The sequence below is a fragment of the Barbatula barbatula genome (genome assembly GCF_947034865.1).
Source record: "Barbatula barbatula genome assembly, chromosome: 5".
Classification (NCBI taxonomy): Eukaryota; Metazoa; Chordata; class Actinopteri; order Cypriniformes; family Nemacheilidae; genus Barbatula; species Barbatula barbatula.
Window position 1 is genome coordinate 16,753,045 of NC_136769.1, and position 144,179 is coordinate 16,897,223.

At 40.1% G+C, this 144,179-nt stretch overlaps 1 protein-coding gene across 2 annotated transcripts; it reads right to left on the reverse strand.

Annotated features, from left to right (window-relative positions):
- Positions 1 to 14,091: 14,091 nt before the first annotated feature.
- elfn1a (extracellular leucine-rich repeat and fibronectin type III domain containing 1a) lies at positions 14,092 to 104,699 on the reverse strand. 2 transcript variants are annotated; one of them, XM_079457666.1, is made up of 3 exons: positions 104,293 to 104,699; positions 52,341 to 52,413; positions 14,092 to 18,550 (listed from the first exon to the last, which is right to left on the reverse strand). In XM_079457666.1, the coding sequence occupies exon 3, from the start codon at positions 18,156 to 18,158 to the stop codon at positions 15,786 to 15,788; it is 2,373 nt and encodes a 790-aa protein (XP_079313792.1). In that variant the 5' UTR covers positions 18,159 to 18,550; positions 52,341 to 52,413; positions 104,293 to 104,699; the 3' UTR covers positions 14,092 to 15,785. The 2 variants fall into 2 exon arrangements, with proteins under 2 accessions (XP_079313792.1, XP_079313791.1); XM_079457665.1 differs by lacking the exon at positions 104,293 to 104,699 and adding an exon at positions 67,651 to 67,699.
- Between the last annotated feature and the right edge of the window lie 39,480 nt (positions 104,700 to 144,179).

Consider the following 144,179-nt stretch of genomic DNA (forward strand, 5'->3'; position numbering starts at 1 on the left):
CCACGAGAGTTAGAGCCCATTCCACTAGAGGCATTGCCTCTTCCTGGGCATGGTATAGCGGTGTCTCTATAAAAGATATCTGTGCGGCGGCCTGCTGGGCTTCGCCGTCCACTTTTACAAGATTTTACAATCTGGACGTTCCGGCCCTTCAGACCCGGGTCCTTTCTGCTTGAATTAGGTCGCTGAGCCCTGGCTCTATAGCCACGCCAGCGCCTAATAACTTTGGGATGATAACCGGACTAGGCCACCTACTAGCTTGGCCTTCTCCGCATTTCAGGGTTTCCCTGTTTTACCCCGTCTCCGAGCCAAGGCTCCGAGACTATCTGTGCTTTTCGTTCCATCTGTAGCATGGCGTGATTATACTGGTTCCCCATAGCGTCCTGCTACGCAGTACGAGTGAAGTATCGATAGGGAACGTACTCGGTTACTAACGTAACCTCGGTTCCCTGAGATACGGGAACGAGTACTGCGTTCCTTGCCGTGCTACGAGCTGCATTGTCGTCGCTTCAGTCGAAGTAACCTGAGGACCCTACGGCGATGTGTCTGCTTATATAGCCATAAGCCCCGCCCATTTTGGCAGGTGCCATCGCCATTGGTCCGGCAGCTCCGCTACGATTGGTTTAAAGTTTTGCTTTTTTCCAACCAATCACCGTGCAGTTTTCACTGCGCTATTGAATTGCTTCAGTCATCGGAGAAAAAGGAGTTTTCCCCATAGCGTCCTGCTACGCAGTACTCGTTCCCGTATCTCAGGGAACCGAGGTTACGTTAGTAACCGAGTACGTTTTTGAAATCACGGTGAGTGCTAGTTGCCGCTATTATCAGTTCTCTCTTCATGCTCATGCACAATGCGCAGACTTCACACAGACGATTGAGCGATTCGTTCTGGTAAAAGCAAAAAACACACACAAATGTATTCTTGCTCTTGATATAAAATCACTGAACCCCTTTGGCTTTAATGAGAAAAAAGTTTACGAGGTGGATTAGAACCCTGAACCTTAGAAAGACTTGGCAAAAGTTCTACCACCAGACCGTCATGCAATGTGGGCAGGATCCTCACTCGCTGCAGGACATGAAATAAGCTTTTTGATGAAGTTTTGTTTTTAAAATAACATTATGCAAAATTGCATTGTTGTATTTGTAGCACCAGGCAGCGCAGTGCGCGTTGCATATGCTGCCGGTGTGAAATGACAATGGCCAGGCACTGCCTTACGCATGCAGCATGAAACGGGCTTATTATCAGTTTGCAGAATTAATATTACTGTCATTTGATTTGACCAAATCCGTCTTTGGCCGCAATCGACTGTTTCCCATCCAATCAATCACCCATGTCCAATTAAACTATACGGTATGTCTCCAGGAAAGTTCTGGAACTTCTGAACTTTTTTTTCTCAGACTCTTTAAGCCAGTCAGACTTTCTGAGCTGCAGTCACGCTCTGTAGACACCTGATTAATGCTCTCCACACCATGTCCGAGGAGCAGCGGGAAGCTGATCGGACTCCACTTCCAAACACTGTTACACGATGGACAGATGAGCTTAGGTTGTTAGTGGTGAACACATTTATTTTTATCATCGCATCTGATTCATCTACTGTCCGCTACAACAAAACAGCAAAGGGTCTCCTGTCCCAGCAGTGTTCATTTATTCAGCATCCCTGGGGTATGGACGAAATTGGAGATTGGAGACAGTTGATTTTTACTGGCTTGAATCCCCATCTCACATTTTTTCATTCCCTTAGACCGTAGGAAAGTGTTAGTAATACATATATTCCACCCACACTGAGGGATCTAGATTCAAAGTAAAACTAGAGGATGGTTTCAAATTGCATTTAAATATAATAAAAAGATATATGTTTTTTCGGGAATTCCTCATGTTCAGGGCTCACTGGTGCTGTGTTAAAATTAGTTTTTCTAAATTCTCAAAAATCTTAAATTTTTTAAAGCGATAAATCATCATGTGCTCATCAAACCTCAAAAGTCATTTCAAACCTGCATGATTTTCTTTCTTCTGAAGTACACTAAAGAAAATGTTAAGTGTGTTGGTAGCCAAACAACATTGACCACAACATTGTAGGGAAACAAAACCACTGAGACATTTCTCAAAATATCTTCCTTTGTGTTCCACATTAAAAAAGAATCACATACAGATTTTGAATGGCATAATCATGAATACATGATTGCAGCTTTTTGGGTATAAACCATCCCTTTTACTCTCCCTTAAAACAGGTTTGGTTTTGAGCTGCAGGTCCATTGTCCTGCTGTGGGTGAAGTGTTTCGCCATCCTGATTGGATGTGTCATTATAATTATGTGTAGAATTTTATTATAATCTGTGTGCATGAATTATTCACCCGGAATAACATGCATCCTTAATTTTATCATAGCATTTATTTTTTAAATGTCATCTGTCTTGATTTCATGTCTTGTTTAACAAAATAAACATACACACACACACTCATACACTCACATGAATAGTATAAAACACACATGTCCTTAACCCCCTTTAATTGGCTGCAGTGGTTAGTGTTAGTTAATTGATATGACTCATGAGTCCTCATGGACCTGTTTCTCTCAAAACCATTTTAATGACCTTTGAAAATTTTGCCAGAAACAACTCATTAATTTTCATAGATGGAGATCAGGGGGTGCTAATGCAGTCGTGTGTCACTGCATGATTTAAAAATGCAGCCGGGCTGCTGTGTAATCAATGACTCATTAAACAAGCTGAGAATCTCCAAATGGCCAAGTTGATCAGTCTGGATTTTTCCAACTTCACCAGTTGACTTCTCAATAGTTTCTTAAAGCCTACTGCAGATGTAAAAATAAAAAGGTAGAGACTTTTACTTAAATGTTTCACCTATGTTCTGATCTGTCTTTAAACCAAATTCTGCAATCAAAAGTCAGAGTTTTTAGACTTTAGATATACCTAGAGAATACTCTTCTAAATCTCAATGAAAACAAAACAATGTAAAATAAGTAATGTAAAAAGTCTTCTTAGCTATTTCTGACATGCCTGTAAGAACTGTTTACTTAAATGTGTCATGAACCGCTTTTTAAAAATGTTATAGGGCAATTCCAACGTTATGGACGTTACATTTTGCTCTATTGACAATTGACAACAATTAATTAATATATTGTCATATATTGAACCATCTTTTTATATTTTACTAAACCCTTGTTGAGAGAGTCCCAACATAATATCAGTCTATGAACAAATTTTCTATTTAAAAAAAGGAAAATAAACATGAGTTATGGATGTGACAAAAAGGACGCCGTTTTTGGGAGACAACAAACTTTGTTAGATTTCTGTGAAAAAAAAATGTACAATCCTGAAGCAATAATACCCAATTAATTGTAAAGGGATCTTTATATAACATAAAATATTTTCATGTGTCGATTTATGAGGAATAGGGACCGTTATGGATGTGACAATCCTGAAAATGGCACTTACCAGACTATGAAAAATCAACAAATGCTTTACAAATTTGAACAGAGATCTCACATGGGTATTTGAACAACCAAATGTTAATATCTGTGCTTTTACCATAGTAAAAAACGAAATGTTTTCGTGGTAAGGTTGACATTTTCACGGAATTGCCCTGTAATGTTCTCTAAAGTTTAATTATATTGCTATCAAGATTTGTGCATAATTTTTTTTCTATATTGGTTCTGATTCTCTCTTTGAAAGAAGCTGTTTCATGACAAAATCTGACAAAGCATTTTAGGATGTTTTTATAGTATAATTGAAGAGTTTAGAAACAAAACCCTCTAAAAATCACTTCTGCAAAAAATAGATTACAATCCTGAGTGAATGCTCTCCACACATAGTACTGTGTACCGAACTCAAATAATTTTGCTTCACAACCTGCTAAATACCACACTCTGCCCGGTCAGAAATATCTGGTATTGCTGAAAGTAAATGTAGGAGTCTGATGAAAATTAAAAGGAATGTCGGACGGATGTATAGGGTATTGCATCTGAACGCTTATATATCAAAATATCAATGACAATTTAATTTCGTGATTTGTGATCTTTTTATGTCCAGAAAGCACAGACAGTTTTTATCATTAAATCAATTTGATTATCCAGAACAACCAAATAAATGCAGTGTGAGCAAAGGCATCAAAGGCTTTGGTAAAGCGATTCTTATTATGACATGGTTGAATTTAAGATGTCTGGAGGTCTGGCACTAACATGCAGCCAAGCAGCTGTCACTGCCTTTCTGTGGAGTTATCGCAGCTTTTGAACGATCTAGGTCAAAGCTGCTGGCAGAATTGCAAGGGAAATTGAGCCAAATTCTGCATTTAAACACAAAGAGGATGATGATGAAGCCTAGTGTGTTTCATGTGCCAGACATTTAATAGTTTAGTCATCTTCTGAAATGCCAGCGAAGCGTCAAAGCCATGGCATGTGTGACAGATTTGGCATTACATTGTAAACATTAAACATCTTATGTTGTTCATTTTAATGAGATTCCTCCTTTCATTTCACTGACTGAACATTCCAAAATCTGAAGGTTTCATTTAATTTACTACGTTAAATCTTTTAGCATAAAATGTAATACTTGTACGTCGTGTATATGCCAACTTGGCAGTGCCATTACCCACATTTTCCCATTCAGAAGATATAAGAAGTGATGATTTGGGAAATACTGTAACTATGGGTGTGTGCAAGTAGTTCTCTGACATCAGCAGAAATCGTATTGCTGCCCAAGGTCAGTCTCACGTATGTGTTTTACCATTACCATTACGCCATTACCCTTCACTCCACCATTCTGCAAGTTCAGCATAGTGTTCCAGCTTCCTGTCAAAGCTTCTGGAGCGTGGGCCACGGATTCCTCTGCCAAACGTCTGGGCTAACCCTGGGCTTTCTCCTTCTCTCCCACACTACTCACTTTTTTCCATTCCATCAAAAACTCCTAGCCTGTCTAGATTAAAGATGGCACGAAATAGATGCTTGTATATTTTCAAAGGGGTTTTGGTTTATCTTATTTTCTATAAAGCCTCAAACCACACTTTACACCCTCATCAGTACTTCCCTGAGTAATCTTTGATGGCACAACCATATTTATATTTTTTGTCCTAAATAGAATATCCAGTGTATCTCAAAATGTGCTGAGGTTTTGATCTCTTTGATTTGAGATGGATAGTGACTGTTTTCGAACAGAAAAGCAAATTTCAGTAATGCTGGGTCATACAGGGATGCTAGTTGTAGCATGTTTTACTCCTGTGGGTAGGTGTACTCTCAGGTTAGATTTAAGTTTGTGTAGACATACCTTATGCAGCAGTGAACCGCATCAGGCGCTGCGACCGCGTCTCTAAGTCTTTCTGGACCGGAGATACGGACCGGTTAATATTGGTTTGTCAATCTGAAAAAAGGAAATTCTTCCTGAACCGTCATCGTCCCGCCCGGGACTTTCAATCGTCAATAACTCTGGCCTCCGAGGTCGCAGCGGGATGAACTCAGGTTTTTGGAAAGTACTCCTCCTGGCCTCACCTTCCTCGTCCCCGGTGGTTACGGTCTCCAAAATCATCGAATTCTCCGGCTCCCACATTGATGGAACAAAGACTATCCAACAACAGCTTCTCCTTTGTTGATTTTTAGTCATTTTGTTGCTGGCTATATCTGCCCTTGCCTGAAAATGGCTGACAGCGTGTCTCTGGCGGAAGGTGGAACTACGCGCTCATAAGGGGGAGTATGTGAGCGGTCATGGGCGGGCGTAATCAATGTAACCATCTTATTGGTTGGATCGCCAAGTTTTGTGTCATTGTTGTGGTTTAAAGGATATTACAAAAAGAAGACTAGATGGATTTGTATAATTAAAGGGTGTTTCTGGTAGACAAATATTTAAAAGTGCATTTTCTGGGATAGTGGCCCTTTAACACAGTAAAGAAAGGTATTTTACCTTACAGTGCTTTCCTATAGAAATTCGCATAGATCATTATGCAATCACACTAACCACATAATACATTTACAATGCCAGACTTGAAATGCAATACATTTTATAAACTTATGCAAAATATTAAAAAGAAATGTATTATTATTTTTATCAGCTTTTCTCTTTTTTTCCGAGACTTGATAACAAAGTTCATTTGCATGCTGTTTTGAATGACGTTTTCCGCATTTCTTCTTCTTTTGAAGTTTAATTGTGGTTGGAAAACCAACTTCCGATGCTTCTTCCGCTTTACGAGACAGCTGGTGAACAACCCCAGATGGCGGAAAGTTATTAAAAAACAAAGCACGCCTGATTAGAAAGATTGGTCAGTTTTACTGTCACTCAAAATGAATCTCTCTCATTGGTTTCCTATAGTGCTTTCAGCATTAGCCTCATTGAATGCCCCTGACGTAAGCGCGCATTTGACTTCTTGCAGCATGCGCAGGCTGCGCAGACAGTGTATGATATCACAGAACTGCGACTGCTCCGTGATCTTGAAATTCTCTCGTGAGAATTGTAAATCTCACGTGGATAGGGTCTGTATTGATTCAAGAAGTCAAATATACATATCTATTAGGAAAAATCTGCCAACGTTTATTGAAAATAATAATTTAAAGTTTTTTTTATGATTTTTCACGACAGTTTTAGTCATCACAGAAGGCCCTGAGGGTTTGCTACCACCTGCTAACTTTCTGCACTTTGAGTGTATGTTGTATTGCTGTCTATGGGGGTGTCAGAAAGCTCCCCGACTTCATCAAAACAATCTTTATTTGTGTTTGGAAGATGAATGTACATCTTAAGATTGTGGAATCGCTTAAAGGGATGGTTCAACCAAAAAAGAAAATTCTGTCATCATTTACTTTGTCATTCAACATGTCTTTGATCTGCTGAACACAAAGTAAGATATTTGGAAGAATGTCAGTAACCAAACAAATCTCATCCCCATTTACTGCCATAGTGGGGAAATAAATAATCATTGGGAGATGATATCTGTTTTATTTCTTTTCACATGTCCTTGTCTGTGTATACCAGTATCACACTGCGAATTTAAATAAAAACATTCCTTAATGTCACATTCAAATAGCAGACCCTCTGGATGTTAACAGCTTTCTCTAATTAAACGATTATTATTCAGATGTGCAGGGCCCTCTGCAATCACCTACTATGCAGAGTCATTAACATGAAAGTAAAGCCTGTGCATGCATGAGGTGCATTCAATTAAAAAGACTTCGGGGTGGAAGAAGTGTCAGGATGAGCTCAGGTCTCAAAGTCTGTAAGAAGATTATCCAACAAATGGCAAATTTACGAAACCCTCTAACTCTGACGGACGGAGCAAATTGGACACTCAAGGTTTTGCAAGACCAATCTCATTTGAAAAAATCTCACCAAAGTAATTTTATTTTTTCACCTGGCAAAGCTTGAATAATTATAACTTGCTTTGGAAAAAATGTCAATGCCAAATCAATCAATCTACTTACACAGAGAAAGACCAACATGTTTAACATAAATGTAATGAGAATTGGCTGAAGTAAACAAAGGTTTATAAAATATGTATTAAAGAAACAGCTTTAGACATTTCTCTTGTTAAGTTTTGTTAGGTTTGTGAAAACATTTGCCCTTATTGATATTCGGGCAAGTATTTTAAATTTACTTTGTAACGTCAAAGTGGAAAAAGAGTAGAAAGTAATAGTAAGAATGCCAGCTGGCCTGTTTTCGTAGCTAGAATAATTCTGATGGATCGCGCAATTGGATAGCTTCCTCTCAGGATTAGCCAAATCATCTGAAGAAAATAGCTGGATGATATTTAGCACTATTCATGTTCTGTCTGTAAATCAATGTATTTTGACCAATGGTTGACCCAAAAATTACACATCTGTCATTATTTACACACCCTCATGTTGTTACAAACCTGTATGGCAAGTTTCAGAAGGAATATTCAAACCGCCCCTTTAATGCTCATATCATGAAAGTGAAGGTAAAGGAAAACATAAATGTTGATAATTAATATAATTTATTATAATATAAGTTTTTATTATCAAATTATTTGAATGAAATACATTTCTATATTAAAATTAATTTTATTTTATTAAAACAGAAATAGTTGAGTTTCACCTTAAAATTATAATATACGTTATTATGCTATGCTTTTATTCTTTTTATGTTATGAACACTAAAGAGGGTATGCATGTGTTCTCGCTTTCACACGTGAACACCACGTGTTTTAATTCCAGTTTCTTTGCTTCTCCTATTGAAAGCAACAATTTTGCTGAGTGTTTTACCACTCAAGCAGGCGGGTCTCGGGGCCATGTCCAGGAAAGTGACGTCAATGTATACCCTCTATTTGAAATACCCATGCTTTTGTCTAAAACTTGTAATGGCACGTCATTCAATAACAGCAAATTCATTCCGAGTTTTGTGAATTCTGAATTACATTGGGTCGACATAAAACTCTGTGCTGAAATGCTTAAAACTCAGAATCAGACTTGAATGATCGGGGACAATCATAAAAATAAACTTCAGCTGCTTGCTGGGATGCTTTGAAAGGAATCCGGGATAGCAGCTGCAACACACAGGGAGAAACGTGCTGTTTCTTGGCAAACCTTCCATAATTTTCACTCATTAGTTTCTCTCATGATTAGGAAAAGAGGTTGCTAGTGTATTTCACCCACCTCTATGTGACTGTGCATGGAGATTTCAAAAATCCAAGGCCTTTTTGCATTCTTTACCCACATGTTATGCTCTATGCACATGCACCGTACATGTACACACAAACACTGTAAAAATGTTTTATAATTTACATGAATATGCTTCTAATCCAAACTTGAACTTTAAAGGTTCTTAACAAATATTATTGAAACAAGGACTGTTGTTTGTCAATGAAGTTATTAAAATCCTTGTAAATTTCACCTTGAAATCAAAAAGACATGGCAACAAAATGATTATAGACTCACCCTTAAGAGAGGAGAAGGTTACTACTTCAGAACTGCATTGTGGCACTTGTCAGTAATTCAGCACAGCGGGATGATCTTCAGGTCATAAACATTTAAAATCAACACACGGGCTATCATGCTGCTTGTGAAAACAGTGAATGCAAATAAAATTTAAGAGCTGTGAAGGGTGTGATTTAGATTTTTAGTGAACAACCACTGCTATCTGTTCCATACTTAATCTGCTCTCTCCTAGTGTACAACCTTCAAAATAATATAGACCTTTATATTTGGTTAGAAAGCACATGAAAAAAATTATCTTATCCAAAATAATATTAAGGCTTGTAAGAATATGGATTATTGCCAATGGTGGCAGAAGGACCACTGTGAATCTGGCTGCTTCTCCTCTTCACTCCAGTTAGACATATGAGGGCAATACAAAAAACAGAGCCGCTACACAAGTGACAGCTAATATAATTCAGCAGTAAAACACTCTTAAATCCAGCCCACCAAACATTACCGGATTAAATAGATTTCACACCCTTTAGATGCTGAGGCAAAACATTAACTCTCATTAAAGAATTCCATGGAGACCTCCGCAATAACCAAAGCTGGTTGGCAGATGTACTGTTGGATAAGAAGATGATGACCAGGTTGATTCTTGTATTGGTTTACCTTTTAATGTGGATGGCATTAGAAGCAGAAAAGCATAATTTCTCTCCAACAAAATCTTGATTTTTGAGAATTTTTTTTTTTAATTAAGTTGAAATGGGAACCATTTCGTGCTGTCAGTGTGGGCGGAAACCTTGTATCTCTATAAAACAATAACTTTTCAGAAAATTTAAAACAAAAACTTTAAACATTATGTTGTCAAACTCCTTTTAACACTTTTTATTTGTTTATTTGTTTAAGGACCCACAGACAAACATAAACAGTGACCAATTTGAATGATATTAATAAATAAACAAATAAATTGAAATATGAAGATACAAGGCTTCCGACTGAGAACTAGAATAACAAATAATAAATAGAATAGACATCACATGTCAATATCATTAGTTTAGGACCACTGGCCTGGTTTTTCTTATTTAATAGTAACAAGATGGCGGCAGATGTGTTGGGTGGTTTGTCAGGCTCCACTCCAATACTTTCTAACGCATTTTTGCGAATAGTTACTGGTTCAAGAAGAAAACAAAGAAACCAGTCAAGTAAAACTTATAGAGAAGAAGGAAACGTTTGCGTATTTCTGCTTTGCTGTTGGCTTCTGTTGTTGCCACTTGGACAACATTTAAGCGCAAACAAACAGATGTCCCAGGCTGACAACCACCAGTCAGTAAATATGAATGGATTACCGAGATTAAACTTCTTCGGACATGGATACCTTGTCATCTACTCAATCATTAAACAATCTGATCACCCCCGTCGCGGCACGCCGAGCAAACAAATCAACATTACCATCTGCGCGAATATTAAACGAACTGAACCCACCCACCGCGGCACGCTTAGAAAGCGGGATTATCAGAGAGGATGCAATTGGCGTGGGTAATATGGTAGCCTATGTCTAAACCTAAGGGTATTCTAGGTGGACATTTGAACATTCGTAGTATATTGCCTAAATTGGATCAGATCCAACATCTGTTAACTGACTCTAATTTAGACTTTTTAGCGTTGAGTGAAACTTGGCTGAACAGTAATATCCAGACCAGTATGATTGATGTCCCTGGTTACATTTGTCATAGAAAGGATAGAACATCTAAAAAAGGTGGAGGGGGAGTACTATTCTATGTCAGAGACACTCTGAAGTAAGTAAAGTAACGAAATCAAACTGGATACGCCATTAGAATGTTTGGCTTTAAATGTTGTATTATCCCCTAAGATGAATTTTAACATTATAGTGCTGTATAACCCACCATCACATGATGTTTCATTTTATGATGATTTAGACAACATTTTTAAATGTATAAATACTCGCACCGAATCTATTTTTCTTGGTGATTTTAATATTAACTGGCTAGAGAAAAGCCGTAGGAAAAACTTAAAGAGACTGTTGTCAAAACACAGTCTTCATCAGATGATTAAAGGTCCAACAAGGATCACACGAGCGAGTAAAACTATGATAGATTTGATAGTCACTAACAGACCAAAGAGAATCATCAGAATTTATAATTACTTAACAGGGCTCTCTGATCACAATATGACCATGGTTGCACGGAAACTCACTAAACAGCGTTTACCCAAATTTACGAATGAAAGTAAATTAGGGAACTTGGGTATCCCCAAAAATAAATTGACACAAGTTAAAAATTATTTAGATAATTTGGATTGGAATAATGTTTTACAATCGAATGATTTAGAAAATTTTTGTAACTCCTTGATGAAAAACCTCATAAATCTGATTGGGAAATTACTAAACAATTCAAAGGCACGCAACGAAATGTGGTGGGAGCTGTGTTCATATACCTAAAAAAGACCTTTGACACAGTGAACCACAACATACTCTTGAATAAACTTACCACCTTCAACTTCTCCGAGCATGCTATCAGCTGGTTTGCATCATATCTGGAGCATAGAGAGAAACAGGTTAAAATAAACACCGAACTCTCGACACCATTACAAACCACAACGGGTATTCCACAAGGCTCCATTTTGGGGCCTCCTCTCTTTAGTTTATATGTAAATGACTTACCTACATGCTGTCAGTCAGCCAACTGCCAAATATATGCTGACGATAGAGTAATTTATGCATCAGCTAGGACACTAACTCGAGTAGCAGAGACCCTGACCAAGGAAATGGAGGGTGTATCCCAGTGGCTTAAAGAAAATCATCTGACACTTAACGTCAAAAAGACGGTATCTATGTGCTTCTCAATTAGAGGAAAAGCTAAATGTACTATTAAATTAGATGAAGAAGCTTGAGAAAGTTGAGGAATTTAAATTTTTAGGTATTATTCTGGATTCCCAACTCAAATTTAATAAACACATTAACAAACTCTGTAAGACTGTCCGGACAAACCTGAATTGTTTTAAATTGATTAGGCATCATATGCCTGGCAAGGCAGCTTTGCTGTTTTTTCATGCTATGATACTTTCCCATTTATCTTATTGTGTTACTGTATGGGGCCAAGCATCCCAGACATCGGTCAAACCCATCATATCATTATACAAACAGGCACTGAAAATAATGGATCAGAAACCAATCATGTGGCATCACTGTTTGATTGTACAGAAATATAAGCTTTTAAATTTTGTTAGTTTTATTAAGTTCTCTTTTCTTAAATTGATTTTTAAATGCACAAATAATTTAGCTCCAGCCGTACTCTGTCCTTATGTGACAAAAATAAACACAAGGAGAGTGGCCACTAGGAGAGCAGTGGGTGGCAATTGCATAGCAGAGGGACTCAAAACTCCTTTTGGCCAGTCAAGTTTTTCTGTAATAGGGACCCATTTTTGGAATGATTTACCAACGGAATTAAAAACAGAAACCGACCTGAAAACATTTAATAGAAAAGTGAAACACTGGCTGAAAGAAAATCAAACATGTTGTCACTGAGGAATTCTGTTTGGAATGCATTGTCTGTACCGTGTGCCTAAGTGATGTGTTGTTTTGCGCATTGTGATTGTGTAAAATGTTAATGTTTGTGCTTATAATGTATTTGTTGTGTGAATGTGTACATTTTTACACTATGTAGTTTTTTACAATTAATATATTTGGATTATGTTTTTAGAAAGGTCTGACCAGGGACTGGGGTTGCAAATTAGCCTATTGGCTAGAAACCTTTTATGCAACACATTTACACTTATTTTTATTGTTTTGTCTATGATAATTATGTATGTAATAATGTGCGCTGTATTGTCCCTGACAAATAAATGTTAATTAATTAATTAATTAATTATTACATTATTTTAAAATAATTGTATTACTTTCTACAGACATAATAGACACAACTGTTTTTGTTAGAGAGAAATTATGCATTCATGCAATGTAATCTATATATTCTAGATTCAATTCTATATTCAATCAGCATATTTTAAGCTTTCTTTTTCATTCACTATTAGAGTAATGACAGGGTAAAAATATTTTGGCTTGATGCAATAGACTAAAGTCTTTTGGGGTTTCCCAAAAGTTATCTTCAAAGTACCCAGCAATTTATTGTGATGAATGAAAGTATTCAAATCTTCATGCAATTTTCACCGCTCTGTAACCCTTTGACAATACAAGGATTTATCTGTAAGAAATATGGGTTATTAGAGCAAATTGTGCATTTGTGGAACAAACCTCTCACCATTGGAATGCCTGAAGTCAAGAAGGCCGAGAACACAATGTTAAAGTCACCACACTTCATCTGGTAAGCATTCATGCATACTACAGAAAATAATTCAAATATTTAACTCTCATAATATGAGGTCAAACTGTACGTAGGACTGTGGATTGTGCATAAATCTCTAAAATCAGTTTATAATACGTTTCTCATCTTAGAACAGTGAAATTTCACACATGAAAGATATTGCTATTAAATCATCAATACTGTTTTAGTGTCTCCTTTATTGCAATGAAGTTACATTAAATTTTCTTTTAGTGTGCTTCTGTGCTATAACAGTTTGAGTGATCAATTGAAGTAGTAAAACGGAAAAGTTGCTTTATTCCATAATAAGTCTTCTCTAACTCTTAAACTCTGAAGAGTTTGCAGGGCCTACATATGTAAAAAAGGCTTTATATTTGTACAAAATATATTTACACGGTAAAAAACGGAACAGCAGTTTTACTTTATTAGTATGAATTCACTGTTTTTTTGAAGAAAATATTGTTTAATGAGTTAATCAACCTGACATTATTGGGTTACACCATCAAAATAATACAGGTTAGATCAACTAAAGGAACGGTTCACAAAATGAAAACTCTGCCTTCATGACTCATCCTCAAGTTGTTCTGAATCTGTATAATTGTCTTTGTTCTGTTGAACACAATAGAAGATATTTTGAAGCATTACTACTATAGTAGTCAATGGTGGACAAAAGAACTGTTTGGTTAGAAGCATTCTTCTAAACCTCCTTTTCTGTGTTCATCTAAACAAAGAAATGTTTACAGATTTGGAATGACTCAAGGGTGAGTAAATGATGACAGATTTTTAATGAGATTTTTTGGATGAACTGTCAGTTAAAGGTACAAACACATTTACAAGATAAAAATATACCAGTGGACTCCAAAATAATATTGTCATGAGAATGTTGAGATTATGGGTGCACCCTTTCCTTTATTTCACAGTACTCTGTCTGAAAGCAGGTAACATATTATTATGAAATACAAAATAACACTCATTGTGCTCTTGTTTGAATCTGATGCTCTCCATTCACAGATTTCCCAACAGATCTAAGTTGTATGAGATACAGGAGTGCTACACTATGCAATATAAAAACATATAGGTTACTCGCTAGATTATCTATAAATCTGACAGCTCTTGAAATCTACTGAAATGTTTCGTCTTTTAAAAAAATGATAACAGATGAAGACTTTTCAAAAACATCAACATTTAAAGAAAAAGAAAAATACAGTTATACAGGTATTTTCAGAAGTTTAAGGCGGTTGAAATAAAAAAATTGGACGACCCAGTAACATCCTGTTTTTCGGTTCAGCTGATCTAGTGGCAACAGTTCAGCTGAATAATGTAGTCCTTTTCTATCATGTCTCATCCTCATGGTCAGAGCTGATCATTTCCATGTCCGTGCAGTGGCGTTCAACATTTATAAAAGCATTTATACCCGCCAAACAGTAGAAAAGCCTAAAACAATACCCTTAGATTTATAAACTGTTTTCTGATTAAATATTATTGACAGAAATGAGAAATACATGACACTGAAAAGAAGAAAGAATATAACTCGGCAAACAGCATAAAAATTTTAAATCAGGTGGTTAAAAAAACAAAAACTAACTGCTTTTTGTTATTTTGTATGTAGTACATTCATTCATTGGGCTGTTGGCTCGAGATGGGTGGAAAACATCTGCAGGAAATGTGTGATGAGCTGCCAACCAAGCACTTTGGTTCACGATCAGATCCCTCACTATTATTAGGCATCTTAAGGTCAAAGCAGAAGTGTTGTAGTGGAGAATTACTGATAAACAAATCAAAACGAACTACAGATTCTTTTTATTTTACCTTTCTCTACTTTTGACACTGCAATCATTTATGCAGATGTTTTATCTACACCATCCCAACCAAACTGATACACTTTGTGGTCATGATTTACACAAATGTAATATTTCATCAGCCTTGGTGTAATATTGTGCGGTTTGATCAATGGCGTGGCTTAAGAAAGAAAATTGGCAAAGCAAGGTTGTGTAAACCGTTGTCTAAAGGAAAATATGCCATTTCATTGACCAGTGCAATGTTTATCCATCAGGACGGTAAACATTCATTTAAGGACAGATAATATCACAGGAGCTAACTCCAAAATCCATGGTCTAAACCTGAATCATACACATTATAGATTTTTTTCCATTTTTTAACAGCAAACGTTGCAAATATAGAAACAGTATCTGTACATAGTTCATTTGTATTTAGAACAACTCAAATATTGGGAGTAAACTGTCCATAAATTACAGTGGTCCTGCAAGAAGAAATATTAAGATTTCAGAAGACGTCCGTCACTGTTGGATTCTTTTGAGTCTCACAGTAAACAACAGCAAATCCACTGTCACAGGACTTGGCCATGCGGAAACCAAATACTAAAAATCCATTTCAACACATATATATATATATTTTATATTTGCAATATATTCTCCTCTTGTTGCTTTAAGTAGCATCTTTTGGTACACAAACCTTTTTCCCTAAATTGTAATTTTTTATTCACATTTCACAAGATTATTGGGCTTAATTTCTGTCCTGTTCTTTGTAGTCCATCAAAAGTGAAAAAGACACAGACAAAAACTGATTTAAGATTTTTGTTGAGCTGACACTCCCTTCCAGTAATCTAGAATGTCATGCAGGTCTTCATCCTTAGCAAACTGCACTTTTTTCCTCAGGGCATGGCCTGCAGCCATATACTCCTCGTCTTTGTGTCGCTTGCGATGGAGTTTAAAGCGCTCCCAGATGCTGTGTGACGGTTTGCAGTAGTACTCAGGACTAGAAGAGTAACTGAGATTGTGGTACTGGGGAGAAAGCTGTGAGTAAGCCAAGTCTCTGGGCCGAGGCCTTGTCAGGGGCTCCAAGATCGAGGTTTTCCGGCTGTCTGGTCCTTCCAGCTCTTCGATTTGGTGGGAATCAGGGTAGGAATGCCGGTGCTCGCTATACTGGCGAATCTTCTCAGCTTCTGCCCTTAGTATTGCAGCTGTGGGTGTGATAGTCAGAATGGTCTCCCCAGTTGGTGAAGTTTTCTCTATGTACTTCGACTCTGAGCGATAAGGCCTTGGACTCCGCGTAGGACCACCGGTGGCTGTACTTGGGCGCTTTGGAGAGGCATCTGATGTGTGATGTCTTTGTAAAGAGTGGTGGTAGCTGTCCTTGTAGACAGGTGAAAGGAAGTTGGACTTGCTTTGAGGCTGCTCTGAAATAAGGACTAACTGAGGTTCTGCTGTTGACACTGCACCAGATTTCCCCCCTTGGAAGGACGTGGACTCTGATTTTAGAGCATCTATACAATTGTTAATGATCTGGTTGACCTTGTCCACCTCCTTTGCAATGGTTGAGATCTCTGCAACAGAGCCTTGACTGTTGCTAGGCAATGACATCTCACATTCCCTTCGATCTGGATGCTCCCCTGTCCTCACTTCCATGTAATTCCCTTTGGCCATTTTTGGTGTGTCGGTTATATCTTGCAATTTGTATTGCTCCATGTCGCTGCCTGAGGGTAGATAGGGCATTCGGGTCATGCTTTCCCCTGCCATCATTTGCTTTTGGGACATCCTGGAAATTGGCCCACCTTCCAGTTCCCCACCGTATTTAAGCTCAATTATGTTTTTCTTCAAACTACCTGCCTTTTTGTGCTTTTCGTCTTGCTGTCTCTTTTTCCGTAAGCAATAATAGACTATGCCTAAAAATATTACCATACTGAACAGACATCCTAAGATGGTCATTATGTAGTGAGTGGCTGTTGCATTAGTAACTACTCTCTCTTTTCCATTTCTAGGCCCTGTAGATAGAGTCAAACAGGTGTGATTGAAACGCAAGGAGTTTCTTATTGAAGCCACACAGTAAGTGTAGTCGGTGTGGGGTTTCAGGTTTCTCACTTCAATATCTTCCTTTTGGCGTTTGAGATTTTGTATATCAGTGAAGAAACTGTTGTTGTACAGAACAAGGATGTACATTTTCTTGTAGGGGTATGGAATCTGAACAGTGATTACTGCATTTGTGTGAGTCACCTGCTTAAGTTTCATGATTGGTTTCACATCTAAGTCTATGTAAGTGGGACTGATGCTGATTTCCTCAGGCTCGGTCCCAGACGGACAGTCTTCCAGCCCACACGGTGTCGAGTCTGGAGGGAAAGTAGTGGTCTCAGGAGGCACATGGATGTACGGAGTCACATTTTCCGTGCACACAGTGGACATCATATGCAGAGCATTATGGTATGTCGGATTGTTTGGGTTCTGACTGAGGAGACTGTAGCCAGAGAATCCGGCAGGAGAATCACACACCATCCGTTCGCTTGTTCTGTTAGGAAAGACTGAGAGCCAAATGACGAACCCAAAGAGCTTGCAGGAACAATTGAAAGGATTGGTGTACAGCTCACATGTGGTCAGCTTAGTCAAGCTAGTGAATGTGGACCCATCAAGCACCTTGATGCGATTCATGGAAAGGTCAATGTTTTCTATATTTGGGCACTCCCAAAAGGCATTGGGTGTCACAGTCTCAATCAGGTTGGCCTGGAGGTAGAGGTACTGCAGCTTGCCCAAACCCCTGAGAATCCCTTCTGTTAAGTTCTGCAGTTTATTAAAGCCCAACTGGAGAACCTGTAGGTTGAACTGGGCTGAAAAAGCCCCATCTTCAATATAATTAATCTCATTCTTTGTCAGATTCAGATATGTTAGGTTGGTAAAGCGGCTAAGGGCAGAGTAGTGGATGCTTTTGATCTTGTTCTCATTCAAACGAAGGTCCACTATGGTGCTGTTGATGTGCTGAGGGATAGCTTCATAGGGTGGCTGGTTTTGGCTGCAAATAGCCAGCCATACAAAGCCCTTTTCTCCTTCTATAAGCCAGCAATCCCCCCTTACTCCAGCCATGCGAGTCAGACAGATTAATGCCACAGACCAGAAGAAGGCACTCTTCAACATGCTTCCATTAAAAGCTCCTGAAGCCCTCCTGGAAGCCATGAGCAATACCAGCTTGGAGTACCACTTGAATTTTAATAGGCTGGATGGAACCTCACAGTACTTTGGCAGGGTAAAAAACCCTATCTCTTGATTCAACCAAGGGATGGAAAAGTCCAGTGTCTGGTCCAGATAATTATTTCACATGAGTTGAGGGTTTTTGTACTGAAATGTCAAGCGTTTTATTGAAGACCATAGCTTATGCATTTACAGGTTGGGTCTCCAATGGAGAGCTTTTACTATAGTGGAGTGGTAGAGCTGGGTCTTAATGTTTCACCAAGTCAAAATGGTCTGTGCTTATTTCCCCAGAGTACAGAATTGTTGATGGCTTTCATCCTCTTGTCTCGTCTTCTCACCCACCATTTTAGTCTCATTTATGGGCCCAGTGGTGCACCCTTGTTAAGAGAAAAGAAGAAGAAAGCAATAGCTGATGATTATAAAGTCTTTACATTTGAAAAGCAATATTCAATATGAAGTTTATACCAAACATACAGCAAACATTACGAAAAGCCTGTTATATATCATCTGATTACAATTGATTGCCCAAATATTTCTAGAATACATCAATCCTGTTAAAATGTAGAAAATAAGATGACACACAATTACACAATTTAAACAGCTCCCTGCAGTTCCTGTGACATATTGCTATTATCGAAAACCATTGGCCAATTACCAACTGACAGCAAATAGAAAACAAAAGTGTCCATGTTCTCCTACCATTAACTCTGAGACTCTCAAAGTGAGAAGGGTCAATACTCAGGAGCTAAAGCAGAGATCAATTACACTTTGTGCTTTAAAATGTTCACGTGAAAAAAACGGTGACTTTTGAGACCACTTTCATAAGCATCCGTATAGCATAGTTAGGAAACATTTAGCAGTGCTCAATTCGGGAATTTTTTCCCCCCTCTGGTCACTTTATTTCATACTTAAAGTGATTTAAAGTTCTAAAGTAGTTTCTGCATAAAGGGACACTGTAAAATTTAAATTCTGTCATGAGTTACTTACCCTGAAGTCATATGATAACCCTAGGACCTCTTCCCTATAGACAGCAATGTAACTGACATTCAAAGCACAGATTTGCGTTCGGGAGATATACGCAGGTCCAAGAGTTATCATACAACTTCAGGGTTAGTAGTTCATGACAGAATTTTCCTTTTATTATCCTTGAATAATAAATCATCCTTCGAGTATCCTTCAAAAAACAGAACAAAAGCCCAACAGAAGACAAAGTATGTAAACATAAATTGTCAAGTATTAGCTTTTCTTGTGAACTAAGTTGAAATTATAAAAAGTGTGAGAGGATTTCTTTACTTACAAGATGCTTTAACTGAAGTTTTTTGTAAGCTTATTCACAGGAGAAAAGGTAATCACATGGGAATGGTGTTTTTTCTGAAACAAACTACCCTCACAAAGAGCAGGTACGCTCCCCAAGGCAGCCACAAGGGTAAAGCATGCTTCAGTTTACATTTATCCCTGACAGGCTTTGAATCCACATTGAGATAGCTATAATCAATGTTGGTTGTATCACACATCGTTCTGTGAGTTAAGGGAGGATGGAAACTGGTGTGAAAGCAAAGTTTTTTTTTTTTCACTGCACCTCTTCTCCTAACAATAGATATAATAGGATTTTTTTCAAAGTGCGTCTGTGCTTCCAATAACCTGAGTGCTATGAATGATCCTAATGTAGCTTTACTTCCACAGTAAGGGACTGATATATTGCCCTGTAACTAAAGCCCCTTTTGTCCTCTTTTATGTTAAGTAATGCATGTCACAAAGATCCAACTAATATGAATACAACTATGCCATAATACAGAACATTCACAGACTGCATTTAAGAAAACAACACAAAAACGCCATTCATGACAGTGCTGTGTCTCCACAAAGCTGGTGAAAGCTCCTTAAAGCCTCTTCGCTAGATGGAGGAATTACAAGCAAAGACTGGCACAATATTGAATTGTTACTGTGATTTCCATAGCGGCAAAAACTTGTTTTAATTGTATCTACTTGACCCCCTGTAAGCCATGTAAGGACATAACAGCTCTATGAAAGCCCCAATAACTGAAAGAAGGAGAGCATGTCTTGCCATTACTGTGAGGCTGATTTGCATTTCACTCAAGCCATCCACAAGTGAATTATGCAAGCAGGGCATGCTTTCATTGAAGAGGAAAGAAACATTTCCCATGTGCATATATGCGCATGGTTCATAAAGCTCTGTGGTAGGCAGTGGATCAAGGCTTTTACTGGGTTACGCCTGGGTTCCTCCCGAGCGATGTGTTAGGTCTAGGCTTAAGATCGCGCTCTGGTGTAAATCATAAATGACGTGTCAGGAAAGCTTCTGATTAAACATGTCTTAATCAGCATCACTCACTGGAAGTATATGGTGTGTTTCATAAGAGGGGCTGCAAATCTATGTTCTTTTTTGTTGATAAAATATTATATGTGTTATGTAATGTACTATAGAAAAAGTCATCTTCAATAAAACCTAAGAAGCTAGCAGACTGTTCCACACACAAAAGCATATTTTTCAGAATATTAGTAGCCAAACAACATTGTCCCCGATTGACTTCCATTGTATGAACACAAAACCACCGAGACATTTCTCAAAATATAAAAATATTGTGTTACACAAAATAATAAGTCATATATAAGTTTTGAATAATATGAGGGTGAACAAATTACTTAATTATGTTGAACTATTCATTTTTTTATTGATGTCAAAATCATTATGTGATTCATAGTTGCTAATGGCATGTACAATGACATTATATGCTTTTTGTTCACACAGTAGTTGCTGTGTTGAGATACCATTGTTTACACTTTGAGACTTAATACTTATATTCTTTCTGTATTTACGTTCATGAAATGACATTAACATGGTCATGATTTATTATTGATACCAATTGCCTGTTTAATAAAACTGGGAAAGATTACTGTCATAATCTGCATGCATAAATTCTGAACTGGCACAGCGGGGTGCTAGCTATGGCAAGATCATAAGTTTGATCCATAGGATGGACCCTAAATGATCTAAAAGTTGCTCTGGATAGTGTGTGTTAAATGTATTCATATACAGTATATGTATATCACGAGCAAGGCGGGACGAGAGACATGAGGGAAAGGCCGAGGCCGGATGCGTGTTGCACCGGTCTCGTATCTCTCACGGAGGAGCTCCGGAAGCAAAAAAGGACGATCGACAGGAGGGTACGACGAGAGAGGCCTGTTCCCTCACGGCTCTCGTCCCGCCTTGCTCATCACAGTATACTTTAATGAATGTTTTCTCAAAACACTAACCACTAAACTGCACTGAAATAAGAATTTGACTTTTGGTGTGGTTATAAATCTAGCGTGCAATTCCTTTAGATTGCAGAATTTTACATTGTCATCTGTGTAAGCCAAAGTCAGGCCACTGTAAAATATTTAAATAACAGAAGTTTGAACAGTAGGGAATATGAGGTCATTTCAAATGTCCTTAAAATATAAGACCTCCCCCAAAGAGCTTCTAACATTTGCCGAGACTCAGCATATCTGCTCAAAAGCACGCTGAAAAACATTAGCGTGATCCAAAGTACCACACAACCTTCTGCCCACGGGCTGTATTTTCTCCAAGATTGTTAAGAAAGCGACAGGACAGTACGCGACAGTCTGATAGACAGCTTCTCTGTGCAGCCCTGCCTTTTGAATGGTTTAATCCTAAAGCCTGTGCTTCTAGCTGCTTTCGGCTGCCTCGGCGCAAGAAGATTTCCTGCTGTCCAGAATGGCAGCCGCTGACACAAGGCCGTCACAGAGGTGTCACAGATGCAAGCATCTCAGCAGGTGGAAGTGTTATGTATTGGAGAGAGACCTGAAGGACAGCTTAGTAATTGAACCTACAGCATCAATCAATCAACCAATCCGATCCATCAATACCATTTAAAGGTCAGAGGTCATATTCTTGGTATGCTGACCTTTCACAGTATGGTCTGTCTTTTCTCAGACAGTAGAGGTCATGTCTATTATGATGAAAGTGGAAGTCAGATGTTAAAAAGATTAGCTCAAACACAACACACATACTCAGATTTCCTTAAAGCAAAGGGATTATTCCACTATATTTAACACAAAAAAGTAAAACCCTTAATAATTTACTGTAAAGATGATACAGTAGATTCGTATGCTTAAAGAATACCATGATAATACCCCATTCATTCATGGTATGAATTAAACATGAACGTTTCTTACTTTGCACACATATTAATATTCAACAACATTGTTATTCATACATACCAGGTTTCTGATTTGCAAGAGTTTAACATCCTTGCTATCATTCAAAGACATGCAGCATACATACTTGGTTTATTCCGAAAGCCTCTGAGGTTGTATAACTTAATGAATTTATCATAAATAATTAATGAGAGCAAAAAAATGCATAGTAATGTAAATAAAGTTATTTCAAATTCCATACACATTCAACCCTATGCTCCATTCATTTGCTCATTAAAGGACTAGTTTAACCTAAATCCACTACACAAGTCAGTCTGCAGAAAACAAAAGGAGACATTTTTACTGTAAGTCACTTCGGACATAAGTGTCTGCCAAATGCGTAAATGTAAATACATTGCTTTTGATCGCTAGCCAACTAGTAGCGAAATCTTGACTTCTGACTCAAAGAGTAGCCGCTGTTTCTGCGTGGTTTGTCTGGGTCTGAATGAGCCCTCAGGGAGAGATTTTATCGAATTGTTATTCAGCCTTGTCTGTTTTGCATTAACGTGAAATACGAACAATTCGCAACAAAATTCACTATATTAAACTAAAACACTATGCCAAGCAGTACCGTCTCCCCTCCCACATGTTTCTGCCTTCTCATCGGTCTATTCTGCATTTTAATCCACACATATTAATGACCTCTCTCTGCGTATGCCATTAGTGGCTGCTGGCAGGCGCGGATACAGAAATTGACTTTGTTTTCAGGGCGCCTGAGGAGGAGCACACACAGCCATGTGTTAGGAGCAGCTTGGCAAGAGCTATTGGATGGATGTAAAATTGGTTGGAGCGCAAAACCTGCGTGGATGTGACCAGAGCCCTTCACATCAGTAATGGTGCTATGCAGTGACATTGGGTTGGACCGGCTTTTGAAGCAGCTCCCTCTGAATAAAACAGGACGATATATACTGATAGATACTGAAAACAGGATGAATAAAGCAAATGTGTTAGGATTGAAATTCACATTTGGTGTTTCAGCCAAAATTATAGTAATTGTAGGTGAAGAAGATGGAGACATAATGATAAATTATAACAGAATTTGTATTCCATTGAACTGAACTCAAGCAGTTTGCTATTCTTTTACTATTGCGTGCAGGTTTCATACATTACATTTTTACTTTATATTTTGGTCTATATATTTAATATTATAATATTGACTAAATCTTTTTGCTTTCAAAATTCAAGTGTTTTTTACATTTTAAATGGACATGCAAATATTATATGCACATGGTTAAGGTATTGTTCACCACAAAATTTGTAAATTAATTTACTCTCTCCCCTGTCATTTCAAACCTGCATGACTTTCTGTCTTCCGCAGAACACAAAAGAAGATATTTTGAAAAAAGTTGATAACCAAACAGCACAGGAACTCATTCAATTCTATTGTATGGACACAAAAGCAACGCAAGTGAAAGTCTGCCGGTTAGCAACGTCCTTCAAAATATCTTCTTTTGTGTTCTGCGCCAAAAAAGAAAGTCACACAGGTTTGACAGAAGGGTGAGTAAAGGATGACAAAATTATTGGCCAGCTATAACTTTAAGCCTCTCAGTCCAGTGGGACTTATTACCACGAAAGTGTAACAGTGCAAAAGAGCATTACCCTCACATCCTGCTCATCCTCATCATTATTTTAATCATTAGTTCTAGTTCTAGATATTTGTCGTTTGAGACACTCTGGAATACCAGGAGTGTCGTAAAGTAATGAAGTTCCTCATGGGCTTAGTCTCCAGCTGAGCATGAAAAGAGAAAGGACAGGCGAAACATAGTGGCTCCTTCTTTAAAAACTTTACCTACCAAACTCAAACGTCCATGAAATGAATATGAGAAGTCCATCAATGAAAAAAGCGCTGTAGAGTGATTGATGGCTTTAAGAGAAATAAAAAATGGACTCCTCTCCAAAGTCCACTCTCTTCAGTATGTGCCCTTTAAAGCAAACAAAATGTCAAAGGCCAGCAGCATGCATAACCTCACCCATGATTTCTCTGAGCAGGATGTGGAGGTGGAACCCCCTTTAGGTAAACCAATAGTCTCAACTCATTAATATAACATGGCTCACTTCAGATACACACTGATTTAACCACAAAGCTGGTATAAATCAGATTAGCCACTTGCATTGGTAAACTTAAAAAAGAGATGGTTACAGTGTCTATGGATAAGACATCATTTATAATCAATTCCTTAAGCTGTTGCTCATTGCCTCATGCTCCTTAAAAACATACAGCATCTCTCGCATTAATTCAAAAAATGGTTCCCATTAACAACATGGGCATGCTATTCAGGTAAACAGTACTACCCCTTGAAATGAGCTTTAGAAACAAACGCTAATAGTGTCTACAGGGACTTAGCTCCCACACAGTCCGTTTCTATGGTCCAGAAGAGGCTATTGTAGGGCCCTCAAACCTACTCCCTTGTCTAGGGACACTTTCGCTTGGCCTGCATGCAGAGCAGTGATGGCTTGTCTATTGTTCTCTGTGGACGACCTAATGAGACAGTGGTAGATAAACTCAAAAGGCTTCAGCACACATTAAGCATTTATGAGGTGTTCATTAGTTCTGGCCATTTAGGGCTGTGAGCTTTCATTTGTAGCAGTTCCTCCCATAGGAAAGAAAAATCACACAAGACCCTTTGAAATCTCATTTGTTTCTCTAGACATCACTGAGATTAACTGAAGATCAAATAGAGAGTTTTGTATTAGGAATTCTCGGATTCTCCTTCTGAGACAAAAAACAGCAATAGCTATAGGGTGCATAGACGTAGACTAGACTAGACTAGACTAGACTAACTACACAGGAACTTACCCAACAACCACAATGAAACAGCACAAAACAGAAGACACAAGGGCATTAAATAAGGGACCAAGGTAACGAGAGGATGGGAACAGAGATGAGACCAGAGAGAGTGTATGGAAGGCCAGAAGGGCCATAAATACCTCTCTCCACACAAAACATAAGATTATGTCATGATCCTGCCACTAAACCAAGAGAAACATGACACGATGCGGCAGAATCATGACAGGGTGCCAGATTTAAAACGTTAAATAACATTTACGAGTTATAAAATGTAGATGTTTGTCGTGTTATTTAGTATATTATAAATAAATATTATAAATACAGTATCTACACTTGATGTAAATTAGCAATTTGATAATTTCACCACATGTTAAAATAAGTGAAAATTACGTATTTCTTACAGTGTTTAAGCTCTTGTGTAGCGCTTCGAGTGTTTTAAAGGGATCTCAACAATTTCTCACACTCTGCACACTTGTAGTATACAAAAATACAAAAGCTAGTATTGATTTTGTAACTTTAAACTATAGTTGCAACGTCGAAAATTGTCTCAAGTGTCTTAAAGGGACAGTTCGCTCAAAAACGAAAACATCTATCACCCTCCTGTGCAACACAAAATCAGAGTCAGTGGGGTTCAATGTTGTTGGGTTATCAATATTTTCCTAAATATCTTCTTTTGTGTTTTGCAGAATAAAGTCATGATAGTGAAATGACATGATAGTGGGTAAATTATGAAAGAATTTGAATTTGTGTGCAAACTATCCCTTTAAGAAAAACTTTTGAGGGGAAAGTTGATACTGAAGTGGCACAAAAGTAAGAACTTATTTATGTCTTCTGAGCTTCTCATGAGCAATACAGTTTTTCTTGATCTGTGATATTTGCCAGCATGTGGCTTGGCTCTGGAATACTAACTATTGGCACTGAAATTATCATAATAACATCTATACATATAAGGATCTGAGTTTCAGTTATATGCTGATAGAGTGTGGTATTTGTTGTGTAGCTCGATGGAAGCTCTTTTAGTAACAGGAAATCCTGTTGTATCCAAGGGGGTAGAATTCGGCTGTGCTCCTATGTCGAGGCCATGGGGTTCTACACTCTGTGATGAGAACATCACTCTAAACAAGTGGTGATAGTTGGTCCTTCACATAGATACACTGACCACAACAATCTCACCACCCAAGAAAATGTATCATTACATATCACAACCTCCCTGTTGTTGCCTCTTTCTGCCCCTGTCAGTCCCTTTCTCCGCCCCTCAATTACCTAAGTACCCCTGTCCTCATTGTCATTTCCCTCACCAACCTTATTTTCCGCTTCCTCCCTTTTCTCCTTCTTCGACATTCTGGAGTTGTCTGTGTTCCTCTGAGGCTGTCCCTCTATGATGTTATCCGGCTGCTTATTTGAAGTAATTTCCAATTCATACGTGTGTCACAGGAAAACATAAAAGAGAAGGGGCTCGAAAGTGCCGAAACAATTCAGTCATAATGAAACTGGCTCTCGTGGGAAAGGAGGACATTCGGTACATCGAACCCTTGAATTACTTTCGAGTGAGAGAGAATTAGAAGCAGACGGGAGGCGTGCTTCATTTGTATCAGACGGTATTAGCGTTGCACGTTAATTACGGGAGTAGAACTAGCTGAAATAGAGTGTCAATGGTCCTGCCCTTTCCAGACCCTCACTGTGTGTGGGGAGCTGGACTTTCATGATGGGAGAGACACAATTCCAAGTCCGGCTTTTAAGTTTGACACCAATGTCGCTGTCAAGAGCACAGACAACCTTGGGGCCCTGCACACTAATTATCTTTATCTAACGTTACCCTGCTGATAAATGAAAGGCGTTGTGCCGAATCAGAGGCTTTGGATTCATTTGTTTGCAGGACAAAGCCTTTTATTTCCTAATGTCCATTGGCATCAACTGAGAATGTAAACTGAAGGGCAACGGATGTGCTTAAAGTGACCTTGTGATATTGGTGTTAACGCATGCTCTGGGCCACAAGGACATTCGGTTCAGAACACAAAAGGTTCAGTCCCAATATCTTACCAACTAGAGGATGTGAATATTGAAATGCTTTATTGTACAATACTTTTCAGATATCACATAAAAAAACTGTGATATTCAAAAAGCTTACATAAACCTAAATATTTGCGACCTAAAAAGTGCACTTACTGCCACCTCATATTAGCACAGTTTTTCAATACTATACCAACTGTGCCAGGGGTATTTAATTAAAGTTCCAAGAGGTCCGGTCTTTATATTTTCTTTGTAACAGAGGTCCGGACAATGTTTTTTGAAAATAAATAAATATTTAATTAATTTAGCCCAGTTGGATATACTGTATAAAATATATAAGTATGTATAGGCTCTATGGCTTTAGGGGAATGCCCTCCTAATAGAAGTCTGATAATTCATATTTGTATATAAAAAAAACTAATGACAACAATTAAAATCTTACTAAGTTACTTACTAAACTAGCCAATTGAAACTTCTTTCATTACAAAATGTGAACTTGCTTGTGAAAACCCAGCAAATGTCCTTCATAAAATCATCCTACAGAATATTCTGTGAAAATATAACAATATCTTAAATATTGACTGAATAATACCCAATTCTTGGTATAATTAATGCTTGAAATTAATCTTTGATGCTTGTTGCCTATTAAGCAATTTGATTATAAGACTTTAACCTGGATTTTCACCAGATCACAAAAGTTTACATGCTGATCAATAATGCTAATGCTAAATGTAGATAAAAACGTTATGGTTAATAAAATATCAAAAATCTGGTTGAAAGGTTGGAGACACATAGCAAACAGTAAACAGACTGACGGATACAAATGCTTTAATATTCGCTGCATTTTGTTTACGGTTGTGTGTCCATTTACCTGCTCTGCTTGTCTGCACTAGCGTTGTTAAAATAAGCATGTGTTCTTCTGCTCTTCATGCGGTGCATCTTTGGCGGGAGAGAAGCAGTGCGTGCGGAGCGGAAAGGGTTAAAATAAAGTGCATGTGGCGCTAAATAAAGATATTAGAGGCTATAGCGGCAAAAGATAAATTACATAAATGTTCCTGAGAGCTCCTGAGATGTGATTCTCCGTTGTGAAGCCCCATGGTTCAATTTAAACAAAAAAATAGTTTTAAATGGTTTATAAGGCTGTCTCGCAGGCCAGATGAATCGAAGCACAGGTCCAGGATCCAGACCGCAGTCCGCCTATTGAGGATGACTGAACCATACCAACCATCATGACCCTGTTCTAGTTTTCATCTTGTCCGATGAAAACTTATGCCAGGGGGTCTTTTATGTAATTTTAAACTTAATATTGTTCTGCTAAATGAGTATCTAAAATACATAAAGAGACCCTTTCTGATCCCAAAAATGTTTATATTAGTACAACAATTAGTTCCAGTCCTTGAATCTGATCGGAAAAAAGGTGCTGAATTACTATCTACTAGCATTACTGTTTATATTACTCTAGCATTGACAAACAATGTTACACTTTTATTTCTAGGTTGACTCAAGAAGTGTGAAAACATGACCAACCAGACCCAACAGTAGTTCCACTATGTGGCAGAAGTTGAGGGTGGGACTACAAGAAATTACACACTTTACTTTTAAATGCCACATACTCTGACAGCCCATGAACATTTATGTTTTAAATCCATAAAGCCTTAGCAAGCAATGACAAATCTTATCAAAGGAAGCCAAGAAAACAAAACCTTGAAGGGCTCTATTCATTCAACGAAGGTAATTAAGCTTAAATATGACAGTAGTCAGGTTGTAAAGCACCTATTTCTACACAGAAACGTTGTCAATCCATAACCAAACTAATTCGATTTAGCGTATGAAATGAGGGTGATAGACAGAAGAGTAAGACCTTCACTTTCTAATGCAATTTTCCAAACCATTAAGCCAGTGCTCGGTGCAGTGGCCTTTGGGTGGAGCAGCTTCAGGCTAGAGGTTGGGAGCTGATTTCTTTCCCACTGCTGACTCAGCACATGGAAGCCCACAGCACACCATCAGCCAGCTCTGGTCCAAATAAGATGGAGAAAGGATGACACACAGCTTGATAAGTTAACATGGCCCTGTGCACCTGAAACGGCCTTGATGAGAACTTTTTAGTGAATGTAAGATCATTTAACCTTTTAAAATGTCCTACTATTAACCTTTTAGGAACAGATGTGAATACTTTTGGTATCAATATCTGTATTTACATTTGATTTACCATATGCATTCTTTAGGTGCAAATGTGTTTTTGAAAGGGTACAAACCCAGTGAAAGCTTTTGTACCTTTTTTTTCAAGAGTGTAGTACATTTTAGTGATGGGAGTGTGAGTAAGTGACTGACAATCTGAATTAATTAACAGAAGAATAACGTTATTATACATTTTTTTGAGTATTTTCAATATGCTGAAAGAAACTTAGGGCTGTCAACGTTTACGCGTTAACTCATGTGTAAAAAAAATTCTTCAGATGAATGCGTTAAAAATATTTACATTTAATAGAAACATCAGTTGCAGTACTATAACATTAGAATTTTGCTTTCATTCATAAAATTATGTTGTTAACGAAATCTGTTTCTACACTGTAAAACTTTGCTGTAATTTCACAGCAGGTTTGCCAGTAACTTACTGTAGATTTAATGTACAATTTTGTTTTATGCATAACCTTACCTAGTTTATATATTTTTCTTTCATAAAGCAAGACTAAATATATTGGGTCACTTTTATTGTTATGTAAATGTAACATTATTGAAGAATTTCCTTTTACAGAAAACAAGAGAAAAATGCTTATTACTAATTAAATCTACAGTAAGTTACTGGCAAACCTGCTGCAAAAACTACAGCTAAGTTTTACAGTGTACATTCATTTGGAGATTAAATGTGAATTTATTCGAATGTAAAAGTATATTTAAAAACATTAATGTTATGTGGGATTAATTGTGATTACTGCACTAGAGAAAATTTATTTGTATTCATTTATGTCCAATATTTGGATCTCAGAATAAAAGGGATAGGTTACCCAAAAACAAAAATTATTTTATGAATGTAGTTGTACCAAACTTGTATTAATTTGAATGATATTTGGACGAACGTCAGTGGCCAAACAAGAGCAAAGGACAATGGTAGTCAAAAGTGCCCCAGAAATGTTTGCTGTCCTACATTCTTCAAAATATACATTGATATACACCATAGTGGTAGTCAATGGTGGCTAGGAACTGTTTGGTACAAGCATTCATCAAAATATCTTTCTCTGTGTTCAACCAAACAAATAGAGAACATTTTTGGGTAAACTATCCCTTTAAAAATGTATTTTATTTGGAATATGAAACAGCATGCATAAAAGTTATTATGTGTTATGTTTCCTCTATCATATATTTTTTCCTGTTGTGTCAGTGCAGTATTAGTTTAAGATAGATTAATGTGCTTTACTCTGAATGATGATGTACGGTGGTTGCCAAACCATTTGAAGTGCATTAAATACAGGCCATGTGATGGTTTGTCAAGCTTTTACATCCCTGTGTACTGGACACAATTACTGAAAAACCTGCATAAGGAATCCCTCTTACGTAAACATGACACAGCAGAAAAGAAAGCAAAGGCTTTGTTCCGTTGCCATGGAAACATCTTATAAGGCCTCAAAATCGCCAAGTGAACTCATAATGGGTTGTGGGAAGAGAATCTGGCTATTTGAACCCATGTAAACTGTTAGCATGCTCTTAACCATGACAAATATCAACCTCAGATCAGCATCAGTACAAATGAAAGCATCTCGATACTGCTATTTAAAACCCATCTCTTCTGTGAATACTTGACGGACAAATGAAAATTTAAAAAACTTTAATGTAACTCTCACACTTTCCCTCAACAGGTAGTGGTCTAGCTTGTTGAAACTAGTAACTTTGTATAAGCACCTACTGTATTGTATTATTGCTCCTGTATGACATATCGCAATTGCTCCCTGAACTCTTTGTAAATTGCTTTGGATAAAAGCGTATGCTAAATGACTAAATGTAAATGTACTACAGTAACATCTGTTAAGTATATACAGTATATGCATTTATGCATCCAAAGCGACGGCAAATAAAACCTTCAAGAATAAGCTATATAGAATATAGATTGTATTTTCTTTATTAAGTGGTCCATTTTACTCTCTGCCAAGGTAATCCTGTATGAGGTTTGTATGAGAGCTGTGTGCTCGCTATGGTGAGATGTCTTACAACCCCCGGCTGTCATGTCAAGGATAAACAGAGATGATGGTTTGAGAGCTCTGACGTGAGGAGATGAAGATGCATTAACATAAGACCCCGCAGGTTAACCGATTCATGGGTTTCATTTCAAATTCTGCAGTGCTTTCATTTTCTTATAAAACATTCAAACCAGTCTACATGATTCCTTCTGCCATTTTCTGCCGCCTGGCTTCCAACAGGAAAAAAGACAGGATAGTGGATTTGAAACACTAGCCGAAGAGGAGAACGCAATCAGTCTTGTACATTGTTTCATTTGACTTCACTGTGTTCCATTTCCTTCCTGGTGAAAAGATACATTAAAGGCAGCTAAACAAGAGCTTGGAAATAGCAGCACCTTCAACACAATGTATGATGTATTTCACTTTAATTCGAGAGATAAGCGAAAAGACCATTTTCCCGAGCAGAGGAAATATGAATAGCAAATGACGGCGATGAGCGGAGGAATGATGCGAAGACATTGGGGAGGGGGGATGTTGGATGGCGAAAGGGAATCAATCACGCTGAGAATTCGGAGGCAGTGAGGACATTGGGCCTGTCAGAATATTCCAGCTCCTGCGTGTGTGATCTATCCACAGCGACGTAGCGACTGCGGAGACCGGAATGGGAAATTGGATGGAGGTGGATAGAAACATTGAGAGCTGTCCTGCCAGATGGCTGTTTTGGAAAATAAGGTTGTTTTTTTCTCCTCCCAGTTTGAGATGAAATCATTTGACATGGCATATTCCTGAGGGCAGTGACTGAAGAGGAGGTGAAGTGGTGACGGAAAGACGAGAGACCTGGAACAATGGAACAGGGATGAGCTATGTAGCCGAAAGAACTACATTGTTTCATTCAACACTGCATTGTTTGTCGAGCAAAGTCCCTCACCGGGCATATTGGTAAAGGCTATTTTTGGCCATGCACTTGAATAAGAAAATAATCAAATTTGAAAAACTGTAGGTCTACAGTTCCACTATATTTCAGTAATATTTCAGATTAGGAAAGCAACATCATCATAAAGTCAAATTGTTTTTTAAATAGCCCAACTATAGCTGTATTTTAAGGGACAGTTCACCCAAAATTTTTAATTCTGTCATCATTTACTCACCTTCAAGTTGTTCTAAGTCTTTACAAATTCCATTGTTCTGATGAACACAGAGAGATATCTGGAAGAATGCTTGTAACCAAACAGTTCTTGGGCACCAGTGACTACCATAAAAGGAAAAATGACAATGGTAGTCAATGGTGCTCCAGAACTGTTTGCTACAGAACTACATCCTTCAAAATATCTTCTTTTGTGTTCAAAAGATACATTTTTTTATAAAGCTAATTTTCCTACTATGGTAGTCAGTGGTGGCTAAGAACTGTTTGTTTACAGGCATTCATCCAAATTAAGAATTTATTTCCAAAAAGAGATGTAGTTTTTAATGTGTTATCATGTTTTTATTGTGTTTTATTATGTTAGTAATCTGTTATCATGACTTAAATAAAACAATCAACTGCAGTTTGACTGATATTAATTGGAACGCACAATAAATTATTTTGGGAAATAAACTTTTCGAATTTCTTTCTCTGTGTTCATCTGAACAAAGAAATTAATACAGATTTGGAACAACTTGAGAGTGAGTAAATAATGACAGAGTTGTCATTTTTAGGGGAACTTTAACATTACAATTTCTTCCATTCATATATAGCATATAAAATGGACTCATCACTTTATAAATAATACCTTTTACATAAAGGCTTATAAAGATCTGTCTATGATTTTCGTGTTGTGATGCAGATGTCAGAGGAAGTTATTGCTCCCAAACAAAATAGGAAGGAGAACTAGGCGATTGCTAACACATTTTGATAACGGCTGTTCGAGAACTTTGGAATTAGCATTTTTATTGCTGTTGCTTATTGATGTTTTTAAAATCAGAGAAGGCGTGAGGAAAAAATGTCTTCAAAGCCTGGAGAAGCATGATGAATACAAAATTTGCCACGCTCATGCTATTCATTAAGTTTGAAATGTTTCTTGAAGTGTGCTGGCCACCGTCTTCCATCAGTGGGAAATCATCTTTCAGGCCCTGGTAATTTCCATCAGTGGGCCCCTGACAGAGCACCTTGGCCAGCCCGCCCTCTCCTCTCATACACCGCCCAGCAGCCGACCCCAGGTTCCATCTTCCTGCAGAGGTGTCAGTCAGCCAACCCCCCTCACAGGCCGCAGCTGTTCCACTGTCTCTGTGCTTCCCCGGGAGACTTCGGTCGCCATTCCTGCCCAGCTGAGCTCGCACCATTACCTCCACAGGCACTTCTTATGCTCACATAAGTAAGGCACGAGTATCGCTCGCACTCGCATTCTCGCATTACCAGACACCTAATGAGAGAAGCACAACGATTGGAGGCGCCGCTTGAAATGCTGGTTCCTAAGCCCTCGCAGTTGCTATCACATAGCAACTGCAAAGACACCACAAGTCTCTGTGATATAAAAGGGTTGGTTTTATTGCCATAGCTAAAAAATATTTTTCTTCAGTATGATATTTTTATCTTGACTATTGGTTTAGAAAAATAAGAAAATTGCCTTTCCCTCACTAAATCAAACTAAGTTTGGTAGAAAAAAATATTGAAATATTAGAAATATTTTATTATCTGAAAACTGATCTGAAAAAATTTTTGCCAAGTAAATGTATCTGTTTTGAGGACGTTTTAATATTTTCAATCTTGTTTCTCAATGAACACAGTTGACAGTTTTAAACTGTATGAGGGCAATTTATGTTGACATTTTTAAGAAAGATCTCTTAACCGTGTGTGACAGGTTCTTTCAAGGCTCTGTCATTCTTTTGGATATCCTCAAAAGAGTTTGTAAATCTCCTTTTTGTTCAGAAACAGTCAGCGTGTCCATATCAGATGACAACATCTAATCAAACTCATCCCTATTTCACTTCTGAAAAACTGTTACGGTTTATTGGCTTCTCCACACTGTAGTTTCTTTGTCATTCTTTAAATCCTCACAGCAGTCTTGAATTCCAATAAGACTATCTATATGGACTTTGGTATTAGTCGGATCAGCAGTCACATAATACTTCGCCGCTTCCTGTCTTCATGATTTTTTTGTAGTGTAAATAAGAAATGCACAGTAAGAAATTGGGTCACATTTGGAAGGAATGATTCCGTTTTTGTGTCCTTAAGCGTATTTATTTATAGTCTGTTGGCTGATAATGCGAATCATCAATCAACTCTCAAGTGTTTTATTTATTGTTTTCTGCAGTTAAAAAGTAAACAGACGTTCGTGTGTCATACAGTATTTGCTGCTTTGCACATATGGGGCACATGACATATGTACATTCATCACTAATAAGTCAAAAGTATACCGTAGCTTTTCGAGGGATAATAAAGACAGTAAAGTTGCTAGAGTAACTTTTTTATAAGAACTTGTATAAAATGTACCTCTTTTTCAGTTTATTATTTTTAATATTATAAGATATTATTAGAGCTGAAATTGTGTGAGGAAAGAATATGAAGCATCTATGAGAACTCAAACGTAGTAAAATGAAAAAGTTATATTTTATCTTACGTTATTTTGTTTATTTACTTAATATTATAACGCATCCATTTTAAATTACATTTTATTACTTTTAATATTCTGTTTAAAATATGATATATTTTCTATTTAATATTTTTTTTAATTTTACTTTATTATTTTATACTGTATAATATTATTTAATATGTTTTAAATTATATAAAATATTATAAATGCTTTATTTGAAATATTAGTTAGATAAAGTGTTAAAAGCAAACAACAATTGAATTTATCATAAATTGTTATTGGTGGGCTCAGTATAACTAAAGTTTGCACATACAGTAACAGAAGGGTTATAGGATATACCAATGATAAATTCGATAGCTGTCAACTATGTTATTTTGTTCAATGATCAATCTCGCCACAAATATATCTGGAGACCATTTTTACAGACAACCAGTATAATGTCTGTATGTACATGGTAAACGGAATAATAACAAACACAAATGTTCCAACATTTTATACCAAAATTCTCTAATACTTCTCAAATGTAGATCTTCTGTAGATTTAGGAGTTGACACTTGACACTATCAAAATATTTGTCTTATCATACAGTAGGCTAGTATAAAACTGGGGAAGTTTGAAAACCCATCCCAGAGTCTTCATTGACTTTTGAAGTGTCTGCTTCACACACCCAGCATTCCTAAGGATGAGCTTATGGCACGATAATGTGTTTTTGATAAATCCACGAGAGACAAGCTGTGATGAAGTGCCAAGCAAGATGAAAGAGGAAGCCTTTAAAGCCACTAGAGGGCACTTTGTACACTTCACACAAAGCATGTAATTCTCACACCTCTCTATCTCACGTCATCACTGAGATTACTGTAGGCATTATACAGCTATTACTACTGCATCTCATGTCTGAAAGAACATACTCAGCGCCCCAGCTGCCCAAATGCACTCCGTTCTCTTATCCACATATATAGAACGTCGACTGTGAGACCATTCGGCTTAAAACCTGCACTGCCATACCAGACCCTTTCAAGAGATCATAAAAGCTTGCCGCATGAATAAATGATAGTTCGGAGGAGAGAGTTTCTTCAGAGTGTAACGCGAGTTTGATGTGGATGCTGAGAGCTGGTTCGATTTACTGTATAAAACGATCCCTGAGTTCACCTGCCCTACGGGTCTTACTGAAAGAAAAGGGTATCTTTGAAGAAGGGGCTCGATCCTGGGGCATTTAGTTTCAGAGAATCCTTAAATGGGGTGCAGTGGCGAAGCAGTTGGTTGTATTGCACGATGATTGACGGTACGGTATGATCAGGTCTCTATTTAGAATAATAAAATGTGTTCTCTCCACCTCATGTCTTTCCAAACCTGTATGACTTTCTTTCATCTGCACAACACAAAGAAGTTCCCTATCGATACTTCACTCGTACTGCGTGGCAGGACGCTATGGGAAAACTCCTTTTTCTCCGATGACTGAAGCGCAGTGAAAACTTTAAACCAATCGTAGCGGAGCTGCCGGACCAATGGCGATGGTACCCGCCAGAAAGGGCGGGGCTTACGGCTATATAAGCCGACGCATCGCCGTAGGGTCCTCAGATCTCTTCTCCTTCGGCGACGACTCTTCTTCGCTTCCCGAGACTGACTGACTTCACCGTCGAGAGAGCACCTGCAGCGGATTCGGCCTCCTGCTCAGTGGCTTCGCTTCAGCGGCTTCGTTCAGCGGCTTCGCTTCCGGCGGATTCTGTTTGCGGCTTCGCTAGCGAGCGGTTTCGCTATTCAGCACGGTCTTTTCCCTGCTGCTATCCGGGCGATGCTAAAAGAGCAATTTCTTTCCCGACGTTGTTGCAAATGCCGCGTCGTCCCTGTCACTCATGTGGGGTCTTCCTGCACGCCGCTGACGGGCACGACGAGTGCTTCTCATGCTTGGGTCCTTCCCACGCTGAGGACGCGCTCAAAGAGACGGAATGCTCTCACTGCGAGAGTATGAGTCCTCTCTGCGCTCGCGGATAACTTTTTTTTCAGAAAGTGACTCCGCCCCTCGATCCCCCCCGCCTCAGCCCGCACAGGCCTCTGTGCGAATGAAGCAGCGGGGTAGAGGAACTAAGCGCTCGGGGAAGCGCGAGCTCATGCCCGCTCGGCGTGCCTCGCCTTCTCCAGAGACAGAGCTTTCCCCTGTTTGCTTTACCCAAACAGATCAGCGTCCACGGGCATCCGCCAGTGGCATGATCTCGTTCGGTGGAAACGAACTCGAGGAGGACGACACCATGTCGTTAGCGGCTTCGGACGGGGAGGAGTTAGCGGGCTCAGTAGATGACCCTGCCCCCTCTCCGTCCCCGGAACCCATCGGACACGCGGCAAGTGCGGACTCCGAACTTTTCCGGGTTATCACAAAGGCAGTCAACGAGCTGGGTTAAGAGTGGTCTCCCCCAGAGGAACCCGCTCGCAGCCGCCTGGATGAATGGTTCCTGCGCTCCCGATCGGGACGCCGCTACCGTCATCCCCCACGACAGGGTCCCCGGCCTAAGATCACGCTGGACCCTGCGCCTCAGGCGCCCTCCTGAGACTGATGCAAGGAAGAGGAAGGCTACAGGGCCCGCTCCAGTTGGCCCTCCTTCAAAGACCGCTCTCATGTCTGCCCAGTCACCCCATTCAGTTCCGGGTGCCGGCGGAAAGTTGATAATGTGCAAGGTTGTAAGTGCGGGGCCTGTTCCAATGCCCACACAACATACCACAAAATGTTTAATAAAACACAAACATTGTCAAAAAAAGAGCAACATTCCACTCCGCCCCATTCAGACGGTCGGAACAGCTCTTTGTGTGCTTCGGTGACCGCACCAGAGGCTCTTCGGTCTCGAAACATAGACTGTCAAAATGGATAGTCAAGGCTATATTGCTGGCGTGCTCTTCCTTGGGCCTTCAATGTCCCACAAGAGTTAGAGCCCATTCTACTAGAGGCATTGCCTCTTCCTTGGCCTGGTGTAGCGGTGTCTCTATAGAGGATATCTGTGCGTGGCCTGCTGGGCTTCGCCGTCCACTTTTACAAGATTCTACAGTCTGGACGTCCCGGCCCTTCAGGCCCGGGTCCTTTCTGCTTTGGATTAGGCCGCTGAGCCCTGGCTCTATAGCCAAGCCAGCACCTAATATTTTTTGGGACGATTAACCGGACTAGGCCACCTACTAGCTTGACCTTCTCCGCCTTCTCAGGGATTCCCTGTTCTACCCTGTCTCCGAGCCAAGGCTCCGAGACTAACTGTGTTTTCGTTCCATCTGTAGCACGGCGTGATTATACTGGTTCCCCATAGCATCCTACTACGCAGTACGAGTGAAGTATCGATAGGGAACGTACTTGGTTACTAACGTAACCTCGGTTCCCTGAGATACGGGAACGAGTACTGCGTTCCTTGCCGTGCTACGAGCTGCATTGTCGTCGCTTCAGTTGAAGTAACCTGAGGACCCTACGGCGATGCGTCGGCTTATATAGCTGTAAGCCTCGCCCTTTCTGGCGGGTACCATCGCCATTGGTCCGGCAGCTCCGCTACCATTGGTTTAAAGTTTTACTTTTTTCCAACCAATGAGCGTGCAGTTTTCACTGCGCTATTGAATTGCTTCAGTCATCGGAGAAAAAGGAGTTTTCCCATAGCGTCCTGCTACGCAGTACTCGTTCCCGTATCTCAGGGAACCGAGGTTACGTCAGTAACCGAGTACGATATCTTGTCCAGTCCAGTTGGATTGTATTGTTTTAAACCACAGGTTAAGTACAAGCTTGTTGTTGTACAGTATGTGTGCCAAAGTTACCTTGCCTTTTGAGGATTACAAGAGATTATGGTGTGGATGGCTTAAGTCTGTCTATTTTGCCTCTTAGTGTTTGTACTCAGTTCAAAACAGCAATACTGCCTGTGAGTGTGTAGGTGTGTGTCATACAAATCGCCAATGAATGCATTTGGCAGATTCTTTTATCCAGGCCAATTTAAAGTTAATTCCATGCATACATCTAATCAGTTTGTGTGATCTTATCAGTTAATACCCGGGGTTGGAACCCATGCCCCTTTAAAACAAATCCTGATCAGCTGAGGCACAGAAACAATACTATGCAAGTTCATGTAAAGTTTATCCCACGACAATGTCAGCAAAACAGCTTTGTGCGTAAATAGCTACACAAAGCAATGGCAGATGGTTACGCATCTCTGTTCTGAGGTGAGTGGCGTCAGTCTATAAGCACAACAAAGGTTTAAACCTAAGACAAGGTATTCTCCCGAGCCTCAAATCAGCCCATTGTCCCAAGAGTTCAGTGTGTATAAGCCTACTACAAATGTGCATCTATTGACAGGACAAAAGGTGAGGTCTAAGCAGATTTTTTCTCTCTCACTCATTAAACCAGCATCTTAATATAGTGTCGTTTTTTTCCATGATAAAACACTTTTCCCCCATTAATATGCAGAGAGAGGTTTATCTGCACTTTTTTGATTGACATAGGTGTGTAATGTAACCATTTGTGGAAGTTCTGTGCAGGTCATGTGGAAGAGGTGGTTCTTTTGATCAAAAACCTTTTTTGTCATTTCCCCTACATTTTATATTTAATTTTGAGGTTCAAATACTAACTCTTACACTGTTTATGTGAATGCCCCACTCTCCATACAAACGGTAAAATGTGTAATCAGAGGACCACTACGAATCCAGCTGCTCATTACAAATACTCAGATGAACTCCTTGTTCTTTTTTAAGGGTCCATTTGGTAAATTTTACTATTAATACATGAACTAACAAACCTGCACTAACATGTAGTTAAGCTGGACAGTTTTAACACATGTATTCCATTGACTCCAGTATCACCTAAGGTTAGTCCTTTCATGGCCGTAGTCAGGGATTGAAAATTAGAGAGTTCTGTGGTGGGGTGACAAAAATTATACCTAATATTACCAATAAATTGAAATCATTCAACTTTAATAAATACAATGGATAATAAAGTTTACAAATTATAAACGTATTATTATGTTATAAACAGGGCTTGATACTGTGGCTATTGGTTTTCCAAAATGTCTAATTTCTCAGAGTGGGTTTGATCCAGTGTTTATCCGGTATGGGATAGGGCACGCTCTAATGCTGCGTTCCAATTATAAGTGACTTTGTCGCTGCAAGTCGCCAGGGTTTGCCGTTTAGGTCGCTAGTGAGCGTTCCCCCTAGTGGTTGCCTGTGTGACGACATCCACTGATCACGTAAGCTCTACTATCTTCCTATTGGCTGTCACTCCTGAAAGTCACTCTTCACTTGCATGAAGTTGAAGATTTCTCAACTTTGTCACGTAGCTAGACAAGCCCCATCTGGTTGTCAATGGTTGCTACTGCTCGTGTCGCGGATGTCACCAGAATTCGCCAGCAACCCATTTAAATGAATGGGATCATGTTGCTTTGTCGCTTGTAATGTGAACAAGGAGGTAACAAGGAGGCTAAGCATCTGTCGATAAAGCAATCCTTGCAGTCGGGGAGTCAGGTTTACTTCCACAGGTCACCCAGCATTTTAACTGTTAACAATTTTGTTTTTGGGATATGATTTTATATCACTAAAGTTGACAATGGCATGCTGTGAGATCATGTGTCGAAAAACATGCCCAAAAAAATGTTCCGGTACGTACTTGAAAAATAAATGCCTGTACGATATGTTTTGTAATGTGAAAATGTAGAAGTTAGTTTGGCGAAAGGAGGATTCGAACCTTATTGATAGTAGCAAATCCAATATTACTTGTTATACATCTTACTCGCTGCGCCACTGAAGCTGCAAGTGGTCTTGTTTTTTCACCCATATTTATTGTGATTCCGACGCCCATGATCCAAATGATTGGCAGTTATTAAATGGACAGATTTTCATTATAAAATAAAAAATACTTAAATTCTGGACCTTTGACAGTGAGGGGTGGGTCGTTCAAACCACCTGTGAGAGGACAGAGATGAGAGATCATGTGCCTTGCAGCATCAGCGGTGAGAAAAGTCACACCCACTGTAATGAACATGTGACAGCTGCATGTCACCCTCCACTCCACAGATTTCATCATCATTATTACCTTTCTTAGCCCGAGTGAGCCTCGATTAACAAGCAAGCAGTAATTACTCTCATTATGAATAGTGAGCAGACGCAGACGTTTGACTCTTTTACATACAGTATGCATGCAGATGCACTGTACGGGGCTATAAAAAATACTAATGATTTCACAGTGCTCTTCTATTATATGTTATCATTAGCATGGAGCCCAGATCAGAAGGCCGTCTGCTCAGTCATCCCATGCCTCCAGCCCTTTCTCCGGTACACATTTGAACCATTTGGAAGACTGTTGCTGGGGAACAGACCCACGTGAGAGCATTGGGCTCCACTATAGATGACTTTGCGCTCTCTGCAAAGTGTGTTATTAATTCCTGTATGCTATGCAATGGGAGTTAAATAATAGAGTTGCTTTGTGGTCAACTTGAAATGACATGCTTTTTAGCAGAGCCCTTTGTTAAACCAGAAATAAAAAGGGATTGTGTTTTGAAGGCTCTTAGATTTACTTCAGTAATCCATTCAAATAAGTCTGAGGCTCAAGTCATTAGACCTCCAGTCTCAGATCGGCAAACGGTCCATGTTGCCACCCACTGTGTTGAAAAGGGAAGAAACCATCTTACCGACATGAAACCAATCACAGATCTTTTTTGTTTACAATAATAATAATTGTGAATTCCTGTCTGTTTACATATTTACTAAACAGAGCAAATTAGCAAGAAAGAGCAGTTTCAAAAAGTGCTGATGGGAGTGGAACTTTCTGAGGGTGATTTACTGACAAGGAGCACATTAAGAAACACAGGTGCAATATCACATTTCCATAATGACTAACACAGTTTACCAAAATGAGTGAAACAGCATTAGACGTGCTTTTTACTGACCGTTACATAATCACACAAACACCATTAAACTGTGCAAATGTTAGCAAATCATGTTGCGTGATTCATTGAAATACCTCCCATAAAGTTTTTAGTTTGAAAGGGAAACTCCTACAAATGCATATATGCAATAAACAATCCTGGCGGTAGTTTTCTTAAAGATCCAGTGAATACAATCTAGCGGCATATTGTGGTGAGGTTGTGAATTGCAACAATTCACGGGACTAGAGCTGAGGGAACGGCTGAGGCCTGGTGACGTGAGTGATAATGAGTGTCAGCTGCACGTTGCACCGGTCTCGCATCTCTCACGGAGGAGCTTCGGGACCAGGCCTGGACTTTATGTTGTCTTTTATTATGTTTGTGTGTCATTTTAAGTTTGTTTTGTTGTTACGGTTAAAGTAAAGAAAGAATATCAATAACTGTTATTGATAAGTTATATTATATTCCATTTCTGTCATTACATCCTCCAAAATTACACATTGGACCATTAACACCAAAAGTGGTGTTTGCACTAGCCCAAGCTGTGACTAAATCTGGCCTAAATGTAAAAAATTAAGTGTTTCGGAAAACAATATGAAATGTACAGCCGTGCTCATGAATATCATGCTTAAGTGCGTCCAGCAAAACTCTAAATATCCTTCAATTGTCTGATGCCACAAACTTGGCAAACTTTGTCAAATCCAACAATTACTTAATTCTCAAAGGCATTTGTTGTAACAGGCAGTGTGCACTTACATCCCAAAGTTGCATATCGTAAGCCAGTTCCATTAGAGCTTGCCAAATCAACTAAAGTACTTTCCAGTTTTATGTGTAATATGTATCAGACGATCAGCTAAAAGACTGTGGGCGGTTCGTGGGCGTGCAATCTAAGGCTCAGATTGTTAGACATCCAACCATAAAACTTACTCTATGAACTGTTGTGACAGCTTCGCCATGGCTGTATTTCCCATGTGACAATGAAAACATATATATATAGAGACATGTACGTATGTCTCCACACTACTAATGTGGCCAAATGTAGCAGCAGATATTAGCAGTTCTCGAAGACATTTGGGATCAGAAGCAGAAGCAGGTGAGATTGTGGATTCTCCCTTAAGGTGAAGAGAAAATCTACCAGCAACGTTATTTATAATGCATGAACTATTTATCTCATCGGACTGGTTTATCAGACACTTCCCATCAGAGGGGTTCATTGAAAGAGTCGTTTCTAATGGGCTCTCTGCCGTGCGGAAGGTTGGGAATTGCATGTGTGCTGATAAGCTATCACGTCCGCCGCCAGTTTTGGATGTGCAATTGGCTTGTATTAATCCTCTCTGCTTTCAGCATTGCAGCTAGTTTTCTAAATGTAAGTCATTAGAGATGAACAAATGCTTTACGCTGATGCAGCACGTAGTGGCTCTTTTTCATACCCCAAACAGATGAAATTATTGTACGGTGGAGCTAATGGCCATGGCTGTGGGAGGGATGTCTCTCCTCAGCTGGAAATAAAAATGATGACATTTAGGAAATGCAACTGACTGATTCGCTGAGAAGAGATACATTAGCAGCGCAGCGGAAATATATTTACCTATTTCGGCAGAAACGTTAGGCTTCGGGGGTTTTAAGAAAGTCACACGACGAACCGGCGCAGATGGACTTTTCTTTTTCATGTAGTTCCACACCAAAAACACAGTTTGGTGTGTGGAAAGTGGAACGGCGCAGAACATTTTGAAGTTCTAGAAGTTCTGCAGTTTGAGGGCTCAAATGTAAAGGGAAAGACTGTTGATGAATAGTGAGATTCACTCAGGGGTGGAAACAGTGATGGGAGAAACTATATCTATTAATACATCTATTAAGGCATAAAGCCAACAGAGGCTGTGCATTGCTGTGATTTTAGAAAACAGAAACAAAATGAAAAATGCAGTTACATTTGTTAATCTCCATAATTCGTAATAAACTATATCCCTCAATGTAACATAGTTCATTAGCCTAACTGTAGGCGGTATATGGTTACCAAGCAACGTAGCAACTTGACACATTAATGGATTTTTGTTCAACTACAGGCACTTTTATGTCCCAGGGGTTGTTTTTCTTATTTGATTTTAAAACGTTGTTCTGGTTTTTATAAGGTTGTGAAAACTTTAAAAAATGCATACAAGTATGTAAATTGTAAATCTGCACATGACAAACGTGTCGGTGTTATCATGCTTGAGTCTAGCTGTAATTTTGTCAAAATATGCAAAAAGTGTGAAAGTATTATTAAAGTGTGTGAATGAAGGATGATAAAACTAGCTATAAAGTAAGCAAAATTGTCTGTTGCATAATTTTTGTGTTTTTTGTGAACAACTATTTACATAATTTCAGACTACTTCAGAAGACGTAAACAATGCTGTTCCAGAGGAACTTTCTGCTTCATTTTTTGAAAACTGCACACACATTGGAACATAATACAACCAAAAGAATATGTTAAACAAATATTTTTAGTATTTCATTTGGTAAGATTTACACAAACAAATTTTGAAACTGGAAGTAGTGCTGGATCATTGTTTACATGTTGCAAAGAGATCTTTACATAACATTACATCTTTACGCTGTCCAAGAAGTTTATAAACATCTGAGGTTCCTTGTTAACAATATCAACAAGCAAACATACAAATTACTACTTGTCTTGGTTTCAATTTCTTTCAAAGTGCAGGTTTCTTAAAGCTGTTTGCTGAACATGGCCAAACAATACCTATAGAACAACAGCCTTCTGGTAGCTCAACTGGTATATATGGCACTAGCAATACCAGGGTCATGGATTTTAATAACACACTCATAAATGTATGGCTTGAATACACTGTAATTTACATTTGATTGCCTTTTATCCTTGCATCAGCCAAATGGGAACAAATTTAAAGTGCCATCATATACTATAAAGTAAATTATCCACAAAAATATTTTTTTCTTCAGCTACTAGAATTGAATCATTCAAAAAAATAAACATTTTGAAAGTAAAAACAGGTCTACGATTCAACACACAAGTCGAATGTCCGCCTTTGAAATCCAAAGAGTGAGTCTCAAATGCTTCGCATTATACAGGGAAAACTGTCAGTCAAATCAAGCTGTCTGGCCAAACAATGAAACATCACTGAAATTTCTCTCCCATCAGACTGTCTAGTCAGTTGGGTTCTTGAGTAACCCGCAAAGACTCGCTCAAACAAGCTGTCGATAGCAAAACTGATGGCTGCAGAGTTTAAAATCTGTTCGATGGTAAAATTCTCCCCCACTATGTGATTTGAGATGCTCGTATGCTCGGCTTCATACAGAATATAAAGAAAGAATATCATCAATAAATTGCCTATGACTGGGATTCAAAGCTTGCAAAACGTTTTAATCCGGTGTAATATGTTTCTTTCCCTCAATGAGCACTAGCTGTACAATTCCATAAAAGTGATGACAAGCCCAGTTTTTTTGTTCTTTGTTGATGTATTTCCTAAATGGCAAATTCTGTGTGACATATCGAGGGATTGTCCTCTGTTTTATAGAAGGACATTTTCATTCTAGAGAATATATGAATTGGACAAAAACGAGTAGATGAATCATAAGCGTTATTGATCCATTTTCAAATGCATATATCTGTAGCACCATGGGAATATATTTCTTCCTTCTTTAAGATGATTTTTGAGACATGCTTGACACTGTATCTCTATATTTTAAATGCATGAATTCAACAATGTATATTTGCAAGACTCTCTCAGCTTGGTTCTCTCCCATGAAGACAAGCAACTAAAGCAGCATCTAATGACTTTGGCATTGCCCCACCGGAAGTCTGTGTTGCATCAGCCAGTGTGAAGTAGAAAGAATACTCCAAAACTCAATGAGTAGTGCACACACTTGGCAATATGCTGCAAAAGCACGGTGTCCAAAAGAATATCCAAAAGAACCAAGCAAATGAAAGTCCCTGGGCCGTTCACTATGATCAAATATTAAAGCGTTTCACATTTGGCACTTAATGTGATTTATAGGGACACATCAAAGGATCGGCTGGTTCTTACTAAAATTTTGTTGTCATAAGGTTATCTGAGAATATGCATGTCATCGATCTGTAGATAGGGCAGTGGCTGTCAGCTGTAGACCTTCACTGAGATGATAATTAAAGTGTTACTGACAAAGACGATTAAAACAAGAAGGTAAATAGATCTGAGTTTTCATCTTGTATCATCCTCTACAGCAGTGTTTCTCAAACTTTTTCTGCCATTCCCCACTTTGGAGGTAGGGAAGGGGTCCGAGCCCCACCTGTCCCCGATAGCCAAAAACAAAAGGGTAATAAACTTTAGGTCCACTGTCTGTCTTGGTTTTCTCTGCTTGTGCAGATAAATGTAAGGCTTACATTTAAATGTCATTGTTTTGTTTTGAGTGTATGGTCAATAATAAAGTAATTAATAGAGATAGGCACAAAAATGACAAAATGTCCACCCATTTGTCGCGCCCCACTTGTCATGTCTCAATTCCCCCACAGTGGGGCCCGCCCCACACTTTGTGGCGCTCTCAGTTTTGGAATATTCGAGATGAGATGCTTCAATGATTCAGTCTTTGTTCTGGGGAAGATTGTGAATTTTTAAATAGTGTGACACATTATTCCCATGTACTGTATGATTTTTGAAAAGCAGTTATTGTAAATGAAATGATCACAGACAACAGTTTTGATATACTCTGCATTACCGAAACCTGGCTTAAACCAAATGATTATTTCGGTCTAAATGACTCTACCCCAACAAGCTACTGTTATATGCATGAGCCAGTCTGGTTGGTCGAGGTGGTGGTCTCGCAACAATCTTTGTTCAAGTTTGCGGACTTATTGTCAGACCTATTGGTAAACGTTGATAAAGAACTGATTATCAGAGATTTTAATATCCACCTATAGGTCTATAGATAGTGCTAATGATACATTTGCAGTGGCATTTACAGAGCTAATACACTGAGTTACACAAACATCGATAGACCCAGTCATCGATTAAATCAAACATTAGACATGATTATAACTCTCGGAGCCTATCTATCCAACATAGATATTATACCTCAAGCGACAATGTCATAGTTCCCCATCTTATAACATGTACACTGCAGAAATCAGCCATATAACTCCGTAAAGGAAGAACAATTAACTCAACTATTAAAGATAGTTTCACAAAGAACTTCACAGATCTGACTCCTTTAATAACCATACCAATAAATACAGAATTGCTCAATGACATGACCAGCAACAAAACTGTCGCACCTATGAAGTAAAAAAAAGATTAATGAGAAAAACATAGATACATGGTACAATAGCACCAATCGCTACGTTAAAAGAGAAACACGTAAACTGGAGCGCAATTGGAAACAAACCCAATTAGAGGTATTTAAAATTGCGTGGAAAGAGAGTACAAAAAGGCACTAAAAGCAGCAAAGGCTGGGCACCTCCAAAACCTCATAGAAACTAACAAAAATTATCAAAGGTTTTATTTAGTACAGTTGCTACATTAACAAATAAACAGACATCACCTGACCAGGTTATTCTGCCCCTCCTTGGTAGCAATTGTTTACAGAGAAAATAGAAAAATATGAGACAAAATAGTAAAAACCGAACTTCCCAGTCTTCCCTATGAATTAGTATCAACCATCACCCCAAAATTTCCCCTTTAAAACAGGAAGATTGAATTAAACTTATTGCAACATCTAAACCTACAACCAGCTTATGAGAGAGTACTTTTGCACATACATTACTGTGGGATTTTTGGACTGCCAAGATTTCACATCATATTTACGCTTTTTGATCGTCTTTCTGTGAACTGCTGAACCGGAGTTGATGCTGTAATCTCCCATGCATCGGTGTCAACAGGAGTGGTTACTGGGCTTACACCTGCAGCCGAAGTACTGTTGGAGGGGCACGGGTAAAGTCAGGGACTGTGTTTCATCCGAGCTGCTGGGAGTCAATTTAATTTTCTGTGGCTGTATATCTTTGTAGCCACTTATCCATTTTCATTTAACAACCAGTCGAATGACATGCGGTTCGTAAAGACGTGCACTTACGCATTATACTTGAGTGGAAGCATATTTTTTTATTGGATGTCATGATTTTGACCTTTTCTGGCACAAACAGACTACTATTTGTATATATTTATATTTAGGTTGTGAGAAAACTTACTTATCAGACAGACATCAATTTGTCCATTTAAATGGGGAATCATCAAATCTAATGCAAGAAAATTATGGATTACCTCAGGGATCGGTTTTAGGACCCTTGCTTTTCCCCATACATGCAGACCCTTGGCAACACTATTAGAAAACATGGAATCAGTTTCCACTGTTATGCAGATGATACTCAGCTATATATCTCATCAAGACCAGATGATTCCTAGCAGCTATCCAAACTGGCAGAGTGCATCCAATATATAAAACATTGGATAACTAGTAATTTCCTTCTTTTCAATTCTAATAAAACAGAAAAAATATTTATCGGACCAAATACAGGTGAGCAGAATATTTCGGATTAAAACCTGCAAATTGAAGGCTGCACTGTAACTACAACAAATACAGTTAAAGACCTAGGCTTTATATGAGACGGAAACCTTTAACTTGAAAATAACATCTCAAATGTCACAAAAACAGGCTTCCTCCACCTTATAAATGTTGCCAAATTATGAAATAATTGTGTTGCTAACGCAGAAAAGCTTATTCGTGCATTTGTGACCTCAAGAATTGACTATTGTAATGCACTGCTTAGTTGTTGTCCTGCATCGTCAATAAACAAACTACAGTTAGTTCACAATGCAGTTGCCAGAATTCTTATCAGATCCAGAAAATATGATCACATAACCCAATTTTATCATCCCTTCACTGGCTACCCATTAAGTATCGTGTTGACTTTAAAGTTCTTTTAATAAGTTATAAAGCCCTTAACAGTTTAGCCCCTACCTACATAAAAGAGCTTGTATCACACTACAACACATTACACACTCTAAGAGTGCTTTCACACCCGACTTTTAGTATGGTTGAATCGCTCTAGAGTTCGTTATTCTTCTTTCTGTGATTTGTTTGGGCAGGTGTGAATGCAACAATCGCACTCGATTGTGCACCAAAAGCAGACCAACTAAGTGTACACTTAAAAACAAACCCTGGACCGGTTTGTTTGTCATGAGAACGTGATCCAACCTCACACAGACTCAAATGCAAAATGTACTCCATGTTTTTGTTTGTTGACAGTTTGCATTAGCATGGCAGCTCGCAGACAAAATTGGAGTTGTGAGGAGGTGCAGAGCCTCATAGAAATATTACAAATTAAGGGGGATTTAATAGATCTGTGAAACACTGCCGGGTTAGGTAAAGAAACTCCGCCAGCAGTATATCTAAGTGCAGGATGTAAAAGTTCCCCTGGTATGATGACCTCGATAATATAATTTTACTTGGGACAAAACCGGATGTTGATCCGGTGGATGTTGTTAAGATCACTATTGGCGCTTAAATGATGCGAACAGATGCTAACACAGTTTACCAGGCTAACGTACCACATCTGACTCACGATGTTGACAGTGAGTTTATTTAGTTTAAAAAAGCAGTTTAGGAAATACATTCTCGCCAACGAGTGATGTGGATGTTGTCATGTGACTGCATTTTGGTTCGTTTCAACTGGTTCGGACCAAAGCAATCAGTGCAGTGTGAAAAGGAACAAACACCGGTGAAAAATGCTACATTGGTCTGGACCAAATGAACCAAACTAAAGGTGAGAAAGTGCCCTAAGATCTCAAAACTCCGGACTTTTGATAACACCTAGAATAACTAAATCCACCAAAGGGGTCGAGCGTTCTTTTTTTACGTAGCACTTTAACTCTGACATGCCTTCCCAGATACTATTTGAGGGTCAGATACACCCTCCCAATTTAAATCTCAAATTTAAATTATTTATTTCTTGCTTGTTCTATAAACACCATGCGCTGTGTTTAACCTTTTATGTGTTTTTCTGTTTTTTAAACTGCTTTGGAACAATGCACATTGTAAAAAGCGCTATATAAATTGAATTGAATTGAACTAATGTACTTTTTGAAGTCTCAACCCGTTGACTATGAATCTAAAGGAGGGCTTGTATTAAAACATGATGTCAAAATAACAGTTGGCAACAGGGTATCAGTTACCATAGTTACCACATGGCCATTAAAAAACTTTCCTAAAAGTTGTTTTTTGCATGGTAAATAAAGCAAACAATACACAATCGTAATTTGTCATTAGCTGAATAAGATAAGCTCTATAATGGCAGCAGTCGATTCAGGCACATCATGGCATGTCTGGAGCAGACCTTATTTTGCCCATTTTATTACAGCTAAAAAAATAAATAAGGAAATTCAGTTTAGTGAGATTTTCACTGAGTAAACCAAAGCTTGAATATATATTTATGTTGCATTACTGGCTGTAACTGTGAGACTGAATTAAACGCTACAGTATGTCAGTTTATATTGATTTTCATCAATACAGTACTATATATAATGGTCAGTACACCAAAAGCATTTACTAACATCTATTTTCAAAGGAGTCCACATCATCTCTGAATTGCTTGTTCTAATTGGTTAACTACCTGGGAAAGAATCAATACAAGCACACAGGTTCAAGTTTCCCTTTTTGACAGAGACTATGAGACGTGGATATTGATAATTGAAACCTTTATTTGGTACTAGTTGTAATTTTAATATATGACCATAAATAATTAAAAACTGGTCACTGCAATGGTGGTAGTCAGGAGTTCAATCACATGAAGCAGACAATTTTAACTAAACAAAATAGTACACAAACTTCGGGAACTGGGATCACCAGTAGTTGAACAGGCTAGATCCTAGGCCTCCAAAATGGCCGCAAGGGTCAACCCGTGCACCAAACAGACAACCACGACACACACACACGTGGAATACACGTCAAAAGAAAATATAAAGAAAACTACACTTGGTAGGAAACCTCTGGCACCAGGGATAACTAGCCTGCCCACTCTGGACTCCTCCCAGCTCCTAGAAATAAAGAAAATAGAAATGGAACAATGATTAAATTAAACAAAACTATAATGAAAACAAGAAAACTAAAGAAATAAGTATAAAAAGGAAATCAATTAAACAATCTTCTAAATGTACACCAGAAACACCGGCAACCACTAGGCCACCGCACACACCCCTGGGCCGGCTAGCGAGAAAAGCGAGCAAGCAGCAACCCTGAAGCAACGCGAAGCAAAACAAAAGCAAAACGGCAGTATTGAGACATCAAATCTTGCAGCGACAGAGCACAAAAAGATGCAAGGATGCACTGGTTTGTATCTAAAATATAAATACACAATTTAAAACAATGACTTCACATACCTTTCAACACGATCGTAAAAGAAGAGTAGGTTTTACATACCCACATGCGGGAAAACCTGTCACCTATCCGGCGGAGCACCTTAAGTAACTACGCGAAAATAATGGTAACAATTAAGAAAAGATCTCTGACATGCATATCGCGTGAAAGTACAACGATACCTACCGACAGGAAGACAGCGGTTACTGCACGAGCTAGTTTATTTCGCAGATGTGAATTTTTTTTAATAATCAGCTTAAACTGAAAACATATGACATTTAACTTAAATATAGTCAATGAAAAATTACAATGTAGATTTAATCATAAACAAAATAAAAGGACACACTTAAAATAGTGGATTAATGGGAAAATGTTGCTAACCAATAATTCATGTTTCCTCAAACATATTAGTGAACTTTTGTACTAGTATAGCAATTCAAACTTGTAGAATTCAGGTTCAAACTAAATGCAATGATAGTTTTTAAATAAGCAGTCAGTCCACCCCGACAACAAATGCTGCCAAACTAGACTTGGTCTGCCAACAGCAAACAACACAGAACGGGAATAGAACAGGTCACACAGAACATGTTCTTGCATTTGGTAACATCTACTGAATTGAACAGAATGTAGTGGTCCTTGAAATACGCAGATGCAAAAAATGGGTTCTCATTACCGGATGCTAAAAAAACCGCATCATAACATACAGACAGACCAGCTTTTAAAAATCACACTGATGAAATGTGTTGCGTAAACAACTACGGAAATCACAGATAAATTAAAAGGAGATCAAATATAATGACCTGTAGAGAAACTTTTATAGTGTGTTCAATACTTGCCACAACATTGTAACATCTTTGAATAATCTTAATTCAAATTCATTTTTTAGGAAAATATTGTTAAATGCGATAATGATTTAAAAGATCTTAACTGCTTTAGAAATAAATTTAGCCATTTTTGGCATCACTTGTAACAAGTAGCTGTAGAATTAAAATGATCATATCGGTGCACGTCAGGCATCAGTTTCCATTTAAATGTCTCAAAGCTTTTAAAGATGTCTGAGAGATGTGTGAATGTCACATTATTGAAAAGGGAGCAGATCCAATCAGAGAGGAGAACACTGTGGCTTTAGAGCCATCTTTCATCACACTATTCACAGCGCTCTTGAACACCCTTACCATTCAGGTCATAGAGCTGCTCCAAAAATGACTTACCCCGACTGATCTGGTCAAACTGTCCAGTTATCACACACATGTTTGAGATCCACCATCAATATCTGGCATGTCTCTGTTGAAAAAACAACCAATTAGATAGATAGGAAATATGTATGTTTACACATTTCAATTTAAATTATTACAAATAGTATTACTCTTATGGATTTCAAAATATCAAAAATTGTGAACACAAACTGTTAGACGGACTTTCATTACAAAACATTTGCCATTCTTCCTAAACTGTGACGTAGAAAGCTTAATGTTACACCGCATAAAAATATTCTTTTTCATGATGCGTGGTTTATCCCAAGATCATTTCTCTATTTATATCTTGCATTGCTTTATGCCATTTCATAATTAATATTCACTGCTCAGAAGATGCAATGATATGCTATGCAAATAAGATGACACTAATGAGTTACCGATTATAAACACTCCATTAATTCAGTACGTCTTTTTCTGTGAGCTCCATGCATATCAGCTGAGAGTGCTAATGAATGTTCAGCTAATACAGCAATGTAAAGACATAAAACCAAGACGTTTATACTTCTATGTTTGAATGAATGGGTCTAGGTTTAGCTGGTTATGGTATCGTGTGCTATTGAAACACCATGTGGCTAAAAAAATACATCTTTCTCTTTCAAGAGCCATTTAGAACTGTCTGTTAATTCTGCCAAAACAATTGCTTTCACGTGTTCACCAAAGTCTGTTAGGTTATCCGCTATTCTCCCCCACTGTTTCGACATTGTCTTGGTGTGGTTCGCCTGAGCACATAAGGATTACATCCTTTAAGGGTCAGACCGGGTGTGGGTAAAGCCTTAGACAAACTATGGGGCCCTTGGGAGCAAACAGGTTAAATGACTTGTTCAACGATAGCAATGGAAGCAGTTTGAGTGGGACGTTATCAGTTGATTTGCCTGACAGCTCATGTACAATGCTCCCACTCAGGTAGAAAATTTCAGTATGTGCCACAACGTTAATTCTTTACGGTTAAGCGACAGAGGATTAAATTACCCATATCAGAGATGGGTGGCCCCACACACATCTCCTGTCACGTAACAGCTGCTTCACCATATAAACCTAGACTCTGTCCATTGATCTTCATAAGTGTTTTAGTATTTAAGAGACAGATCTGTCAATGATAAGCAAGTAAGACCAAGTAATTGAGCACTTTTTGCAGATTAGATAGAAATGAATACTCTGCAATCAGTCTGAATGACATAGTGTGACTGCAAATGAAGATAAATAGATATTAATGACCATCTGCTTGTCCTTTGGATCCAAATAAGAAACACACCACGTATTTTTTGTTAGACAGCTAAGTCACATTTTATCTGTGCTTTATCATTAGCACTTTTTGTCATTATTGGGCAACATGTTGACTCAAATCTTCTGTATTGGCTCTTTGAAAGAAATTGTTGTTTAAATAAGTTCATAATTGAATAAAATAAGTTCTGTCTGGATAATTTTTATCAAAAACCATTGACAATTAGCATACAGTTTAGATTGGCAGTATGTTTCTGTTCTGGGCAAAACTCCCATCCTTGCAGCCAGCATGAATAAGAGCAGGGAGAGCAGCGATAAGGTGAACGGAACATAACAAACAGATGTCATAAGTTCTCAATGACATTTAAGTTTAACACATAATAAAAATGTAATTAAGACTTATGAAGAGAGATATCAGAAAGTCGAGTCCTGCTTGTAAATTTGAGGTGAAGTTGGGGATGGAGGAGGGTAATTCACTTGTGAGGAAAGCGATAAGCTGCTGATAGCTGAATGAATTTAAATCGGAAGCTGTGATCGCGTCATATTTCTTGATTTTTAGCTTCATTCACTGACATGCTTAGCGAACTGTGAATAAACAATATGCAATGTGTTCCTTGTATATTGCTTTAAGACAGCATTTCAGAAGTGAACTGAGGCAAAATAAAATTGTTCTCCACCGAAAGCACCGTCTGAATGATACTGTATATAGAGTACAGTCGAGCAACCACACTCAGATTGTTTGCTCTGTTTTATTTGTTTATTATTATGGCATAGTAAAGTCTGCCGCAGACAAATTATTTCAATAATGACAAAGGCAGACCAAAAAAACTATGCCCTTATTTTGTAAATTTTTCTGTAAGAATTGCCATCAAAATAAAATGTGCAATTTTTAAGGCTATGATGTAAATGAACCTTTGGCCATCACCAGTTTTGTTTGCTACTATATCAGACGATGTACGAACAAACTGTGTGAAGACTGTGTCTAGAGCTGACACTACATAATTAAGATAATTCCCCTTTTTGAACACAAAACAAAATTGTTTTCCATGTATATTCTGCAGTAGGTACTGTGTATTTCGGCGAAGCAGGGAGTTGATAATGATCTGGTCTCATGATCTGACCAGAAAGTCATTTGCATTCCGGTGAAAGAAGTGATAGTCAAAGGGCCTTAGACAGCTGCCATCCAGCACAACCCTGTGAAAGCCCCAAAGCAGCGGAACCCAGAGTTTTGCAGAGGCAAGCTTCATGGATTTCTGTCCTATTCTTTTAGTTACTCATCATAATGACTCCATTTAGCTGTTCAATGACCCATTTAATGGCACAGAGCAGGCTTTGGAAGCACTGTGTCCTTGGCAGGGCAGATTTTGCAGCTGCCCTGGCGTATGCTACCTTTAACCCAAACTGTGGTCCATCTACACCGTCACTAAAAACCCCCACCCATCCACCTCTCCTGACTCCCAAACCACTAACACACCCCTTTGCATCACCAAGTTATCGGGGACCAGAAACAGCACCAAATGGGAATCCTGCATCACCATTATGCATCACAAATACATTTTTCATCATAATTTAAGCAAATGCACTGAAGATCTTGTGCTGGATATAAAAAAGCAAGGTTTAACTACATGTTTGATGTATTGAACAAATAAAAAGCACATCACATAACAGCTATTAATGCTCTCTTTATGCCCTGCCTTACATGTGATGTAAGCATAATAGAGTGAGCCGTGAGGGAGACGTTGCCCACAGGAGATTTGGACCCCATATGGTCCAAAGGAGCATATTACACACACACTGACCATGACCACCACTGTGCCCCCTTGCATCCCACTACCTCCACTCAGAGATGATTGATAGCCGCTGCTTAGCTGCTCACAGCTGAAGGAAGCTACACTTGGGAACGTGGGCAGAAAAACAGCCTTGTCGTGGTCCACTTTGATTCTTCAACAGCTGCTTCACGAAAAAAAAAACCACATCCAATGAGTCTTTTTAGAGACCTGTGTCTTTTGAAATGCAAGATGGCATTGAGCATCCACTATTCAGATACTGGAAACTTTTTCATAAGGCCACTGAAGTTTGTATTTTAGACAACTGATTTCATTTATCAGTAGCAATGCTAATGACATGTTATCCTTGTCATCCATAAACTGTAGTTCACCCGATAATGAACATAATTTTTGCGTTTACTCAACCTCATGTCATGGTAAACATGTATGCCACAAAATAAGATTTTAAAGAACACTGGTTTGAAAGAATGGTTAAAAATGTACCCAAGATGGGGTGGTACCTTTAAAAAAAAGTACACCTTTTCTGCACCTTAAGAGTGCATTGTGTTATTCTTTTTTTTCGGACAGTGTACCAAAACAACATTGGACCCCATTGACATTTCTCAAAATATGTTATTTTGCTGCAGAAAAAATTGTTATATACAGGTTTATTCAACATGATGGTTTACATTTTAGCGAGATAAAACTACATGATTTATGAAGGTCAATGTTTCTTTATGACTCACATAGGATCCTACAGTACCCATAGTTAAGCGCTGAAGGGGATTTTCCCTGACACATAAGCATTAGGCACAGAATTTAAACTGATTTAAAAATAATCTCATTATCTTCAGCGCCCTGGTGCTCCTGACCTTTCAGTTGTCCCTACAGTCTGGAACTTCTCAGGTAGATGCAAAACTACATGTTGAAACTGAATAACCAGTGCTAGTCTATAAACTGACCAATATTTAACACGTTTTATTTTATATAATAGCAGCCTTTGATCTTTTTCTCGACAGTTTTCTCTTCTATTAAATCATCCCCAGTATAAACACGCCTTTGGTCCACAAATAAAAGAACATGAAGCAAACTAGGAATGAACGGAGACTACGACATTTGTTTGGACTCAACTGACAAGGCATTTGTGATGTCAGTGTGTGTCAGTCTATTTGTTCCTAAAAGGAGCCAGACAAACCCCAAACATCACGGAAGAAACACACTGGCAGCCGGGCAGTATTGATTTCACTGTTCATTCCAATGATGTAGAGCTGCATGTGGCTATTATGAAATACAGAATGTCTGTTTATATTGGCAGCATCAAAACATTAGAAAACACATGAACGACACTCATTTGTTACCCTCAGGACAGCCGAGTAAGCGCTTCAAAATCATGCTTTACTGTACTAAGACCAAAAAGATTCCCAGGTGGATGTAATTGGAAATGATACACAATTATACTATACATGTGTGACCTTATGAAGCTTTGACCAGCTCTAAATTTGAAGGTTCTTGACTACGCCACCTGGTGCCTCTCACACCAGGATATACTCTGCACTTCAACTGCCAAATACCTAATCTAAGGCAAACAGGTTCGTAGCACTACACTAAAGATGAACTGGACAGAGACGTGCTTCCGATAGAAAAACAATACTTTATTACACACTGTTATGATTAAAAGTGCCGCAACATCATGTTCGAGGCACAATAGGTCCAAAACAAAAGAATTGGCCTCAAGAGACCCGACCTGGTATTGGCTGATACAAGGAACAATATAATTAACCATTTAATAGGGAGAAATACTTATTCACTGTCAAGGCAAGTTACCTGTCCGGGGTACGTGTGACATTCACCACCCGTGCTCTGGACTCTGGTGTCCACCATCACATGCACACACACACACACACACACGCACACACACACACACACAGGCACGACCACTACAAGTCAATGGTTCAATCAATATGGTGAAGTGCAGTTTACCACTACAACACGTGGTGCAGTGCGCGAGGACGGAACCAGGAACCTCTCGTGAGCAGCTACTCTAGCACTCCGGAAGAGAAGGAAAAAAGACGAGCTGTTATCACTAGCCGTGTAGATAGAGAATATAACACTATATGCTACTAGAACAGCCAACACCACATCGGTCAGACAGAGAATTAACTGGGGCCACAACACAAATAACGAAAAGAAAAATATATATATAAAACTTAATTTAGGCAAGGCTAAGCAGCAGGAGCAATCTGCCTCAATGTTGACATACGGAAATGACACAGTGGAAAAACAGCCCCTTTGCACCAGTCTTCACAATCCTTTTAGACGTCGCGTCTTATTTGCGGTACAGCTACCTGGCGGGTGCTTTGCCCAAGACCTTCGGTAATCCACAGCCCGACTACCCGGAAGTATCTGGCAATCAGTCAAACCCCTTCGCTGCACAGGAGAGCCACATACCCAAGTCCTAACAAGACCGAAGACCTATCTGGACACCAGCGAATATCTCAAAGCCCGACCGTGCAGACCGTCTTATAGAGACTAGCCTAGCCACAAATTAGTTGTTTAGCCACTCACGGCTAACCGGGTGACGTCAGAGGGCTGCCGTAGCTGCAGAGGGACAAACTTCAACCCGACAGTGACTACTCTGCCGGTTACACATGGTTTTAACAACAACACAGCGCTGTGTCTAGTTAAATGGATGGTTCACTTTCTTTCTTCTGCCGAACACAAAAGAAGATATTTTAAAGAATGTTAATAACCGATCAACAGCGGCACCCACTTCTGTTGTATGGACACTTCAAAATATCTTCATACAGGTTTGAAATGACAGGAGTACGAGTAAATAGTGACGTCATTTTTTTAATAATGTTATAAATTAGATAACACAAAACATTTTATATACAATGTTACTTTGAAACTTTATGTGTTAGTTTGAATTTGAATTGCAAATAGATTTAACTCTGTACATTCATTCGTTTTTCGTTTTGTTTTATAATGTTTATTTCATTTTCATTTTGGCCTATAATTGTCTGTTTAGTGTTTATTTGAATGACACCAAAACAGTTTTCACTTCATTTGCATTTTGTGAAAATGACTGCTTTTAGTTCCCTTTCTGTCGGTCTCTCGACGTTGTGTCGAAGCCGACAGATGGACACAACGTCTTGTTCCCTCCATCAGGGAACAGAGGTTACATACGTAACCGGGACGTTCCCTTTCTGTCGGTCTCTCGACGTTGTGTCGAAGCCGACAGATGGGGTTCGCCCTTGAGAACCAATCGTCTCTGACTATTTTGAAAAGGCCAATGAAATTGGCGAATGAAATTTGCATGCCGGGCTCCGCCCCCGGATATCCGGGTATAAAAGGGGAGCCGGCGTGCTCATTCATTCACCTTTTGTTCTTCGGAGCCTTCGCATCTGATGACATTCTTCGAATTGCCGATTTCTACGACGCGGTGCAGCGGAGATTCCCCTGGGCGTCCTGGCAGTTCCTGAGGTATTTTTCTAAAAGAGCAATTTCCTCAGCGTGGCATTGCCCGCTGATCTCTTGGGTGCAGTACACTCATCGAGGACGGGGACGGACACGGTGGTTGCCGCAAGTGTTCGGGGGTCCGATCACTGTGGCAGCCTCGTGGATTCGTCCTGCCCGCACGGCGCGCGGATGGCTATTCAGACGTTGCGTCACTGCGCGCGGATGGCTAGTCAGACGTTGCGTCACTGCGGGCGGACGGCTATTCAGACGTTGCGTCACGTTGGCTACGTTCTGTCAAGAGCAAGCCACCACCTCATTTGCTTCCCGTTCTGTGACCGCAGCGGCTACGGCCCTGCCGTCAGCGGCGGCGAGCAGCGAGGGTGATGTGGGGATTATCGTGAGCGTTAATCCGTCAGCCGGTCGGCTCGCGGACCGCTCGCGCCCCGTCTCGCTTGTTTAGCAGGTCCCCAAGGATGGTCCTAAGCCATCTTATTCCTCAGCCACGCGCTCGGACACGAGCCGTGGAGATGAGGTGTCTCTTGCAACATCGGAGCGCGACCTGCTGGCATCAGACTCTGGCGATTCCCTGAAGCTCCCTCCCTCGGGAGGTCGAGCACAGGTGAGAGCAGACGTCAAGATGTCAGCCATGCTCGCTCGGACCGCCGTGAGCGTCGGGTTGCGGTGCAGCCCTGGTGCTCGCGGCTGGGTACTCGCACATTGGGCCCGGCTCAAGTGCCAAGTTTTACCGAGCTGCATAAGAAGTTCAGTAAGACCTGGAGCGTCCCTTTCGGCGCGCTTCCGTCTAGCTGACTCTATCGCCCTCTCTTCCCTCGGGGCGGGGAGGCAGCTAGGGACTATGTCAATGCACCCTGGGTGGAGCATGCAGTCGCGGGTATCCGCAGACGGCGGCCACCTGGGGGGCTTGACCTAGACTCACCGTCCAGGGCATGTAAGGTCTCAACATCTCTGGTGTTGAGGCTGGCAGTGCCGTGGACCAAGCTGCCTCCACTCTTACGCATGGCCTTCCTGCAGGCCAGGGCGCTACAGAGAGCCCCACGGGGTAAGACCGACCCAAGTAGTGCCGCCGCCGACTGGCCCTCCGGGGACCGCGGTGGCAGCGCAGGCTGGGTCGGACGATGTCCACATCAGTGGCCCGGAAAGATGCCTCGGACCCAATCTTGCGCAGGGGGGCGATGTCGAGAAAGGCCACTTTCCCGACTCCCCTCTCGCAAGGTCGGCTGATTGGTGGCGCTGTCAAGGACTGCTCCAGCAGCCTTTTGACAGTGTAGAAACAGACCGGCCTGCTGTGACCCGGCCGCCTTTCGGCCGTCGAGGTCTCGCACGTGGTCTGCCCCCAGCAGCCCTGGCCTTCTCCAGCGTCGACTCCGGTTCTGGTGCCCCCGCAGGTGGCCCCCCGGAGGAGGACGTCAAGAGAAGGACCACCTAGAGAGATTGAACCATCGGGCCCGACCCAGCCTGGGTTGCTGGATGGTCGGACTGGGGCGGTCCCTGCCGCGTCCCAAACACCTTCTGGGCCCCTTCGGGGGCCTAGTGCCCGCCTTCTCACAAGGAGAGGTCTCTCTCTGGGTCCCACTTGCAGCCGCTCTCACCCTCTGAAAGATGGTGTTCGGCAACTCGACGTTGCGTCGTGGCGGCACGCAATGACGAGTATAAAGCAGCCCTCAGCACTCTCGCTTCGACGGTGCGTCGAGCTGCGCCATCGCCTGGCAGGTGATTTAGCGGAGCCGTTCCCCCCGGGGAGAACAGCACTGCTAGTCATTGAACCAACCCCCGCGGGTTGATGAAGTAGATCGCAGCCCCCCCTGTGAGGTCTCTGGGTGCTTGGTTAGCATTTCAAACCATCACGGTGGCTGGGAGTGTGGTCCGTCTCGGCATTCGATCCAGCTCGCCAGACCTCCGCCGGACTTCAGGCATCCTCTTACCTCAGCAGAGGCAGGGATGTTCCTGTGCTCCAGGCCGGGGCTGCCACCCCTCTGGCGAAGGCGATCGAACCGTCCCCTCGGCCGAGATGTCCAGTGGCTTCGACAGCCGCACTTCATCATCCCCAAAACCAGGGGTCGCTGCATACCTTGAGCAGCACCTTGCAAGGGTGCCGTTCGGGAGGCGCAGAAGCGCGTCCTGGTGTCTGTCAGACGCCAGGAGTGGTTCATGACAACTGACCGCATACTCTCATGTACAGTTCCCTCGGCACTGTCGAGGGGCTGGCATGTCAGTAAACGGGTCAGCCGGGAAAAAGAGAGCAGCTCTCCCTGGCGCGGAGCTCCCCCTTTTCCTGGTAGAGAACTCAACACTGTCTCCATGACGGCGTGCTCGCTCACGAGCACGCACAGTCAGTGCTGAGCTGCTTGAACTTTCAGGCAGCAGCCAGCGGTCCCCTGAAATCAGTTTCAGAGGCTCCTGGGCATGGTGTCCTCGGGGGTGGCCTGTCCCCCTCGGGTTGACGCACATGGGACCGCGACAGCACTGACTACAGAGATGAGTTCCCTGGAGAGCGTGGCGCGCCGGCAGTAGGCGTATCGTCATTACACCTGCTGCCGTCGCATCCTAACCCCGAGCAGGTCTTGAGGCCGGTCGTGGAACGACAGACGCCTCCCTACGGGGTGCGGGTGCGGTGTGCAATGGGCGCGCAGTGTCGGGTCGCTGGACGGGCCCCCGCCTGCGTTGGCAGATCACTGCCTTCAAGTTGCTAGCTGTCCTGCTTGCACTGATGAGGCTCCGGCCTCTCGTGCAGAGCCAGCATACTGGCCCGGACAGCACGACCGGCGTAGCGTACTAAACCTCAGGGTGGCACTCGCTCGCTGCAGTCATCGCAACTCGCCCAAAACGCCTCCTCCCGTGGAGACAGCAGGTGGCAAAGCCCCTGCAGGTCACATGCCCACCGGGCGTCCTGAACCAGACAGCCAAGCGCTCTCTCGTCAGTTGACACCCCGTGGGAAGTGATGACTCCACCCCTGCGGGCTGGCCTGGGTGTGGTTTGGGCGGGCACAGGGGGACCTGTCGCCTCCCTGAACACCACCCAGTACCGCTGGGCATTCCTTGGACGAGGACCCCCTCGACACGGAGGCCCTAGCGCGCAGCCTCCAGTGGAGACAGCAGGTGGCAAAGCCCCTGCAGGTCACATGACCACCGGATGTCCTGAACCAGACAGCCAAGCGCTCTCTCGTCAGTTGACGCCTCGTGGGAAGTGACGACTCCACCCCTGGTGGAGACAGCAGGTGGCAAGGCCCCTGCAGGTCACACGCCACCGGGTGTCCTGAACCAGACAGCCAAGCGCTCTCTCGTCAGTTGACACCTCGTGCGAAGTGACGACTCCACCACTGCGGCCGGCTTGGGTGTGGTTTGGGCGGGCACAGGTGGACCTGTTGCCTCCCTGAACACCCCCCAGTGCCGCTGGGCACTCCCTGGTCGAGGCTCCCCCCTCGACACGGAGGCCCTAGCGCGCAGCTGGCCGCGGGACAAGCGGAACTACGCTTCCCCCCAGTGAGCTTCATTGCGCAGGTCCTGTGCAAGGTCTGGGAAGGGAGTATCAAGTGCTGCTAGTTGCGCCTTACGGGCCCAACTACACTTGGTCCTCGGAGCTAATACTCCTGACGACAACTCCCCCTGGCCAAATCCCCTGGCGAAGGGCCTACTCGCAGGGGATGGACACGTTGTGGCGTTCGAGCCGGACCTCTGGGTCTGGCTCCTGGATGGGACGAGGAGTTCCTGGATGACCTACCCCCCTCAGAGGTGGAGACTGTCACTCAGGCAAGGGCCATGCCCACAAGGCTGGATGCCTTTAAGTGGCGCCCCTTCTCGTCCTGGTGCTCTTCTCGAGGAGAAGACCCGCGGAATTGCTCGCTCAGGAACGTGCTGTCCTATTGCAGGAGAGGCTGGGGAGTAATCTCCCCTTCCACATTGGAACGTGGGTACCCGCTGTCGCGGTTATCACGTACCAGTTGCTGGTGAGCCTCTGGGGCGGCATGACCTGATTATTAGGTTCCTCTAGGGCGCGAGGGGCTAAGGCCTCGTCCGCGCCCCGTACCCTCTTGGGAACTTAAGGTGGACCTTTGGGTCCCCTTTTTTCGGGCCCTGCCGAGAGCCCCTTCCTCGTTCTGCGAGGGGGGTTGGCTCTCCTGCTGGGGCTCGAGTCCATCCAGAGGGTGAGGCACCTGCAAGCATTCCGTGTCCACCGATTGCCAAATTTCAGGCCCGGTGACTCTCACGTGATCCTGAGACCCCGGCCGACTTACGTGCCCAAAGTTCCGCCGCCCCCCTTTGGGACTAGGTGGTGAACTTGCAGGCGCTCCCACACCGGGAGAAAGACCCAACCTGTACGTGGGGTGTCCAGTAAGCGCATTGCGCCTCTACTCGAACCACACTGAGGGCTTCAAGGCCCTGAGCAGCTCTTGTCTGTTATGGAGGTCAGCAACGGGAGTGCTGTATCCGAGGAGAGTTGTAGCGCTGGGTCGCACACGCCGTCACTACGGCGTGCCGATCCTAGCCCGTGCCCATTTGAGTGACGGTACACTCCGCTCGGGGTGTGACCTCCTCGTGGGCATCGGCTTAGTGCGCCTCTCTGGCAGACATCTGTAGAGCTGCGGGTTGGGCTACGCTATACCTCGCAGAGGCTTACAACCTCCGTGGGGAGTCGGCAGCTCGAGTCTTGCCAGCAGGTGAGACCAGCAGTCGTGGGGCGTACGCCTGCGCATAGCGCCATTCCCCTTCTGAGGTGGACCAGTGCGCTATGGGCTGCCTCCCTTCTTTCCCCAAGGGTGAAGAATAGGCAGTCCGTCCATCCATCAATAGCACTCAGGGCGGCGGGCTCGGCGGAGCAGCCCTGCCGCCTATGGCCGGGTATCAAGCTGAGTTATTACATATAGCTCTAACCGGACCTAGTGCCCCACACGTAGTAACCCCCCACTAGGGTGGTTCCGTCTGAGATGTCGTCATGAGATGGTTCCCCGCGTGGCAACCCATGACCTCCCCAGGTGGACATCCACCTTGCGGCATTCCGCACATACCTCCCATGAGTTCTCCCCTATTTGGTGAGACCATGTTGGTGTCTCCACTGTATTCCCCCCTAGGGTGGGAAGTGGTCTCCGTACGCACGTCCTCATTGAAGGAACAGCGCTTACCCAGTAGCCCTACGACTGGATGGCCCTCGCCAATGGGGCCGTCTGAGTTGGCAGAGGGCAGGGGCTACTCATCTTTGCCAAAAGCTCTGGGAGCCCCTGCCTGCCCACTGGAAGGTTACAAATTTCGCGATAGCGCTCACGTGTGGCTCGCCCAGGCCGGTCAACGTCGCTTCGCTAGAGATTGTGACGCGGCTAGTGCCGTGGCGTTTTCCATAGGAACCCCATCTGTCGGCTTCGACACAACGTCGAGAGACCGACAGAAAGGGAACGTCCCGGTTACGTATGTAACCTCTGTTCCCTGATGGAGGGAACAAGACGTTGTGTCCTTCTTGCCACGACAATAGCCGTCCGCTGCAGCAGTCACGAGATGCTCTCAGGCTCCTCAGCACAAAAGGTGAATGAATGAGCACGCCGGCTCCCCTTTTATACCCGGATATCCGGGGGCGGAGCCCGGCATGCAAATTTCATTCGCCAATTTCATTGGCCTTTTCAAAATAGTCAGAGACGATTGGTTCTCAAGGGCGAACCCCATCTGTCGGCTTCGACACAACGTCGAGAGACCGACAGAAAGGGAACGTCCCGGTTACGTATGTAACCTCTGTTCCCTGATGGAGGGAACAAGACGTTGTGTCCATCTGTCGGCTTCGACACAACGTCTTGTTCCCTCCATCAGGGAACAGAGGTTACATACGTAACCGGGACGTTTTTATGTATTGCAGTGAAGCTTTAGATTTCATCCATTATAACTAAGCACCCCAAATTGCAACACTTTATCAGTAACAGCAGCATATTCAAAACAATACCATCATCGTTTGTGTTACGGGTTTTGTTCATAATGAACGAATAATGAAATGTGCTGCAAAAGTGCCATTCTTGCTGAATTTAGCAGTAAATTGTGACCGATATGACTCTGGCATCTCCGGGGCATTTATGAATCACCAGCATGAACTGAATCTGCCCAGATCTCATGTCAGATCAAATAGCTCCTGAATGTACTCCACCGCAGAACATATCAGAAATATATTGAAGGGTTTTGAATGAGGCTTTAAATTTCCTTTTGTGTAGTTTTCACAGTGTTTTTTCCTACAAACCCTGTTTTTAGTTTTGAATCTTATTTTCACTGTTAGCTTTGGTTAAGATCATGCTGATTATTTTTTTATTAACACTGAGAATGCAAAACTTTTGGAAATATTTTTAAATCGTTTTTATACCAGCTATGTCAACGCAGCCAGCAACAACATTTGCTTAATAAGAGCAGAAAGCGAATGTCTGCACCTTGAATCCTTGGCAATGAGAACCAAATGCACTGAGAATAATCACAGAAGGATTGAGGCTTTGAAGCCGCACAGTATGTGCAAGTGTCAGGAGAGGATGGGGGTGTCTGAATGAAAAGATGCCTTCGGTCGAGGACTGATGGCTTCTTCTCTAGTGGCCCCCGGTGCTGATTTTAAGGTTATTTTCAGACGGAAAAGTCACGAGGCTCCTCTCTTGAGCATTTCAGAAAATCCCTTTAATGCTCAGACGTGGTATGTACAGATGCACGAGTCCAGATATGTGTGTGGCACCTTTAACATATGGTTTCAGCCAACCTCCTTGCTGCAGATCAGCAGGGACAAAGACCCGGTGGCTCAGTATGAGAATCTAAAAGAAGCTGTTTGTCTCTGTGATGAAGCGTAGCGCAAAATATTTTGACCACGTAATAAATATGACTTTAATTTGGATAAGAAAGAGAGGCATTGTAGTATTGTGTTGTCATTCAGAGAGATATCTATCCCTGCTACTCGTGGGATCATACGCACATATGCCATGAAGAGAAATATAATGAAAGACCGTGTGATTTCAATGCAATCTCATTTCTTTATGTTGTGCGATAGGGGGAAGAGAACAACAGAGGGGGTCTCTGTAAACGTGATTTCACATCTGAGCGAGTCTGTCTTCTTTAGACCTGGAGGTAGGAAAACGAAAAACACACTGTTTGTTTCCCCCTAGTGAGACGAGGAGAGAGAAAAGGTTGAACTGTTGGACCTCCCAAATAGCCAGAAATCACTCCGAGCAAAAATAAAGGCATTTAATGTACAATTTGCTGCATTTCTGAATTGATTTTTACGGATGGGGGCTGATGGGAAGCCTTTACAAACCTCAGTTCTGGCATACAACCAAGACATATTCAGGCAGGGCAAATGGATTTCTTAGATGTACAGTGTTTAGATTTGTTTGGATTATTTTGCACAAAACAAAGCCTTCACAGAGTAGATAAAGGCTGTACTGTCACTGTCAACATTTGTGTCATTTGTTTCTATTTTATTCCTCCTTAGGAACTTTAGCATTTACTCTGTAACGCTTTAGATTGCAGCCCTCAATGTAACCGCGTAATTACCCAGGATTTACAGCGTAACTACTTGTAACAATAATGTACCTCTTCAGTACATATATGTAGGTAAAGGGTACCAATATGTTCAGTTTGGGGAATAAAGGGGTAAGAGTAAGGAAAATGTAAAAAATACAAACCTAAAGCGTTACCATTTACTCTTAAGATTGACGCCTTATACATATCCCAATACGAGAGTCAAGTAATTGTTCAGCCCTGAATAATCTGCCTCAAAATACCAATGATGTCTGACATTGTGGTCTGGATATTCTAATTGGTCTCTGAGGGCCGGACGCAGCATCTGTGTAATTGTGATGTATTGTGCGGATGTTCAACCATATGCTAAAATGGATTTCATCTCTTGTTATTTGTAGTTCATCAGACACAAAATATGGTGGCAGATCTGCTGTGGTCGGGTATTACTCACAGCAGATGTACACATTTCATTGTAAAACAAATGGTGTCTTTTAGGGGGCTATTTCTAGATTGACTCATCGGGTTATGCTAATTCATTCATCATGGCCTATAATGAAGACAGGTGGTGTTTGAACAGTTTTGGCATTTCAATCTATCGCTGTCAAAATCTGGTAAATTGTTTCAGAAAAATATTGTAAATAAATAATAAACCGGCAAACGCTTTATAGAACAGATCGTTCAGAAAACCTTTCAGCTGTTTAATGTAAATACATAGTTTCAGGGGCAATTCTTGGATTCCCATTTATGGAGGGCAGAGACCCCAAGGAGGATATTATAGTAAAAAAATAAGATAAACGTTTCACTTACAGGGTAGGATGATAAACTTGTTACAGCATTCCATTGTTTTGCATAGATGGGTATAACATTTGAGTACTGAACTAGCCAAATACGAGTCTTCCTGAACAAACACACACCTGTTTGCTGTATAAACACAACATTTCACTGTTTGCATTACTAGCGCAAACCTCTTTCTATGTTCAAGTGCAAACAGAAACAGAACAATTTACAGGTAACCAGAAAACAACATATAACTTTAAACTTACATTTACTATCCATATTAGCAATATAACCAAAACAGGTGAGGCTGGAGTCAGTAAATCCCACAAACATTGTAGCATGTTTTATATGGACAGTTACGTTTTCAAATGAAAACAGCAAAACATGATTGTTTTATAAAGTAGACTCTACGTTCATATGTGTTAAAAGCTTCATTTTCCGGAGGAAACAACTGTGGTGTGGTGAGGGGTGCAACGAAAATGTGACATTTTGTAAACTGTATTTATGACAAAGAACTGCACAGATGCAGATATTCTAACAATCAATCGAAAAACACAGACCTTGTCTTGTCTTCTGCTCCTCGCTTTGCTACTGCGGATAGAAGAATGCGCTGAAAGACGGGGAGGAGCCGAAGTCTGCCGCCGTTTTCGTGTGAAATTTAAAGGGGACTGAGGCGATCACGAATTTGTGTACAGTTTTACCGTTTTTACAATTTTTAGAGGGGCTGAGTAGAAATGTGCATCATTTCAATGAGAGAAGAAAGTCTTACATTTGTTTCTGCAAGAAGAAAAAAATAGCCCAGAGTGGCTTTTTTTGGAGAATGATTATAAAAGCATGTGCATTAAATGAGTTCTATTATTTTTCTTGACCGACCAAAGCAATATTACTTTTCTTTTATACACTTTGTATTTCATTTGAGATTTTTGAAATCAACTTTTAGTTGTTCCACACCAGACAGAAATCCAAACGTTCACCATTCCGTAAAACCAGGTTGTTTGTCTCCTCAGGATTTGGGTATTGAAATGTAACTCATGTGGCATTTGCAAATTTTTACATCATATTTTATTCCGTCCTTTAATGTACCATCCAACAAGATGGCATTTACATACAGTACACGTGAAACATCAGTCTATTTTATGTGGAATATGTCATTCTAAAATGTACAGGTAGCTCAGATATGATATTCCGTTGTGTAAAGTTACCTCCTCCACCTGTCAATATTACAAATGTCAAACAAGACTCACAGCACTTTAAAGTTGTGCACTTAGCGTTCGCTCTATAAAAGCAAATTGCAGATTTGCAATGGCAGTGTAAGACTCCTTTTGATACAGGCACTTACATAAACCACAAAACCAGTGTAAAGAACGAGTAAGCGTTGTAGAATGGAGAGAAAGCCATTGTCATTTACCATGTCTGGATTTTGTGCCGCACCTTGCTCGAGGGAAATCATTCATTTATCTGCAACGTTCTGCCTCTTCGTGGGAAAATTTGCGTTGGAATTGTAATATATTCCAAAGGATGGCCCCAAATACAGATTTGTGACAATGAGATTAATGTACGTCCTTCCTGTTACGGCACTCAAGGATTATACAACAACGGAGCTCTCATAGGGCCAACTGAAGCTCTGTAATGACTTTTGTGCCTAATCTATGGAAGATATCTTGAGTGACGCGGACAGTAATTAGTTTTTATATGGAGTATGTAGGGTGGAAGGATGAACAAGCCGTTCATCAAAACAGTTTCTAGTCTTTGGTCATAGCTACGAGCAGTGTCTATTCACAGCATATGGACCTCGGAATTGTATTCATGATAAACAAGTCATCTAGGATTGTTTTCTGGAGCATGACAAAGTGCTTGATCATTGCTAATGTATAAGGGGATTCTTTCAGGATTGCAAGTATGAAACCACAAGGACATTCGACTGTCTACCGCTGAAAGCACCCTAAGGAGCGGTGCAACGTACACTACATCCTTGTGATATAGAGAGAGAAACACACAGCATAAATATTACACAAGCCGGGAGAATCGATTAACCCTTGAGCTCAAAGACATCAAAGGCTGTGTTTTCAGGTATCACCAGAGCCTTGTTCCACACTAAAACTTTTCAAGTGTTAATGAAACAAGCCTATCCTGTGTGTTCTCATAATTCACATGTCCGATAACATAGCATGCAACAAAACAGATATTCATAAAAACAGAGGCTTAAGAGACCAACCATCACCTAATAAAAGAGAGAGCGTGCATAGTTTGATGCTGTACGGCTATCTATTTTTGGATCAAAACAGCTCTTGATGTTTGGCTAGCTATTAATTAAACATGGCCCGTATCATATTTTTGTATGTACTGTGCTCTGTGGAAGATTAATTTCCTCCATATTTTCCCTTACGGTTGTGAAAGAGAAAAGCATGGCACTTTGGAGTCTAATCAGGAAAACGAAAACAAAAGGGGAACTAATTATCTCCAGTCCTCGAGGATGCAGGTTTGCTCGGGGAGTTTGTGTTTCTCTGAGCTTAAGTAGCCAGGAACGGTGATAACCTCTTAACCAAAGATAGATGCTTTTTCTGTTTGCAAACACGGGCCGCTGGTTGATGATGTAACTGTTATTTCCAGGGGCGTCATGCATCTTTTGGCTTCATAGTTGTGACTCATCCAGTGCTTTCAGTGAGAGAAACAAAGGAGGAAAATCCTTATTAAAGTGTAAGTTCTGTTGGCGTGCTGATGCAGTTTTCATTAAGGAGTAAGGGGACCTTTGTTCAAATCCCAGTCTAATATGGAGGAAAGATGAGAGGTAGTTCCCACATACGGATATTGTAAATATTCCCGCAACTTTATGGCCAAAAGTCACAACAGTGTGTTCTTTAAAATGTAAAAAAGTTTGTTTGTAAAAACCAATGTCAAAATTTTCATGGGTTTTCACATTTTTATTATGTTTTGTAGTAATACAAATCTTTTGTTGTTGTTATTATTACTTTATAAAAAACATCTGCAATTTGATTGATATTAATTGGAATGCACATTGAAAAAATATTCTATCTGTCAATAGTAAATATAGTCTGCAAGTTATGACATTTGTTTTTTTAATAGCTGTGATAAACACCACAGTAAATCACAAAGTCACAAATTAACAATATAACGTATCTTAAACAAACATTGACAGGACAAAAGTATTTAAGCCGCATTTGTGTTTTAAGTTAAAATAATTGTCATATAAAATATACTGGGTGATGGCAACTTATAGTGTGATAATATGCAAATGCTAAAGAAATTTAGATTTCAACGGTGAACATGAGTTCCTCAACAATATTTTAGTTTTCCTTTACAAATATTTTTACATTGTACAAAAACCCTGTGAAAATAGTAATATTCTATCCGCTGGCGCTACAGAACAATCCCATATATTTTATATATATGTTTTTATATATGTTATTTAAACCCGGCATGAAAATTTGCAGTCAATGTCTGTATTTTTTTCAGCATTTAAAAAAAACGTCCTTATTTTGAAAGTTGCATTCAATCTGAATCAAATCCCCTCTCAATGGATTTACAAAGCACAAATCTTCTTTGTAAATTCTACAAAGATTTTACACAATCCCACTAAAGCTGTATCAAGCAAGGACCCCTGAAGTATCCAGCACTCCTACAGCTAGAAAGGCATCAGTTGACTTCAGAATCACGCCGCAGTCTTTGAGCGAGCGCGGAGAGCTGAGAATCCTTAATGCATCTGTTCGTGTTGCAAGGCTCCGGATCAATCGCTCTGATAATCTCTGGCTGAGAATGAAGTGAAGGCCTGCAGTGTGTCCAATCAGCCGACTGACAGCGTTGCCAGGAATGGATGAAGGATAAGTATTGTCATCAGGACCATTAGTGTGACTGGACTCTAATTCAGCTGAGGTAATTCCACAGACAATGAGTAAGACCACTGGAGCTCTGTTGAATAATACTGCGCTGCTGAGACCATCTTTTTACACGATAACATCTGAACATCCAGACTCTATTCACTCCCAGTGCACAATGCTCAGCTCCGGAGAACAATAAAGCGTCTTTTCACAAACCAGAATGAATTAGCGCTGACATTTCATAATTTGAAGTTCTGCACAAAATAATACGGAGCAGATGAGACGGAACACGCACGTTTCAACCGTTTCTCTCCACTCAGCTGACAATTGTAGCACACCGTCACAGACAAAAGACTACTTTGTCGTGCCATTGATGAATTTATGATTAACGTAGTTCATTTTGCTATCGTTCCTGTCAATCAAACTCAATTTACGAGGTCCATGCTGAAGAGGAGGGATGGTTCAATGCATATGGCTGAGCCGTCTCGTCTCTAAAGCATGTCACAAGGCCACCCATTAGAGCCTCTATTTTTGTTGGGGTGGGTCGCACGGGGTAAACTTTCACAGCACCAGTTTGCATACTGACACCCTTTTGGGTAAACAATTCCTGTAATTCCGTATCACATGAAAGGTAGGAAGATAAAATGTAGCTTTTAGATGCACAGGGTCACCCTCAGTCTCTCCCCCCAGTGGTGCTGTAGCTTGTTCGTGGTGAGAGGACATGGTCCTGGCTGGTTGTTTGGCACGGAGAACACTTAGCTTTGCCCTGCAGGAGGCATGATGGGAGTGAAACTGCAGAGCGAGGCGTTCCAGTGTGTGTTTAACAAGCTTCCTCTCACCTTCCATAATGTGCAGCTCATATGCCGTCGTCCTGCTGTACGGTACCAGACGGCTCTCTCCCATGCTTCATCTCTAAGGTTACGGCTCTGTAAGCGTAGCGTGAGAGAAAGCTATCTCCCAGCTCTTTCATGCATTAATTCCTGGCCATTAAAAAATTCGCCATTGATAAATGTGGAAAATCAATTTGCCGGTGTTGAATCTCATCCGCCGGCTGCTCATTAAGCCTCTCGCTAGCCTGTTTCCATCAGAGCACATTGTGCCTGTGCAGCTTAATGGCTGATGGAAAGTTTGGTACATACACGTGGGCACACATGCCGTGTCAGCTTTTCCTTCACCTTTTATGGGTGGATAGAGGGGATATGACCCCACTAATTAAATCGCAAACCTTTCCAAAGGATGGCAAAAGAAAAAGTTAAAGCGGTAAGTCACATGACATTTACAGCTCAGGGGATTGGCTAAACAAGGAAGAGAGTGCCCACTATCAAGTATGCTAGCATGCAGGTCGCGTACTTACTGTAAACCTGTGCCAACAGAGCACTGAGCTGCCATAGTGATGAACGAGAACGCTAACGGATAGCTCTCTACAGAAATTATGCTCAGACAAATACATTGCAATTCTATTTGGTGAACAGATTACACACTTCACCTTTAATAGTCTGAAATGAAGTTACGAGAAGAAGGAATCCTAAGGAGTCACATTCGATCACCGAGGCAGAATTCTGAGGTTTTTACACGTTGAGATCGCAATAGCCTTCCAAGAGGATGTGTTATCTATCCTGCACCTAAATAAAACATAGTACTTAAAACTGCAAAAAATGTCCAAGTCTGAGGAATTCCTTGATCGATACTGGGATAATTGCATGCAGGACTCATGCAGACTGTTTGGGCTGTTTACTTGGAGAACACTCAATAATGGAAAGATTCACTTGCGAAGTGTTTGCTCTGAGGGTATTAGTCAACGTCTGGGTATTGATGGGTCTTGCCACAGTTGATTCATTAAAGGGACCTAGAGGAACTAGTAATACACTTGTGGATCAGATAAAGCCACAATGCTGACACGCAGCCAAACATTCGACAACAGAGAGCTCAGCGTGCCCACCTGCCATCAGACATGCATACCGCACACGCAGAGTTAACACGAGCAGCGCCGCGGACCTCACACACAGCGTCCATGCATATTAAATTACATTCGGACCCGTCATGCTTTAAATTAGAGAGAGGCTCCATTTGAACTTGAGACTTATTTCAATATAAATTGAAGTTGGGCTAAATGAATCAGCAAAACAGTGGAGGATGTTGTTTTCTGGGAATTTTTACTAATACGTCTTTGTCATTTTCCGCTCGGGTATTACTGTTTTTGTCCACTTTAATGATATGGTCCTCACTGCAGAACACAAGATCCAGGGGGAAGGTTGGATCCAGATCAAACTCCTCCCACTTTATATACTTTGCAGAGTTAAGTTGCAACCTTTTGGTCGCCAATGTTTGCTCTTATCAGTGTAATCCTAATTTAGTGTACTTCTGTGAGCAATGATCACAGTTATGTTAAACCTACCCTAAACCTAAATCTAATAAAATATGTTATTAAAAAACTTTAGTTACGACTCAATGCGGAAATGTTTGACGCAAAAATTCTGCAGAAATCTGTTGACCGATCCCATCAGAATGGGGGGAGACTGGATCCAACCTAGCCCCCTGGGACTCCCATTCTGCAACGAGGAGCTACTGACTTTAATGGCCACAGTTTCAAAAGTAAAAAAGTATAGCAGTGGTCCTCAAACTGGGGGCCCCACGATGGATCCAGGAGGGCCACAGATTTTGTGGCATTTTATAAAATATAGAAATGTATCATAAATAAAGACCACCAGCCAAAAGAATTGATGTTCCAGCATTGTATACCTGAATATGTTTTTGGTTGAAAGATTTGTTTATTTTGGGGGGGCGCAAAGTGATGGACCCTACACAAAGGGGGCCTTACAATGAAAAAGTTTGAGAACCACTAGAGCATAGAACAAAATTAAATGGACAGATTTAGCACAACTTTATTTAAAGTGTAATTCATAACCCGGCAATGATTCTCAAATAATACTTTATGTATTCATAGCACCGTGACTCTTATCTTTGCATTTTCTGTTTGACTTAATAAAACGTAATTGCCGGTGGCAATCAGTCTACTTCATTTCATTTGGTCTGCGCTACTTCATTTCATTCAAATCATTTAAATCACTTTAAATGGATTGTGGCACAATGAATATAATTTTTCAGACTTTTTAAAAGGAGGATGGGCAATTAACGCTTGTCAATTAGGCCAGTGTCAGACAGAATACATCTCAAGAAACATGAAAACACTCCCTCAGAGGTGATATCTTTAAATGAAAACCTGACATCATTAGACTCGATCAATTAAATATATCTGAGTGGAAAATTTTAGCCTTTTTTCAGACAGATTAGATATCAAATGAAAGCTGTAAATTGAATAAACAATGCAACAACACTGCAACTCAGATTCAGTATTACAGACTCCTTGAAATTCAAATCTGTGGTGATTTTTAGCTTTTGGATCATATAAGCTTTAAAATAATTTATGCTAGGATCTCCTAAAACATTGACAGAGTAGATAAAAGTACTTAAAATTAACCATAAATGTGACTAACTTTGCACTAGACAGAATTTTGTCTAGTCCCAGCAAGACATTCTGTTTCAATAGAAAAATTTTAATGCGTGTTTTCATTTGGACCTTTAAACAGATCGCTAAAATCGTATGATGCTTTTGAAATGGCTTAAAGTTGCAATCTGTAACCTTTTTTGTGTGAAAAATAAACAACATCAGTTATTAAGCAAATACATGAAAAGAAATTCAGCGCTGAAAATAGTCTCCGTACCATCATTTGCTATAATAATGATTTATAATTTGAACTGTTTAGTACGCTTTCACATGAAGTGTCAGATTGACATAATTTCACTTCAACCCACGTGAAGATACCTATATAAAGTAACCTGCAATTTTACATTTCAATAATATCGATAATAGGCCAAAAGTTACAGTGTTGTGCAGCTTTAAAAAGAAAAAGGAAATCAGCCTAGAAACAGCAGCCAAGAAACCTGCTATGAAATCGCATTGCCATCCCCCCCGGCAGACAGTCTCTGCTTGCCGTATTGTTTACGTGCATCTACGCTAGGTCCTCCACATTAGAATGGGATGGCTAAGCCAATGGACTCCCACCGTTTCTATCATGGCCGGTGCTCCGACAATCCGACAGCAATGACACGCCAATCAATGCTTCAGGAGAGATTGATGAGCCGAGACTATCGGCTAGCAAAACCGTCTGGAGTTGACCAAGTCCCGATCTATTCACAAGATGAGATTCAGCTATTCTCTGGTAATCCTGAGCCTTGTATTATCAAAGTGATTCATTACACAAATCTAACAAACGTGAATTACACTGACTGGATAAATGGCCATCAGCCAAAGCCACAGAGAGCCACCGCGCAAAAAATGCCTCGTCATTTACCACGCTGGTTACGTGATGTGGTGACGGCCGGTGAAACCACGGTACATCTGTGAGGGTGAATGTAAGGGGCTTATTACAGAAAATGTGCTTTGCCTCAATGCCGGTTGGACTGCTGCCGTACAGAGTGACGTGAGTAATACGCATTTAGAACCCCACACTTATCAAAAATGGTTCCATTGGTTACCTCACTTGTAAGTTGCTTTGGATAAAAGCATCTGCTAAATGACTAAATGTGAAAATACGTCTTTACACATCATTAGACAGTCTTATCTACTATTGCTATTCATCAACCAGTGGCAGAAAAAGAACAAAGAAAAATTCTTTAACTGTTAAATGTTTTGCTAATTTCTGTGATGGTTTCTACTGGGTTTTTAAAATGAATGTTACAAATTCAAGTTAGGATTTTATTCTAGGTTCATGTCAATTTATTTCATTAATTTAAATTCAATTAAAAAAGGTTGCAAAGATAGTTTGGAAACAAAATGAGGAAACTATAAAAAAATGGAACAAAAAATATAAAGCAACATCTATGGCAATAAACAAGTGATGATGTAGTGATGTACTGCCTTCAAAGTACATAACATAACCACAGAATGCATTATAAAAAATGTTCTCTATTTGTGGTAGTTTGACCCAGGATAGCCGCTTCACTGCCCCCCAATAAAACAAATAAATATAAAATTGGCATTTAACTTGTATTCAAAGTGTATTACTATTAAATAACCAGCATGTTGAATTCTGAGGAATACGTAAAATGTCAGAAAAGAGCACAGGCAGGTCTTGACTCTACCTGTGTATTGTAAATTAAACATAACATTTGTCAGAATAGTCAGGAAAACCCCCACCTCGCCGAGAATGAATAATATACCTGAGCAAGTCATATCAAATGGAACTTAAAAAGGTATTTGTCTCTGCTCTTGAGTAATCCAAATGTTTTTCTTTCGCAGCAAATGTATTATTCATCGAGCCTTTAAAAGCCGCGGTAGAGATTGTGGGCACCTGAGTGTGCTTCACAGTACAGTATGGAGCTCAGCGTTTCCACATTCATGCTGTTTAACATCACACATCCTCTCATGGTGACAAATACCCTCCAACACTCCGGAAAATCACAACAGACTTGGACACCGCTCAGATACATCCCAGGCGAAACGGTGTTGCGCGGCTACTGTGAAATACGGCGTTTGGTCCTGTGCACTAGGGCTTTAGATAAGACTTGAATGTTGGCCAGATTGCTTGGGATGCAAGATCGCAGTGAAGGATCGGTCTTTCTCCAGCTCTAAGGATTTAATACCTCTATTGATTTCTCCAGTTTAAGAGAGAGCTTTTCAAATGGCATCAGCAAATGAACTTAGAAACTATGTCCTCCAGCGTGCCTTTGAACTCTGGGGGTTGATGAAGAGCTGCTGCTCATTGTACATGAAATTACATTTTAGCAGAAATGCTCTCTGAAATACAAACACCAAAGGTTACGGTCCGAGGAAGCGCACAAGACAAGCCAGGGGATGGAGGACTAATTTGTGCACATATAGGGACAGGTCAATCACATAGACAGCTCCCGGGGGTTCGTCTGGAGTTTACAATCTGTCTCGTGTGACGTGATGTAGTTTTGATACAGCTGAAGCTTTTGATGATGAGTTGTGTGTTAGATGGTATCATTATCTCTTCTCAACTGCCAGCTGTCATGGATCGACTATTCATTTTTTATGCTATATATGGCATTGAGAACTTTATTTGCCAAAGTTAGACAAGCACACGCAACTCTTACGCAAATAAATGAGGGCTTTTTAATGTGCTCTACTGTACTAATATTTCACATTTTTACCATTTTAACAAATATTTTAACATATTTCCTTTATTTAAATAGTGGTTTGGCCATGCAAGACTACTCTGACTAGCTTTTATAGTTTGTACGCCTCTTCCTTCATTAGACTTTGACATCTTTGATGGATTTTGGACCACCAGTCACCCCCCTCTTCCTCTAGATCTAATGTGAATCAGTGATACCCTGTCACATTGGTCTCTTCTGTAATGAATGTGTTTGACTTTTTACTGTTTGCCTTCAGAATGTCTCACTTGGTGGGAGTCTGACAGTGATTTGTCACTATGGCACCGGGTGTTTTTTGCCAAATTCATTAGAACAATGAATCCACAAGCGAGCAATTCCAGTAGGAGCCAGCAGGACGGTTGCACGCCCAAATGACTCGCTTGCCTAATGAGTGACCGTTCACAGTGTCTTTCGTTTAATTAGTTTTCCATGCCTTCAGTCAGTAAATAAGTTTGAAATTTACACACCCAACTAATGATGCTTTAAATGTCCCTTTTGTCGTTGGTTGTAAGAAATGAATTGTATCTCTGTTGTTTCTCTTACTGAAATTTTTGAACCGATGCATCCCTTCATTTACATCTCATTTTAGGGTCAATGTCTAAAACACATTTTATTTCTGTAAACTGATGTATTTCAGAGTGATACTGAGAGACATGAGGTTGAATTATGAACATATTTGGGCAACATATTGGAATATACATTAAGAATGTAAATACAGTAGGGATTCAATTTGACTCAACACTAAAGAATTAAACTAATATATGACCCTGGACCACAAAACCAGTCATAAGTAGCACAGGTATATTTTAGCAACAGCCAACAATGCATTGTAGGGGTCAAAATTATCCATGTTTCTTTTATGCCAAAAAGTAGGTAAAGATCATGATCCATGAAGATACCCTGTAAATTTCCTATAAATGAAAACAATGCAAATAATATGTCTGAAAACGCCACAATCTTTGCCCACTCAAGTTTAGTATATGTAAAGGTTAAATTGTCTGCTTTTCGGGTTCGGCTACTCCAAAACGTCATTACAGCAGAACTTCAATAAAGAGCCTTAAAACAAAACTGTTTCTGCTTAGCAACAACCTGCTTCATTGCCTCTGATGGACAACTTCTGATGGACACCTTTTATCAATATTTAGATTTTATTTCACCTTCAGATTCCAGTTCTATCTCAACCAAGTATTGACCTTTCCTAACAAACATACATCGATAGAAAGCTTTATTTAGCATTCGGATTATGTATAAAACTCAATTTCAACCCTTTTGACTGCTTTTGTGCTCAAGGGTCACACATTACTTATAGCCCCCCCCCCAAAAAAAATCTATGAAAAATATGATAAAGCATTGCATATTTCATTGTTTCAGTAAAAAAATATACCCTACACCTGTCCTTATCAGGGTATTACTACTCAACTATATTTCAACTTAAAAATGAGTAGCATACCTTTTTATTATGCTTGGGTCGATGTTTAGGCTTTCTTTTCTCCCCTGGCTCTCTTTGCTGTGGTCCCTTTCTCTTTTATTTGGCACAATAGTATCTATGTTATGTAACACAGGGGAACCTTTTGAGAACAACAAAGGACATCTGTCTTTTTAACTGATAAATCCTACGGCAACATCGCGGCTCGAATGAAGAAAAGGTTTGCCAGCTCAGCTCTTTCTTCCAAAACAAAGACTTTCAAACTTTGCAAAGTCACCACAGTCCCCTGTTCCTTTATACATGCCTGGCATACATCACTGGCGTCCTAATCATTACCTGTGTTAACCTGAAATGTAAATGTACAGTACTGTATGGATCGGATTCCCAGACAGGGCTTAAGACTAGTCCCAGACTAATTTAAATGTTAAATGTGTCTTGATCGTATCTTAAAAAAGATAATCGCCATTGTTTAAATTATGTTTTTTAAAACAATTTAATTATCCTAGTCCTGTTTTAAACTAATCCCTGTCTGGGAAATCGCCTTTACGTAGAATAATACAGTATATCCCAGATAGCACAGATATGTCTCAAAGACGTCTGCTAAAGATCTAGAAAACATCTGGTGTTGGAAAATATCTTAGAAAAGGCATTTTTAGATACATTGACATGATTGTATTTAAAAACAGTAAGTCACACAATGATGATGGGTGAAGGGATCTGGCCTGTACCAATCCATCACAAATATTAAGGGTGGGATCTGAACTTGTGAAGTAAAGAGATCTTCCACACCAGACTCATAGATCCTTTTTTCTTAATGCAAATCACTTTTTGCACATGCTGCAATGGAAGAAAAAATGGCCCTTAAGAAGAAGCAAACAGTTCCCTGTAGAATTACCTGTGGATTTGTCTTTACAGAAATCAGGGGGGCTTGCCAAACTAGGAGGGGGTGTACATACTTTTGGTCCTTCAGTGTACTTCACGTTCTTCTCTCAGCTTAGTACACTCAGTTTGACAGGTAAGCAGTAAGCGCTGAGTTCATACAGTGACAGTGAGTGAAGTGTCTCTCCCTCTCGGTTTCGCATGTTTGAAGTCTCTTGCCTGTCGATTCCATTAAGCAACCGAAACGTGAGACAGCAAATTACCCTCGCATGTCACGCCACTGATACGAGCTGTCTGACACACGTCAGTCAAAGTAATGCTCTCAAAGAGTGATCGTGAGATACCCCGACATGTGTTCTGGCCCCCTGTGATTGACTGTATCTGCTGCAGCGAGAGGGACCCGACTCGAGTCTTGAAAGTGGACGTGGATCTAACTGTTGTTGAATCATGCATGAAGCAAAGGTTCCCGGACTACAGGTCGCTTGAGTTATAGTCTTATTTGTGTACTGTGCTCAGAGTCCCCCCTCAGCCCGCCTCTTTCTCACTCCAACTGGTGTAAGCAGCACAGGGGTTCAAACCCTACTGTGACAACTGCGCGATGCAGTCAGACAGGACCTTTACTGCAACAGCGCTGACATGAATCTGTGCCAGCAGGGACAGGGTAGGATGTTTGCTAACAGCAAAGAGCTCTGCACCCTCTCGGCTGTCCCTGCGCCGCGCTGCGCTGTGTAAATCACACAAAGCTCACACATTACGAGCGCTTGCTCTCGTATAATCATTTTCAACATACAAGAAACCATTCCAATGATGTATTCTAGATATAAGAATCAATATCTAATTTAAAAGAACTGATGCAAGTACATGACTGCAATTTCCTGACGGAAATATCTTCTTTTGTGTTCTGCATAATAAAGAAAGTCATACAGGTTTGAAATAACAACACAGTGAGTAAATTATAACAGAATTTGAATTCTTGGGTGAAATGTCACTTAAACTATATACAACTATAACTGATAATAATCTACTTATTGCTTAGAGCAGGGTATCCAAAACTCTTGACAACACCTCACACTCTACTGTAATACAGCAACATCAGTCGAGCTGTACTATAAGAGAAACCCTCCATCACAAACGTGTCTGCAAAGAGCCAAGACTGACACAGAGTCAAAGCCTATGACAGCGTTTAAGAGAACAGGACAAGCCCACAGTGTGTATGGTATGCTTGAAGAGAGTAGCATTGACAACCTCAGGGACTCGCTTTCAGCATTGGATGTACGTGCAAAAGGTTCAGTCGTTTCTGATCAGATATGGGCACCCGCGGAGGCCCCCAGCACTGTTCTCAAACCTGGCTTGATCCACTTTCCCCCCTAAACTTCCACTACAAACCCAGCACTTGGTGCATGACGAATAATGGATTACAGGGATTAGAAGCAAACGAACCTGAGAAGAGCCATATGTTTTGAACCTCCCCCTGACCTAGATGTATGTGTGTGCGAGCGCGAGATAAACTGGCGCATGTGCACTTTGCCAATCGCAATTAATAGGCAAACTGAGAAAGGGGGGTGCCACGGCCGCCACGTCCACGCACGCGTTCAGGGTCGGACACGTTTAGACGGAAGGCTGGAGTTCATTTACAAAAGCTAATTGCACATTGTCTGAAGGGAAAGGATGAGGCAGTAAAAGCAATAAAAGAATGAGTCGACATCGCTATGCACAAATGACGTTAATGAGGACGGTGATCGCGACTAAATTAATCCAATTAAGAAGCTGTTATTCTCAGCCCTCATGAATCTCTGTGTATTCCTCAGAGACACACGGTCACCCTGGAAAGAAAACAGGGACAGGATGGCCAACCCGCCCGTTTCTTATAAAAACATATGCCTACAAATGGGGTCCTTACTCTAGGACAGTCTGGAACATCTGTCTGGAGGAGCAACTGAAATGCCCGGTAACCCGAAGGCTCAAGGGACTGGCATGGGGAAGTCTGTGGGATTACCCGGGGATTAAAAAGCGATAAATGCAGTAACAAAACCACTTTAAGATGACATTTTAATTTTACTGTGCCAAGTTTGAAGGCAGACAATAAAGCAATTCAGTCGAACCCCTGTGGGAGCGAGTGGGTTATAGACAGAGAATAAAAGCAGAAGAAGTGGCCACTGCAGGCCTCCGATTAGCAGGAAGAGGATGAGGAACAAAAGCACTGACTCCTCACCTCCTGAGCCAATGTGAATTGGAGCGATGAAGCGCTTCCTGTCGTCTGCCTCCACTGGCCGCACTGTCACACGCATATTTAAACAAACTCATTCTCTTCCAGTGCCTGCTTAGTTTATGAGAGCAGAAATGTGGCTAAAATAGTGGCCTCTGTGGGATTGCATAAAGGCCCAATAGATTTTAAGAGGATCTGTTGACAGAAATGCAATATAATATACATAGTGTTCAGAGGTGTATAAAGACCTTAGATAATGAAGCGTTATGTTTTTATTTGCTGAGAATTTACTATTTTTATCTAGATTAGATTAGATTCAACTTTATTGTCATTACACATATACAAGTATAGTGTAACGAAATGTAGTTTAGGTCTAACCAGAAGTGCAATTAGCAAGTGCAGGATATACAGTTAGAATAAATACAGAATACAATATTGATAAAATATTATACAGTTATGAAAATATTTTACAGTAGGTATGTTCTATGAAAATATGACAGTAGGTATGTACTATGAACAATATATACAGATGACTATATACTATGAACATTAACACTATGAACATCTACATACACCACCGGTCCACTTGCATGGAATGCGCCATTTTGTTTCTATGGTAGCCCTAAACGGACAAACTGTAGAGCGACGACATCTTAGTATCAGCCACCTTAGTGCTTTGAATGGGAGGGATGGCTTGAGCTGTTAGTTGCATTTCGCCACCTCACTACTAGATGCCGCTACATTGCTCCTTTAAAAACAAATATTAATATGGAAAACTGGACCTGAGAAAATATATAAAAGCTGGATATTAAAAAAGCGAGAACATTTTGTCATGGAAATCATACTGTATGTGAACCAGACTCAATGTGAACTATTCATAAAATCATTTATATACTTTCTGGTTATTTATTGCATATCGTTGATGTCCTGCTGAAACGTTTTAAATCATTAAATACTGTGTTGTCAAAGTTGACAAGCACTTTTTTCATACTTTTCATTGGTAAGATATTTGTAAAACCAAGTGATATACATAAAGTGTGACTAATAACTTTTAGTTAAGATTTATAGCAAAAAAAGGAGCAATATGTGTAACTCCATAAGATTTTAAAATCAATGTTCTTGTTTTTATCTATCTATTATCTGCTTAAACGTTATTCAAAAAAAATTCAAATAATATTAGGCTGTCAATGTTAACATCTCAACGCAGGCGTTCAATATTTTTCAGATTAACATGTTAAAAATATTCCGTTTGTTTTGTCATCCTTTGTCTAGCGTTACATTATGTTCTCATGTTCCTATTCATGTAAAGGCTTTTAAAACACTTAAGCGCGATTTGAAACTGAACGAGTCTGGGACGCGACAAAATGCAACGCGACAGCAGTCCAGTCTGGTATATACAGTCACTGGCTAAAGGCCGCGTCAATGAATCTCTGTCAGAATCTGTCAGACAGCACACCAGAATTGAGTTCTTGTTCGTGCTTGAATGAACAAAACCACACAAGATTATGCCAGAAAGCATGTTTTGTCTAGCATTTATATAAGCACAGACTTCAACGTGTTAAATAAAATCTTAAATGAATGCAGCGTTGTGAAAATGGGAGAGGCGTCAGATCTGCGTAGAGAGACAGCTCTTAAAGGGGCCGCATTCTTAACCTACTGCTGTGGCTCCTGTCCCTAATGTTAATCAAACTAAAAAAAGAAAAGAGGAATTTAATGTGTTTTGTAGCTTTAATGAGAATTCTTCTGTATTTAAGTTCAAATTAAGCATTAGAAACTATAAAGTGTTTGAGAATTTCAGTTTATCCCCTACCTGTTAGACATGAGAGCTCTCACTTACACTCTTGAATGGGTATAATTAATGTTAAAATTAAGAAAAAATGTTGCCTTTCATTCATAAACTAATGCTGTTAAAGAAATCTGTTGCTTCTACATTAATTTAATGTGAAATTATTATATTGTAAAAGTATGTTAAAAATGTATGTTATGTGCAATTAATCGTGATTAATCACAGAAAAAAATTCTGATTAATCAGATACATGTTTTTAATCGATTGACAGCACTAAATGATACATATATTATTAGAAAATATTGAAATCTTTTTTTTTCAAAATAAACTAATCTTATGTCTCAAGTCCAGTGCGAAGTCTAAGATTATGACATTGTTGCTCTCTAAGAACTGAGATTTTGGAAGTCGTAAAATATTTATTTAGTTGTAGGCAAAATCAGCAGCCTTTGATCATTTAGTGCGCCAATGGAAAATTAAGTGGCTTTGCGATGAATGATGATCTGACGTTGAGAGAGACATTGACAAATAGAGTCAGGAACATTCATTTAAAAACATAATCAAAATGTATTCATTTTATAATCACCAAAGATATCTTGTTATTCAGTATTTCCTTACACAGTATCCTATTTTCAAAACTCGTGCTCACTTTAAAGAAATATGCGGGACTGTTTCAGTGGTGCATGTCAATGAGGATGACACAATGTGACACCATCGATCGCCCAGTCAGCACTGTCAACATCCACCCAAGACAAGTCTGTGTATCTTACAGTCTGAGATAAAAGACTGTTGATGTCACAGTCTTGCTTAGGCTTTCATGCAAAATCTCACCCAAGAATCCAACAATCAAAGAGCCTAAAGTATGTACCCAAATATGTCTTTGAAGTGCAGTAGGGGTTCTGGTATGAGAGATTGTATGAAGCAGGTGGGGATCTGAGAACGCAGTAAGTGAACCACGCTATCAGACCTTGGGGAGCACAGATCCGGTCTAGTGCTTCAAGACCCTTGGTGTTTTATGAGTATAAAGGCCTTGAAGCTGCAGAAGCAGGATGGAGAGTCAACAGGGTGTAGCTTACACAGCCACCGAGAAGCTTATCTCGATTCTAAAGGCTAGAAAATCTAAGATCCCATTCACGCACAGTCCCTCTAATCAATGTGGACAGGTAATTCAGATGAGAGCATGAGAGAGCTTTCTCCTTTCAGTTTGGAGCTGCTGCGTGGCAACCGCGAGGCACACAAACCCACACACGCGCACACACTTCTATACCCGCAGCAATTTAATCAAACGCACTTGGAGCAGGCAATAACAACAGGTATTATGTAACATAATCATCCACATGAGCCAAGGCTGAGATTACTAATAACATGAAGTGATGAGCAGAACACTGTTTAAATACCCCCATATTCACTCCCTAATTGTTCTAACCTGCCAGAGATCTCCGCGGCAAGACCCCAGAGAAAACACAACAACGGCTCTTTGGCACGTGAAGCAGGAAAACAAGGACTCGAAAGAGCTAAAACCATTTGGGCAGGATTGGTAAGTGAATTCCCTTCCAGACGAAAAAAAAACCAAGCATATTTGTTTCTGACTGTGGGCACTGGGTGCACACGCTCTGAATGCCACTGGATGAGTCATCAGCATATCTCTATTATGGCCATCAGCTGTGGACCAAGCAGGTGCTTTACTGTAGTGTGTAACGCACCACGCAGGGCACCGCCGCTGTTTCGAGAGGCTCGGCCTAGCCTTTCTCACCTGCTGATGGCTCCTCTCCAACATTTACTACAGTACTGACCAGCTGTTGCAGTATGCGGACCACATCGGTGCTGATGAAACCACACTTTCTCAAATGCAACATTCTGTGAAGGGAGCTGCAAATGAATAAATGGGCTGCAAGTTCAGCAACAGTGCTTTACAACAACAGAGCACTCCATCCATGCTAAAAAATTTAAAGCAGTACATTTGTGCATGAGACCTAGTAGAGTTTGGTTGCATGATTCTGTTATGTCGGGTTCGTATATTTAAAATTCTATCATCATTTACTGACCCTCATGTCATTTTTAATACTGTACGTCTTTCTTTCTTTTGCAGAACACAAAAGAAGATATATTGCAGAACGTTGTAACTGAACAACGGCATTGACTTCCACAAGGAATATCTTTTTTGCCTTTTAGAATAAATATGTTTGGAGTGCACTCCAAAACCTTGACAAAATTCATTTTCAGAAATACAGATCAATGATTTTTATGATATCGTTCTGCGCTTCAGGTTGTGAGTTAAACGAAATACTTTTGCCCGTTTTGAAAGGGGGAGGAAATATTCCACATGTCCTGCCCTAAATTGCTTTTCTATGGGAATTCAGTCTACGCATTTTAAAAAGAACTGCGGATCTCATGGCACTTCAGTGGGTCTTTTACTTTTTTATTTACTTACTAACCATTAAATAAAAGCACTAGAGTGCTTAGATATCATATACTGCTATATTAAAATAAATGTTATATCATATATCACCTTAAGAGACCACAGGATAACAATGGCCTTTAGCTGTGAATATATTCACAATATAGCACAGCGATTTCTAGCTTATTGCTTATGAATGAATTGCACCCACTGATAGGTTTTTGGATGTGCTATCTGCATTGCTTTAGCATCCAATTCACTAAAGGAATTATGCAAATCAGGTAACACTGCAAACAAGCCAAACAAAATTTGTGCTGAACGCAATTTCCACCACCGCGATCTGGAGCCGAAACAGCATCACTCCTCCACTGCGATCCAGAAACCACAACCGGTGCACGTTCACTTGTTTCAGATGCAGACCACACCGCACATCTGGATAAATGCCAGGTCCTAACACTCTTATCATCATTTGATCAACATTTGATGAAAAAACTACACTTATGATGTTTTTCTCTCAAAAGAATGACACTGACTTAGTTTAAGAATGGAAAAATATGGTTCGGTGCATTTAGCAACTTCTTGAGATGGATTTGTGAATTAGAACGTTTTTGAGCTAAAATATGAAACTGTAGCTCAGAACATTATAATAAATAAAGCAAAAAAATAGCTACTCTGCCATTTAAAAATATAACAGGCAATTCCACAACCGTCACAGACTCAGCTCTCAAAAGTGCTTATGTCTAGCTTTACACTTAAATTGAAATTTGCAGCAAGAATGATTTGTACAATGAGCTGTGGCATGGTTAAATATCCCCAGGCTCACTAAGCACGAGTAAAACAAGAAAAAAACAGCTTTCCGCAGGCATACTGTAGTCTTTCAGAAAGTATTTCACTGCTCCTCTACATTTCCCCCAGCTGTACCATGCTTTACCAAAACTCCTACCAGGGGTCAAAGTACATTTGTTTGCATTTGATGTCACGTCAACCTTTTTTTCAGGATTAATTTCCACGTGGAGTTAAAAACTGGCATACAAAAGCCGGCTCCTATCACTTTAGGCCAGCACCGAGTTTGCTTCATTATTCAGTATCAGCAAAGGCAACCAGTTCTCCAGGCAACACATGAAAACAGGCTGTTCAATTCATATGAGTTTTTTTTCTATGTGCCAAACAGACCAAACAACTCTAGGGGTCACACCGAGGTGCATTCTCTTGTCTAGTACAAGAATGTTACCTTTGAGCAGATCAAAGGTCTTCTACAGAGTCCATTGTTCATAGCCCGGGAGGAGTGAACGCAGATGTGCTCCAGCATGAACATCGGCATGACAGAGGCGGTGGTAACCTCAGGGCCCACTGCCAGAATCTTTAGACTGTAACTGTATACCTGGTGCCAAAATTTGTCGCCCACACATGTATATACTGGGCAATCAAATGTATATGAGCTGGTACTATGGAGTATAGCTGTCCTATATGTTACATAATACAGAATGAAGAATGTTAAAGGGATAGTTCACCCAAAAATGAAAATTGTGTCTTCCTTTACTCACCTTTGAGTTATTCCAAATCTGCATTAATTTACATTTACATGTATGCATTTGGCAGACGCTTTTATCCAAAGCGACTTATGTTGCATTATAACAAAGATTTGTTTTAAAGTATGTGCAATCCCCTGGGATCGACACTAGGAAAATGTACTACTTTTAAAGAAAAAAAGATATTTTGAAGAATGTAGGAAAGCAAACAGTTCTGGGGAACTTTTGTCTGCCATTGTCAATTTTCCTACTATGGTAGTCAATGGGGTCCAATAATTGTTTGGTTACAAGCATTCGTCCAAATATCTTTCTCTGTGTTCATCGGAACCAAGACATGTATGGAGGTTGGAACAACCAGAGAGTGAGTAATTAATGACAGAATGTTCATTTTTGGGTGAACTATCCCTTTATCGTTAATTTAGATTCACGTACAAGAATGCAATGAGATGCTGGTGTTGCCACTAGAAATCTCAACTAGATTAAATAGCAATATTACTAGCGAGACTACAGAGAGACCAGCACCAAATCGTCCAATAAAAAAAACATGCTGGTTTTCAGCAGGGAATTAATCTTCTCTTTCGCTTAGCTCCCGGGTAACTCTCCGACTTGCTTAATATCCACAATCCATCCAAATCACTTAGGTCGGGTGACCTTGGATTTCTCTCTATTTCTAGGGCGAGGTTAACACATCGAGGTGACGGAGCTTTCGCAATTGTGGGCCCTTGACTTTGAAACAGCCTCTCGGTTGCGATCCGAACAGTGTCATCACTTTCCATCATTACAATACAAAACTTGCTTTGGTTTTCTCTACTCATTTTTAATACTTTGTTTAGTTATGTTGTCTTAAAAAAGATCTACGGCACTTTGGTCAACCTTGTTTTAAACGTGCTTTATAAATAAACAATGAAAGTCTGACATATTGTACTGCAACGATGCATCATTTCTCTATTTTGAGAACAGGCTTAATTGTATAGATACCAAGTGATTCATTCAGATATGTAACTTTACTTCAGAGACAGCTCTGGATGTGGTCTCAATGGCTCCGTTGTGAACATTTGTTTGCTGCAATATTACGCTACCAGATTTTAGTCGCATTGGATTTTGTGATTTCTCTCTGGGCTTAATGCTGCCTTGTCAATGCAAGAGCCAGTGTTATGAATTAACATTTCCATTAAGTGTATTAATGATGTCCCGGTGCGAGCAGTGCACTGTATTGATTGCAATTTCAAACAGCAATAAATGTTCTAAATTAAAACAAGCAATAGAAGCAATACTGATATCGATTAAAGCTCACTTCCGATATGGACTACAGACAATTTTCAGGCTGTGAAAGAGACGAAAAAACACAGACTATAGCCTGCAAATAAATTTTGGGTAGCACTTTATTTTACAGTCCTGTTTCCCATGTACATACTGTTTACATATTACAGTAAGTATAATAACTGGGTAAAAACTAGCTACTAACCTTGAACCTACCCCAAAACTAAACGCAAGGTAGTTACCCTACCCAGTTCTTTCTTAGGTAAGTACACTGTAAGTACACTATAGGTATTGGTACTGTCAAAAAGTGCAACCGAAATTTGAGTATTACGGAAATGGATGTATGAGAAGCGACAGCAGCAAGTGTGTGATAAAAGTTTAATGCGCTACTCGACGCAGCTGAATTTACTGCCCAGCTGATTTGGGATAAACGGAGGTGATACTACATAAGCTACTGTACTTGCGATGAGACAGATTTCAGAAGGTTAGAGGAGAAGGAGGAGCCTTCCCAGGAATCCATGGTTCACGTCCTTATGGAACATCTAACAGCAAGGATTCCTGCATAATTAAACATTGCAGTACTCCACAGATTGCTTTTTCCATCCGCCCTTGTGTAGGAATACGGGGGTCCGAAAAGAATGTTTGTATTTTTTTTAAACATTACCAACATAGGCTCTAAAGAAGCCGGCGGCTTCTGAGGTTTCTGGAGCCGTGAGAGTAATGAGAGCTGAAAGACAAAACCGACCTAGTTAAAAGTATATAGGGAAAAAGATTTAAGCATTTAACCGTGAAAATACGATCCAAAAAGTGAGGCATTGAGTGTTTCTCCTTCTGAACATCGAAACGTGGATTTATGTGGTGGTCGGACACTATTAGAGTTTTAATCAGACACAGATCTTATCAGAATATCAAATAGAATTAATTGGATTTTGGGGCTTTTTTAATCGTGATTAATGTTGCCAGCCTCATCGCTTTAAGCAGCTGGGTGCCTTAAGAGGCTCAGCGCTCTGTTATGTTTCCACCAGCACACTTGACTCTCACGGGTGGAGAGGAGCAATAAAAGTCATGCTCATAACAAATAAGGTTGACAGCATACGAACTGAGTAGGTTGATTAATTTAAAGGTCATAAGTCATAGCTAATCTAGAGAATTGCGTAACGTTAATCAAGTAAGATTGGGTTTGCCTCAGGAAGGCGTGCACTTCTGTTATTGCCTGGCCTATTACCCGGTCACATCCTTTGAGAGTTTCAGAGAGCCTTATTACATTTTTTTTAATTAATGAAAAAGATAGAAAAACTTGTGTGTTGAGTGGTGGGTAGGCAGACACGGTCTCGGATGTCTTGGGTGGGAAGGACTGCATGGGAAAATATGTGAGGAAAGTTTACGTTTGCAAGGAACCTAAATTTGTTGTATAATTAGTTTTGCTGAAAATATAACCGGGAGCATTTGCTCGCAGCGATTTGAAGATATTTGCGAGGGAAAGATTTACAAGAAAAGGAAAACAATCCGAAACTAACGCAATGATCCAAATATATCCAAAGCTCTTTCGCAGAAGATGTAACTGTGCTATTTTATGTACTCATGGCTTTTCTATCTGAGGCCAAGATGGAAACATATATATACAGTATATATACACACACCACAGACTTGTTTTCTTTCCCTGCAGAACAATATAATATCAACAAATGAAGCTGAACATACTTTTACCATTTTTTTATCTGATTGCAGATCATAGTTACAGACTACAAATCATTTAGTATGTATAAAAGCAGAAAATACTTGCTTCAGCACAAAGCACGCGGTTAAACTTGTCCTGGGTACATGAATTAAATGCAGGTTTTTGGGCTGCGTCGTACGTCATGTTGATTCCTTGCAGCACAAACACACTCTTTCATAAATACTATTAAATGTGCCTCGTTTCCAAAAATTAGGACAATTTTCCTAAAATTGAAAAAAGAAATAAGTACCCTGAATTAATAAACCTTAAATGAAACTTAAAAAAATACGCAAATTCTTTATGTTTACTAATATTTTTAATTTGAATGAACTCAAAATTGTTATGCATACAGTTAAACCCCAACATATTTTACAGTCAAGTGTATTTTGTGATTTTTTTTGTGCAAATCAGGTGTATAGTCCCAGCATGCTTTGCCTTTCATTAGAATAATTGATATAATTTCAGGAGAGAGTAAGCTGTGTACTTGCATCTATAACCTCTGATGTCTTTCCAACTAGAGTGGCCTTCTGCAAACAGTTGAAATCTACTGGACATTTTAACAGCATCTACACTAACTTCGCATTTGGGTAAAAGTGGTAGCGTCGACTGGAAGTAAATACCCAAGGCGTGGCTGGATCACATTTGACTTTCCCTGCTTTTCTAGTCAAGCATGGCCCAAAGGAGACCTTTGACTCGCTCCCTGCCTCCTGGCCCAGGTGGTCAAGCGTTGAATTGAGAAACTATAATTGGCACACAGAGCTTCCTTGAATATACATATTTATCTTTTGGATAGTGCTTCACATTCAATATCTATTGTCAAAGTGAGAAAGTGGTTTTCCTTTCTGTTTCTCTCTTTCTCGCTCTCTTTCTGTCCCTTCGTCTCTATTTCCTCGCCTTCACAATGAGTAATCAGCGGCTCATTCTGATTGGCTCTGAAAGCCAGTGCTGTTTAATGAGAAGCGAGGGGCTTGTGGGTAAGGAGACAACAGGTGGAGCATCAGTCACAAGCAATGCTGCTACAGGCACCTCTGTTTCCACCAGCTGTTGGGTTTAGATAATAATCATTAAAACCGCAGGCCTGCAAATCATCTTCACACGACACAAGTACGGCTGGCGTGAAGGACTCATTTGGCTTGAACGTGTCTGACGTGAAAACGAGAGACGGGTTTTGATCATTTCACGGCATCACCCTTTCGGTGATGCCAAGGTAATTACTGAAATCCACCTGGACTTTGGCTAAGCATGCGAACAGACGGAGAGAAAAGGCGGATGAATGAATTTCGGAATGTAATCCGAATTGCGATGTTCTGGTCTCTGTAAAGGCATTCTTTAAATTTGGCATGGAGCGAGGGTGACTTATTGCTAAGGGCACGCAAATATAGTGAAGTAAATTGATTTAATTCAGTAGGTGTTGCTCTGTGAAGCTGTTGCCCTGACAGTCCAATGCAATGTCCACCTTCATTACGCCGCAATCCATCATCATCGGAGTGGCCGCAGTTGTGGAAATGACTAGGCAGTGGTCTACATGCCTGGGCAAAACAACAAGTGACAAACAGAACCACTTTTTTAAAAGGTTGCAAAATAATAACATGTTTCTAGGACACCGTGCCTCAATAAGGGGGAACGATAAACCACCAGTGAGGTTTCTCAGTTGCTTTTAGATGGGAATGAGGTAAATTGAAAGTCTTCTTTTGTTTAGAGTTCTTAGTAATTTCCACACGCATCTCATACAGATGGTAGAGACCATAAGAGAACTAAAAGATTTGTGCTTAGATATTCAGAATTACAAAATTCCCAACTCAAAAAAGTGTTGCTTATTAACATAATATGTGCTTTACTATATTTACACTTGCTTACTGTTGCTTATTATGATCTCACATGACTTTAGAAATACTTAAATGAAATTTAGCTCTATTATTCTATTCGGTCTGCTGAGCTATGACAGAGAAAACAGTGAGCAATTAAATTTTCCTCTGGGATGTCTTTGGACGGACATCATATTGAATGTGTTTACCAATTAACTCAATTGTTAAGGAAATTAGGATTGACGCCTCCGCATTCAAGAGCCAGTGCATGTCTTTAAAAAATATTCACAATTGGTCAAAAGTTTGGGATCTCTTGACAAATGCGTTTCTCATGTTCTTAAAAAAACGTTTAATCTGAAGGTGTGTTTCAATCTTTGAAATTACTTATGTGGACAATTGTGCCAAAATATTAATTTCTTTGTAGAAAACACATTTTTTATTAAAAGTATTTTTTTAAATGGATTACTTGGACAAAATAATGTATAAAAAGCAGCCAATAAGAGTCCAGCATATATGGAAATTCCAATTCAATTGCAAAAACCTTTACTCGTTCGGTTCCCCTGTGGTGGAACGAACTGCCAGCCTCCGCCCAATCTGCAGCACCCTTCAAAACTTTCATAAACCAAGTCAAAACCTACCTGTTCTGCATTTATTTGACTAACCGATAACTGTCTATGTTTTGTGTCTAACAAAAAAATATTTCTTGTTATTCATTCTCTCCCTTGCTTACTCAAAATGTAGTCCTCCTAATAGCGTGGCCTTGTAAACTAACGGTGCTGTTTAGCATGTTGACAAAATGTTATATCCTCTCCTACTTGTTAGTCGCTTTGGATAAAAGCGTCTGCCAATTGAATAAATGTAAATTCAATATTCTTTCAGACGCATCCCAGGTTAATACATAGAGAAGCTGGCTTATATAATGCCAAGAGAACGATTTGGCAAATTCTATTCATATGGCGATTACTTTGAAGATGTTAAAAGAGAACGTAGAGCTCATTTCATTGAATGCTTTTAGTGGCAACATAATCCCCACAGTTACAACCGTATTATTCCATAGATTTGATGAGTTTACAATAAAAAAATTATAAAAATATCAACGCCCATGTCGGCAACGACAGTGACACCTGGAGGGGCGTGATTGGGAGGAACGGCCCCCCTGATCTGAACCCGAGCGGTGTTCAGTTATTGGACTTCTGTGCTAGTCACAGTTTGTCTATAACGAACACCATGTTCAAGCATAAGGGTGTCCATCAGTGCACGTGGCACCAGGACACCCTAGGCCGCAGGTCGATGATCGACTTTGTGGTCGTTTCATCTGACCTGCGACCATATGTTTTGGACACTCGGGTTAAGAGAGGGGCGGAGCTGTCAACTGATCACCACCTGGTGGTGAGTTGGATCCGATGGCAGGAGAGGAAGCTGGACAGACTCGGCAGACCCAAACGTACTGTAAGGGTCTGCTGGGAACGCCTGGCGGAGTCTCCTGTCAGAGAGATCTTTAACTCCCACCTCCGGCAGAGCTTCAACCAGATCCCGAGGGAGGCTGGAGACATTGAGTCCGAGTGGACCATGTTTTCCGCCTCCATTGTCGAAGCGGCCACTCGGAGCTGTGGCCGTAAGGTCTCCGGTGCCTGTCGAGGCGGGAATCCCCGAACCCGGTGGTGGACACCGGAAGTAAGGGAAACCGTCAAGCTGAAGAAGGAGTCTTATCGGGCCTGGTTGGCTTGTGGGACTCCTGAGGCAGCTGACAGGTACCGGCAGGCCAAGCGGACTGCTGCCCGGGTGGTTGTGGAGGCAAAAACTCGGGCCTGGGAGGAGTTTGGTGAGGCCATGGAGAAGGACTATCGACTGGCCTCGAAGAGATTCTGGCAAACCGTCCGGCGCCTCAGGAGAGGGAAACAGTGCCCTACCAACGCTGTTTACAGTGGAGGTGGGAGGCTGTTGACCTCAACTGGGGATGTCGTCGGTCGGTGGAAGGAGTACTTCGAGGATCTCCTCAATCCCACCGTCACGTCCTCCATTGAGGAAGCAGAGGCTGAGGGCTCAGAGGTGGACTCGTCCATCACCCAAGCCGAAGTCACTGAGGTAGTCAAGAAACTCCTCAGTGGCAGGGCACCGGGGGTGGATGAGATTCGCCCTGAGTACCTCAAGTCTCTGGATGTTGTGGGGCTGTCTTGGCTGACACGCCTCTGCAGCATCGCGTGGCGGTCGGGGACAGTGCCTCTGGGATGGCAGACCGGGGTGGTGGTCCCTCTTTTTAAGAAGGGGGACCGGAGGGTGTGTTCCAACTACAGGGGGATCACACTTCTCAGCCTTCCCGGGAAAGTCTATGCCAGGGTACTGGAGAGGAGAATACGGCCGATAGTAGAACCTCGGATTCAGGAGGAACAGTGTGGTTTTCGTCCAGGCCGTGGAACACTGGACCAGCTCTACACCCTCTACAGGGTGCTGGAGGGTGCATGGGAGTTTGCTCAACCAATCCACATGTGTTTTGTGGATTTGGAGAAAGCATTCGACTGTGTCCCTCGCGGCATCCTGTGGAGGGTGCTTCGGGAGTATGGGGTCTGTGGTCCTTTGCTAAGGGCTGTCAGGTCCCTGTACGACCGAAGCAGGAGCTTGGTTCGCATTGCCGGCAGTAAGTCGGACCTGTTCCCAGTGCATGTCGGACTCCGGCAGGGCTGCCCTTTGTCACCGGTTCTGTTCGTAATTTTTATGGACAGAATTTCTAGGCGCAGCCAGGGGCCGGAGGGTGTCAGGTTTGGGGACCACACGATCTCGTCTCTGCTATTTGCGGATGATGTCGTCGTGTTGGCCCCTTCAAACCAGGACCTTCAGCATGCACTGGGACGGTTTACAGCAGAGTGTGAAGCGGCTGGAATGAAAATCAGTACCTCCAAATCCGAGGCCATGGTCCTCAGTCGGAAAAGGGTGGCTTGCCCACTTCAGGTTGGTGGAGAGTTCCTTCCTCAAGTGGAGGAGTTTAAGTATCTCGGGGTCTTGTTCACGAGTGAGGGGAGGAGGGAACGGGAGATTGACAGACGGATCGGTGCAGCTTCTGCAGTAATGCGGTCGATGTACCGGTCCGTCGTGGTGAAGAAAGAGCTGAGCCGCAAGGCGAAGCTCTCAATTTACCGGTCAATCTACGTTCCTACTCTCACCTATGGTCATGAGCTTTGGGTCATGACCGAAAGGACAAGATCCCGGATACAGGCGGCTGAAATGAGCTTCCTCCGCAGGGTGGCTGGGCGATCCCTTAGAGATAGGGTGAGAAGCTCGGTCACCCGCGAGGAGCTCGGAGTAGAGCCGCTGCTCCTCCACATCGAGAGGGGTCAGCTGAGGTGGCTTGGGCATCTGTTACGGATGCCTACTGGACGCCTTCCTCGGAAGGTGTTCCGGGCCCGTCCGACCGGGAGGAGACCCCGGGGAAGACCTAGGACACGCTGGTGGGACTATGTCTCCCGGCTGGCCTGGGAACGCCTCGGTGTCCCCCCGGAAGAGCTGGAGGAAGTGTCTAGGGTGAGGGATGTCTGGGCATCTCTGCTTAGACTGCTGCCCCCGCGACCCGGTCCCGGATAAGCGGAAGAAAATGGATGGATGGATGGATAAAAATATAAATAAAGAAGAGTGAGTGATCCCAAACTTAATTTCTGAATGAATTTGGAGACCTTCTAGTTTCAATTTTGATATTCTATTAAGACTGTAATGTCATGATATTTGTGTTTCAGAAGTTGCATATGCACCTTTCAATGAAATGAATGTGAGATCTTATCAAGCGAGCAAGAGACAGTTTAATTGGAACGTCGGCACACACAGTGTCCAACAAACTGTGTGAATATTGGCACATTTTTTATAAGTAGATTCTAGTACTCTATGTTTCGGCAACTTCAGGATAGTTTCTATGGTAACTGTGCTGTTTCTCTCCACACTGCAAGGGAATAATAGTTGATTTTTCAATGATTTCTAATGAAAGTAATGCTCTTTAATCATTCGACCTCCTAAACAGGCATTGTGGAGGAATGATTTCAAATAATCTTCAGCCCTTAATTATGGACTGATGCTTGCACTGAGGTAAGTACAATGCGCATGTGAGCCAAAACTCAAATTTATGGTCCGTCGTGGTGGAAATGCTTAGAGGCCCTTAAAATCTGTGAATTCATTAAGCCATCTTGGCAGTTGGTGCAATCTGCAGTCGATAGAATTTAAAAGACATTTTACTTAATTATCTCCTGAACTTTGAACAACCATATGAGTCCTTAATGGAATTCCGGAAACAGGGATCAATGTTTCACATTACCAACCCACAGCAGGGGCCGTGGAAGTTCTGCCCTTTAGTTTTGTAATGCTGTGATTCCATTTAGCGACGTGATGTGTGGAAGACCCCTACTTTACCTTTGATAGTACCATTATAATACTTAGAAATTTGTATAAACTAACAAAAAACATTAAACTGCTGTCTTTCTGAAACCTTGTATCTCCATATTTTGTGTTTTTTGTGTTTGTTGCTCAAAATCATCTTTAAGTTCTTAAAAAATGTTTGTCAACTTTGATAACGCATTATAAAATCATTTCAAAAGTACAGTGTTTTTTTTAGGGCTGTCAAATGATTAATCGTGATTAATCGCATCCAAAATAAAAGTTTGTGTTGACATAATATATGTCTGTGTACATTTTTGTATTTATAAACACAGAAACATACACATACATGAATATATTGTATTTTTAGGAAATATTTACTGTAGATGTATTTATCCAAATTTCCCAATCATTAAAATTTTATTTAAATGTTTATAAATGTTTATGTTTGATATTTCTCTTAAATATATGCTTGTATGTGTATGTTTTTATAAATACAAATATAATATTCACATTACACAGACATATATTATGTAAACACAAACTTTTATTCTGGATGCGATTAATCACGATTAATCATTTGACAGCCCTAGTTTTTTTTCCATTTCCTGAAAAACAGCTCATTTGGACCTAACAGCAATGGTTACATACACATTTTCTTTACATTATAAGTTATATTACATTTTAATGAAAAGTTTCATGTTACACAAAAATAATGCTGTGCTGTGTCTACACATTGTTGGGTAAACATGGATAAACTCTGCTGTTTAGTGAAAAATTAACCCATGCTGGGTTGATATGTCCCAAAATGAACATTTACATTACTTTAAACCAACTGTTGGGTTTGTTCATATTTTACCCAACCATTAACTTAACATCTTTTATAATGTAAGTGCTATATGCTGGAGAACTACACTGTCTCCTACATAGCTTTGCTGACACTGTGGTGCATGTTTCTATGGGTTTAACACAGATTTGTATATAGAATGAATGTTGTCTGTCATTTAAATGGCCCTGCTGTGTCCTATCACTGGACTAACATGTTCTCAATAGCTGGTAATATAAGCTATATAGAAAACAAGCACTTTAACCTGCGATGCACGACTCTGCATTACAGAAACACACAAACACTTGCTCTTTCAACCGTTTCTTCACATTTATTCATCTGTCTTTGTATTTTAAGCTAACATTTTGTGTAAAAATGTGTCATTGGCACCGAAAAAAGAACAAATACATGTTCTCTCAAAGGAATAGAAAATATTCGATATCTACTATTGAATGTCGCCGCTTCGAAAGTGCACAGTTCTTGTCGCCAGAGCGTTCGATGACCCGCCCCGCTCTTTTCTTTGTGATCTTGTCAGAATTTTTTTACTTCTGTACACCTCACCCTGAACAAGATAAGTCTGTCAGAAATAAAGAAAGGAGTGCTCTCTGTACACGATATGGCTCTACACCCAGCTAGATTGCCCCACAGATTCAATTGAGGTTCTGGGGAGGAGGGGCGCTGTCATGTGGGCATGAAGTATTATTTACTGTGATGAACAAGTCACACGGTCAGATTATAAATGAGGTTTTTCACAGGAGAGGGTAAACAGTGACACGGCTGACACAAAGACAGACACCGTGTTTGTTTTCCTCCTCTAAAGCCATATGTACAGCACCATCCAATGAATGATATCACCTTCCATTTCATTTCCTCAGAGGGATCCTCAGAATGTTGTCAGTTTACAGATTTTCTCAATCTGTTAGAATTGTCTTTGTTGAGCAGATGAAGACATTAATCAGATCGGCAAGTATGAGACGGCCTTTTTTTTCGGTGGCCGGCAGCATTCTATGGCAGATGGTAGTTTGGATGCTTCCATGTACCGGCACCTGTTTCTCCCAATTTATTCCTGCACGTTCTTTCTTGTCTCTTTTCAAGTTTCTGTTTTCGCAGAAATAAGCCCCGACAGTGTGATCAGGACCTGACGCGAAACGGAGGGTCTCGTATCACACTGAAGGGGCTTATTTCGTGATTACAGTTATCCCGCTTATTACACGGCTACTTGCCACATGAGAAAAAAAACTGGAAATGTGTATAAATATTTTATTAGCTAATTTTTACCGAATCCAGATCTTCACGCATCAACCATGGAGAGCGGGAGAAGGAGCACACGCACAAGTCACTTTCACTTGTGTGCAAGAGAGAGAGAGAGCACTATGTTCGCCAAGTTCAGCTGTTTTGTTTGTTCACTGCATTTGGGTGATGAATGTTGTATAAACGGTGGACATAACGCTGGATTTGGAGATCGATTGAAACTGATAGATGGAGCGGAAGTCCCAGCGCTAAAAGGTGCCGGACATGAACGGCACGTGGTAAGTGAAACTGATGACTGCATTTTTTAAAGGGTACGATACTTTTCTGTAAGTACTCAAGATTAACATGACATATGCAGAAACTTTCTGCCTTATGGCCGCTTTAAAGTAAGAAACAACGTTCAAATGTCACAAACAGGCAATTGGGTTAAATCATTTGTAAATATAATGTCATATATGTTATTAAAAGACATATTTCTATTTAATTTGTCAAAATGATTTGCTGCATCTGGGTTACCGTGTGTTATTAGTTTTGAGCGGCTGTTACCTGGGAATAATGAACCTGCAAATGTTGTGACTGGCCAATCAGAATCAAGCATTCCAACGAGCCGTGTAATAACTCTAATTGGCTGACATATGCTAAAATATAACAGCCATTTTTTTCCAAATGTACACCAGTAATAATTTTGGAAAGGTGTGTTTTTAACAACGACTTAATGTCCTAATATAACTAAGGCCTAGTCCTGGCTTAATATAATACCTGTCTAAGAGACCGCCCCTTACTGTAATGTCCGGGGCAGAACAAACCTTAAACTCTCAATCTGTTTATGAGAGAGACAATAATTGTTGTTTGACTTCCAAAGAGAGCTGGTAGAAAGTAGAAAGGGGAAAGTATTGATCATGGTGAAAGAGGCTTGGTGCCTTTGTACGTTTCGGTGAGAGACGGGCTGTAAAGTGGAAGTTATCTTCCAGTCATAACCCGCATGTTTTTTCACAGAAAGAGCTATAGTCTATAGTCTTTATGCCTTATACCAAAATTCACTCAGACTGAGAAGAATTATGTTGGCCTTTGGTGCATCTGTGCTTGTGTTTCCCATGGGAGCTAAAAACAGTGTTTGGACTGTGGACGTCTCATTAGGAGGACATGTCACTTGATCCTGCTACACAAAATGACACTACTTCATTGAAACAATCTAATGGAATAAGAAACATACTACAATGCCTTCAACCGAAACTTTTAAGAAGATGAGGTGTTCAGAATCCCCAGGGCATCTGCATTCATTTGATTTAATAAAAATTTTACAGAAACTCATATTTGCATAAGCACACTTCGATCCCATTCTTGTTTTACCTTGTGTCATCCTTTCATTGTATTGATTGACCAATGCTATGGTTCATGCAGCGGTGTGATTATACTGACCCTGTGACCCCAAAAGCACCACAATCCAATTGATATATCTGCACCGTAGGCATATGCTGACAAACAAGTGTGATCAAATTAAGAGAGAGAGAGAGAGAGAGAGAGAGAGAGAGAGAGAGATTTACTGTATAAAGAATGACTGGTCATTCCAAGACTCAATCAATACAAGAACGTCTGAACTTAGCATGGACAAGCCCATTGTGTACCAGCAGTTTTAATTGATTCTCATGCAAAGTTATTCTTCAAGTCAGGCCTGAAGGTAGAGCCATCCCACCCTGTATCCCAACCTCTAATTACTTTGCACGGGGATGTCAAGAAAAAAGGAGGGGTAATGTTCAACATCCCTTATACTCTTGAATACTACGCACCTTTAGGATTTTTCTCATAATAAGAGTGCCAGCAGCAAGCTATATAGCTTTCAATATGTCATTTCGGCTATGGAGATTAATAGCGTAATGATAGCAAGTAGAAATTCAACTCCAGAACAGATTTTACAGAATTTACAATAAGCATTTCCAACATGTCTAATTGACCTATCGATAACCCCCTCCCCTCGAATGCAGATGAGCCAACGGCAGTTGAATATGAGTTGCACGGGGACCGGAACTCAGACAGCTTTAGGTTTCAGCGCCATGTAGAAACATTGTAAGCCCAGAAGCTCTCATCGGTTTTATGGTGTTTATGCTACAAAAAATGATAAAACGATGTGCCTGGGGTACTTGTAACACTAATGCCAGGTGTCCTGCGAGCATGATGAATGGAATTAATTTGAATCAATTTAATAAACCCACACAAAAAGAGCAAAACGTAGGCGCAGTAACCTGATTCAACTCCAATCCCAGTGAAGACAAAAACGTTCATTTTCTGGTTGTCATACTTTCACTAAGTTATAGTTTTCAACTTAAGATTTTAACAACAGTAACTAAGGGGGGCGGTGCTTACAATGTTGTCAATGTTTAGATTTTCCTAAGTGCTTTTAAAGCATTTACTTTGTTTAATGCACCTGCAACTGACATCCGCAGCACTAAAGTTGCATTCTCCAAAGCAAACTAAACCACGGCTGAGAGTGGGCCATACCGCTTGGTAATTGCAAGCCGTACGGTTAATGACTCACACAAGCTGCTGATCCAAGGTGAAGCTGTTAATGCCATTTGTATGCTTTCCAAGAGATACAATCGCAACAACTGTGCAATCTTTGTTTTGTTAAATTGAAATAAAACAGCACTCAAGGGCAACGGCTCCGAGGACATCAGTTCTGTTATTTCAGTCTTATCTGTATATTCACTTCAGATTTGAATTACTTGTCAACTGCAAGCCGTCCCAAGGGTTTTACACTTACTGTCGGACTACATTTGTGATCTACCTTCTCGCCAATGCTGATACTCTCGGTCATTATGTTTTCGATAACAAAAGTAAGAGAATACCTCTGAACTTTCGTGTTCACTGTATTCAAGGCCCTACTTGTGTAGTCAAACCCATTGCTTGCAGTTTCTACTGAACACAAGAGGCATTCCCATAGTGAAGCTCAAAGGTTACAACATGTTCATCAATTTCAAATCAAAAGACATGCATCTGGATCTGTAAACAAGAAACAAAAAGGACACACTTCTTATCGCAATGGAATCAAAGCCCAACGTGACACTTTCGCCCGACGGCCTCTCCAAGGTTTTCAAAGCCTTCCCTATTCAACATTCCTCTGCCTCGGTTCAGGGATATACAGATAGAAAAGGACGCTTCCAGTGTCATCTAGCCATCTCTGCGTGCTGAAATACCCAATGACTGTTTATTACACAGAACAATTTTTATCTCAGCTATGTACTGTTTTGTTGCTAATCTGTTACACTCCTAAAATATAATTGTGCATCAGAAGAATAAATGTATTGCCCTTTCGTGCAACTTTTATTTCATCCATCGTCGGTTTTACCTTACTGGCTGGCGACGATTCTCCATCTCTCAACAGATTTGTCTTTATCCATTATCAACACACTGTGTGGCGCTGTAAAAGCATCAGATAACCTGCACTTCTTTTTATGGCTCTATGTATTAAATAAGCACTTTGGGCGGCAGAATTTATCATTTGTGTCTTATAGGAGTGCTGCATGCATAAAGGATTTATATACAAAAATACGTGTTCAAAGTACGATAATATTATATAAGGCTAATATAAATGTCGCCATTGGTCCATAGTGAAACGCGAATATAGAGTCGGACCTTCTCCTCACATCCATCTTGCCATCTCCCTCTATGTTTGCCCATCTCTCTCTCTCTCTCTCTGTATACGCGGCACGATTGCTCTCTCCTCCACAAAGAGCCCGGCTCAGACACCTTGCATACAAAACAGCTGACTCAATCTTCAGGCTGCATAATCAAGATAAGAGAAAGAGAAAGAGAGAGAGAGAGAGAGAGAGAGAGACGCACGCACGCACGCAGGCGCCTAGACGTGTTTTAGAACGATTTAGATGGATCCTGTTCTCACTTAGCGTTTAAAGAAAGGGTGGAGATCCCCAGTCTGTCACTGCGTCTCTAAGATCTTGTCGTCCAGTCAGCTCTTCCCAGGTGGTAAATCTTTGTCGACCTTTTAGCAATCGATCTTTAAGGAATTAAAAATGCACCGAGATTCGCTTAACATCTATGTTCGGGTTGCTTAGATTGGATTCAATTTATTGTCATTACACACATACAAGTACAGTCCAACGAAATGTATCTCCCCATTGTGGAGGGCCTCCACAATAGGACTTTGCACGGTACATAAAATAGTCCATTTGTACTTTGCGTGTAAAGTTTGGGGTCTTCACAAATGCTTCGATGTGAAAAACAAAACCCCGATTGTGTGTTTGTCCTGGCAGAGTTGATCGTGTCTTTGGATGAGGATATGCGCTGTAGTTACGACCTGTGATGCCGTCGATCCGTGTGCTGATGCGGTTCAAACAGTTTCGTAGACAGCAACTCGTTTCGTGCGTTAGATAAAGTGATATGCTTAGGACTTTTATAAGTGTGAAAGGTCATAAATGTGCAGTTTTGCAGGACAGGTGACAAAAAAATGCATACAATAGCTTAACGCAATCCGTTTTAAAGCACACCGATTTAAAATTGCCATTTGTTTTTAATCCGACGTTGTGCGGTTTTCTTTTTTAAAGAACAACTTTTATCCTCAAAGTTCTAAAGCTAGACAAACCTATATTTCAGTAACTATCATTCAGTGTTTAAAGTAGGTTGTGCGTTATAAATTCCATTTTAGCTTTAATTCAAACTCAACTATTATGTCTCTGAATAATTTATTCTCGCTTTTCGATCACTTCAAATTATTTCTTAATTTAGCAATCCATAAAGTCCAGTTTCCAAAGAAACACTCCTGCGTAGCCTCGCACCGCACTGATTTGACACAATGTATTCAGTAAGTGCAAGCAACTAATAATGTTACGTGAAAACTTCCTGTGCCTTCCTGTTGCTCGGTGTTTAGAGCATGCCGCTAGCAACGCCACTGTCATGGGTTCGAACCCAATTGTTTACCAAATGTGAATGTGAATGCAGATTGATGAACACAGTTACGACGACAGAAAACTTTCGGGGCTTTGCTGGTGTTTACGGAAACGGAAGCTCTCTCAAGTTAACATGCTATGCACAGATTGTACCTATCCTCGGTTGTTTACCAAAATCCTAATGACTGAGAAGGTAGAGAAGACGATCAGATGCAATTTTGATGGCTGAAGGCGAACTCTAGCGGCAAGCCCCGCTGTCCAGGGTCCTGAATCATATGGCGACATTCTGGGGAGGTTGTCAAGTCTCACAGCGCAAGATAACACATCGAAGCCCGTATTATATCTTGCCGACACGCGTTAGAGTTGAACAACCTCCTAAACTAAACAATAATAGAGATATTAATCCGTTAACCAAGTGTTTACCTTGTTATTGCAGCCTATAATGTTTCCGTGTGCAAAAATGCATAATTTCAATATCTTTCATGTTAAACGAAAGATCTTCCCAAAAAGAAACGCGCTCCCAAACCCCTCTTTCCCGTTTTGTTTTGCAAGAACGTGGATAGATGTCACGCAAAATGAAGCGCATTAATGTTCATTTTAAGTCCGTTTACATGCACTGTCAAACTCAAGACATTAAACGATCCGTTTATAAGTTAGTCCGACAGAAGAACACGGAGGCATTTGTTGCAAATGCGTGGATGCACAATACCCACATGGATAACTTACACGACATAATATTCTGTTGCCGACAACACTTCCGATCCTTTCAAATCTCGTCTATCAACACGTTACATTGAACCATAAAGACGTCTTTCCGTGAATGCGACAGAGCTACATTCCGAAACATATTCCACTCACCTCTGTCGCGCAGCGAAGCAAGAGCCCCGTAGTCTCTCCGTAACCAAAAGCGGGGTCCCTATGTCACCATGAACCCCTTGACATTTTGTAACAGGCAGTAGATATCGGACGGGGGAAAAACACAAGGTTCTTCTTGGCCTCGGTATACAAAGAGCTGCAGCTCCTCACTGCGTCAAGTGCGATCCTCAAAGATCCATTAAAGAGCGAGTGATTAATTCAAGGCAGAGCCTTTATGTATTCCGCACAGACAGCGCACATGGCTGAAGTTCCCTTTAAACGCTACACGACAGCTGTGCCTGTCACAGAGGAAGTTATAACTGTTTCCAGTGATTTATTTGTTGGGTTACGGAGCGGAGCCGGAGCACCGCTCATCCACGAGTCCAGTTGGGGCAAAGTTAAATCTCATTATAAGATTGCTGGTTACGCGAGGCTATAAATGGTGTGGGTTCAACACTGAGGGCAAGAGGGCTGTGTGCCACGTGAGAGAACTCTTTAGTTCAACATGTAAAATGTTAACACGTCACGCTGAAAAAATACTAACTTGTATATTTCCTTTTATGTCTGGGTATAATACCAATATATGCTACAATATAATAATAATAATAATTGATATGCACAATCCAACGTAGCTAGCCTAATAATTAAAATTACATTTACTTGTTGCATTGAAGAAATATAATTTTAAGATTGTCTGCTTGAACCCTACTGAGTGGAAAAGAGGAAAACAAAAACAAGTCTTGTTTGATATTGACTTTCCACACTCTTGGGAACAGTAGATATCCACAGCATTCTCTGGATGCACTCAGTCACAATTTAAGGCTTGGAAACTTTTTGAGGTACGATTGACAACCATTCTTCCTACTTTGTAAGCTTGTCTCTCTGGAGGCAGCACTTGGAGAAGGGGGCAGGGGTCCAGGAGAGAGCTGTGGGCTGCTGCCTGTAAGTGTTTGGCACAGGATAGATGCATTGTGGAGGCTGAGGTTCCCTACAGCAGCTCTCTGCAACACTCCTAAAGAGGCATGCAGGCATTGAGTGGGCATCCGTCTGTAGAGAGGTGCTGGTGATCTGGTACGTTACCCGTGGAACGGTCGGGTTTGTGTGTGCGCCTCTGAGTGATGTGCAGCAGGAAGCCTGCTGAGGATCACCGGTCCACACAGCTGCAGGGCTGGGGCTGTCAGCAATGACTGCTCATTAGAGTGGGCATGCTGATGTGACGTCGCAAGGTTAAATGCTTGCTATTCCTGCTGTAGGTAGCAGTCCATCATGCTAAATCAAATGGGGGGCAGGACGGGGGAATTGCAAGGGTGAATCGATCTCCTGGTCAGGTTTATGCAACACTGTAAATGACGCACAGAATTTGTTACGCCATGTTTCACGTTGCACGATTTTGGAAAAAAGGAGCAGGACTGCTTTTGTTTAGTAAAACCATGGTTTAAGAACTGTCATTTTACTTCAGATTAAATTTAGCGGCATCTAGCGGTGAAGTTGCAAACTGCAACCAATGGCTCACTCCACTGCTCCGTTTCGAAGCACTACGGTGGCTGACAAAGGACTAAGATATCATCACGTTTTCGATTCTTTTGCCAAAGAAAATAACGTATTTACGAAACCCGCCCTGAAGAGCAGTTTTTCCATTTAGGGCTACTGTTGAAACATGATGGCGAACTCCATGTAAGGTGACCCACAGCGAAAGAAATAGCGAATAGAAACACGACGCTTCATTATGTAAGGTCTTTATATACCTCTGAAGACATAGTTACAGTTTGTATGTTATATTGCATTTCTGTCAAAAATCAAAGGAGTCAGTAATCAGTCAGTCAGTAATATCTAGCGGCAAGGTTGTGAATTGCAACCAATAACCCCCCACCCCTCCCTTTCCAAACACTATAACGGCTAACTGAACACGGCGGATTACATGTAAGGGGACCCTTGGTGTATGTAGATAGAAATAGCTCATTCTAAGGTAATAAAAACATAATGCTTTATACACCTCTGAAGACATACAGTAGCTGTGTATATTATATTGCATTTCTATCAATAGATCATAACCAAAAATTACGCACTGGACCTTTAAAGCATTTACATATCACAGAGTAACTAAAATCCTTAAATCACAGTGGCACAAATTAGAAACCCCAGTTAGCTTATTTCAAACCAGAAAGGGCAAAACAGATGAAACTGACTGATTAAAAGTGATCGCAGGCCGGGAAGGAGAAGATGCACCTAGACACGCTGTAAATTGCCCATTCAACTACAATCAGTCTACAAATAATGAATATGAGATTTTATCATATTTGCTCTGAGCTGTCTAAACTGCAGCTAAATATTTTAAGTAGCTGTCCATATTATAGAGAGAGGATTCTAACGTCAGTAAATGGCTTTTGTTAAGACGAGAAGACAGTCTGTGAGGTGAATTATTGGTTGTGATTTATTCAAATCCCCCATTTATTTGCTAAGCCTATTAGATGGCAGGGAGAAAGAGGAGGCTAGTTATAATTCTGAAGAGGAAATGTTTAGTGGCAGTCGATATAATGGAGCATCTGCCACCTCCGAACACGGCAGATCCATCTTAACATCTGGACTGTGGGACAGATGCCTGCAGCAATCCTCCTATTGGTGGGGCTGTTTCAGAAAGATGGGATACTATTAGGTACAGCTTTTTTTGTTCGAAATGTGTGCTTTAAGTGCCTAATGGTAACCATTTGTTTAAATGGCTCACCATTTTTCCTTCATAGCAGATGTTGGTGATTGCCGTTAGTGGTTAGTGTCATATTCATTGATTACAGATTTCCCTGCCGTATGGCTCCTTCAACAAGTTTTTTCTTTACAACGTTTTTCATTATATTTTCATATGTCGCCTATGGAAAGTGAGAACTTCAGTTTGAAGGAGAAAGCTAAATATGATTTTCTTATTCTCTGGTATAATTCTCAAGATTGGATAATACAAATGTTTCAAGGATTAGTGTATTTAGAATGGGACTGTTAGTAAGACTGGTTTTCCGGTCCAGATAACAAGTATCCGGTCCAGGCTGTTTACACAGCTTGCATGCATCTGTCTCTTATGCTTCCATGCTACTTGAAAACGTGGCAACAGCGCATCGCCTTACCAGCGTTGCTTTCATAATAAGCATTTGAAAAATGCCGGATTGTCTTTGATAAGTGGTTTGTGATGCCACTCCCCCGGATCGAAATGTCTCATGAATAATGTATGACAGCCTGCGAAAACATTAGGGAATGAACGACTGTACATATGTAATACTCCCTTGAGTTCGAACCATGAGAGAGAGGCAACAACAATGTAACAACAAAAATGAAATCAAGGCTTTTGCTAGAAAGTACAAAGCACACAGCCAGTGTGAACAATAAGACGGGGTTATCATGGCTGCAGATGTGGCTTAAGCAACAGCAACAGCCTCAAATTTGAAGAGTTTTCTAATGAAAAGTGTGTTTTGTTCTAAAAATATAGAGAAACCTTTGTGGAGTGGTCTTTTGAGGTGTGTGATGTGCTATGATTTACATAAACACCCTGAGTTTTCTGTCTGAGGTAACAGCAGTTCATTACGTAGGAGTTGCATTTGCATAGATCTGAATATGCAGTGACACTGGACAAGGTTGGCACAGCCTGCGCCTCTTTTGAGACAGTTAAGTACATCGCCCTGTAAATTTGTGTAGCTTATCCTACCAGTCATATCTCAAAGTGGGGCCATTTCATGTTTTATAATACATAAATAAATATTATTTATGAATCAATTAGCAATTGACTGCTTTAGAGATCAACTCATAGAGCAGTATTCGAACTTTAAAATGTATTTAAATGCATTTTTTTTATTTGTAGCTAACCCCAAAATGAAGATCCACTATAATTTTCTCACTCTCTAGTTGTTGCGAACTTAGATAAAATTCAGTTTTCTGATGAACAAAGAAAGATATTTGGAAGAATATTAGCTATTTTCAGTTCTGGGACATCATTGACTGCAGTAGTCAAATATTTCCCCATATATATACTATATTTATTTTTCTACTATGGTAGTGAATTGTGTCTCAGAATTGGAAATTGCTGAGGTTCTTCCAAATAGATATGAATATGATATTATATGAATTCATCATTCTAAAACTAATATGCCACACAGTTGGACATCTGTGGGCAGAGAAAATGTATTTTAGGGTTTTTTGTCTAGAGATACTCTTGTCCAAAGGGCAAGGAACTCTGCCAGGCATCTGATCGAGTCACATATTGCTATATTCAGATCATGAAAGAAATGGCTCAGGCATATTGTAGCATAACATTTACAAAGTCTTAATTTTCAGCACATCCCCCAAAACACCTGTTTGCAGGATTGGTGGCATGTGATGTGTCCATAGCTGGGAGCAATTCATTTTGCACCTTTCTATTCTAAATCCAAGCTTTCAGAGCCAAGACAGAAAGTCAAGAGAAAAGCTGAAAAGAAAGATAGGCAGCAACAAACAGTGTTTTCAAAGGGGGGGGTAAATGTATTGAAAAATATGATTTTATAGGGACAGTTCATCCAAAAATAAAAAGATTTATGTAATGTTACGAAATGTATGAACGTATGACTTTCTTTCTCAAGAAGACATTTAAAAGAAAGTTGGTAACCAAACAACAGTCGACCACCATTGTACATTATGGAAACAAAACATTTCTCAAAATATATTTTCTTCTGTTCCACAGAAGAGTCATATAGAGATTATGAATGAAATAAGGGTGAATAAATGATGACAGAATTAAAATTGTTTTAGAGAATTAGCAAAAAAATTATAAAAAAAGGTTAAACATTTATTTTGTCATGAATTACTCACTGTCAATAGTTCAAAATGTGTACAAATGTCCTTGTTTTGTTGAACACAAAGAAATATATATAGAAGAATGTTAGTAACTGAGATGTCTGATGTCGTCAAAAAAATGGTTTTTTTTCTTACATTCTTAAAAATATCTAATTTTGTGTGTAACAGAACAATATATATATATATATATATATATATATATATATATATATATATATATATATATGAAAAAAACTGAAACCTCAATTGCTAACGTTCTTCCAAATATCAAATATATGGAACAGGTCAAAGAAATGTATACAGGTTTGAAACAACTTGTTTTTTAATTACAAAAATCTTTGGGTGGTGTATCCCTTTAAGGTGTGTAAAACCACTACTGTTGAAAACAAGTATTTGTGAAAGTTTATCATTTAAGCCGTTGTGACAACTACTACTGTTACCCCGAACAGTACACATGCACACATACCAGACAGGCACAGGGACTGCTCTTTTCTTGACTGCTGGAATAAACAAACCACCAATACTCTAAAAGCTTTACAAAAGAACTACATCTCCACCAACACGCCTCTTTGCACCCAGACTGCTGAATGAAGGGCTTTATTTGCCCCTGTATGAAAGTAGAGTGCAACGGCCTGACGTGTGTGTGCTTTCAGCCGCTGTAGCCTTCCAAAGCCCATGCTGGGGTTATCTCCCTGAGGACTGCCCTACTCCACCGCTGTAAACAGTGCTTGACTCAGATTGATACACTTACACGAAACAAGCGTACAGGGTTATTTGGACAGCGGACGCATGGCATGCATAATTAAAATTGGCTAAGTGCCTGTGTGCCGTGCCTGGGTCATTTCTGCCAACAACTTTCCTTCTGCCTCAGCTAAAGAGGAGATACATTTCCTGAAATATCCAGAGTCCCACAATGGCCACTGTACGAATATTGGCTCATATATATATAGAACGCCTTCATTCATCTATTCAGAGCTTGTGTGTTTTTTCTCTTCATTGTGAACACGTCTCCAGTCTTCACATTGTCATTTTTGTGTCCATTGACGCCCCAGCGAATGATTTGATGACTCTGAACAGCTTATCAGGGGGCTTTGGCATTTTTTTGTGGGATCGCTCGGCTATCTGGTCAGCAGTCAGAGATATTATGTTCCAGACAATGGTAAATTACAGCGTTTGAGTGCACAAGAAGCCTTCTGAAAGAAGGAGTTTGACCGTAAGGCTCAAATGCATTTGAATGCAGCGCATGCATGGGAATAGGGCATCCATTTGCCGGGCTGGCAGCGGGCCTGCTGAACCGCCTTTGACTCCCTGCCAGCACGCTCGTTTATGCACTCGACAGTCTTTCCACCTGTCTTCTGAATCCCTGCATCTACCTGCGAAGGACAGGGGAGGATCTATTGCTGGGCCTGTGGCAGGACATAAAGACGGCATAATTCACGGCTGTATCTGGACACATTTATGAATCAATATTGATAATGTAAACATTCACCAGGATCTGCCCTGCTCTATATCACGGTCATGTCCAAACGTAACGACCTGATTTCATTGTTCATTAACTGTCCTTATGCTCTTGTGCTGTTCAATTAGGCCTAAGGTATCAAGCTGGAAACAACAGGGCGTGTGTGTGCGGATGTACATGCTTGACTGCCTGTGTGGAAGTGCAAATCAATTGAGGACAGCATTTTTTTATAAACATTATTTTTAATGTCTTTATGGACTGTTACTCTGGTACCTGTAAAGGGGTGATGGAGAATTTTAATTACATTTTGTTATGATATAAGTCAAATAGATCATACTCCATTGGAATGCCTATGGTTTTACAAATGCGTGTTGTGTACATACCTTCAAACAAGAAAATGAAAGTAGAATGATGTCATTTGACCCCCTAAAGAAACCGTACATCTGTTGATAGATCAGTTTTACTCCATCCTGTGTTTTCCTCCCTTCCGTTGGCAGAAGTTTAGGACACTCACCGGGTCGCCCACTAGTCTGCAGCTGTCTGTGAACAGCCTGCCAGCATGTTTTCCTCTCTCGCTCCCCCTCCCCATCTTTACCGGCCCTCCCCAGCGCTGAGGCGGATTCCAGAAACCTCTGTGACACCGCGCGGGCTCTGCGAGCGCAAACACAGACACATCCGCCCACGCCTCGCAGTCAAAGTGATCCCCTGCTCACGACGCCAAGGGGAAAACAGATTGAAAAGTGAGTGTGTGGGGGGGAGCAAAAAAGAGTGAAAAATACCTGACTCATTCCCTCCTCTGCCTTTTTCTCTTACAATTATATCTGCCTTCCAGCTCGAGATGGAGGAGATAATGGCCATCTCTGATCATACTAACTTTGCAGCTTTTCCGGTCAAGGAAGAGCCTCGGCCTCTTCGCATTTAAATGACTGGTGGGACGTTTTCGAAAAATATTGCATAACTGCGGTGCGGTTCACTTGAAGTATTTTCAAAGATAACTCTCCTAAAATGGTTTGCCGACACCGAACCTAAAAGCATTTTTAATTTCCAGCAACAGGATTGCGAATTTCAATCATACATGAGCAATCTTGCCAAATCCCAAAAGATTAAAGTGATGTCTTCGAGGTTGGAAATGACTAATGGTCTCAGCGAGGTGCTCTCACGACTTCCTCTTGACTACAACTACAGAGGCAATCGCTTGACCACTAGCACTATAATTATACTATCTGTTCCCTACCGTGCTCACTGCGCTACTTCCATTTCCTCAGCGCAGCCATTAAGCAAGCTGTATATACACCTACGCAAGCACAGATGAGCGTGAAGACATGTCTCATACAATGCTCTTGAAACCCATTCAACTGAGCAATACTTTTGTTTTGGAACATTAATTATTCAAGAGAGCTGCCGCCGACTGTGGCAAAAGTTTAATCAAAATCCCACTTGTCCATTAAAGTCTATGTACCACGTTCAATGAGACACAAATTGAGTCAAGAGGACGTATTGGTTGGTGTGTCCGATAATAAAGGTTTTAAGTCGTATGGAGTTGTGAAAAAATTAAATAAATCAAAACTGGTGGGGTCCTGAAGAAAATAAAAGACGTAACCCTGACGCACACAAACATCTAGAAGACGTCTATCTGATGTCATCTGCAAGACGTGTTTTTTGGTTGTGAGAGGTTTCCTGAGAGATGTAATTTAGAAGATGCCTGTGAGACGATTATGATTTAGAATGTAGGCAAAACTGCCTTTTCTAAGACGTTTATCAGATGTTTTTACACAGCAGATGTTTTCCAGATCTCCAGACATTTTAAAGACGTACCTTTGCTATCTGGGTATGTTTGATGAGTTGAGATGGGGGACATTATCTCCAGAACAACTCAATAAAACAATCCAGTTAATGTACCTACATGAAATATCAGCTGCGTCATCTTTCAGTGCAACAGTACTTGGGCGATGTTTTAATGTTTTAACCGGGTGTGCCTCACACGTCCTGAAAAGTGAAGCTGCTGGCTCTTTGATCATCCCCTGGTGGCTGGCTGCTCTCTATGTAAACCAATGGGAAAGGAGCCAAACTGTAAAATCGTTAGTCAGTTTTTATCACGCCGATGTATGTCCAAGTGTTTGTTTTTTAAAGATGAGGTTGCTGCCAATCTCATGTTAATCTTGAGTACCTAAAGAGTGGTATTGCATACTTCATATCTTTGAAAAGTATTTAGTTGGATCAAATTTACAAAAGACAGAAGCAGCTGTATGATTATTTAAGGAAAAAGACAAGCTCCTGGAGGCATGCAGGGGGGTGGAACTACAGCACAAGCACACAATACATCATGGCATTAACCCTGCATAACTGTTGAATCAAAACACAGACATATGACTTAGTTTTACTTACCGCGTACGGTTCATGTCCAGCATCGTTTAGCTCTGGGACCGCTCCATCTATCAGTTTCATACGATTTTCAAATCCAGTGTTGTAGCCACAGTTTATATAACATTCCTCACCGAAATGCAGTGAGCAAACAAACAGCTAAACTTCCATCAGCCGAGTGAAGCAGCTTTGATGGGCATGCTCTTTCTCTCACATGCGTGCGTGGGCATGCCCTTTCGTTTTGCTGGATGATGCGTGGCCGTGCTTTTCCGGGATAATTTTCTAATAAGGGACTAAGAACCCTTGTTACGAAACGGGAATCCATGTTGGAAAAAACTTTACGAACCCTGGCGGAGTGAATCGAGCGCAGAAATACTACGTCATACAATGAACTCGTTTTTTGAGAAGCCAGCAAGTTTAACAGTGCACACAATTCAGAATGCATGAAGTAGCATGTTATCTAAATACGCTTTAAATAAGTCAATGGCAGTGGCTCACTCTGGCGTTTGGGCTTTATTTTCTACAAAGGAAGTGAAAGGGAGCGCGCGTCTATATTTTATACAGTCTATGGTTTTAACAGTAAAACTGTTTAACTACAGTATAAAGAAATCAATATAATGTCACATACTGCAATATTACAGATAAGAGCAATTTGTGCTGAAAATGAACATTGAAATTAATCAGCCATAGGCTTTTTCTGTAAATACCAATTCATCCTGTTTTGAAAATTGCTTTTTTAAAAGAAAGAAGAGAAAATCTGATGCTCACCAAGGCAAAGATCACACCCAAAGAAAGCTACAATTACATTTATTAATATAGAGCGTACATAAAGCTTTAGAGAGTTCATCAACATCCTATCTTGTCTGTCAGATAACTGAGCGTATCAGTCTCTTGGTCCTCTTCAGCTCACACGCTCACCCTCCTCAATCTCTCTCTCTCTCTAAGACTCTATGAATGGTCTGGCCAGAACCTCATCAGTTTGGAGGCTTACGTGTGGACGTAGCGCTTGGCACATCTTTCACAGCAGCACGGGCAGAGTACCAGTGAATCCGTCCCCGTTGGAATCTCTGAACCCTTTCACAGGGGATTGAGCCCCTGCTTGACGTCTCTGAGAGATGTGAAGTCGCATAAATGCTTCAGTAGTCGCAGCCAAGGGCTCTCAAGGATGCATGAGTTATTTCCTGCCCGGCCTGTCTTGCACATTCTAATACATTTACAGACCCTACAAGTGCATATATTATTTAGACAAAGATGCGTTTTGGCTGCATTCTCTCAGACCGTCAAATGCATACTGTTATGTTGCTCAGTGCACCTGGAATTTAAGCCATTTAAGCTATTTGTGGACATTGTGTAAAATAGAAGACACCTGTGCAAAAACATTTACGTGCCTATTGAAATATAAGAGATACATTCACTGTAAAACGTGCTATAGTTTTGCAGCAGGTTTGCCAGTCTGCCAATGAATAGAATATAAGTACACGTGTGTTAAGCCAAAAAATCTGTCATTATTTATTATTTATGTAGAATTTTTTCCTATGAAATACAAAAGGAGAAGACTTAACATCATTGACAACATCACTGACTTTTAGTGTCCAGCATGAAAGCTTTATCAGCTGAGATTTCTATTGAATATGGCATAAATTCAGAGTACTCAAAATATAGCACATAATGCAGTTATTTCATGGTTACTTTTAATCCTTTATGGTTTCTATGAGCAGCGGTTCTATGTAAGTGCTGCATGTTTGAAGAATCTGAAGAATTCTTGTGCTTCACAGACACAAAAAGAATACTAGAGCGACAGAAGGGTGATAAAATAATGACAGAATGTTCCTTTTGGGTGAACTGTTCTATAAAATCGTAAATGTCTTCAGGAAATGTGTGACAGTTCAATGTGTGTTGTAGACATTGTTTGTATTGTTTTGTCACACAATTATATAACACATTAACCTATAATCCTATAATGTCTCTGTTTGGAGACACATTGAACCTCAAGACAGATCGGTGATTTTGAAGAACAATACCCAGGCAACAGGTTTAGTATTCCTATGTTTCCTGCATACGATTAGCCTACCTAATAATACTTTACTAGCTACTAAGTTTGTAAATGTGTTCATTTAGTTGAGAATGTATAGTTAGTGGGGGAAAGAAGGTACTGAATGACTATTCCACATATATAAACAATAGAGGAATGTTATTAATGTGTCACAAAATTAAATTGTTTTTATAGCACTGAACTGCTAACACACTATGCCCACTCATAGTACAACATTATTATATGTCTTCAACATCAAGCTTCCTACTACATCGATTAACCAGTGATTTGCGCAAAATTGCAGCAGGGATATAAACAAAATCAATAAATAAATCAATACATTTAAATGAAGAAAGCCAATTACAGAGCCTTGCTAATGCTATCACGTTTTGTTGGCAAACAACATTAAATAGCACAATTGGTAATGTATGTCCAAAAGAGACCTACGGATGTCAACATAATAGTCTGGGTGTAATTACAGAGGCAGGGAAGGCACATTCTGTGTTTCACTTTACAAAAACCTTTCACTGCATCTTGACCCAGAAAACAAAATGTTTGCTGTTCTTAAAATATTACTTGGTTTGAAATGCAATATTTACAACATAGCTTTTAAAGTGCTGAGTGATTGCATTGCAGTGAAGTCTTTGTACAAATTTAAGAGGTCAGCAAAAAAAAATAAAAGGGGGGAAAGTGTGTTTCTTAATGCACTTACAGGGTAAACTAAGCGTTGGTCACAGTAGCATATTAATACGATATAGTATACTGATCAAATTCCAACTAGTTGTCATTTGAAGGGATAGTTGGTTTTGTGTCCATACAATACAAGTCAACGGAAACTGCAGTTGTTCGGTTACCAACATTCTCCAAAATATCTTCTTTTGTGTCCTGCAGAAGAAAGAAAGTAATACAGGTTTTAAATGACAAGAGGTTGGGTAAATGATGACAGATTTATCTTTTTTGGGTGAACTATCACTTCAAACAGAATGCCTCCAATGTCAAGCAATTCTCAGATCAGCAATAAATACTAACGTGAATTGTTAGTATGCGCTATATATAGATAATGAGCTGTCCTGCAGTGCGAAATTAATAAGAACACGCAGAAAATGCAATTAAAGTTGTATGGGAGCAATGAGGTGGGTCATTCTCTCTATGTGATTCCTTTTCAGTCCCTGAGGGAAAAAAATGTCATAAATTTTAAGTCAGGATTGTAGTTGCTCCTAAGAGGAGAGGAATAGTATGTTATCGTACGTTTTTATACAAGATTTCAAAACACATTTTTTAATATTTGTCAATCTTGGACAGAAAGACATGATATTACCAAAGCCGTAACCGTAGACATACAACGTGTCAACAATGCTGCCATATTGTAGAGGGCAGGACTGTTCTATAAACACAGAAAAGTAAACTGGGGAGGTCAGTTTTTTCTGACTAAAAAGCTAAATAACATATACAATTGTCAGCTAATTTAATGGTTTATGATGAAAATGGAGTACAAACAGGTTTTGTGTCCAGCAATTTATAATCTTATAATCTTGATAGTTAAGAAAGCTTAAGTTTTGAAAACGGACACTTATCAATATTTTATTTAGCTTTTTTGTTTATAATTGTGCCAACATCCCTAATGTAATATAATTTAATCACATTAGGGATATCCATAATAATAAAGCATGCAACTCAAGATGGCAACATGACATGACATGATATGAAACTAAATTAAAGATGCAATTTGATACAATCCGATACTATATATTGTGTATATGATATATCACATATATGACACTGTAAGATATGATTTAAAGTAGACCCAACCAAGCATTTGCAACATGTCATGACTGTAAAGAATGACCAAGGTGATATTTTTGTCTTGATTCTTAAATGGTGTTATGCTGCAGCTGTTGCAGTTATTTCAGCAGTTTGAGGCAGACATTCTAAGATAAGCTGACTGTATTTCGGTCCATGCGCCATTGTTTGCAGCACAAAAGCAGAAATGATTACGTGGTCACATCACAAGTGCCGTAATTCTTCAGAGCTCCAGTTTTTCATATTTTCATATAAAGAAAATCTTGAATTACTTGCTTTTTTATATTTGCTAAATAGCAATGTTATCTGCTAGCACCACCGTAAATCGAGATTATAGGCCTAAGCAAAACACTGAAGTGTGCTTATTAGTTACTTTATGTAGATTATGTAGATATGTACATGGAAATGTGTCAAAGCTAATTAAAAGATGAATAAAGTTACATCATTTGTATTTTTAATTCATGTACTGATGATATATTACTTGGTCATAAAGCGGCTTTTAAGCATGAATGAAAGTTCGTATAAATCGATGAACAATTGAAATGAAATAGATTCTACGCTGCACTAAAAATGGGCTATTATGTGCTCAAGTACCATAATAACACATTTTATTTCACTAACCAATTACAATGAAATAAATGATTGTTGTATGCATCCACGCCGTTTAGCACATTATTTAGTGTTTATGGTATTTCTCAAGCACATTTTTCATCGTACACTGTTGCAAAGAAACATTGTACATGAAAGTGTAAAAACTTTTGTGAAGCAATGGCTGAAGTAAACTTCACAGCTTTCCATACTATAAACAATGTAGAAGATTTGTATTACAATGCAAATATTTGCATTGAAGACATAATGAAAACGTAATGGTCCTTGTGGTTTGAATCAATCTTCTCCTGGATGAGATTCAAAAGGCCAGACCCTCTTGAGTACACAGCAGGCCAGGCTGCTAGAAAAAGTATAAATATAGTTTGACCTTATGCCAGATAAACAGATGTTCTTTTGTGATTGGTTTTTCAAGTGTTTGGACGGTTCATTTCACTGATATTCTATAAACCTGAACCATCCAAGCATTCGACGCAAAGAACTCCAACAATTAAAAGCAGACCTTAAATGGATAACTCGTGGGACTCGTTGACGAAAACACGTCATCTTCGATGATTACAATGTGAGGGAACGAGGCAGTGCGGAGCGCCGCTTCTCGCGGTGACTCAGCAGCCGGAGCAACAGTCAATTAAATCTCCTCGAGCCTAAGATCCTGTTAAACTTTTCCTTGCCTGATCAGACGTGATGGTCTAGGTGGTGAAGGGTCTATTTGTCAAATTATGTGACCTTTAGGGAGAACAACTGATGAGACTTCTTGGATGAAAGCCACTCCGAGCTAGATTGATGAGCTACACGCCTGATGTTTTATGATCTATAGGATCGACGGATTAACGGCACGGGTTTGCTGTTGACAAGTGCTCTCATCGTCTGGAGCTAACCGTGTGTGTCGGCAGTGTTTGCTGATGGTGACATGTCCCTCCACAAACAAAGACATGTCATGGTTGTTTAAACGGGTGCATGGAAGGAAAGTCACATACCAGCGATCCAAGCAAGATTTTCCCCATTAGGAATTGCTAATAACTGCGACGACATGTCAATGCTCTCTTGTTTAGAACTTGTATTTACTTCTTGAGCTAGAAAAGTTAAATGAATGATTACTTACATATCGTCCAAGCTAAAGGATACGGATGCCTGCAGGCTGCCTTTGAATTGGTAAAACCATAGACATGCGCTAATGAAATGCGTATCAGTTCACCCAATGTCACTTGGGAAACTAATCCGACCTTTAGAGAAGCACATCAGATCTGCATTCCCGCTCTGAGATGCGTACATTTTAATTGATAGGGACAAACTTAACTGCTGGGCATGTCTGTATAATGTCATGTTGCGAATGCTGTCTTCTCACCCGTCGGCATGATTGTATCTTTGATTTCTCTGCGTATCATTTGCACTGTAATGTGCAGATGCGTGGCGACACGGATCACCTCCTGCGTGCTGCCGGGGAGCAGCTCTTTCACTCTGGCCTTCAACAAATATTTGCATTTGGAGACAATGCAAGTAATTAACATAAAACAGAGAACAGCCAGACGAATGAAATTGCATTTATAGATTAACAAAGTGACAAATGTATCTCCAGCAACCAGCCTCCTTCTGCATTTGAAACTCTTCTACTTTGTTGTTTACAGCAATGATGGTGCAGAGACTGATGGTGCATATGTATTGAAAGAAGAGCATAAAGAGAAATCATCTTGAGACGGCGGAGAACTTTTAGGGATGGCTGGTGAGGGCACAAATGCACTCTACCATTTCCCTTACTCACGACGTAGCTTGATACAAAGCTGCAAAAGTCAATTTACCTTCTAGCAAGAATATAGAAGAGCCATTTACAGAAAGGTTTTCAGCTGACTGGATGCATTGAGAATAGTGATACAGTACGACGATCTGCCGCACTTTGCACTGTACACTGTAAATCATCACTGCACCAGTGCGGTCCAGCCAACTGAATCTCAAATTAGTCTTTGAATTTCTCCAAAATTATGAAGGGTGATTTCATGCAAGAAAAAGAACGTTTCTACCAGAGGTTTTACTAAATGTGTAATGAATTATGTGACTGTTCCTTTTTTGGCCATGTGAGGTCCTCATAGTTTCCTTGGTCACATGTTCTCATTATTGATTTGTTGGTTTCACCTGAACCTTGTTTAGCTGCCTATTTAATACCCCTGTCATTTTGAGTTCCTTGCTCAGTCTTGAGTTGACACTGGTGAAGTCATGTTGACTAAACCTGTCCGTGAGTTAGTTCGAACCTCAGTTAGACATATAATATAACAAAATGATACACAAATCTGTAAAGACCGGCCACAAAATATATTCATAATGTCACAGTTGTTTTAACTGTATTTTACATTTTGCACTGCAAATTAAATTAAATTTTAGCATTAATGGAAATGTCCGTAAAATAAAGGGAAAATGTAAAGGGTAATGTTCTGCCAGTAAATTATTTTTACAGGATTTAGTTTTTACAGTGTAGACCAGTTGTCATAATGGTGGTTTAAATACCCATGTGAGGTCTCTAAGTCTCTAAGTGATAGTTCAAAAATGAATTAAAAAAATTCTGTCATCATTTACTCACCCTCTTGTCATTTCAAACCTTCCGCAGAACACAAAATATCTTTTGAAGAATGTTATAACTCACTACCCGGACTCATCAGCACTGATTGCACACACACCTGCAGATCATTCACATACACATATATACCACTTCCACACACCCATTCTTTGCGAAGTCTTGTTTAGCCTGTCTGACATTTCTGAGCGATTTCCCTGTGTTTATTCCTTCTGTGCATTATCTTGGACTGTTGATTTGACCGTGATTCTCTGCTGCCTGCCTCGACCTCTGCCTGTTCCTGTTTATGATTTTGGATATCCCTTGACACCCCTGACGCTGTTGTTGATCGCTGCCTGTTTGACCATTCTCTTTGAATAAAGCTGCATTTGGATCTAACCTGCCTGTCCCGGAGCCGTTCATGACAACAGCACATATTCCCCACATGAAAATGTTCTATTGTATAGTTTATAAAGAGCTATTCCTTCTCTATTTGTTCTGGTTAGCCCTTTTTAATTCACAAAAATCCTACAAATGATCTCAACTCTCAAAAACGTGGCCTTTTTTGTCACATCCATAATGAACGTACTGTATATTTCCCTCATCTTAAATAGAAAATGTGTTTCCAGACTGGATTTTTTCTGATGTCTGGACTCTATCGACAGGGGTTTAGGAAAATGATCAGAAAATGCAATATATTAGAAACGAATACGCTCAGTGAGAGTTTAAATGCAGAGATTTGATTGAAAATGTCACATCCATAACTCTGAAATTGGCCTGAAACTGCTTGTCTACACCGCACATTTAGATATATGCCCGACTATAATTCTCTCCTCCATTATATTATTTCAATTAAATGAATAACTGCTACTGTTATGAATATCAAATTTACACGGACATCTTATCAGAATTAAATGATATTTACAGCATAATACAGGAACATAGAATGGCGCCAAAATAACAGACAAATACTTACTTGCTCTTGATTTTTCAATTAGGCATGATTTTGCTGAAAAGAAAGACAATTACCTTATTTGTAAATGTGCAGCATTATTTTAGCACATTAAGTGCCTGATTAAGCTGGTTTATGATTAACGAATAAAACTAATGCGCAGAAATAACCGTGCACAAAAGTGGCACTTCTGTTTAGTAAATTCACCCTGCGACATTTTAATTCCACCTCGATTGTTTTATTTGTCTCTGATAGACAAGATTAACATCTGGCATTAATTTGACTAATCGTATGTAAAGTCAAACACTAAACCGGAGAGAAGAACATGTTGTGCTCATTGTCTGTCATGACTCATGCGGTCCTGCCAGCAGTCATAGGGAATGGTTGTTTCCGCATGAAACAACTCTTCAGCTCGCCGTTGTCCATTCTTTTGTTTGCCAGGTGTGTGCCATTTTAGAGACACTTTAGATGTTCCACTGGCATGGGACGGAGTTGATGGCATCTCACACATGTACCCGTCAGAAGTCCTGGAGACAGAGTGAGTGCGGGGACAGGTCCACTGAGAGCAGCTCCTGCCCTTTCTCAGGCCCCGTGGCTCTCATGTGTGAAGAATGCAGCATATGGAAGCAGTGGTCTGAAAAGCCTGCCGGGCACCTGAACAAAAATGACACATTGAGTACAACTCTGTTTGCACCATGGTTACATCTGTCAACTGTCAACTGTCGTGGTAGAAAGGGCATGAAATTAAAATCCACTGTACTTTCATGCTGATGCTTAGGCAGGATATTTTAAAGGTTTCATCCCTTTTACCTTTTCATGTGACAAATAGGCCAATAGAAAAAAGCTACAGATTTGGTAGTTGGTTGCGGGTGGTATTGGCAGTAGTAATAAATCCCAGATCATCCGATTGGACTAAAATCTGGGTGGTGCAACATGAGTCATCATTACTTTTACACTGTCATCCCAGAAGAGAAAGACTTTGTTTTAAAGGGAAAGTTCACCCAAAAATCATCATTTACCCGCCCTCTTGTCATTACAAACTTGCAAAAAGAAAAAGTCTGTGCATTACAATAATTTGAGCACAGGTAAAGGGGTTTTAAGCACTTTGCATCATTAAATTACAGTAATGTTTGGACGAAGTAGCCTTATGCTTTTTTCTCCATTGACGGACATTCTGAGTAAATACTGTACATTCACATTAACAGCCCAATGCATTTGCTTAAAAACATCTCAGAGTGCCTATGAGCAAAGATGTTCAAATAAAAATCACCAAACATCCAAGCACCTGCCACTGAGATGAATGGCATCACTAATAAACGGCTCTCTCTGGGTATTATAGACCACCCTAAGCCATACAATCCCTGACATCTTTTCGTTTATGCACTATTACAATGCATGTCAGGGATAATGTTCTTTAGACTCTATCAGGCGAGAACAAGGCGTGCGTTAAGTATTTATTGATCCATGTTTTCCTGCGATTCTTTTCCGTGATGGAATTTTTATTAGTTTTCCGTGCCCTTGTCCGAAAGTGTCGCCGTAATTGGCTTGAGTTTAGTAAAAAGTAAATACCAAGAGTTCATTAGAAGTCTACCTGCAGTATGAGTACCTAAGCTTGAGGTGAGTAGATTTGTTTTTCCAGTCCATCAGAAAACACTGAGAAGAGCTACCGCACAATTTCGCATATGACAGACATATCGTTCGTCTCAGGGGAAATTTGGGTCGAGCCTTCTAGCGCCTGATGAATAGACAGAGGTCAAGAGGTGGTCAATCCGGTTCAGTTATGCCAGTAGCTTGTGGGAGGTCAGTTCAGAACAAAGCTGATCCTTATCTTACAAACCCTGGAGGTTTTGTTCAACCTAGACGCACCTTTCCTCAATACTGTCAGCCAGCTGGATCCGTGTTTGCTTCTGCTTGAATTTTGTGCTTTTTCAAGGGCAAACAGTTCCTCCACGTGCAGAAATGTGCAGTGTGATCAGAAACTAATAGAGTGTTTGTAGAGGCTGCCAAGAGGTGACAGATGTTCATCAGATTGTGAATATTAAAATGTATGGCAAGCATTGTTTGTACAGTACAATGACATTTTTTGCTCATCCGTGGCAAACGTAAACACCTTGTGCGTACTAAAATGAAAACAATGGCATAATTGTTATTCAACGCTCTATTAAGATGCAATGCATCAACTACAAATCTATGTTTAGTCTGTACAAGCCGCTACACCCCTCACCACAGCTGCCATCATTAATGACAATGTGAAGAAGCTTGTTGACATAGATTAAAAGAGGGTCATGCACAAGAAAGGTGGCTTTTATTATTTCCCTGACATCTTGGCCATAGCAATGTCGTTGGCTGTGATTAAAACCCATATGGCAGACGTAAAACACGCTATCCATTTCAAAGATGCATTATGCTTAAAATATTGCGCATAACACCATGAACATTACCCTTCAGTAATATGCACATGTATACTTCGTGCGCTCAATGCGCTGTGTATGTGCACATGACAGTGATTAAACGTCTCCACCCAACCCAAATATCAAATGGCAAACTCTTCAACATTAGCCGGGTTTCCATTACAGATCTGTGCAAAACGAAAGCGATATTTTCTAAATGTGTAATAAAACATATTGAGAAATGACAGCGTTTCCATTAAACGTTGTTAAGCGACTGAATACAGTGACTGTATTTTTTTTTCTTCTCGCGATGAGCAATTCTAGCCACACTTCTTCTTTTTAGGTGTTATGGCAGGTTGCAAACAAATGTTAGAGGTGCATATTGCCACCTACTGTTACGAAAAAGTGAAGAGAAATGTCTAAATATATATACGTATATATTTTTTATTACCTCACTCTTCCTCATAAATCTCCATACTGCACTCACTTGTTTTCCTGCATTTGGGCCATCATATAAGATATTACTTAATGTGCATTCCTAACATCTTTCCATATGTTCTGCCCAAACATACTGCGACTGGTCATGTGACTTCTTCTTATACCACATGAACTGTAAATACAGCAAAAAGGGTTTCCATTGCAGTTTTGCGATACATGCCTTTATCGCATTGCCTGAAAAACACCTCATGCGAGCGTGAAAACTTTTTCGCGATACTTGGGTGTTTTTGCTAAATTTAAGTTTTTCCATTGGGCGTATTTTCAATGCGCCATTTCAATTTGCGCTTTTTGAAGGGTAATGGAAACGCAGCTACTGTTTCAACGTGCCTCAGTCAACGTTTCTCTGTCAATACAGTAATTGTGTGCCCTTTGACGGCCACAGGCATTATTGTCATTCTGCAGTCAGAATCCAATGCAAGGATTTGCAGATACTGTGATTTGTGAATAAACAGCTCTGTGTACATTTGAAAGCGAGAACCCAAACAAATGTCAGGTAAAATGTATTCACATTCAAAGATACAGGCCTTCCTTTGCCTTTCCTGTGAATAAAAATGAGCCAGAACCAATATATATTTATATATTCAACAGCAACAGCTTGAAAACTGATAGACATACAATAAAAAAAGAATTATAAAATCAGAAGTCGACAGCCCCCTGTGAAATAGTTTGACACGTTCCTCCTTTTTGAAAAGCCAATTTTGTTTACACTAAAGCCATCAACGTGATTTAATTTTTTGTTTCGTCAAAAGTAGACGTTTTAACAGGCATGAACATCCCCTTTGTACAAATGAGTACAATATAAAGATTGTAACTATTAATGTTAAAAATGCATTTATCTGCATAAAGTTAATTCAGTCTTAATCTTAAAACCTCTATGTTACCAGACACAGACTAAAAGCCTTGATTTAAAATGGTCTGTAAGAAACACTATACAGAATAAATACCTCAATCTGTCCTTGATTTCTTTATCTACACTTCTTGAGAGTCCATCAGACTGTCTGTCTCACACTTTCACACAGATCATTATTACACGGGACTCAAGTGGCTGAAGGCCAGCAGTTATGGCTATGCTCATAATGACTTCATCAGATTTCTTCATCTGCACACAATCACACGGTGCAGTCAGCCATTAAACCGTCCAGAGATCAGGACAACCTACAAAACTGATGAGGAGTCGACACCCGGCAGACCACCCTGGCAGGAAATTATCAGTCAATCATCATCAGCAATGGAAAAAAAATGACACCACCGTCTGCATAGCATACCGTCTGCGACCTCTCAAACCACATGAACCTCTTTACGCTCACCAAAACAGCCATTATTTCGTTTTCTTACCTCATTCGAGTGTGCTATATAAATATATAATAAATATAATCAACTTCTGAATGCTCAGAAATGCAGACAGAATTGATCTCATTACTTCATCTAGAAACGGATGGCGTAAGGCCAATTCCTTTATATTATTAGGATTTAAGATTTTGGATCAGGTACATGTGTTTTGCTGCTCAGCTACTGACGTTATGCACCGCAAGTATTATCTGTAAAGCATAACGTTCTCCCTAAAGCTTGTTTGTCTGAAGACTTGACACCTTTTTGGGCTTGCCTTCATTTGTATTTGTTAAAAAAATGCCTGAAAATAAATGTATTTCCTTCTCCGCAGCAGTCGAATCCAGTGAAATTCTTGGAATTTTTTGTTTGAAATGAATTACGCCGGCTTTCAGAAAATTGTGGTCAAGAATATACATTTTTCGTAAGTGAATGTAATACAAACTGACTTAATATGCATAAAGATCGATAGCAACAAGATTTCTTAAAATTGCAAACTGCAACTTGGGTTTATAAAGGTTTCACATAAATGTGAGATATGAATTAAGAGTGCTCATAAACGTCTGTTTAAACGATTGACTTATTTGAAATAAGTGGCAGCTAGGACCTGAAAACAGTATTCCTTCTGTCACAACTTGACAGGCGAATTAGAAAAATGCAATACTGAAGCCCCTCCCCTAACTGTCACGGTCGCAAAAGCGTAGTTAAACATACTAAAACTAAAAATGAGTGTACAAATTCATACAAGTTGGCCACCTCATGAAATAGTTAGAAATTCCTGTGAGATATTGCTGGCAATACAGAGAAACGGATGGCAGCTTTGAAGGTGCTGTGTGTAATTTTTGGGTGGCATCACTCCACCCCTTGCTTTCAAAGCACTACAGAATCCAAGAGAGGCCACTTCTTTCCAGAAAAGGATAATGTATTTATGAAACACGTTCTGTAGCAGTTCGTCTGTTTAGTGCTATTGTAGAAACAACATTGACATGACAACAAAACTCCATGCAAGGAGACCCACGTTGTATGTAGATAGAATTAGCTCATTCTCATTCTAAAAACATAACACTTAATTATGTAAAGTCTTCATACACCTCTCAACACATGATACATTATATTGCATTTCTGTCAATAGATCCTCCAAAAATCACACACTGGACCTTGATTGCAAAAATGGCACCATGATGCTGGGGGGTTGCTACGCAGTTACTAAGATCTTTTGTTTGATTTGTAGCATTGTTGTACCGTGGGTGTTCTAGCTTGTTGCTAAGGCATTGCCAGGTTATTTAATGGTCCATATGGTCCAAGAGCCCTGCCCACGATGTTAATGACATTCTGGTCCCTAGATACTGCTAAGGTCCCTCTACCAATGGATGTTTTCATCTGCCAGGTTAAAGCCATAGGTCTGCTTGCTTTAAAACTGCTTACAGTACAGCTCTCTTTAACAACCTCATGAATCATGCCTGTAGCACAAAAAGTGTGAGTCACATGACGACATGTTATACTTCGTGGTCTGTATACAGCTTCAAGCTATAGATAGCGATGCTTACATTACCAAGTGTCACTAATGGCATGCCCACAGCTACAAACATCTATTCTTCAGGTAATATCCACAGATCAAACAAGATTTGCAATCTATCATGTATGCATTCACGTCCATTCCCGTCACACAGTGTAGTCTCTGCAGCCAGAGGTAAAACCCAATCCTTTCCTGCTCATTAACCCAGACCAGCAGACTATACGCAGAAAACTTCTGTTTAATGAAAAATGACACGCCCACTAACCTGGAACATGCTCTTCCTCTACTGCCGCGCATTTGTTGCACGACAGACGACATCCCTTCAAGAATACCAAAATAATTAGATAGTCATTCGGGGTCCCCTGCTCACGCTGTAATTGCAAAATTAAAATTCCCTTCATGTCGGCACCTGACCTGTGGAATTGACTTTGGCTGTTGTTTGTCAGCTCGCCTGCGCCTGAATAAATCCACAAGTAGTCGTGAGAGAAAGTTGATTAAGATTTAATTGGTTTGGAAAAAAGGTGTATGCTGCTGTTAAAGAGGAGGTATGATTCGAAACGAATTCAAAATGCTGAAATTAATACAACAATATTCACAACTAGTCTTTGCAAAAGTACGTAGATGTCGAAAATAGCTTGAGTTGAGTGTTTTAATGTGATGAACATTTCAACTGTGAATTTGGCGTTTTCTTATAAAACAAACATCAGGGTGCCATCTTGACGTTTGAGAGGTGAATTTTTAAACATTTTTCCAGAGACTACAGAGACTTGCTGATGGTGAAAAAGAAAGCAAGGACGCAAGCAAAAAAGAAAGAAAGAAAATGTTCTCAAAAATGAACAAGATGGGAATTGATTCTAAATGAATTCATGAGTGTTTCTATTTAACAAGGTAAAACATTTCATCAGTGTTTTCATCCATACTATATGAATATCACCAAATTACATTTCTTTGTGGATTTCTGAAAGGAAAGATTCATGATTCGTGAAAGAATCATATACATTATTTCTTACAAATGTTTTAACAAAATCATAGCTCATGGCACATAACCTTGTAGTCAATCTTTAAAGCCGACTGAAAGATTCGAGCCCATTCCCATTTGTCCTTTGATTATATGTCACAATAAAGTGAGACTCCGGTATCATGACACACCAGCAATTGATGGCTGCCATAATGGTTAAATTAAGAAAAGGACCTCCTAACCTCGCCACAAAAAGATCTTATTATCGCCACTTTAAAATTCCATGGACATTTACGTTCTTTGGAGAGGGTCAGGAGGTGAGCTTGTCTGTGAATATGAAGCATTCTGAATGGTAATTTTATGAGGAAAATATGGACTTGAATAAATGAAGACGATAAGCTTGTATGCTTTTCACACGCCCGGTAAAGCACGCGGAGTAAGTACATTTTCCCTCCATAAAATCATTATATGTACCCTCAAATAGCACATCATAAATGGCACGGGGTTGAGTTTACGGTCAGATTTATGTGGTATGTACCGCCAGTCCGTTTTTTGACACATCTGTGGCATGCCTTAACATACTGTATATCTGAATGAATGAATGGATTCGACAAGCTCTTTGCCATGTGAGGGCCAGCTTTCCTTTTTTCAAAAGGAAGGGGTAAACAATGAAACACAGGAAGACGTGTAGGAGGTGTAGGGGAGCCTTCCTTTGCTTTTGATTCAGGCTTGTACACGAGTTAATTTAATTTCAACCTGTAAGCTTGAAATCCTCGCTTTGAACCGTGTGCTGCTTTTGAGATAAGGGCCATGTTGTCATATTACTTGAGTAGAAGCTGTCATTAAAGAGCTGCTTTGCACCTTCATCTCTTAAGTAATTATGTTTAATGACCATCATTTGAGGGGTTGAGCTAATTATCTATCAAAACCTGATTTAGGATGCAAGGTGCTCTGCAAACACTCACAGCCACAAGGATCACAACCAGCCTGTGCATGCAAAGTATACTTTTTTTGACAATGGCTTTTGGTTTGGTGCAATACTCTATTGTGCCTTATACACTTTAAGTTTGTACTCATCCTTTTGTGATTTCAAACCTATGACTTTCTTTCTTATGCAGAACATTCAAGAAGATATTTTGAAGAATGTATTTAACTGGCACCTCTTCACTTGCATTGGTTTTGTGTCCGTACAATAGAAAGGAATGGGGTCCAGTGCTGTTCGATGACCAACTGTCTTCAAAATATCTTCTTTTGTGTTCTGCAGAAGAAAAAGTCATACAGGTTTGAAATGACAAGAGGGTGAGTAGATGATGGCCAAACTTTTTGGGTGAACTATCCCTTAAAAAATACACTTTACTTTTTAAGTTTTCAATTAAAAACCCTCAGCATAGCTTTGGATCTTTCCCTTTCTGTTGCCCACAGACGGCTCATTTGTGCTAAAGAAATCCATTGAGGAAATGCAGGATCGCCCTTCAGTAAATCGTGTCATCTCCATCATTGGCAGACCTATAATGTTCCCCTTGATTTGGTGTGGCATCAATCCCAATTAATGAATATCTACAGCTAGAGGATCCCTTACTGTTTCTCATTAAGCTTTCAGCGCTGTTCCTCAGAGTGTCCCACATAATAGATTCGGACCGTTCAGCCTGTCAATATTTACTCAGTCATAATAAATGAAATGTTTGTTTGAGATGTCATTTATGCATTTTCTTAGGGATGCTAATTGGTGGTAATGTACGATCCTCAGTCTAGTCGATGTGAAGCCTATGGGGACAGTGCACGGTTTCTTCTGCTTTTTCGAGCATTTGTTGTGATTATTTCGAACTTGGTAATCGAACAACAGAGAAATTGGTGTGATGTTTTCAATTTAGATTGTAATAAAGTAACAACTGAGCCTATTTGTCCATGCAAATTAAAATGTGATGTACATAAAGAAAACAACAGAGCTCATTTCCCCCTTGCCATGACTTGTTGCCTTTGTAACAATTACAGACTTACTGAAGATCTTTCAGGTAACAAAGAGTTCAATGCAAATTGTGCCTCTGATTTATATGGTTTGAGGTGAACAGACTGTATTTGGTAACACAATTAGTTAATGCCTTAGCTAACATGAACTAACAATTCTACAGCATTTGTTAATATTAGTTCATGTTAATTTCAGCATTTAAAACATTTTAAAAATCAAAAGTTGTATTTGTTATCATTAGTTAATTCACCATTGACTACCATAGAAGGGAAATGCTTTATTAATGTCTTTGTTCTGTTGACCCTAAAACAAGATATTTTGAAGAATGTTGGACAGCCAACAGTTCTGGGGCACTTTTGACTACCATTGTAGATTTTTCCTACTATGGAAGTCAATAGGACCCAAGAACTGCTTGGTTCCAACAGCATGTTACCAAATATCTTTCTCCGTGTTCAACAGAACAAAGACATGTATACAGATTTGGAACAACACGAGGGTGAGTAAATGATGACAGAGTTTTCATTTTGGGTGAACTGTCCCTTTAAATACACATTGGTGGCTTGAGATGCATGGAAAGAATACATGGTGGAATGCTGTTGTATTTGTCACTGGATTCTCCTCTACTGTAGCACAGAAAAGGAAACTAAATGTCTTCGTTTCCCAAATCTGTAATTATTTGCTTACAGGCCTGTGATTAAGATCTGACTGAAAGCTATGATTATGGAATTTACAGAATGTTTAACACGATGTCCAACTGAGCACAATTAATAAGCATTACACAAGCAAGAGTGCTGTTGTCATCATTATCAGCAAGGCTGTGATTCTGTTGGAGATCTGTGGATATTCAGCACAATAGCATGTTTGAGCAATATTGATGTTATACTGTACGTTTAAATCTGAAATGTCACTTGTCCAACTAAACGAGAGTACCAAAACTAACTGTTGCATTAGCCATTGTCCATGATATATCATTCCTCTTCACTAACCGGCATCAAACACAATCACACAAACCACCATACTGCATCCCGTGAGAAAGACCGCAAGCATGAAGGATTAGTTGCCTGGTTGGTACTTCACAGAAGATGTCCAGCCCTGACATGTCCAGTTCCTCTGAGGTTGCTTTCATGTTTTTTAAGTAGCCGTAGTGCTCCCTCGTGAGAAGAGGGGGATCATGTAATTCTCTCTGCTAAACCAAGGGGCTGCTCTTTGTGACACTTTGGGTTTGGATCAGGATGTCCTACAAGGACAATTTTCACCTGCGCCCCTCTCGAACGATGTCCGGATCACTGTGGGAAGTGCTCACTTCATCCACAGTCGCTTCAAAGGTGAGATGTTGCAATCCGTCACTGATCTGTTAAGAACGTCAAGCAGATTTGCATAAAGGCTGCGTTACTGTGGGCAAGTGCATGGGAGAACATAAATGCGTGGGGGGCTTCTATAAAAAGAAGCTTCGATCACATTCCTGCTTATAAACACAGTTGAGTTTTAAACTTTTCAGCACAGCAGTTTGACATCTACAAATGGTCACACTATTGGAGGATTTAATATGTTTGATGTTGGTTATAAAAAAGGTAATCATTATGAAAAAGAGACAAATGAAAAAGCAAACAGTGTTGGTTGGAGGTCTCAAGGCACAGGACACAAAAGGTCTTCGACAGTATTGCTGTGTTTAGAAAAGCATACTACTTCAGAAATAATAACATGCGCGTATTGCTTCTGTAGTATGTATTTTTCACGCACTAAGAAAACGTTCTGAATGCAAATACACCCAATTGACCGATTATATAGTGGCATACAAAGTACTCTATCCCACAATGCTCTGTGCTCAGATTTACTTTCCATTTTCAGTGTTCAACTAATTTGATGATATTTGATCAGTCTGCCAAAAGCGAAGCATTTTTACATGAAATTAGATTAAAAAAAGATTTTTTCCAAGAAGTTGGACACCGCTTGTTGAATTAACATGTAATGTAATCAGGTCATGTGTCAACAGTGTAGCATACTGCAGTTTGAAACATTCATATTGCATATTGTTTTACATATTGTTTTTATATTGTATATTCTGTGCAGTTATATCATTTTAAGTCTATTATATACAGTATGTGTTCTGGCATCCTTTTCCATTATTCTTCTCATATTTCCAACATTTAGATGACATACTTATGAAGCATCCAACTGTCAGGAATGTCTTTAGAGATAATTAAATGTAGTCGATTCTTTGAAGTCTGTGAGTAATGCATTCACAAGAACATTTGTTTATTATATTTTCAAAGCATGCACACATGTGGCTTAATTCCTTTGGCACTGACATTTGGTGGGATAATGTCTAATGTGTTTTGTGTTCCTCATTACCCTGTGTACAGGAATCATTACCAAGTTGCAACAGAATGACGCTGTGAATATTAATTTTGAAATTATCTTTGTTGTTATTAGGCGTTTGGTTCCATACTGCAATTCCAAGCATTTAAACATGCTACCAGGTTTAAAGGAATATTTCGCCCCACAGTGAAATTTATGTTATCATTTACTCATTCTTGTGTCATTCTGTAAAACACGAAAAAAAGATATTTTGAAGAATGTTGGTAAACAAAGACCTTTTCTGTTAACAAGGTTTCTTCAAAATATCTTCTTTTACTACATGAGGGTAAGTAAATTCTGACAGAATTTTCAGTTTGGGGAAACTATCCGTTTAATAATCCAATGCGTTGTCAAAACAATGAATCTGTACATTGACAAAAAAACATCAGTTTGGTGAAAAATTATCAAAATGAAAACCTCTCTTCATGCTCATATACGTAAGAAATGGGACACCAATAGGAAAAAAGATCTTTGTCTTATCTCTTTATTCTATGCCCAGGTGCGGCGATTCTTTTGGGCACATTTTAATAACACATTGCCTCGGCTTTTCAGGACGCGAACAGTGATGTTGATAACTTAATGCGCTTCCCATAATTCTCCCAAATTGTTATTTTGGATTATAGCCCAAGAAACCCACTGAGGCTCATTAAAGTACATATTACATTAAAACTGGGCTTTAACCCTATGGCACTGCTAAAGGTTATGCAATACCTAATCATTCTGAGTGCTGGGGGTGGGGTTTATAAAGGATATTTTCTTTCCTGAAATAGCAAGGGAATGCACTAAGGGTCAATGAGATGATGTAGAGTTATAGGATGTGTCCTGTAGCGCTTTTAATAGACTCAATATGGGTGATGTCACAATCTATACACCTATTTACATTTGTGATCTGAAATATACATTTTAAAGTGCAGGATTCCAGATTACACTTCAATCTGTCATACGTTCAACCTGAAATTGACATTTTTTGTCAAAACCTACACTGATTAATGTCGCATTCAGATTATCTAGTCATGAATAATACATGTTTTCTATACAGCATGTCACAAGTGCTGTAGAAAGTGTTAAACAGCAGGCACCCAATATGTGTGGGCTGATAAATCTTTGTTCATATCAGAAATGTATTTCACTGTTTCACATAGTCTTTCGTTGCAATTTATCAGCTATGCAAAGAAAAATGAAACAGTGCATAAATAAAAAAATGAGGCTTTGAAACTAAAGACCCATAGGCCTACGAATGACAAAAATCTACCTGCTTTCAACTTTTCAACTAAAACTTAACCTGAACCAGCTGTTGAGAAAAACTCTTCACTTGATTTCATTAACACGTTTTTTTTTTTCATAAACACTGTATTCAAATGCATGAGGTTTATGCATAACACGGCTTCTGTGGTTATAATAATTTTCTTTCTGACACATGAATTAATCAAATGATTAATAAAGCATCAAGGTAGATTCAACATGATGCATAAATCTCCCACTGGATTGTAAATAATGCAACACTGGGAGTTTCGACGTGCGATATCAGTAAAATGTTCTAACAATGCCAAATATTATTATTCCATCAAAGCTGAATGCATATCGGGGAATTCATTCATCAAAACATAGTGTATGCTAGTCCAAGGTAAACTGACGGTGGCAACTAACACAAATACAGGTCCGATGTTTGTTCGTGCAGAGACACAACCTTTTCTGATTTGTAAATGCAGCATTTCTCGATGCAATAAAACATGACTATCAAGCTATGAAAAATGTTTACATGCCTGGGCTTTCAGCACTAAGTAATTGGCTAATGGAAATAAGTTAAGTCAATCCTGAAAATGTTCCTTCTCTGACAAGGGAAGTTATAAATAAATACATCTATTTATTTGCCTTGCACCTTTCTACCCAGCATTTCTCTTCGAGAAGAATGCATGCCATCTGATTAACAGGATTATCACTGTGATTTACAGTATTTCACAATTGTTAAAACACTAAACCCCATTCTCTGAACCCAATGCTCGGTTGCCTAAACCCATTTGTCGAATCAGTCACTTTGTAGGCAAAACCTTAAACAAGTTCAGGTAGTTAAGACACTGTTTGCAAATCTCATCCACTCTTTTTGCAAAACTCTAAACACATTCTTACTCACTAAAACACATTTTGCACTGTGTTGCAAAATGGTAAATACATGGGACAAAAATTAAACACAATTACAACACAGCTGTCATCGTTTACACACAACAACTCAAAATTGTTCACACTTGTTTCTAATGATGTGATCAAATCAGTTGTCTAGACTATAAGCCAATACAGGTGGCCCAGGTACATTGAGTGTTGATACCACAATTGATGGAAACAATGTGAGAGGAAGAGGAGGAAGAGGAGGAATAGGAGGAGGAAGAAGAGGAATAGGAGGAGGAAGAAGAGGAAGAGTTCGTGTAAGAGGTGGTGGACGAGGGGGAAGAGTACAAGGACAAGGAAGAGCAAGACCAAGACTAGTCCTTTCAGATCAGATTCGGGCAACTGTGATAGACCATGTTCTTGTTCATGGAATGACAATGAGGGAAGCAGGACAAAGAGTACAACCCAATTTGTCCAGATTCTCTGTGGCCACCATAATCAGGACATTCAGAGAAGAGAACAGGTAAATGTATTGGTTTTCTAATTTGTGTGACTGAAGGTACTGTATACATTTTATATAATACATCAGTTTATCAATAGAAAGGGGAGTAGGGAAAAAAGAAAATGAGATTTACTATACAATTTAAATATGAATGTGATGTCCATTACTATTGTTTCTGTATGTATATATTTGTGATAGCACTTTCCCTTTTGTAGAATTGCAACACTACCAAATGAGGGTGGAAGGACTCCTTTGTTCTCCCAACAGCAAGAGTCTCTTATTGTTGATATGGTCCGTCAAAACAATGTCATCCGACTGCGTGAGATACAGCAAAGACTTGTAGAAGACAATGTGAACTTTGAAGGTATCAACAGTGTCAGCCTTTCCCGTGTCCTCCATCGCAACAGGGTAAGCATGAAGCAAGTGTACAGAGTACCCTTTGAACGCAATTCAGAAAGGGTCAAAGATCTACGATATCAGTATGTGCAAGTAAGTGTAAACTTTTAGCACTGATGCTTACAGTACAAGTTTGTAGCCTACAGTTATTGTCCTATACTGTTACTGTAACTGCACTATATTGTAGTGTATGTAAATCAGGAGTGCATATACATCTGTACATACATTTTTGCAGAAATATGTCTTTCTTTAACACTTACAAAACTATTTATTTATCTCTTTTATATATAGAGGGTGTTTGAAATGGATTCCATGGAAAGGCCCCATGAATATATTTTTGTAGATGAAGCAGGGTTCAATCTGGCGAAGAGAAGGAGAGGCTGGAACATAATTGGCCAACGTGCCATTGTGGAAGTCCCTGGCCAGCGTGGTGGCAATGTCACCCTATGTGCAGCCATAAGCAATGGGGGGGTTCTCCACAATCTGGGTGGTCTTTGGGATGTTTTGTTTGAACGTGAGCAGGATCATCAGCAGGCAGTGCATCCTGTCTATGTTGTGGTTTGGGACAATGTCAGCTTTCACCGTGGTGTCCGAATAAGTGAGTGGTTCAACATCAACCAGCGATTTGTGAATGTTTGCCTTTCACCATACAGCCCTTTCCTCAACCCAATAGAAGAGTTTTTCTCTGCTTGGCGATGGAAGGTCTATGACCGTTACCCATATACAAAGGTAAATCTTTTACAGGCAATGGAATTGGCCTGTGATGACATAGGTGTGGAGTGTTGTCAAGCCTGGATCCGGCACACGAGAGGGTTCTTCCCCCGTTGCCTAGGAAGGGACAACATTGCATGTGATGTGGACGAAGTCCTCTGGCCGGACCCAGCACGAAGACGGGATGCTGAGGCAGAATGAGTCTCTCATTTACTTTGATTTTGCAATTGCGCAACATTTTGTGTAATACGCTTTTCAGTTAGAGTTATCTTTGTTCTTTGGGCTTACTTTATTTTTATGCTGAAAATAAAGAAATTCAATACTGTATTACTTGCGGTACTCACATTATGCAATATATTTGCTGTACTAGTGTTAATTATTTACTTTTATTTATGGCAAAATTATTTTCTTTATGCAATAAACATTTCTTCTCTGTAACTACATGCCCTGGACGCTGTGCTGTCAATTTTTTATGTAGTGTCTAATGAATGCTGATAGGTGTTTATATATTGACTGGCTGTGTTTGTTTTGAAAGCATTGTTTGCTTTTGAGCACAGATCAAATGGTTTTGAGGCAAGTGTTTGATTTTGTCAGAAGAGTCAGGGGTTTTGTGAATGTAGTTTAAAGACTGGGTTTTGTGTTTAAGGTTTTGAGAATATGGGTGGAGCTTTCAAGAAATGTGTTTTAGCAATTGTGAAATACTGTAAGATGTCAATTTGGAAAATCGGCCCATGACAAAGCAAAACATTGAAGCCAGGATGATACTGCTACAGATTTCTACCCGACATTTAGACTGTAAGAGGAAAATCGGAAAAAATTGGCATGCCAGGATCACAAAAAAATTTCGGGGCAGGGGGTGGAGAGGACAAGCGGCGGACACCCGTTCAAATACTGGCATAATCTGAATCAATGTTTTGGTTTGTTTTGAGAGGAGAGGAGAGGAGAGGGAGAAGCAGGCTTCAATGCACAGGTTCCAACTTGTCTCTCTTATTTGTAGTGACAAGTTACCTAATGCTAACACATACATCAGTCTCCTGAGCCCTCAGAAAAGAAAAATAATCCATTACCAGTGGGCAAGTTTGATTACAGATAGCGGATGTGCAAATACTGCGAAATATAATAAACATTACTGATGGATTCCTTGTGGCTCTGTTGTCTTTTCAGTTGCAGATGATGATGGCAGCTGAAGAATTATTCATGACAGTGGCACGTTTGATCTGATTCTGTCATTAAAAGTTGGAAGTTACTTTGAAATATTTAGACAGGGAGCGCCATATCAAGCATAATCGTGGAGAAATAGGGTAAGAGAACACAAAGATACAGTATACCAGGTTTGCACATTTTTAAACTCACAGCATGGAGACGTGCCACTTTTGAAATAAATGTATGAATAGATGTGTGCTCTTCACGCTAAGCTGTAAAATGGTCTCTGAAAGCTATGTATATAAATGGTGTATTAGTTTTCATGGTGCTTTTCATTGATCACTACTGGGTCAGTCGTGGCCTAATGGTAAGAGAGTCGGACTCGTGATATACCATAAGGTTGCCGGTTCAATCCTCAGGGCCAGCGGGTAACGACCGAGATGCCCTTGAGCAAGGTACCTTACCCCTATTTGCTCCCCAGTTGCTGCATGCAGTGACAGCTGCCCACTTCTCCGGGCATACGTGTGTTCACTCCTCTCTGGATGGATTAAATGCAGAGGTCACATTTTGGGTATGGGTCACCATAACTGACAAATAGGTCTGTGGTGAGGAAGGCGGGACGAGAGCAGTGAGGCGGGACAGGTGGCGTGAGTGATAGTTGGAATCAGCTGTGCACGCACCTGTCCTGCATACCTCACAGATCGGGGGCTTACGAGGACGAGCGGCAGTTGTGTTGACGAGAGAGGACCGGGCCTGTACATGTGTTAAGTTTGTGTTTATGGTTTTGTGACCGTGAGGTGGCTGCCGGTCTTTTACTTCCATGTTTGTTGTTTGTTTATTTAATTAAAGTTTGTTAAATGTTCGCCGGTTCCCGCCACCTTCCTTCCCTTTAATGGATCTTTATTACAAGGTCACTTTCATATATTCTGTTGTCATAAAGCACCAACATTTTTCTTTTGTGTTACATTATACTGACATGTACAGTATATAATAAAGACATGAGGGGAAATAAGAAACTCATGGGAAACAAACCCATGTGGTTTTAAGTTGGATTTGACATTTTCAACGAGAATGTATTTATTGCAAATATAATGAATCATACATTTGTATTATACTAAACCCATGATGACAGAATCTTTGTGTTTTCTATTTTAAAAGAGGGAAAAATTCATGAATTCAGATGTGACAAAAATGTTTTTGAGAGACAACATACTTTGATGCCTATTTATAGAACATAAACTTGTTACTCTTTTTTTATTTTCATGTCCTCATATTTGGTAATATGGACAGTTTCAGGAACAGTTCACCAAAAATAAAAACTCTTTCATAATTTATTTCATTATTATAAGTTTTTCCAAATCTGTATAAATATATTTTTTCTGTTGAACACAGATAACACTATATAATAATCCTGATAACCGAACATTTCTTGGCCACCATTGACTAAAAAGGTAGGAAATCTTTGTTTTAGAAAACGTCTTTATTCTGTTGAACACAAAAGAAGATATTTTGAAGAATGTAGGACAGCAAACAGTTCTGGGGCACTTTTGACTACAATTGTTATCTTTCCTACTATGGTAGTCCAAGAACTGTTTGGTTAAAAACATTCATACAAATATATTTCTGTGTTCGTCAGAACAATGAAATTAATACAGATTTGGAGTACATGAAGACAGATTTTGTATTTTCGGGTGAACTGTCCCTTTAAGGATGAGACAGTTCAGTTATGGAAAACGGTGGCAAACAATTCTTTAAAAACACACGAAAAATGCTTAAATAACTTTAGAAGGGTACCACCAAATATTTGTAGGGTGAAAAACTTGAATCTACATCATGTTTTATGTAATGTTTAGTCTCTCTACAACGCTTTTAAGTTCATGAAAAATGCAAGGCAGTTTCTCACACTGTTGGCTTTTCAGGTTAAATGGACAAACAAGACCACACATACATTACACTATAAATGCAGCACACATATAACATGTGAACACACACATATTGTAGTCAGTCTCCCAGGGGCAGCTCGGGGGCACAGCAGTGATAACGGCAGGATTCTGTGCTGTTCTGTTATATCTGTGGGTCATACACAATTTTCAATTTACCGTCTAGCCATATGAGCGAAATCCAGTTCCATGACTATGACAAAGCAGTTGTAGCCTCTGAGCTCGTGGGCTCATAAGAGCAGTGATGAACGACACATGAGAGATGCAAGTCTGCACTATGCCATCCTATAATTTATCACAAGAAAAATGAATATCGGACGTTTGCCAGCCCATATTGGAGTTGAAGCTTACTGGCTAAATGCAGTTACTCACACTTGACAAAAATATGTACTGTATACTGTCGGAGGAAAAAGTAGAAAAAGGGAGAGTGCTGTTTTTCTGCAAAGACAAAAGTACAAGAAAGTTGAACGTTATTGTGAAAGGGATCATTTGTCTTTCATCTACATAAAACATTTATTTAGACAGCAATAAATAATCTTATGAAAGCAATTCATTGACTGAATTTTTCCAAGAATGTTGGAAACCAGCAGCTTTTTGTCAAGGCCAAACTTGATTCTTTAGCCATGAGGCCACGGGAGAATTCAGTAAACAAAAATAATGGAAGATTGATAGAAAAGGAAGTCCATTTATACTGTCCTGATGAATGGATTTATCACGTTCAAAGAAAGAATACACTCAGAAATTTAATTCACGCCGACGCGTGGCCAAAGTGGCATGGCATGATAAATGGCCGTTCATTGAGCAAAACGACAACATTTGAGGCACCTTCAAGAGGAAGTAAATTAAAGCCTGAAAAATCGTGATGGCTCTGTGGGCCAGATAAGAACAGGTGAAGTCAAACATAATGTTCCTGCTCAGTGGGCACATTAAATTGACAGATTTATCCCCCTTCTGTCAGGCATGGTCTGGACACTAAGCACACTTGAGAAAACCACAGCTCGCTGTGTTCAGCTTAGCAGAGAATCTTTCCAAAACAGACCCCTGACTAAAGCAAACAGTGCGCTGGTCTGCCACACCGACCCCGGCGCTCCATCAAACACGCACACACTTGCAGATGTCCCGATCCTTTTGTGGCCGACAACAAGCCGTTCCAAACTGCTGTAGTTATGTTGTTAATTTACTCGAGCTACCGAATGCCGAATAAAAATCAGCCTTGAGAGGGGCCGATTTGCTGAGTTACACAAATTTACACCATCCCAAAGGAAAGATTGTGCTCATTCAGTGAGTTCACGTATGGAAATGATGCACTCGTACATCTGGAATATGGGATTTCGGAGCGGTGGACTGTAAATAATTTACAGTTAGATAAACACGGTCCAAGGAAATCCGAAACGCTGTTCAGCAGTCAAGAAAGTCGTCTGCAACATCTCTGTAGATGTGGTCTGAACATGTGCGATTAGATGGTGGTATTCACTGAGCAGAAGCCAGGCTTTTTGGTGCGGAACTTCTCGGTGGATGACATCTGTGAAACGTCTTTATAGCGGATGATAAATAGCAAGCCTTTACTTTGACGTTCGCTCATTGGATTTCATGGATACATATGGAACATACTGAATCAGCAGTTGACTGAATCAATTTGGATGAAGGAATAAATGAGAATCCAGTCGAGCCGCTCCATTAGCAGGTTCATCAACGTTGTGCGTCATGGGCGACGAAATTAATTTCTGTCATTAAGACTCAGGCTCGAGTCTGATTTGAAGTCAGTCGCAGTCTTTTGTCAGATGGAGCCTGAGGTGAAAACCTAGAGTTTTTAGATGGGAAGAAATGAATCGGATGTTGGGAAATATTTCTTTGCTGTGGTCACTAAGAACTTTGAGGTGCACTATGGATCACATGGATCTCTGGGAGCAAATGAGGACAGGGTCATTCATCTCCGAAATTACATGTCCTGGGAAAACATTGGCTGCACTTTATTTCAATCAGGACCAGAGGATTGTAAACAATAGACATGAAAGCCAGGGGTGATAAATCATTGTGTTCAGTTACATATGACTCCAGGCCCTGTTAGGAGCGCTCGGCTTCAAAATTTCAATAGATGTTGCCATGCCTCTGCATTCTATTTTATTTCAAGTGATGTAATTTCATAGTGTATCCAGATGGGTTTTAATAAAATATGCAAAACAAGTGTTGCAAGCTACATTGAAACTAGCTGCAGTCTGTGTTTCATATACAAAGACATAACAAAAGTATTTAACTAAAGTATATTGAAGCAAGACAAGAACTGATTATTTGAATAATCTGAACAAATGAGCATCTTCAGAATGGTATGATTGATAGATAAGATGATTGATAAATAGAAAGATACTTGTACACTGTTGGACAAATACAGCATATGCTGGGTAAGGCATGTTTTTATGCTGGTTTGACTAGTTTAAACCGGCAGTGGACCAGCACATGAACAGTTTAACAAAAGCAACCAGCAAACCAGCCATAGTTGTGTATATTATAATGCATTTCTGTCGATGGATCCTCCAAAAAATGACACACTGGACCTTTAAAGGTATGTCCACACTACCATAAATGGCCATGTTAGTAGCATCTCTACTTTCAGAATTTTACTCCCTAATACTGTTCAAAACCAACATTTGTAAATAATCTTGGATGCATCACTCTCAATGTTCTTCTAAAGCTTCAGCAAACACCTCTCTATACACTCATCTATACAACATTCAGGCTAATGTTACTAGTGTATAGAATAACCTGTCAGGTCAGGGCCCTCCGTGTGCCGGTAAGACTGACTTTGCAATATGAAAGCCCAATAATGTGATGGAGAGGCAATTTACTGCGCCTCTCCATCTCTCTCTATGACCTTTCCTCAGATGTCTGTAATGTATGTGTGTGTCTCCCACCACGGTAAATAATGCCATGCTGGAATGTGGGACCTTTTAGCTAACCTGTGCTCAGCATCCGCCTTGCACCTCACATCATCAGCAGAGAGAGAGAAAGAGATTGATGTCCAAATTCAACTCAGTCCGCCCACAAGACATCACTACTGCTGCAAAATGCAGAACCCATTTTCTGCCTCCAAAATAAACAGATACTGCCATGAATTCATCAGGTGGTTTGATAAATGCCATGTTTTTCACCACGAGTATATATCGGCAGAACGGCCAGACGATGATCGATATCAAATAGAATCATTATGTCTTCGTATATTTTGTAATTTTAATCAAATTTATTTTTTACCATGTTGCAAAGTAAAAACTTTTTTATCTAGTCAGATTAAATATGGATGTATTAATATATGGATAATTAATTCCCAAATATAGTCATTTCTGTATTTTATTGTGTTTTTATTTATTAAATTCTTTGAAAGAATTGAATTTACAGCTTATAAACATTATATAAATTAATTATTGTCATTCTACTCACTGTTCACCAAATCTTTATTTTTCAATAAAACAAAAATCTTTAATATCCCTTAATTTCTCAGTTTATTACAAAAAGTATCTTCTGTGTTGCCAAGTTGCCAACATAAGTGCTGCCATGTAAAGTAGAGAAAACTAAATTGGGATGAGCAGGTTACAAGCCACAAAAGATGCATAAATTATCTATATTCTGAGATTTCACTTGGAAATCACTTACGGGACAAATGTTTGATGCGACCTCCACTTTTCTGAAAAGTCATCAGACAAACTCTCTGTTGTTGAAATTATCAAATAAAACGAGCAACCTCCCTATGGACGTTTCTTCAGGTTTGTCTCAATTTTCTCTTCCCTTGCCTCGTCTTAGCACCGTTTTAGTGTGAGCTTGAAAAAAACACGGAACACGGCCACTCCACGAGCGGCAAAGTCCATTATTATAGGACATTTCAAAACTGTTCATCTCTTTGGCTCGTTCTGCAAGTGGCCATCAGGCCTGCTCTTTATCTTCTAAGAATAGCGGGCACAGGATATGAGGAGCTGCAGCTGTTCCTCTTGAATCTCATTTACCTGCTGCCATGTCCCTGCTCTGAGACCACATCAGTAATTAATAGGGGCCTTTTTTCACCGGCATAATCGTGGGAAGCCCCTACAACCACTTTCCTGATGGACGGCGGGAAGGGTGAGACAACGGCTGCTCTCTGGAGACGCTTTGGCAAACGGATACTTTGAGAAACCTCTGAAAAATTGAAAAGAGCACGGACGCTGAATTGGGCTGTAAATTAAAAGCGTCCAGCCGGCGAGAAGCCAGCAGTGATGTTTTATTCATTGATTGATTTGGAGCTGCACTGTTGTTGTCTGAGCTCACCCTGCCATTAAAATCTCACTGTAGCTTCTATAATGGGATCCAAAGAAAATGCATTCTTCATGGTATGCAATCAGACGCTTACCTCCCCTTACAGTGGCACGAATTCAGAGCGATGTGCCGGATGAAGTATGCATATCCAGTCCATGTGTTTTAAACTTCGGTCTCGTGTGAATTTGCAGAGTGTGAAACTTTCGGGCTCGATTGAGGTATGTTCATTTGTAGCTGTGGGTCCTGCGCATTTGCATTTAAGCTACTGGAAGTCAGTAACAAGTTCAGTTGAATTAAGGAATCTATCCTTATTACAGTGGGAAGGCGAATGAATGCATTTGCATTGCACTCTGTATTCGGGCTCACCTCTTCCCTGCTTTCTCCTGAGTCCCGAGTCTCCGCGTGTTTAATTAAAAATCAGAAGTCATTCAAAGTGTAGTCACCTTGAGACTGCCGAACACCAACTAACTCTGGATGCGTTGTGAGTTTTAAAATGCTCTTGGAGGCTAAGATAAAGCTTTAATCGCTGTATATGCAAAATTACTAGCTGGAAAAGTAACACGGTGGAAAAAACAATTGTGACAGATAAAATACTTTATAATGTAAGGCTGAAGGCAACTTTTCCTCAAGATCTAAATATAGATGAAACAAGAAGCCCTTATTAAATAGACATAGCCACACTCTTAAAATAAAGATTACACAAAGGATCTTTGTAGGCCTATTCCATAATAAATCTTATCAAGAACGATTTTCACAACACGGCTGTTGGTTCTGTGTGGCTTAATGGATATAAATGATATAAAACTTGTTTTTGTAGGTTCTTCAGATCATTGTATTGGTTTTTAGGTTTCACTTGTACTCTGTGGTTTTCTTGTGAATTAGACAACGTTACTTAACCTCTTCAGTTCTCGTACACATTTAGGATTTTTCTGCCTGAATTTAAAAGAGTGCCCTACATACAATTGATAGTCAATTGATCAAAATGGTCTAATTTTACAGAAATAAATTGACAATAATTTGAAAATTATTCTAATTTATGTTACTTTAAATGGTTAAATCTGTGAATGGTTAAATCAGGGGGGCTGATTTAAAAGGTCACTCTAAAATGTGCAGTTTTACTGTATTGGGGGTCCGAGGGTGGATTGATTATTGCTCACTAACACAGATACAGACAGATTTGTGAACAATTTTAAGAGAAATAGGTCTTTTGTGTATATAGAAAAAGTCTTAGATCTTTAAGTTCAGCT

Coding starts and splice junctions, on each gene's coding strand:
- elfn1a (XM_079457666.1), bottom strand. CDS start 18,158: ATGGCTTCCAGGAGGGCTTCAGGAGCTTTTAATGGAAGCATGTTGAAG.